The sequence below is a fragment of the Platalea leucorodia genome, assembly GCF_965183815.1.
Source record: "Platalea leucorodia genome assembly, chromosome: 6".
NCBI classification, from domain to species: Eukaryota; Metazoa; Chordata; class Aves; order Pelecaniformes; family Threskiornithidae; genus Platalea; species Platalea leucorodia.
In genome coordinates, this window is record NC_138828.1 from 42,224,195 (window position 1) to 42,368,373 (window position 144,179).

At 37.3% G+C, this 144,179-nt stretch overlaps 1 protein-coding gene across 1 annotated transcript; it reads right to left on the reverse strand.

Moving 5' to 3' along the window:
• Window positions 1-8,396: 8,396 nt before the first annotated feature.
• On the reverse strand, window positions 8,397-107,388 carry MARCHF1 (membrane associated ring-CH-type finger 1; the record flags this gene model as incomplete). The annotated part of the gene is made up of 6 exons (XM_082315471.1): window positions 8,397-8,980; window positions 13,184-13,331; window positions 30,861-31,041; window positions 44,174-44,253; window positions 57,175-57,225; window positions 107,287-107,388. The coding sequence occupies 6 exons, from the start codon at window positions 107,386-107,388 to the stop codon at window positions 8,679-8,681; spliced, it is 864 nt and encodes a 287-aa protein (XP_082171597.1). The 3' UTR covers window positions 8,397-8,678.
• Window positions 107,389-144,179: the final 36,791 nt, after the last annotated feature.

A 144,179-nucleotide genomic window follows, 5' to 3' on the forward strand; every position in this document is an offset into this window, starting at 1 on the left:
AGTTTCTGTGTTTGAACTTTTTACATTGATTTATCAGAAAAGTTAATAGGTAGCTGTCAAATATTGATATTTGAAATGAAAAGTAATCTGGGCTTAAGTTGATAATGTGCAAGACCAATTTACCAGATGAGTTTTGTTGCAGAATACTAATGTGGCAATGGGGAAAAACACCCAAAGCTATTTATTTATTTATTATTTCTGTGCTCAGAGTTTTTGTGCTGAGAAGCCTGGAGCGGGAGTAGAGTCTTTTGCCTCCTATGTGTTACTGAGACAAGGTAGTGGAATCTCTTCTATCAGTTTCATAATCCAATCCTGCCTGCGCTTTAAAGCCAGCTCTTAGGGTTTTGTATGTTGATGAGGTTCTTCCCTATAGGTGGAAAAGCAGGATGAATGCTCTCAGGAGTTCGGAATTGTTATTCTGTTTCTTTAAAATTAAAATCTAGAAAGCAGCTGCTGTTAACAGCAGGAATGGGAAATATTTATGTGATGTTCTCTGTTCTTACAAACTTGCTGTAGGGAATACCTTGAAATTCTGTTCATTTGTAACTAAGGATTACAGACTTTAATGTTAAATCCTCTATTATAATTCTCTGTAATTGACAGGGTTTTTTTCTGGTTAAAGTTGAATTTTATGGAAGATTTCTTTCATTCTTAACTTGTCAGATATTGCTTCACAATGTCCCTGGTTTTTTTAATTGTTAGCTGCAAATTTGTAATAGCTAAAACTGAAGTTTCTTTAATATCAGGGCTCATATTAAACATACAAAATTTCAAACAAAGTAACATTTTAACATGGAAAGCCACTTTTATGTAAGAACTTTGGGTGTTTGTTATGTATTTTCTAATTTGTTTCGCTGTACTTTGCAGTGTACTTGCTAAGTTACACTTTTACTCCAGCCAGCCTTGGCGAGCTAAGACTTCCCTAAGGAACTGGCTGAACCCCATTCAAGCTTTCAGTAGCAGCTGAGTTGTCAGTTGTGCTCTGATTCTGGAACTTACTCTATTGATAGTCTCAGTTGGAAACAACCAGCTGACTTTAATTCCAGTAGCAATATGTTTTCTTCATGTAAACAAAACAAATGTTGATTTTAAAAAATAAACAAACGAGAAAACACTGTCCTTCACAAGGCTGCTTGTATGCAGTGGATTAATTAATTTATGGTTCTTCAGTGTTGGAAACAACTGTGATTGAATTGATGGAACTGTTCACCATGGCTTTCCAATCTGCTACACAAAGTTGGTTCTAAAGGGGTGACACTTCCAATGTTTGTGATGTGATGTACAGTGAAGCTCTTACCCTCATTATTGTATTTTTTTCCTTTTTTTCTGCTACCAACATATGTGTCAATCCTTATGGAACTCCAGGATGTGCAGTGGGATGCAACAAGTCAAAAAGGTAACATATATGAACCTTTTTCTGAGCCATTCCTAAGTAGTTCAAGGAATAACCTTAAAGAGTATCTTATATGTGGGATTTTTTGTCTTTGATTGCAATAGCATGTGTACTCATCTCTGTAATGACACTGCCGCATGTGAGGACAGAGTCTGGCATCCAAAAATGTGTCTGCTGGAGTCCCACTTTTAAAAAACTCTTTTTTGCTAGACACCTGGCAGATACGCAAGAGTAGTAAAAAAGGAAATTATTGTTTTTTCTCAGCAGAAAAAGTTCTCCACTTAAGGAATCCTCCAGGCGTAGTTTTCTAGTAAAGGGCCAAGAAATGCCTGCACTTCAGAAGTACGTGAAATTGGCTGGTTTGGTCAGTCTCAGCATGCTACAATGCATACATCATATTTCTATTTTCTATCTCTTTCAAGAGTAAAAAGTCATTATAATTGACTTCCAGACTTTCTTCCTAAAAAGAAGTAAGTTATAGGAAGGTAAGAAACTTTGCTAATGAGGTGTTGTGATTTATACACCGCAATTTAAGCTGTTGCCTTAACTACAGCTAGTGAGATCATGTGCAGAGTTCCTATATTGAAACTCTAAAAACTGCCTGACTGTGGGAGACTTACTGTAGTGGTCCTGTCATCAGGTTCCTAGGCCTTCACTGCTTGTATTGCAAATACTGCCCAATTTTCTTAAAAGGAACAGCTTAATGTGTAACAAGTTACCTGTTACAAATGAAAAATAAAACTATTTATACTGTCAACTAAGTTATGAGACCAGTGCCAGCATTACTCTAAAACCAGAAGCACTTTCTGAAGAAATACAGGAAGGTGGCAGCATTCTACTGATACCAGCTCCTATTTGTGTAAGTTCACATATAGTCACCAAGACAGTAACATGCTGATTTGAAAAATCTATGAAGTGACAGTGCCTGTTTTTACTTGGAATAGTGCTGATAATTGTATTTTCATATATTTTACTTCTGAGCTGTTTAAAAACAGAAGGGAGCGCTGTGATTCAGTTAGGATCAGTTGTTAAGTATTTGCAAGTAACAGCAGGGCAAGTTTGTCCCAGGGCCCGCCCTCTCCAGCAGACCTGGCATCGTTGTGTTCTCAGCCACAGTGTAACATTTATCCGAGGTTATTTTCTGACCTCCATGTCATAGGTAGCAGATGTGCTACACCATTCAAACTACTTCGGGTGAGTTCTTTGTTAACTGACAATTTTTTTTTGCTTTTAGATAAAGTTCATGCAGAACAGGCTCAATATGTGGGGAGAGGAAGGTGTGAGCAAATACCATATAGCATGTGTCGTTGTTCATGTGTACATAGAGAGCAAACTGGACAGAAATGTGTTTTGTGTTCGAATAGTACCCTTCATCAAGAAATTCAGACTCTTGTGTGCAAAGCAAAAAGGTATAGTGAATGATACCTTTATTGTCTTAATTCTAAAAATGAATTTGGTTCTATTTTTCCATATGCTATAATAAATGGAAATGAATATATCTTTATTACTGGAATTCCCTTGGTTATGCTGTTTCTTCTGTATTATATCTTGTAGAGATTCATGAATCCATCTTTGATTTAAATGGTGAGGTAATTAGGGCAGCTTTAATAAAATGAACACTCTGTTGGCCTTGGATGTAGGGCATGTGATTTGTTAGACCACTTCCCCTGTGGTTTGAATGTATATTCTTAGCAGTCACCAGCCGCGTGATGACTTATTCCAGCTAGAAGTGTGAGGTTTTGAAACTCAGCCCACTCTCTCCCCAGCTGACAATCTAGGATAAAGATACAGGGTAGGTGGAGATACAATCCTATTTAGAAAACTAAATTCGTAGATTGGTTGGAATGCTGTGTTTTTATCAAGATAGTATAATTTCTTTGGTTTTACACCTGACTTAAAGTACACAGATTCTTTTATAATGCAAACATGTAATATTTCTTTTCATTAAAAAAGCATTTAAGGTTTTTGGAAAAGGAGAAAATCTCACCAAGTAGAATACTAAAATAATGAAAAAGGAACCTGATTCATTCTGACGATCTAAGGTGGGATTAGCTCTGTGACTGACATAGAGCAAACGGTTCATTCCAAGGCACTGTCGCCTTAGGAAGTTTTCTTCCTCTTACCCTCCTGCAGTTGAAACCCAGAACTAGTTGTCCATTTTGCTATGGATGTAAAACCCGTTGCTTTCTGGCAGTTCTTTATGGAGTTGAAGCCTGTTCTTATATCACAGAATCATAGAATCGTTTAGGTTGGAAAAGACCCTTAAGATCATCGAGTCCAATCATTAAGCTATCACTGTCGAGTCCATCACTAAACCAGGTCCCCAAGCACCACGTCTACCCGTCTTTTAAATACCTCCCGGGAGGGGGACTCAACCACTCCCCTGGGCAGCCTGGTCCAGTGCCTGGCTGCCCTTTCCCCTTCCCAGTCTTCCCTTCCACAAGGTAAACAACCATAGCTCTTCCCAAGTGTTCTTGTACCGCGAGGTATTTCCCTGGGCGAGCGTTCTGCCAAGGTGTGGGACCCCACACGAGCCCCTCGGAGCCCGCAGGGGTATCAATTTTAAGTATGCAGCTGAATATATTGTTCGCCGTTCTTGCGAGAGTGTGGTGTTGCCAATTCATGTCCAGCATGTGATGCTCTATATAACAAAGTGACAAATGCAGAATACAACAGTAATTTGGGTCATTTGTTTAATACAAATACATTTGTTTCACAACAATAAGCAGATATATTACTTTTGTTTCCCTTACGTTCTGTCTTTCAGTACACATTCACCCACAAGAACATACAGTTTTTCTTTTGCAAAAGAGAGGGAGTTAAACAAGTACCACAAACTCAATAGTTCCAAATATTATACACAGTAAAATATTTTCATCATAGAATAAGTTTCGTTACATTATTAGAAATTATAAATGGTTTGTTCTGGTGATGGGGAATTACTGTTTTGTTCTACACAACAAAAATAAACACTGCTTTCAGATATAGCAGTGTGTGAATGGCACAATTGGACTAGTTGAGAATCTTCGTAATGCTAGTGATAGTCAAAAGTGTTATGTTTATGCCAGTTTGAAATAAACTTCATAATGCATTTAACTTAAAACAGGAAAAGAAACGTGCATGTTCACAGGTTAAGAGTGTCTTGTTTAAAATTCAAGATCTGATCTGATGCCAGCTTGCTTCTACCTACCTTCATTACCACTTGCTTAAACAAGAATGCAGATGCAGCTCTTCTCCATAGTGGCAACTCAGAGCAAGGCTCTGCCCTTGTCGGTTTAGCCAGGCCAAACTCCCCTGTCTGTCTGTCTGTCTGCTTGAGATGCACTGTGGCTGCCCAGGCAGTTTGATACAGATCTTTATTTGATACGTGTTATGGTTTAACCTGGTGGCCGTTAAACTAATATAATGACTCCTTATCACAACCTTCTTTCAACATGCTCTGGTCAGATATGTCGTTATCTCAAACCCTTCATGCCCCACACCGGGCGCCAAAAAGGACTGTTGTGGTTTAACCCGGCAGGCAGCTAAACACCACACAGCTGTTGGCTCACTCCCCTCCCCTCAGTGGGGTGGGGGAGAGAATCGGGGGAAAAAAAGAAAAAAAAAAAAGTAAAATTCATGAGTTGAGATAAAGACAGTTTAATAGGACAGAAAAGGAAGGGGTAGAAATAATAATAATAATGATAAAAGAATATACAAATTAAGTAATGCACAATGCAATTGCTCAGCACCTGCTGACCGATGCCCAGCCAGTTCCCGAGCAGCGGTTTCCCCCACCAGCCAACTCCCCCCCAGTTTATATACTGAGCATGACCTCATATGGTATGGAATATCATACCGTATGATATGGGTTTGGGTCAGCTGTCCTGGCTGTGCCCCCTCCCAGCTTCTCACTGGCAGGGCATGGGAAGCTGAAAAGTCCTTGACTGGTGTAAGCACTACTTAGCAACAACTAACACATCAGTGTGTTACCAACATTATTCTCATCCTAAATCCAAAACACAGCACTATACCAGCTACTAGGGAAAAAAAAAAAAAACCTCTATCCCAGCTGAAACCAGGACAATATATAAAAAGTCTTAGACTGTATCTTAAAACTTACTTTCAGTATACTGTTTTTGCAGGATAGAATCCTGTGGTCATTAAATTAATACAGAAAACCGTGCCTTTTGTGGGAATACAAAAGCATTTGTTGATGAGCCTCTGTCTAGTGTCTGTATTCGTGCACCTTCCTCGGTCATGCAGACCCGTACCCAAGGCATGTTGGTGTGAATGGCTCCCTGCCCTCTTCAACAGGAACCACCCTGCTTCAGAAACAAACACCAGTCCTGCATGAAAACCCTGAAAGCTCTAGAATATCCACTGCACCTAAGAAGAGAAAGGGATGCACGGACTAATACTGTAATGCTTTAAAAAGTTAAAGACTGCTTCAGGCCTGCTGTAATCTCTCTTGCTGCTGACTTGTCTCACGGTCTGTCTCAGCAGACACTGTCCCATTTTGCTCCTTTTCCTGCTGTCCTAGTATTTCAAAGGGAGAGGAGGAATTACAGCTGAAGTCTTTCTCCATTCTTACATCTAACTAACTAACTGTAAGCTCAGTTGCACGTGTAGTTGAGATGAGTGCCAAAATAGTGTTTTGAAGGTGAAGTCGTTAGTATAAAATTTTGCAAGTTGTCTGTTCTGTTGCTGACTCTTCAATGTATTTTTAAAAAGGTACGGTAATCTTGCTCGATGCTGTAAATCTGCTTTCAGAAGCCTCAGGTATTTTTTTCTTTGAGTTGAATTTTATACTTGTTCAAGAAAAAAAACAATATGTGAATTAGTCTCCAGTAAACTGTCAAAATAGGGGAGATAAAGTACTTTCAGTGGCATCATGATGCTACAGCAGGTCAAAGAACAAGTCACATGAACAAGCAGGGTTACTGTCATTTAGTAGGAAACTTTCTGATTATTTCAGAAAGCTCTTAATTATCTTCCATAATAATGTTCCTTGTCAGTCAATTTTGCTACGATTCATCAGGTTTTATTGTAAACATTATTCCAAACATTTAGATGCAGCTAGTAATTTTAAGTGTCTAACTTCACATATCATGAGATTTACTTTTTAGCAAGTAGATTTACACTTTTTGAAAACCATGCCTTTGCAGACTATCTTAAACACGTGCAGTTATGAGGCATTCCTTAGTACTGTCATCGTTTTCTGAAGACCTTCTGAAGTCTCTTCCACAATAAACAGAGCAATGATTTTGTAACTCTTGTACGCCAGTTCAAATGAGAAGCTGCTACAATTCCAATTCTCAATTGCATAATTGGAAAGTTATTTTCTATGAAAAGTGCATGTCATTATGTGAAAAAACTTAAACATTAATCCAACTCACCTGGAGTAACTTAGAGCTAATATTAATATGTATTTAGGGCCTGTTCAAGCACCAAGATTTTGTGTCCTGTCTAGGCAGATGACAACCACTTAGTCACAGACAAATTACATGAGCAAGTCCAATACAAAAGAACAGAATGGTCTGATAAAAGACATTTCTTGCTAATACTGCTGCTTCCCTGAGCCTTAAGCCAGTAAACACATTCACAAAGGAATGCCTAATGTATAAACTCCAATACATCTTAGGCCCAGCACCCTGGATATTTGCAAGAATGGGATGATTCTGTTGTTTAATTGTAGATATTTGAGTCTGTAAAGAGGAAATTTACCATTAGAAACTGCAAGGCTTCTGTAGAAGTCCAGTTCACTTGTAATTGTGGCAGATTTCCCCCTTTGAATGAACCTGTGCTCTGCTGTCCTCTCTGCTCTGGGTCTTTATTTGCTTGTTCGCTCTTCTTCCTTTACCTAAATACAAGATCTAAAAAGAACTTTTAACTTTTTTTTTTTTTTTTTTTTTTTTAATATACATTACATTCAGGCCCCAGACTTGTCCACACCAGTACATAACTACTCCAAGTCAATACTTGCTGTTGGGTCCTGATGGTAGACATCACAGGTATGAGAAGTGAATCACAAAATTGGTTCGTTATATATAATTCACCCTGTTGGACACAGTATTATATCCACAGTCATCTATCTATTGCACCCTTTAATGCTATTCACACTTCATTTTTATATGAGAATGCTCAAAACACAAAGGTAACAACTGAACTGTTGAAACTCTAACACCTCAAGTTTACCTGTACAGAGGGAAACCATTGATTTATTTTTTCAGTCAGGAAGATAAAAACTAACTTTTCAGAAAAAGGAGATAAAAACTAATGTTCTCTTAAGATATGTAGGTATATTCTCTTATGTCTACCTTTCTGTATCATGAATCCAAAAATAAAACCAAAAATGGCTTCCATCTTCCCTATGTGTCATCCTTTTTCAGATCTTTGAAAATATGCAATTTACTTTTTTGTGATTCTGCAGTAAACTGCATTTTTTTCATTTATAGTTCTACCTCAAAACTTTATGTATCCAATTTATGTCTAATTCACCCTTACAAAGTAAAATAAACAGCTGAGCTGCTCTTCTAAATACGTATCTACACATTCTCTCCTTCCTGTACTTATTTTGCTGACAGCTATGCTCAAAAAAATACCTGTAGCTTATGGAGACATGAGTTTACACTGATTGGATTTGCTTACTTTTAAAAATTCAGACATATTTAAAAACAACGCTACCCTTCAAATGTTTCAAATATCCTTAGTTGACGCAGCTGCCCAAACATTCAGGCGCTGGTGCAGTCACAGGAATGTGTGTTACCGTACGAGGCTTAGAGAGTGAGTGCTGTGATACAGCTCTTTATACTTCGATTCAGTTAATGCATATGACTTGATTGGTACCCTTTTGAAGTGTATCTTTAAGAAGATAAATAGCAAATACAACTTTTAGTAGTAAACAGAGGAAAGGTTTTTGTTTTCTGTAAACAAAATGATTATATCATCAGGTCTGTTTCTACTTTCCCGGCCATCTGATTTAAAAAAAAAAAAAAAAGAAAAAAAAAGTACTCTTGTCACATTGGTTTGGCATTGTCTGTTAAGCCTGTTCTCTATTGCACTTTCTACACTTCCACTTTCACTACACTTGCTGACTAGTTGAGAAGCTACTTCACGAACGTCCACATCCCATACAGTAACAAGTTGCTTTGCTGGATCCATTTTCCTTGTAGGGTTTTGGGTTTTGTGTGGTTTTTTGTTTTTTTAACTGGAAAAATGCACAGTCATTTCTACTCTCTTTTAGCATCTGTAGTGTAGAAAACACTACGCCTTATTCTGCAAGGAAGAAACAGTGCTGCTTCTGTCAAACTGGCATGACCGCAGATGTCGTTTCTTCAGCTGCCGGCTGAGAGTTTGTACCTGTCTGTGCTACTGGCACCACCACTGCATCCTTCACGTCCGAGCTCTGAGTGCACGAAGAGTTCTTCTCCTCCAGTTTTTTGGCGGTGTCTGGGCAGTTCTGAACAAAGATCACTCTGTTGTAGGCTTTCAACCTGCGCCACAGCTGAACATAAACCTTACACTGCACGTACATGAAGACCAGGCCCCCCGTGAATCCAATGGCCACCACAACGAGTTTTGTCCAAAATGGCCATTCAAGGACACCTTTGAAATAAAATGTTTATATTTATTACCATTGTTATACATTGACTATCAAGTACTGAGTTTCAGTAAAATATCTTGAAAGGAAGGCACTTGCTGAGAGTTCCCGGGTGTGTACATGCTACTGGGGCAGCTGGGGCTCAAGCAGAAAACGGCAGCCGTTTCCTATCCCATAGGCCAGCCAACAAACTACATCTGCCTCCCACTTTTAACTGACTTCACCCCAGTTTGGTCAAGTAAGAAATGCAAGGCCACTCTCACAAAGGAAGCGTAATGCTTGATACAGTCAAACCCAAAACATTTTACTGTTCTTCAATAATAGCCCCATATTCAATAGCTTGCTTAAGCAAAAATGCAAGTACCAAAACTGAGATAACTAGATACCTAGAAATATTATGCACATCAACAACAACAACTGGTTTTTTTACATGTGCTAGAATCATAGAATCGTTAAGGTTGGAAAAGACCCATAAGATCATCGAGTCCAACCGTTAACCATCACTGCCAAGTCCACCACTAAACCATTTGCTCAAGCACCACGTCTACCCGTCTTTTAAATACCTCCAGGGATGGGGACTCAACCACTTCCCCTGGGCAAGCATGATGCTGCTTACGGTACCTGGAACACCAACATTTGCAATATTATTACCTGGTTTTAGCTTCATCCTGAAGCCAGGATATAGCAAAAAAAGCTAGTAGAAAGGGCTCTTTCTCCTGCATCACTGCCTTCATTGGCCTCTTTTTCCTGCTGTCTGTGCAACATCCCCACCCCCCCCCACCCCCACCCCCCCCAAATATCAAAAAGCAGAACTTACTTATATTCCTACGTACTAAAAAAGTAACTTTACAGTTTTTGGTGTGTCTGTTCTTACTTTTCTTATTGCATTGATCAATCACATTGATATTTACAGAAAAATATATGGCTGCTAACACAAGAAAGCTAGACATGAGAGCATTTGAACTTGATTATGATATGAATAATGTTAAAATGGTTTGCTTTGGCCTAAATGTGGTCTTAAGATTTTAACAGAATAAATTAATATTGTATTAAGAACAGCCTTCTCGTTAGTTTATACCACTGCATCTGCTTTTTTCAACCATTCCATAGCCTAATGTAAAGGAACAGCTACCAGCCTTCCTATTACACATTGCCTCATCACATTTAAAGATTAAATGCTATACACAAGAGTTGGACCTCTGTTATCAGTGCTTAAGCTGTCAGTCTGAACAAACTGAATAGGCTTGTTGGTCCTATATGGAAGCTCTTTGAATAACGTTTTGCTCACTGAGTGTGGTATTCAAGGTGCCTTGCAGATGCTGTATTCAACCACTGGTGACAAATCACAACAACGTGGTGATATTTGTGAGTTTTACCCAAGTTTTACACAGGGAAGAAATTTTTGCCACAGGCAGGAAAGCAATCTGCGTTCCTTTGGGACTCAGCAGAAGAGCATCAGTGAGGAAGCCTCGACTCCTAGACTTGGTAACCTGGACTCCTCAAAAGCAAGTCTTTACTTTCAGCCAGCTGTGTGAGTCTGGTGAATCTAAGTATCCCATTTCCTGTTAAACACATAGGAGCTGGGCTTTTAATTAAATAAACAGAGACCAAAAGAATGTTAATTATTGCAAAAGCACACAAAAAGTTCCACGTAGCTGTAGTTTCTCCTCTCATGGCAACTGTTTAGTAGTACTTAGAAATGGTAACAATGTATTAAGTGATGGTGCTAGCCAATTATTTTGTTTTAATTTGCAGCAAAATGAAAGCATACAAAGACCAGGTAAATCACTTTGTATCTCCCTAACCACTATCACTCTGGTTAGTTGAACTTGGCAGGGACAAATCTTTTTATATTTGTTAACTTTGTTGACAAAATATTTGTCATGCCTTTCTTCAATCCCCTGTTCCTGGGACAAAAGAAAGTAACAAAGAATACTTCGCTAAGGTATCATATCCAGTGATGTGTTTTTTCTTTTTTCGCCCCCTTTAATAACTGTTTTTAAAAATCACTGTCTCTTTCTTGCTCTTAATTATGGAAACAGTATGGTTTGCATCTGACTAAGCCCCATCAGTGGGTAACAACACTTAGAAGCAGCAAGTCACAGCCGGAGCGCTGAGCTCAGAAGAAAGAAGCTGAATAAATGGCTCAGCTTTCCTCCAGAGTTTCTCCCACCTCTTAGCAGTAAAGATGTGCCGCTCCTTCTTCCACGGTAACACAGGAAGCATCATTTTTTGCTAAACTGGTATGGCACAGTGAATTTTGTACCTTTCAGTACATTCCAGGATCGCCATATTTTCCCACACTTGAGCTTTATTAGGAGAGACAAAGCTCAGCTAAGCCTAGACCTGTTTTTTCATGCAGAGCAAATTTATGTGAAACTTGATTCCCTACCGCTGGTGCCATATAAGCTCTAGAATATTTAAAATATATTTTAATTTGTCCTTTCTATAGACCAGTGACAGGTTTACCAATTAAGAGGTTTACACTTTTATTTATTTGCATCATATGCTTTTGTAAGGAGAAAAAAAAAACACCTAAATATTCTGAGAGATACATTTAAAAAAGGAATTTTTAAACTTACACAATATTAACAAACAGTACTAGTATTATTCAGGGCTTTCAGTTTTTCTCCTCCTCAAAATATGTTTATAAAGTGTTTTTCCTCTGGTGTTCACTGTCTTTTTCCCAGCATTTCCCATTTAAACAGAGATAATGGAGAGAAAAGCGAACTGCATATATGTCTCCGCGCCCCCCCCCCCCCCCCCCCCCGAAATACACCTTTGATTTTGTAAAAGTCTGCCCCCCCCCCAGCAAATTTTGGGGCAGAAGAGTTCTCTTCACAAACACTTATTTTTGCATGCTGTAAGCAGCTCCAAGGCATCTCTTTGTCCATTTTTTAGTGTGGAGAATCATCCATTACATTTGGCAAACACTGAATTCTATACAAATCATAAATATTTTTTGAGCCTACCAGGATTAATTACTGTGATTCTTACGCATTCTATATAACAACAAAAAATTAATGATGTTGTCTGTTTTGCTGTGTAAATTCAGCTAATCCACAGAAATACCTTTCCCCTTTTTAATGACTGGGGTGATGTAGTTGTACTCATAAATAGAAGTTCAAAGCCATTCCTAGTCCTGTCCTCAGGGCCAGTTTTTTGAGATGAAAAACAGGGTTACCCATTCAGAAAGAATGCAAAACCAGACTTTGCAGTATACATTCATCTGTGACTTACTGAGGCTTGTTACATATTTTCCTCTCATAGGCAAGAAAGGCAAGCATCAGGAGTATCATCAAATATTTATCTAACTAGCGAGGCACAAAGCTCTGCCTGTTTTGTTTTCCATGTTAACTTGAGTATTGCACAAAGCTAGAGACTTTTGTCCCTCTACTGTGCTTAAAGTCAATTCAGATCAAAACTCAAAAGCTTTTTATCCTCTTCATCATCATGCTCATATTTAAGACTAAATTTAAGACCAAATAGACTTAGATTTGAAATGGGAAACAGTAGTTCAGTTTGGAATATAGTTTCCACACACGATAAGTATCGTCCAAAAAGAAACCTACTTATGTTAAACATGCATTTTGTGACACATGTCCAGTTGGGTTTTCACTGTCTCCACAGACGGAGACTCCACGACCTCTGTCTTCCAGTGTTTGACCACCCTCACAACAAACACAACTGCAACATGGAAATTCTATTCAAAAGGACGCAGGAATGGCTTTCCATGCTACTTAAGTCCCACATGAAGGACGAACACAACTGCAACATGGCCTCTTGGATGTTCGTATTAGGAAGCTTGTTGATGAAAGAGCTCCATCGTGTTTTACAGGATATCGAGGTTCAAGTAGGTAATGTAAATAAATTGCTATTTTATGACCTGAACTTGCACTGAGCTGTTTGAATTTGACTCATCTTTTTGTCTGACCTTTAGAAATATCTAGATAATGGGAGATTAACCTAGGAAGAACCAGCAGGCTAGTTAAGCTGTTGTAATGATTACACTAAGTAGAGGTCTCTCTGCAGGGGCATAACATAAGCTTTTAACACTGAGGCATTCATTACTTTTGCATTAAAGCATTTGATGTAGCCATGTATCAGTGAGCTGTTATTTAAGAAGAGAATGTGACTGGTTACATAGCTGCCTTTCAAAGCCATCCATTGCATTATCAACAAGACTGAAGAGGGTAAAAGATACTTACCGTTATCATTGCCTTGTTTAATTTCCTCAGCGGTTCTATCAATTAAAACATACAATGACCAAACAACACAGGTAATTGCAATTACATGGAATGTGACCGAACAAACTATTTTCCTCCTCTCACTTGTTGTCATCTGTAGTTTCTCCCACTGTAATTAAAAAAAAAAAGTAATAAAAAATCAGACTTGTAAAATTTTACAATAAACTGATTAGGCCATTCTGGCTCTTTCTACCAAAAAAACAAACAGTAATAAAATTAACAAATCCTTTTATTTTGATAATACACACTATAATAGTATGTGTGTTGTCACCATAAAATTCATTAAGATCTCATTTTCACAGATTCAGAGGAATGAAGAGTTCTGTTCTGTTTCTCTCTGCTTGAGAATGACATCTAAAGTAACTGCAGTACAGCCATAATATATTAATAGACAGGTAAAAAGCTGGATATTTATTTTAACTTTACCTGATGCATACTTCTGGTGATGAGAAGAAAAACCACAAACATTAGCTTGTAATACTTAAACTATTCTCAGCTATTCTCAGTTGCTTAAAATTAGGGGAACACAGCTGTGGGACAGTCTTCCCATAAAATAAAAGCATAAGAAATGCAACTGCATTGAGGATTAAATTCCATAAACTTGAAAAGATGATTACATGGCAATGATTGTACATGATAGCAGTCAAACAGCCTCAGTAACGCAAGAAGGATCTTCCAGGCACATGTTTGTGAATTATGGCACTAAATTAATCATATGTTCATGAATTATGGCACTAAATCCTAGCTTAAGTTAAGGCTATTTTAAGATGAAATAGGCTATTCCCTCCATTTGAACAATGCAACTCTTGAGGCGATTTTTTTTTTTTAATCATCTTGCTTGTTGAAGACATCATTTTTTTCAGCACTTCTTTAAACTAAACCCCTTCTCTTCTAAAATGCTTGCCTTTGGAAACAGATGAAAGAATATGACATTTACAAGCAAAACGCCTCAATTCGGATGAATAATCTCGGAGTCGCTAGTGCCTGATGAATGCAACGAGCACAAACCACAATACAAGAGTGCCACCTCTCTGCAGTCGTGCCAAGGCAATTCTGAACGGTGCTTCAGCATCCGTGCCACAGCCCTGACCACCGGCACAGCAAAGCTGCTCCTCCGCTTACACAGACCTTTAGTACACCGGGGCTGCGGCTCCTACCAGTTTCCAGGTGCTAAGGCTGGATCAAAACCCCTGGCCGCTTCAGAGCACTCAAGTGGTATGAATTTACTTTGGGTTTGTTTTCATTGTTTGTTGGGTTTTTTGGTTTTTTTTTTTTTTTTTTTTTGTTTTGGTTGCCTGGGTTTTTAATTTTGTTTTGGTTTGGTTTTGGGAAATAACAAATTTCCCTAAATTGCTTATGGCTAGTGTTGGACACAGCATCTAAGCAAGATGCTTAGACTTTACCCTGAACCAATACAGCTATTCTTCTGGTCTGAACACTCTTTGCTGTCTGGTGACATTTCAAAGGAGCACAACTGCAGTAAAAGCCGAGGGATGTCAATGCGATGTCCCCAGGGGAGCTAACTCTCAGAAACGCTTCTTCCTGCCATTAGTTTTAGAGCAGTACGTACCAGGCCAAACAAATTTCATTCTTTAATGGCAGTTAAAGCTCACACGTTTCAGAGCTGTTGCCTCAAAACACAGTCTCTGGAGCATTTTCTAGCCCTTGCCAGAATTTTACGAACATAAGGCTTAAATAACTGTTCAGAAGAACTGAAATATTTCCTCAGTAATATACAAAGAGACAGAGCTAGCACTTTATTTGCCAGGTGATACCTCATTTCAGTTTCTGATACATTTACTTAAGAGTGAAAACTAAGCTTGGTGGGTTTTGTATGGCAGTCTGGACAAACGGGAGACTAAAAAAAAGTAATAAAACAAAAACCCAGAACCTTATATTCATTGTAGTTCACATAGGCAGTATTCAGCAGTCAGACCAGACAGACTGTGGCATTATCATCACAGTCTTATATCATTACAGTCACCAGGTTACACAGCATCAGACCTGGAGACTTTCATCCTTTTTGCAGTGAAAATTCAATTCAAGCCTTGCAACAGGCTTTCTTTCCAAAGAAAAAGTTGTCTTTGTCCAGATGGAAGAAAGAATTTTACCTTAACCCTTCACTTACCTGTGGATGCTTTGTGAGTGATCAACATCATTGAACATAAATAAGAATGAATTGTGTTCTTAAACAGAAATTTTCCATCATCTCAACTCTGATGCTACACTTTTTGGTCTACTGGAGAGAAGATTCTGTGCTAAATTTTCATTGTCATGTATACCTGCAGTCTCATTACAGCCATTTGACTCTCTCTAACATACACAAAAGCCTTGAGTGTTGCGCTGAATGCCCAGTCAAATAAAGCTTTTTCATATGGAATTTTAGAGTCAAAGAATGCTGGTCCCATTACTCTAAATGTAAACATTTTGTAGATAGGGAAAAAAGAGAAATGAATGACCAACAGGCAGGATAGGTAAATAAAGGAACAAGCTCACAAACTTCTGCTGAGATGTACAAGAAAGGTATGTCAGGAGAGGGAGCTACCAGAAGTGCGCTGAAGCAGGACTTTTTTTGCTAACGTCTTGTGATCAAAACCAGCCAGAAAGCAAGGCAAGGCCTACTGGACTCTGCTTCCTCTCTCTGGCCGCTTTTCTTCTCCCGCAAGACAGCATGCCTGCGTGTTTATTCTGTCCACACGCGCATTACCACACCAGAAATAAGCTGGCTGGCAGGAGACCGGGAGAGGCCACCAGGGCATGGGTGGTTATGGAACTGGAAGACTGCAGAGCACCTTGTACTCCCAGTTGGGACGCAAGAAAGGAACAAGGACCAAGGAGAGAGTCCTTGCTCACATGGGCAGATGCAGGGTGATCAGAGTACTTGGGAGCATTTTACAGCTCTTAGTGTCACCCAAAGCTGCGCTTCTGTTTTGCCCTGCCCTAGCTGCAGTCCCAGTTCTCCCCTCAACTCCAGTCATGATGGGCTGAGCTCAGAAGGGGAAATCCAATTAATCTTTATGCTCTACTCCTGGTGATCCCTGCGGTAGCTGAGCTAATTCTCCTGTCCTACTCACATATTTTAGCTTGGCTGAACAGAGAGTACTATGTGACTGCTGTCACTCTCTACTAGACAAGTGATAGTAGTGGATAAGACAGCAATTTAAATTGCCCTGGAGCAGAAAAGTGCAATTCACTATTTTAGGATTTTTGCAATAGGCTTAAATCGAAAATTTAGCTGTTAATGTTTGCACAGACTTGCTTGGATAAAAGCACAGTTATGTGAAATAAAAATTGCTTGAAAATCCATAGCAAAGGCTATGAGACAACAATATATTGAGCAGCGAAAGCATCAGCCCCTTTTACTTGTGCTTTATAGTCCAGGACTCGATATAGCCTAAAGTTGGGTGGGTAAGTTTGGCAGGTGCTACTATGTCACACAGCACATTAATGCCTCCTTAACCACTGATAAATTCACCCCTGCTGTATTTTGAAGCTTCTGCAGTTCTCATGGCTCTTTACATTTATGATGGCAAGATAAAAATAAATTGCATCATGTCTTATTATCTTCATCAGTGATCTACAAAAATGTACAACCATCAGGTTGCTGACACTGTGACATGCCATGGATAGAATACCAGATGTCACCGAGAACAGAAAAATAACACAAAAGTGCCCAGATGCAATTTTCCTTGGAAACTTGCATGTTAATACTCCTAAGGTGCTCTAGAGACTGGAAGGTGAGAAAGAAATGGAAGACGCTAACAACCAGAGGAGACATTTATAATGACTTGCAAATTACTGAGTCACTAAATTGATAGACAAACACTGTAGTTTTTGCCCAGCCTCCTCCGAAGCACCCCTTCACTGTTGTACATCTGATCGTCACCACCCACAGATTCCTTAATCCTGGCAGCAATACACACAGAGACTGGAAATGCTCTACAGAACAGGTGTGCTAAAACACTTCGTAACATCTAAAAACCACAAGACCTTTTACACAAGTCACCAAACAAATCCACAATGCAACAACACATATCCCGAGAAGAAAGCTTGAAATATCCCCAGCCCCCTTTTTAGTTTCTGATTAAGCTTTCTGAACACTACACTTGCACTGTGCTCTGCAAACCACTGGAGGGTGGTAGGAGACTGTCTACCTGCTTCAGAGGTTCCTACCAAGAAGCCAGAATGAACTGTCAAAGGAAAGAAGCTGGACTGTAAATGTGATCAGAAACACTCCTTCCACCCCAACTACTACTTACAGCTACTTCTAAAACACGACGTGCACCTCAGCCTGAATTCCTATGCTTTACTGCCAGAGAAGTTTGTAATAATCTTGAAAGTGGCAGCTGTAAAACTGTACCCTGTTCTAGGTTTCTATCTCGTGTTTTGGTTTTGAGACTATCTCGCTCTGAAACTTAAAGGGAACGGTTACTGATTTCATAACCCACTCTTGCAATTACAAAATGTAGTCATCAGTCTTCTGGGGAAAGAAAAAAAAAATGTAAAAAAGGAAAAAAAATTAATAGCTACTCGCAAGGAACATCTAAGTCATATGCAGCCAACCACTTCCCTTTCCTGTAACAGAGTCTGAGAAAATCCCTGATATTTATTTTAAAGGACCCAAATTGCCTCCCTGCATGTCACTTCTAATAAAAGCTTGGTTAATCAATATGCAACAAAGAAATATGGATATTTTTAATGTCCTCTGAAAACAGATTGTCTGCGGATGTGGGGATGCTGCTTCATATCCTAGAGATCCCAATACAACTTCTCTTCTTAGAGACAGAAGTAAATCTGCAATTTTAATTCCCTCCCATACAGTTTTCTGCAAAGTGGTTTCATGAAGGCCCAATGCAGAACCAAAAGCTTCACACTGCTCACATAAAAGCTGTTACCACGCCACAGAACTGCACTCTGCAAACTTTGCTGCTTGTGTTCCTTTTCCCCCACCTTCAGACTGTAGATCTACCATCTGCCTGCCCCATCCGCCATTTTGTGTCTGCATGTTGCCTCCTGCTAGTGGTAATCTTCTGTCACATTGGCCACAAAATTTTGTCTACAGGGATTTCCTGAAGCAACTCCATATCTACTGCAGGTTTGCAGATTCACACCTTTACAACCGAAGGTCTCCCTCCTGCAGGGACTCATCACTGAGGATGCCAAATTGAAGGTGAAGTTAATGGGCTGCTTTGCAACGTGCTATGAATGCTTGGACTTTTAACTCCTGGGTATTTTCAGGAAGCCTGTTTTTAAAAATTGTATCTAAGGAGGCCTGACAGGGGAATCTGGTATGGGCGTGACATTGCTAATATTAAATATTTTTCCTGTTCTGATATTTTTCTCCCTATCCATCATTTAGCAAAAAAATGACAATGAATGTAACGTAAACAGTACCCACAGCTGGAAGGACTTCCTTTGGCTCTCATAGAGCTAAAGTCATCATGCAATGTTTTCTGAATTCTTTCTACAATCCAAAGAAAGACTTTAAGCCAACCTCTATCTTGAAATAATCATGCCTTCAAAATGAAGGCTAAAATTATTTCTAGGGGCTGTTGTAGAAACTGCGCTCTGCACACAGACTAAGAATACACAGAAAAACATCTTTCTTATCTCTAACCAGGCCTGAAGGATCCAGACAGCACTTTTGAAAAAAGCTCTTAAGAACTGGAGCAGTGTATGATGAAGTGAGCCAAGCAGTGGAGATATGTCAGTAGTCTGAACATGTAGCTCAGAGTTATTTATTTTCTGTGGTTTAGGGAGGGTTTTCTGGTCACTTGTTGCAGCACTAATTGGCTCAGGCTCCACAGTAAACTGTTCACTACTATCAGCCTACCAGCTGGTGCAAAGCAGCTGCAACGGTAGTTTGCAGGAATGGAATTTGTGCAGTGGGTGGAGGAGGAAGAAATAATAGTAATAAAGGACAACAGGACTCCACACATGTTGGGAGAACAAAATAGCCCTGTGCAGATTTGAAGTGTTGATGAGAGAAGAGACTTCAAACCTTGTAATTTGAATAAAAGCATTTTGGGCCACTCTGTGCCATCTAAACAACATGTGCCTGAGGGACTGCATCTTAAAGAAAGACAAGGCATGCCTCACTGCCTCCTGCTCCAAGACAAGAAGTGCCCCTCATACAGTCCAACAGAATGAGCCAGGTCTGATGGTTGAAAAGAGAAGGGTTTGGGTCATGAAAACACCTCCTCTGTGTTCTTTTCCCCAAACACATCCAGAGCACATTCAGAGAGGAAGAACTGAGCAAGTTCACAGAAAACACAGAAAACGTATTTGTCCGTGCCTTTTGTCAAAAGATACATGCCAGAGAAAAACTCGTGTCAGGATCAAGAGTAGAAGACTGGAATTAAACCCCTGCTACATTAGCCACTGAACAGAAAAATAAAATAAATTTTAAAAATCCCATGGCGTAGGGTGCATCATACGGCCATATCTATGCACAACCTTACCTCGATCTAGTTAGCTCATTAGGTGAGCTGGTACAAATCTTTCTCCAGCAAACCTGTCTGAAGTTTACCTAAAATCTATTTCTGTCCCTAGGTGACACCAAACAAGCCTGGTTGGAATTCAAATGAATGTCTGTGGTGTATTTAAAAGACCTATTAAAAGTTTAAAACTGAACCAGAAATGGGTGCATTTCTAAAGACAAACACACTTTAATTCACTTCTGTGTGTGATGTGCATGCCTAGAGTAATACAAGAACTACATAATGAAAAATCTCACTTCGATAAACACCTTAAGATTATCATCTGCAAAGAACTAATAATTCAATTTTATCAAAATCAAGACAGTGCTATATTTCTTTTTTAAGTGACAGTTAAAAGAGCTGGACTTGAGTGATATAATCAGCATGCACTCTTCACAAACTTATGCAATTTTTAGCTGTGTATGTCATCAATTAGCAGACCCTTAAAAAGTGTAAAATAGGGGTATTAAGTAATTTGAGAAGATAATTTCTGAAATGAAGTAGCTGTTTTTGCAGTCTGGAAGTACTATTGAGAATACTTGTAATTTACCAACTAGAAGAACTTCAGTACCTGCATCCTAATCATCCCAACACACACTAAACAAAAAATTGCTGTGCTTTGGAAATACAGGAATAGCCACACCTCATGTCCCTCTCATCCAATGCTCTGTCTCGGACAGAGGCCAACACCAGATGCTTCAGAAAAATGTGCAAGAAACCCCGTGGCAAGTAATTATAGCATAATCTCTCCATATTGGGAGGTTCTTGCTAGCTCCCATCTGCTAGAAATTATTTTACATCAATATATAGAACGTAAAAGTATTCTACAAAGTGTTAGTTTCTAAGCATTCTCTTTGAATGCTGAAACAACATTAACTAATTCTTTGTTCAACAGAGGTCTACATGATCAGCCTCCAGTACTATCACGAGCTTCTCTTTTACAATTGCTGTTTCTTTTCTTGCCTCGTAAGCTCTTTAAGAAAAGGATCATTATCTCCTAGCATAGTACACTTCAACTACTTTATCTAAAACCAGAATCCTGACAGGTAAACTGCAGGTGAAACATTAAACCACTGGTCAGGAGTGAACTATCACCATAATGCAAAGCTATGGGGAATGTCTGGTACTAAGAACAAGAGGCACACATCTAGAACACTAGAACAGACTTACTTTAGGTGCCTGGGCATATGCCTTTATTACTGAAAAATCAAAAAACAAGCTACATGTGGGCAACCCACAAAGAGGCAAGGAAAAAAGGAGTAGAATCTCTGTTTCCACTAACTTTTATCACAGTTAGTCAAGAACAGACGCAGATGCTACTGTTTCATGCTCTCCCTACAGTATTTCTACAATCATTCTATCTATCAAAAGAATCTAGTTTGTGTGTTACTTTTATTCTCTTTGCAGCTACTTGTCTCCCGCCTCTGTCTACTCTGTCTTTCCAAAAGAGCAGCACACCTAATTGAAGGCATGACATTTTCCTCCACTCACTATGTAGAAAATGCCTTTAAATCACAGTCCAGCTCTCAAACAACAATAACTTAGACACAAAAAAAAAATAAAAAAAAAGAATCAATCAAACTACCATACCACAAAGCACAGTTCATAATTTTGCTGCAAGGCCAGTTAGGCTGAGATTTCATTTTCCAACCAAAGCAGGTGGGGGTGCTGCATTTTGCGGTATGTACTTTACGGGCAATACAAGAGCAGCCATGACACACGCTCAGTGCTGGACTTGAGATGGATTGTGCCGTGGTCAAAGCAGCCATGAGTCCTTCCTCCACTGCAGCAGCCATAGCAAACCATCTCCCAACAGTCTATGCCAGAGTCTCTGTCTTCAAACACCAAGCAGCATGGGCTCCCTTTGCACATCTGAGTGTATTTTGGTCTTAAATAGTGTGATGGATGTGGACAGAAGGCTGGGATAGCATGGTAGAAATAGGAAAAGGAGAGAAATTAGAGAGAAAGGTGGATATAGCAACATGCTGGAGACCAGCATCCCATTACATAGTCTTGTATGCCTCTCCACTTTCTTCAGTCCTGTGCAGTTAAAATGAAATTTCTCTAAAGACCTGTTCCCTTAGGCACCTAAGACATAGTTATAATATATGATCACAGTTTTGTTAGAGAGTCTTTACTTGAATCACCTTCTCTTCAGTATTCATCACACTGCTTAATTTCCTCGATATCAAATTGTCTAGCCCGCTGAGAAGTAACCTGAAGCACACATTTAGAAATTAGAGCTGATGAAATAAAACTGGTGACACCTGAAAAACTAAATCAACAAATATACTTTCTGTTTATTTAGCTGAAGTTATAAACGCTGTACATAGTCTTCTCCAAGAGTTCCAACAGAATATCAGTTATTGCACCTTCCACCTAGAAAATATTTTTCACCTAAGTTTGCCTTCTCTTAGACCAGGGCAAGCAGGAAAATTCTCATTACTGCCTCATACTAAATGTGCTTGGTCTTTTTTGTTTGCTGATCATGTCCTCAATTCTCCCATTTGATACATTAGTAATTTAAACACTCCTTCCAATATGTAAAATTCCTTAGAGTTCTAATTTGTATCTTGCAGAATAAAAACCTAAAGCCATTTACCTGGAGAACTTGTTGTGCAACCTGGCCTACAGAAGAGTGTATTACATCGCTACAGACCAAGGCCCTTCAGCATCCCGTGTCATAACAGGAATGGAGAGAAGTATGGCAGCAAGCGGAGGACGGAAGGGTACAAAGGTACCTTCACATGCTAAGGAGTCTTGCGAGAAAAGGAGTACAATTGACTGGAAATGGAAAGCAGCCATATCTGAAAGTCACTGAACGAAGAGTAGCCATTTGGTACTGCTGGATGAACTCAAGAACATCTTGCGTGTCTTTTTATGTCATTTTCTATCCTTCACTTTTATAGATCAAAGATGCTCTTACCAGTTCTCCCCCCACCCCATCACTCAGTAAATTAATAGTACAAGTGAACCTAAACACTAATTCTTTTTATATGATCATTATTGTCTTCCTGAAGTTGTAAGAGCAACTGACCTACATTGTATAGAAAATGTAACTCAACTTCTGAGCTTCCCTTAACCAAATCAGTCTGAATCCTTACACAGATGTGGTTTGGTTTAAATGTTCTTGTATACCAAACCCATGATATTTTTAAATACATTGTTGTTTAAACTTATCTAGACGTATCTTATTTTTGCAACTATATATACAGTATATACGCATATGCCTGAATTGCCACATAACCAAGATTAAAAAAAGGAGATGACATGATTCATTATCTATAAATATGACTTAGCAAGAATACCGATTTCGCAATGAATAGCTACAGTTACCTTCTCTGTCTTTTAATTTTCCCACAAGAGAGACTCTTCTTATGCAATTAAACAAAAATGAAATGGAGGACATTCGTGCTGAGGAAAGGCTACAGTAATTAACACAAAACTACAGCCTAGTGCTCTGGCAAGGAGCTGAGGGAAGCTATTCCTTCTGAAAGACCTCCAACAAATATCATACATTCTGATTTTGCCACATACAAATTGGAGCAGATTAATAAAGATCTGAGTAATTCCTGGAGGAAAAGTTTCTTTTTTTCCAAGTAATTTTAATATAAAGCTACAGGAATAAAATAAAATTAAATTAACACTAAAAATCATAACATAGATTGAATAAACCGGTAATTATCCCATTTGATCATAATTTAGATCAAGTACCGTATTGCTATGTTCAAGAGAACATCACTATGTTTAGGATAAGCCATTTATTTGCATGTGTTCCACCAACAAGCAAGCATCAGCCTGTGAACTAAAACTCAGTTCAGATCATTCTCACATCAGTAGATCCCAGGCAAAATAAATTTGAGGCAAATAACCACTGTAAACTTGTATGTGTTAGTTATGTGAGAGATTAATACATACATTAACCAGATCATGAATAGCAGCCCACTCCCATTAGAGTTGGTAAAATCCCTAGCTTCAAAATTAAACAGTAAAAATGGCATTTTTACAAAAGTCCATGAATAACAATGACTGGTTTAGGTCAATGCTTGGGTTGATTATGCTCTTTAAATTTTATACTACTAGCTATCCATTTTGTGTCACGGCACCATTCCATTTACATTTTCTTTAGTTTTAAACCCAGTATCAAGAGATTCTCTTAATTATTTTCAATGCTTCAGCTACCCAGCCCCTCCTCTGTTCTAACTATTGATGAGGTGAAGCTGTAAAACAGAACACTGAAAGGGATGAAATAAAAAATGAAGAGATTCCAAATTCTTAAAAAATAAGTGAGAGGCTGATGAACTGCAGGATGGGGTAGGACCCTCTACATAAAATGGAAGTAAAACCTTTTGATGCAAGTTGCACCTGTAAAACAGCTCAAACCAAACTGTTCATTTCAGCCTCAGAAAGCACAGAAGGATTTGTACCTCCCAGAGCTCATGCTCATGGTTCTGTGCAATAGTGCGTAACACCAGTGATATCCAGCGCTGGACAATCTCCTGAATTCCCTTTGCTTTTGTAAATGCTACAGAGCAGCAGAAGTAGCAAATTTGGTTACTAGCAGCTAATTAGAAGAGGAAACAGTCTTCATTTCATTTTCTGGTCTAAGGTTTTTTGTTTGCTTCTTAAAAGAATGCAAGTTCAAAGCAATGACAATAAAAACATCTTGTTCTGCCTCCAGGAAGGATGCTGCACATGGGGGTGTCCCAGCAAAGCATCATAGTAAGACGGCTTTTTGCAAGCCTACGGGTATGTTATGATGGTTTCAAGGTATGAGGTACAAGAGGTCAGAATTTCTCATCAGAAGTCCATGAGAACTGGAACAGTTGTGTCAATAAAAGCTGTGTTGAATGGAAGAGAAAGAAATGTGGAGATGGAAAGCTAACCCAAATTCTAGCATTACAAGAAAGCTAAGATCGATTATTCTTGTTATGGCACAAAAAGCAAGACACATTACTCTGCAAACTACAGCACGCTATCTATATACAGATAAATTAGCAGTAATGCTCTATTGCTCTCTCTCAAGAATTAGGAGTACAACTGTCTGAACAAAGTAGTCCCTTGCATCCTCGAGGCATCACAATAGGATATAAATGCTATAGAATTATTTTTACTTTAAAAGCTTTAATATACACATTCTCCCTTGAGCACAAAGTTATTCACTATAATGACATGATAGCCAATAAGAAAGTAATAGCTTTGTGCCTTTGTGCATACTGGTGAAGCGTCTGACCCCACATATTACATGAAATGATTTGAGGCTAGCGATGTTTTGAGACAGTTTACTGGAAGAAAGAAAACACCGGGCAGGTTGCCTTGACGACGCCGTGCCGCTGCACCAGAAATCAAAAGGAAATGTAGGATCTTCTCCTATGTTAAGGACTGCAAAGTATTCACCAAATTGGGTTAAAAGGGAACTAATCCCACAGCAAGCCAATGTTACCTGACCTATGCAATATCAGCTATCACTTCTTATCATGACTCTTATTAGAAAACTGATGAAAAAGCCAGATGGTTCATACTTCACAGCACAGGGCAATAAGAAGTAAACAGCAAGCGATACAGTAATGAGTGCTCAAAGTTTCTTTTTTTTTCCTGGGAGACTGTGCAGGTCTCTTCTGGTTCTGAGAGCCTACTCTGGCCACAGAAGTGGTTTCTAATGGCGACCACTTTTGATTTCATAGCAGGATTTCACAAAGATGTCTCTGCAGGCTATATCACTTTTGGCAGTGATCACTGTATTCTTAAATAAGGAATGTAAATATGAATTATCCAGCTAGCATTGAACCAAAAATAAATCAGCACCCTTAACATGTTTTGCTGTCATTGAATTTATCATGCATGCTACCAGATTTTATCAAAAAAAGATTTATCCAGAAAGCATCCAGTTATGAATGAATTCCTCCAGGCAGTCATACTTTTTAAGATTTACTCTTTTTATAGGACTGCATTGAGCACAGAGAAGGGAGCTGAATCTGGTGCTCTCACATATTAGCTAAGAGCTCTAACAACTGGATTTAGAGCAGTGCAGGTGATGACTGTTTTGTAAAAAAAGGCACCCTATGCAGTTTTAACTCCAATAGGAGGAGCAGAAGCAGATGTGTCCCTGCTCCAGAGTGAAACATTAAGTCTGGGAGAGAAATGGGACTTAAAGATTCATTTTAGACTTTCCTTTTGTCTATCATAGCTCCCAAAGCAGCATTCTGATTGTTTTCTGTTGCTTCCATAGGTGATTCACTTTTTTTTTTTTAAGGAGCCTGTGGAATTGCTGATTTCTCTGCCTTACAGCCGGGCATTACCCACAAGTTGTCTGTTGGCTCAAACCCTACATCTTAATTGGTTACACAGCTCCTACTGATCCGATGCTCTTGTTGCAGAGTATCTTTAACCTACTATAGTAAAACTTAATATTTACTTTTGATCCAATAGTTAAATCAGCATCATACCAAACAGCTGAAATCTTCCTCAAACTGATTTAACCAGTTAATCACTAATCTGACCACAAAGAGGCTGATATGCTTGAACTGTGTTTTGCTTCGTATGGAAATTTGAGTTAGCCGGTTCCATGACTTCTCTCCAGGACCTAAATACCCTGCTCTGGGCAGTCGTGAACCACGTATCTCCAACTGGGACTTAAACCCTTGAATCCTGTATGAGAGTTAAAGCTGGCATGAACATTTTATCACTCTTATTACAATCTGGTTATTTGTAAAATAAATGATACCCAGTGGAGAGACAGCATTCCTTCCTTCTTCTCTAATGACAGTAGCTGGGTACAGGAGAAGTTCCACAGAGTTCAAGGGTGCAAAACTCAGACAGATGCACCTCATATCAGATTTAGAAGTGCTATTTATCAGTATATAAACAAATACAGGATATAAGAGGAATAAACACTTAAGAAGATATAAGTATGCATTCAAAATAAACAAGAAGATCAAGTTTCTTTCATTATCAGTTTATTAAGACTGGCTTTGCTTCTGTTTAGTTTAACAGAAACTTATCACTCTGTTCTGAAAGAACACTCCTGATCCTCTGTTTTTAAAAGGGAGAAATTCAGATACCCTTTCAATCAGAAAGAAAATCAACCTCAACTGGTACATAATGCTTTTCTAAACAAAAAATCAACTCGCTCTTCCTTAATGACCAAGATAACTACATGGTAACAATGTGCAATATTGCTTATGCCTCACATAAATAAGACATTTGTAAATCATTTCAAAGACAAAACAAAATCAGGAGAGAAAATAGACATATCCGACACCACAGAATAATCTGTTGGGATAATGCATCAAAGCAGAACATCTCATCAGATACCAGATGTCTTAAATAGACAGCAAAATTTAAATATGAAAAGTATTTTGAAGTATAGCAAGACACTGCGGAGAAATCTCCATTTGAAGATATTTCTGCATTTTAAGCACCTTTTAATTTGACACCTTAATCCATTTCATACTCACAGTATTTTCGTTCAGTTCCTGTTTCTACTACGCTTCAAACACCAAATTCCAGAGATATGAAATCCAGGTGCTACTTTACCAGGATTACATCCTTTTTAAAGAAGGAGTGATTTTCTCAGGATGAAGCTATTACCTGAGAGAGCTCAATAAGGGACTCCCACAAGCTTCTTGCCACTTTCTAATTCCTTCCATGATAAATAAAGTCACTTTATAAATGAGAAATTCTGCATTATGAATTGCAAATGCTGAAAGGTAAAGCTACAAATGCAACAGTATTATTTACAACCATAGATAGACATAACAGAGACCACAAGAAATAAAACAGACACACTAAGCAATGCTTAATATTTAATCTCTAAATTTATATTTAGCCAAGTAATTAGTCATGCTCAAATATATGAAACACTTGCAATGCCTGTTGATCAATGCTTAAAAGGATTACTTCAATGCAAAGACTCACTAAAAAGATTAAACTAAGTTTTATTTGATGTTTGGTGCTTTCGGGGATTCTGTAATTAAATAACTGTTGCAAATTGGCACAAGCCTATTGTTTTAATAGAGCTATCTTGATTTATGTTAACTTAGTATGCTGCACATTGTCACTTATGGGTGCTAACAGCTGTATGACACAATATTCAAACATGATTTTGCTATAAAACCCTAGACCTTGATAAAAAACTGTTAGGAAACACTGAGGGTGCATGAAAGGCTGAGGCATGAATAAAGATAGTAATTTACCAGTTGAGTCAAATAGTTTGTTTTATATTTAAATTCCGCTTTTGTGATACTGCAAAACCAAAAGTATAGATACCTGTAATTAAGTTCTGTGGTCTGTAATTTTTCCCTTCAGGAGACCGGTGGTTGGAATGTTACAAAGGTATTATGATAAAATTCATCATAATGAAGCAATGCGCAGTCAAGAATCAGACTACAGAATCTCATATCATGGCTAAGGTAGAGATTATAAATCAAAACTGGTTGAGAGATGCGATTCTCTCACTTGTAGAATGCTACTTCAAATCCAGATCTAACGGCAACGGAAATGCCATCTTCTGGAGCTGGCCAGAAACTTTCACGTTAGGGGAAATTTCCAGGTTTTTTAATAAAATGAGTTTCTTGGAAATGAAAAGGTACTCTTGTTGGAACTGAATCTGTGGTCTTTTCTTTAGGAAACACTGAAATGAAATCTGTTTTCAGAATTCCTCAAAGTTTATTAGCAAAATAAATCAATTTTTTGTCAATTTTGCTGTTTCCACTCAGCATACGGCAAAGCTGACAAGAATTGCATTGTTTTCAGATATAACTGCCACTGCTCATAATGTCCCTGCCATTACAACCAGAGAATTCCTCATTTTCCATCCTTAAGAGATTTGGGAAATTCTAACTCACTGCTGCCAGGCTGGACTTAGTGTTGGAGACTGAAGGCTCTCAGGGTCTAGTACATAGTCAAGCCTTAGCAAAACCTAAAGCTCTCAAGAAGGTCTAGAAGTCCTAGAGTCTCTGTAGTGATTTTCAGATTCTGCAACAAGGAGACAGGATTGTGGACAGCTTCAGCTCTCTGAGCTGCCTGTCCCACAACACTTTGATCTCTGGTAACCACCCTTCATGCTGTCTTTTGAAAACCTGGACTCCTAGGGAATGCCCCACAGTTGAGGTTCTGGGCTCCGTAAAAGCTTGCAAGAAATCTGACAGTGTTTCATTGGAACTTTCCACTTTTGCAAAATACATAGGTTTTGACAAAACAGCACTTTCAGTGATTTTTATAAAAGACAGCTGGGTGAAAAGTTACCAGTCAGCTGTACCTACCCGGCAGGTCTCTTGATGATCACTCTTTCCTCCCTTACCTTGTCTTTGCTACAGCTCTCAGAATTCTTGGTTTACAAAACAGCTTCTTATAAACCATTTAGTGTTTCCTAAATTTGTGCCTTATTAGGCATGATATATTTAGTTTAATATAACATATGAAGGGTGTCACAGTTCAGTGCTATAAATGCCAAAAAGATAACTGGTTTTAACTTGAAAACTCTGGAAACTTTGAAAAATGTTTCCAAGTTTTGGCTTCTGAAATGGGTGTAAATTATAAGAAAGGATCTGTAATTAGATGCTGGGTCCTTACTATACAGAAAAATTCAGAATACAGAAAATTCAAAATACAGAAAAATTTCAATTAACGGGGGATGGGGGGGGCAGCAATGATGAGACACACAGAGTTAAAACTGCCTACTTCTGATATCAACAGTTATGCACATTTTTCACTCCTTTTCTCCTCAGATGCTATAAATTTTATTTCCAGTTCTTTAAAGACACTCTATTATCTAACACAATCAGGAAGAGGCTTTTGTTAAAAATACTGGTATCTGTATAGTCTCTTAGGAAGAGTGGCTGTTGCAAGTGTATTTGTTAGATGGAAGGTTAAAGCAATTTGTGTTGAAAATAGAAAAACATATACAGAAAAAAACCCCAAAAGGTATGCTACAGGCAGGGGATTTTATACAATTATCTCCTTTCTGTCACAGTAGCTAAAATTTATCTGCAATTACTAAAAACTAAGTCAATATAATTAAGATTTTAGCTGTCAGTTTTTTATTTACAGCTGTTTCAATTTCCAGTCTACCTGGCAAGATCTACCTGGCACTTGAGAACTGTGTCCTTTCCTATCACAAGCTTTGCTTGTCAAATCAATCCCAATTCTCCCTTCCAAAGTAGTTTATCATCAGGGACTTACTAGATAATTTCTCTGGATGGGAAATGAGAAGGAATTTCATTTGCTCTTCTTTCTCTGAACTGCCACCTGTGCAAAGCTGACAAAACCAAAATGTCTTTTGCTATCAAAACACTACCACATATGCATACGCTGGTTATAAGCCAATAGTTTCTACATGTTTTTCAAGGGCTCTCACATTGAAATTTGTTTTAAATCAAAACTTGCCCTGTTCTAGATTGACCCAAACTTCAAAGATGCAACAAAACCCAAAGACAACGAGAGCATTTTTAGAGAAAAATCAGAGGAGAAATGATTCACTCTAAAGAGAACAAAATCCACATATGTTTAACAAACCCTTCACCTTCCCTATACTGACAACCCGTGTACCATTAAATTGATTTATCCTGGAAAACAGATGAGCGCAGATAACATACATCTGACTTTCAGGATGCAAGGTCGCCCTGTAGTTTAGATTCCATTAACTAATCTTAACGTAGGAGTGATTAATTTGCCCACAAATGTAACGGTTAGAACAGATGCAGCTAAATTGATTGACTGTGTTACTTCTTTGTAATTGCTGTCTCCACATTGGTATAAGCACCATTCTCAACCAGAAGTTATGGGCTCAATGTAAAAATTATTGGGCGAACTGGCCTGTGTTATTCAGGAGCAAAACATGATGAGTAAGGTTTCTTTGTGGCTTAAAAATAAGCAGATCAGCCAATAACAAAAAGCTGAAGATAAAAATTCTAAATACAAAACCCTGTTATTTGTGCATTTATACTGCATGTGTGGTGAAAGGGAGTCTTTAGTCAAAATCCTCTGCTGTTGTAAATTAACTAACTTAAATGTAGAAATAAAATCACTGGGACTGATTTAACAACAGCAAATACAAAGCCAGTTTGGATAGGCAGATGTTTCTTTAATTGTGCCAGTATATTGCACAGCCATTCTGGCCATTTGACACTTGAGCGTAATTAAATTCAAAAGCACCATACCTTCCGAAGAGGTTTGAGCTTGGTCTCCATTATAAAGTCGTACTTGCAGAGTTCACAACAGCGCGTGTCTGAGCTCTTAATCCACTGGTGCAGGCAGGCCTGATGAACAAAGCGCAGGGTCCCTGTGCAGCGACATGGTGTGATGAGGGGACTTTCATCATCTCCCTCACAGTGACAGATCCTGACAGGAAGGACAGCAAGAGCTAGTGAGGGAACTTGCCAACCAGCAATGCAAAGGCACTGGTTTATTTACACTGCTTTTTCGTTTTCAGACTTGACATTCATAAGACGCCGAGTATATATGACCTTTCAGATTGAGGCCCAGGGACATATTCCTTGTTCCCTTCCGCCACTTAGTAATTTCTCTTCACTTAGTTATTTCTCTTTGAATTTGCTATGTGGTCTGAAGGTGAATCAATAGAAATAACACTGGTTTTCCTTTTTATGCATGGCAAAACCTTTAAGACAAATACCAGTGCTCTTTCTAAGAGCTGAATAGTTCTTGGTCTGTAAGTAATGCCAATAAAATACTCAAAGTCAGCAGAATCTAACCCCAAGCTGAAAATACCCAGTATGAAAAGTACAAAAAGTTCCTAGGATACCTCTCTGGAGTTACACAGTTAAAAGGATTAGAGAACAGTTTGGAGTACTCCGGAGTAGTAATGTGTATGGCACAGCATATACACACATGCACACACTTTTTAGGAGGCAGGTGTTAAAAAGTCATGGTCCTTCCTCTTTTCCATTCTTCACTGTCCCTTTGAAGCAGATAGCTGCGTTATCTGGGGACACAAAAACTACAGCTGTAAGAAGACCCTAAGGTAGGGGTTGGTCCCAGGACTGTTGTTACCTTGTAATGGGATACAGAGCTTTTCATGTGGTTTTGCATAAAATGATCAGTGTCCTAACATCACAATCTGATGGTTTTCTTCTGTGACACATGTCCAAATGTCTTGGTGATCTTTCCCTCTTCCAAACAGACTCTGATCATATCAGGAGAACATTCACCCATCGAAAGCAATGACAGCTTTATTGGCAAGTGTCTCTGTGAGGGCAGAGGAAGCTCTATGGTGAGCAGAAGGCTTAACCAAACACCTGAAGTGAAGGAGGTTCACTTCAATGAAGAGTAGCTCCCTCCCATCCCCAGCCCAGAAGAACACAATAAAGCACCCAAGCCTTAATGAATGTCCTAAGAGTCAAATTGGCATGTAAGGGCCAAAAAAAAAAAAAAGCTGAAGCCTGAGAAATGTTATTTCAAAATAGAGAAGTAGGAACAACAGCACAGATTCTGGTGTCACACAAATGACTCAGAGCTTAGAAACTCAGTACTTAGGAAAGACACCATCAGATACATGCGTGCAGGGGAGGCTGAACATGTCTGAGGAATAACTCACCCCTTTATGCAGGAAACTGTGGCTACACTGCTCCAGGGGTAGGAAAAAGGCTGGGGAGGGCCCTGCAGTGAGGTTGTCTTCCTACCAGCCAGGTTAGGGAAGAAGGGCAACCTTCTTCATAGCACAGGAGCACCTGGTGTACGTCAGGAGGCAGCGTGGCAAAGACACCCTGTGGAAGACTGGCTACAGCACAGCACTGAGGCCGCCAAGTCTACAAGCAGTGGGAGGAGGAGATTTCAATGTCTAAGTGAAAGATCTGTGGATCAAAACCAGCAGCTTCACTATTCTTCCATGGTGTAGCCTAGAGCCATGAGAAAATGAATTTACAATAATGGCAAAGCAGAACAAAGCTGCTTTGTGAGAAATATAGCATGAGACAAAAAAAGAAAAACATACCAGCCAAAAAAATGAAGCTCTGCAAACTTGGTACACAAACTCCATGTTTTCAGTGCCTTCAGTGGTGCCCATACACTAATCAGCATCTTATACCCCATGGGAGTAGAGGGGAAAAGAAAATACCCACAACTTCTATCTTGCACACATTCATTTTTTGAGAGACACGTTTTACAAGAACTCAATTTACAGTCTTTTCTTTACTAACCCAGCCAAGCTAGGTGAATCGGTGGCTTAGTTCTTATATGGAAATTGTCTGTGTGCTGACTTCTTATTGAGCCTGTAGCTTAAGCAGAACTAAATTTTCAAAACACCAAATAGCTATTTTGCTAACAAATGCCTTCCCAGCTGAGAGTTCCATAAAAAACACCATTTTCCTTTTAAATTAAAGCTATTTCCCAAAGGAAAACTAGTATTCTCTGTTCATTTAAATGCAAGCTATACATAATTTATTTTAAAGGCATAGCATTTAAACTATTTAGAAATTAGACAACTAAGCTAGGTAAGCTTTCTAACCATGAAATATGCAATGAGAATAAAAGCAAACTTCAAATGGAATTGAAGTCCAGAGAAAATAACCAAAGGCATGGTTTTCATTAGCTTGAATGCTCTTTGGTGCAATTTAGCTCTTCATTATTTGTTTAGCCAGAAGAAATTAGCTTAAAAGAAATTTGTGCTACCTAAACTCACAATCACAGTCTTTAAAGACATGTGGGTGCCTGACAGCTATTGAAACAGACTGTTGGCTAACTGCTTAAGCATCTTTTAAAGACTTGGGCCAGATAACTTTTAATATCTTAGCCATGAGTACTAAATCAGGATTTTGTGTGTCTTTACCCTTTGCTTCATTTATCTATCATGTACATCATATATTATCACAAACTATAGAAAATAAATTGTAAATGGTGGTTTTGAAAAATATGTTGTACAAGCAGAACCCAGGTAGGGATACAAAGCATAGACTTATCTGAGTGGTATCTAAACCAAGTCAGAGGCAGAGAATTTTCATTCTAGTTTCCTATTTTTACATGATCACAACTGTTCAAAATTTTCACCCATCAGACTGACTCTTTACAGGGCTGACCTTATCTTGAGAGTAAAATTTGCTTACGTACTTTAGAAATGAGCTGAATGAAAAAAACCCACTCTCAACTATAAAGCAAAAAAAAAAAAATTGCTAAATCTATACTGATTTATATACAAACTGTAGTACAGCACTGATCATAGTTAATAGCTGCAGTTTCAGCTTTTCAGACACACCTACAGAATTTACATACTCAGCTTTTCTCAGCTTTCTAGTCCTTTAGTAGATAAATGGTCTTCATTATAGAGCAATACTTGTGACTATCTGGAAACGGAGGGGAGGGAAGGAAGTCAGCTATTTGACCAAATCCTTTTAGTTAGAATCTCTTTCTAGTCATAAATTGAGCCTGCAAAATTTTTTTTTTTTTTTGGTAGGTTTGACAGCTTAGTGCCTTAAGATTCCTGCCTATGAACAGGACCTTGCTATTCTAGGGGAAAAGATGAGTACCAGGTTCCAAAGGAGCTTTTGCTCTATAAATCATGTGTACACCAGACAACACAGCATATACAAGCTATTAGATGATCTTCTGATTCAGATATACAAAATTTTTGTAAAGTGTGCGATAATATGCACATACAGACATATCCCTACACATTGAGATCCCAGTTTATTTTTCTTTAAAGAAAGCTCACTGTGCAACTTTATGAAATAATACTCTAACAGTGCAATCACTCTTATGCTTAAGTTTTTGCTTTATATGCCAGCATTTTAATTACCTAGCACATATTTCTCTAGCACAGAATTGTTTCTACAACATTCAGCACACAGATGTACTAAACAGAGAAATTCATCCCAACGCTGCGCATATATTGGACAAAAATCCATAAAAATTCTTTAAAGGACGTTCTTAAATAGCAGGTTCACTCATAATGTAATAAACTAGCAAAAAGAAAAAACACTTTTCAGGAAAAAAAAATCAAAAATGTTAAACTGAAAACAAAATTAGTATTTTTGAAAGATTTTGCGTAATTCATACAAAAACTGTTGCAGATTTCTTGTATGCTTCCTACATAAAACCCAGTTCTCAAACAGAAAAAGAATTGTTCAATTTAGAAAATTTTTAGAGAAAGATGTATGTAAAAATGAAAAGTAAAGAAGTTTACTGAGAACATTTTAGAATCATTTTTCAGTATTTCTTTTTGTTGAAAATATTAATTGCATTCAAGGCACATTCAAATGATGCTGAGAACCTAATAATAAAGAAATGCTTCACTAAGAAATTGCATGTGACATAGTAAACTCTGTACCAGAATGACTATGCAAAAGGAGTATGTGAAGTTGCTAGCAGTTTAAGGTATACCATGTACTGCACTGAAGGGCATATTGACACCATATACGTCTAAATGAGAGAAATTCCTTATTGGATTAAAATCAAGAGATGCTGCTAAACTAAGCACTCAGAAGTGAGGCATCTTCAGAATTTGGTATTGTTGCAGTGTCTTTAATTCCATGACTATGAACTGTTTTCCCTTGTTTCCCCGGTCCTGTTCGTTGTGAAAGTTAGAAGGCAGGAAGGGAAGTATGAAACAAGATGGCTACAGTTTGTAGACATTCATACACTAACTGGATTGAGGCTGATTTTCAGAAAAACTGCAAGAGCCATCCTGGATGTCTGTCCTTCACTTCTCATCAAATTAAGATTTTTTTTTTTTTTCCATATAGACAAATAGTTCTAATATAATCTCAGTTTAAAATGTCAGCTAAGATCAGTATGAAACAAGGAGTTCACATTGAAAATTTTCAGGTTTTCCCATCAGTGGTTTAGTTTGGCAAAATCATAGCAACCAAAATTACAATCTAGATGGTTAGTCACCATCTGAGCTGTTTATTGCAAGAGATACAGATAGATTCCAACAGGTTTCTAGCTTTTCTTTCACATTCAAGGCAACAATTTTACTCTCATTAAAGAGAATAGCCGCTAATCTCAACTCTCATTGGAAAAACAGCAGTAATCCTAACCTGTATTTCACTAATCGACTTTACTCTTCGGTAATTAAGAAAATAGGCCAATTTCTATGCCACTGCGGTGAAGTATAAAATGCACTTATTCTGCAGGAGTCTTCTGTGCATTGTCAAACTCGCTGCTCTGCCCTTACCCAGCTGGCAAGCACTCCTCTATGACAGTATCTGTACAGCCGATTTCCATAGACGGCTGTTATCAAAGGAAGGTGATTAAGGAGAAGAATGAATTAGCATGTCCCTGCTTGTGCTTCCAGCTACATAAAAGCCTTGTCATTAGGAACAGTGCTGGTGGAAAAGAGTTTGCAGCAATTCTGCACCACCAGAACTCTTTCAGTGGATCCCGTATTTGAGATTGGCACTGCATCTCAGTATCTAATAAAATTTTCAAGGATTTTTGGCCATTACATATAGGCAAAGGGTTTAGCTACAGTAACATAGCACAGATAGCTTTTACAGACTTCCTTAAAAATATACCAGGTCAAATTTTACCCTCATTAACAAACGTACAACCTAGGGGAATGCCTCTGAGGCTTTCAAAAATAGAAGTGTATACAGGGGCATGGGTATACTGATAATGATGTATGGTAATGTTTAAGGGCTATAAATGACATAATTATGTAAAAACTGTACTGTTCTCTAATATTCCTGGGTGCTATACAGCTATGTCTATGTTAACAAGCATTGCAGTGAAAGTGTAGCAAACCTGTTGAAAAAAACAGCTAGTGCTAAAAATGTGATATCTACGCCAGGGACATCTTGGTGGGGGTTGCTTTGATTTGGTACTGATTTGAGGCTGGACCAGGAATACATCTTTCAGTTTACTTTCACTCAAAGGCAATATAGTTGGAGAACCCTGAGTGTGGTCTAGATCATGGTAAAAGTAAAGGTGATCAGATGTGCTTCAAAAGCAGACTCCTTGTTTGAACTAAAGCACTAATGGAGATCCCTTCACTGACAAAATTAGGAGGAGCTTGCCTTGTGACTGTGACATGTTTACTGCCCCTGTGATGCAATTTCTACGCACTGTGAACTAAAGCATGGTAATAAACTAAGGCAGATGCCCAATGCCCATACTGTCATCTTCCTGCAGATGGAAGAATACCACTAGAACAGAAATGCTTTTGAACTTCTAAAAGATCTCCCTAATAAAAGGGGGAAATATCTTCTCCATATCAATACGCTCAGGGAAGATAATGCCTATTCCAAAAATATTACTTTTGGTGAGAAATGATTGAAAAGGCAGTTAAAATCTTGACCTTCACTAGAAAGCATACCTGGACTCATAACGATTATGCAAAGATAAATTCTTACCCTGTTCAGTGGCTACATCTCATTGTTGTATCTCACTGTTGCTAAAGGGTGCTTAGTCAGGGAGAAACATCATAGTTGGAAAATGTTGGACCAACTGAATCCCTGGCTTTGATTTTTGGCTGTGAGGATTATTAGCTGCCAGCATGAAATACCATGAGCTCCTAGGTTATCTTAATCGGACCAAAAGGAACCAATTCCACAGGTTTGTAAAAGGATGTGCAAAACTGCTGTTGTTGCTGTCTGATAATCTTAAGAAAACTGTTCTCCTGCCCCAAAAAGGCCATTCTCTCTTTCTGCCAATTTATACAGTGCTTACAGTGCTCTTAGATAGTTAGAACCTAAAATTAAAGCAAAAACAACTTTATGAACAACTCACAGCAAATAATTAACTCATTCATAAACAGAAAACAAAAAAATATCAAACTCTACTCCTGCATAATTTATCACTTGGAAAAGAATAAGCTAAATTCACTAAATATGTTCACCCTGCGATAAGTTACAGCATACCATGCTTCCCTTGCTTTCATTTTGCAGTTTTTTTTTCTTAAATCTCATTTCTATTCTTCCCACTGTTAAATCATAAAGTAATCTAAATGACAAATTGGTCTTCCTCTCCATTTAAACAGAGTGTGAATGAAGCACATTAATTCTCTGTACCAAATGTAATCAATTTGTCTACCTTTTCCCTGTCACTCCTGCCCTTCCATTATGCTATACCGTCAGCTGCCTTTATCTGACTAGAGGAAAAAACATTTTCAAAATGTTGCACCACACCAGTGGAATGTCATAATGGTCTAGGGGAAGCTTTCTCTTGATTTCTGTAAACATGATCAGAATTTGCAAGAGACCCAAGAGCAAACAACATTAGCAAAAGCACACTAAATCTTTTATTTTGTCAACATTTCTTGTCCTTCTATTAATCTTCCATTATAGGTGATAAATAGGATATCTAACAATCTAAAGAGTTACAAGTAATTCCTCCCTCAGATGCACTGTCAGTGCAACTCAAGATACATGTCAGACAAGATTTACTGCACTGAACACAGCTCAAAGAACTATGGAGTGAATCTCAAAAAAGGATTTAGATTTCCTCCCATCTGCCTAGTGAAAGTCAAAGGTTTAAGTAACTAAACTCCACACAGAATATATGCAAGCTTTAAGTATTTAATAACAGGACCCTTAAAACCAAGAGTCTCCTCTCACCCAAACTTTCTAGGAGGAAGTGGTACCATTTCACCTATTTGCATTAAAAATAATAATAGATTTTTGAGAGAAAGAAGTGGTAACCAGGACTCAGTTCTCCCTCAGTTAAGCGACCTTAACCACAACAAAGACATGCTTGCCTTGTTTCGGCTCTCCTTGCATCCTTCTGAATCATGGAGAACTTCCAAAAGAGACTGCATAACCAGATGGCTAAAGAGGTGACAGATGGGGCTTTGAACCATCAGGCGAAGAATAGAATTAACCAGGATTTCATACTGCTTCAAAGACTGATGAACCACTAGACCATCTTATAGAGGAGGAGATTCCTCAAAAAGGAGGAGATTCCTATCAGAAAGTCACCTTGCAAAAAGAAGGCTTTGAATAGGAAAGTAAGCAGCAGTCGCAGTTCTTTAAAAGGAAGAAGTGAGGAGCCAACATGCAGGATAAGATTCAGAGATTTGGCTCCTAACGAAGGAATGTATCATCCTGAGACCCCAGGGAAGGCACTAACATTCTAGGGAGAAACAGGTTAAAAACCCACTTCAGCCAAACACTACAGTCTGGCAGTTCAGCATCCTCCAGTGTTTGGTGATTTTAGAGGGCTCTGGATGGTATTTCAAGTCTACATATTCTGCACTACAGTTTAAATTATTTACTGGATCCAACTTCATGGTTTCTGTATAAATATTTAAAATGAATGTTAAATTTCAATGGTAGTATTTGAGCCTATATATCTATCATCTGTTCACCTTTCTCTTTTTTCCTCAAGTCCATGAGGACTTGTTTCTTCCCAAGAGGCTTTCTGTCTGTTGATTTTATGAGCACTCTACTACATGAATATTTCAGGCTGTAAGTATTTTCATGCAAGATACTACTTTTGCAGGTCCTGCTAAATCATATTATGAAAAAAACCCTGTTACGACACTTGATTTCACAGAGAGAAATTACATAATCATATTGCTTCTTGTCAAGTGCAATACACACTATTTCTTCCTATCTATGATTGTGCTAACACACAGAAATATCCATATTAGTCTTTTCCTAAGTTTATAATGACCTTTTAATTAATACACTACCTTTTTAAAGCTGATTTTAAAAAATTACACTTGAAGTAGATTCTGCAGATTTCATGAATCAACTTCATCTCCCTTACTACTTCTCCCCATTCCAATCAGTCTTCTGGCATGCCTGCCCTACTCTTCTATTTATTCCTCAAACGAGGGTCTGCCATTACCTGACTGCATACAGAGTTGTTAATGGAGTTCAACAAAAACAAAATCCTACTTCCAATATGCATTTTTTTCATAGTCAGAAACTCCACCTTATTTAAGTGTGGGTGTGTGGGTGTGGGGGGGTGTGTGTGTGTGTTCTGTCAGCTAATTACAGTTCAGTGTTATTGCTGAAATGACTGCATCAGTACTACAAAAAGATTTTACACCAAAAGCATAAGTAGTCAAACAGAAAATATCTTTCACTTCTCCCATCGTAAATAATAAAAATACCATAACATTAGTTCAGAGACAATATACAAAGCACTTATGATACTCTAGTGGTAATATCAACTAACCAATTTTCTTTCCTTAGTAATTCCCATGTTGACAATCCATGGGACTAAGTCCTCACAATCCACTCACTTTATCGTGTCCCACACATAGCTTTTCCCTTCAAGGGGATTACCCTCATGCAGACCAAAGAAAGCTATTTCTGAGGTTGTGCCTCAAGCCACATGGCAAACCTCAGAATAAAGTACGTACGAAGAAAATCTCAGACACAGCAACTTAGGAAAAGGGGGATCCAACTGTATGATTTAGAAAGCCTACCCCGTGAATCTCAATAAAAAAAATTAGCTGCCAAAACAACTCCGCATTGTCAGAACTTATGGAGATGTCCCTAATACCAGAAGCGGAAACCTTGCCTTCTAATGGACTCCAGAAGAGAGGAGTATGTTCAGGGAAGAGATTGCAAAGATCATCATTGGTCTCATGTCATTGTTTCATCATTTTGGAAACAGAGTAATTAGAAGGGGGAATGTCTCACTTGAAGTGACCAAGAGGCCTACATTAGGCTCCCTGAAGTATATATTGTGCCATGGTACCATACTTTGACTGATGTGCTTATGCTAGATTTGGGTGTGTCCTGTCACATTCCTGCTCATGCAGCTAAATGCACATTGAGGAAATAGCCTACAGCCTTATGTGCATATATAAACGCATTCCACTGCCAGTAATTCATGAGGAAGTAAAGGAAAAAAATTGCCTACCCAAGCACTTAAAGACAAAATAACGGGCACCAGGAGATGTTTAAGGTTCTTGTTCCTCTGCTATTTCCCACAATCCCACCTAGGTGAGAGCCATTCCTCTCAGCCAGTTTTGTCACATCAACTATAAGACATGAATACCTAGGATGAAAAGCTTGAAGAAACACCTCAAGAAAACAAATTTTCCACATCACGACCAGCTATGTTAATTCCAGTCTTAGAATAAACTTATTTTTCTATTTCTCATGCAGAAAAATGGTTACTGTATATGTGCACATCTGCACTGAAATGTAATTCTTTTTTTGTTTTAGATGCAAGTTTGTGAATCTGAAGAAAAACATACCACAGATCATGAGTCAATTAAGTGCATGGACCTCTCCTGAAAAACAGAAACTACAGTCCATACTGAATTGGTAGTAAAAACATGTCTTCCTTTTTCTTCATCTGTCTGCAAATTGATTAAGTAAGACAGCTTACCAGCTATGAAAAATTAACATGCTTTTGATTTTGTAATGTTTTTCCTAGATGTATTATCATCACTATAATACACCTAGTAATGACAACAACAACAAAAAATAGTATTACCCCTGACATGAAGAAAAATGCAATTATGAGTCTCTTGGCAAATTTTGCACAACAGGCCAAGTTATCAGCTGTGTTGAGCTTAACTCTGGTTGTTCAAAGAGCATCTCCACCGATAGAAAGCCTAGGGACACATAACTATCAAAAGTTTTCAACCTTCCTCTACTAAACAAGGGCCTAGCTGAAAAGTTTGCATGCACATCCAAAAAGTCTATCCTTGAACCAAGCTCCAAGCCACAAAAAGTGCCTGAATAATTATAATAAAATCGAATGGGTCGAGAAGACAGATAAAAGACTGGAGGCTACTTTCCTTCTGAAAACAAAGTCTAAGTCTGAGGAGTTAGGTAACTTAGTTAGGACTTAGTTAGGATTAATCTACACGAGACAATTACAAAACTTTGAATTTAATTTCTCTTTTTTTTTAAACACAGTATAGTTAAGCCCATATGAAGACCCATACTGAAATAATTTACTTCTGTTTTTGGGTAGCTCATATTCGGTTAATAATTATTAAATGGTCCTATTACATATGTACTGTGCCTACTACACTGGATCTTTAATACTTGCAGGCTTGGTGGTTCAGAAATTTAAGACAACTCTGAAGTTGTTGAAGTAATTATCTGTGCACATCTCTGCATCATACCATGTAGACACACTTCAAGTGCTTAAAAAATGTGTAACTGCTGCTGTTTCTTTGCATTTCTGTAAGGTAAAGAGGTCCCAAGTCAGGGGTGTGGTCCTGATGTACAAGCTGATGTACAAACACAGCTGGACTTTAGCCTGAAGAATCTTAAATTATCATGACAGACAATGGTCGGACAACTGAAATGTGCATTCTTGCTTGGTAAGTGTAACAAGGAGTGCATAGCACTAGCTGTATTAGCAATGGCTTCCATCTCCTGCTGTGAAGAAGCACAATGCCTGCATGTCATCTTTTTTCTTTTTAAAACTAGGATCTTTGTAGCGTGTTACTAGGTTGAGGTATACTGTGAAACTGCATGATGTGGCATCATGAACTTCCTCATTCTGACTGTGTTTACATTTCCATGCAAATTTCTTCCCAGCAAAGAAAAGTGAGAAGTTTTGGGTTACCATACCAAGAAACTAAGCCTGATCCTCATTTACACTTTAGAGATGAGAGTCAATGCTGGCTCTCAAGTTTAAGAAGAGAAAAAAAAAGAAAAAAAAAAAAAACAAATAACAAACAACCTTGTTTCAGTTCTGTTAAACTTATGGGATGGTGCATTTTCATTTACCACTAAATTAAGTCCACCCAGCTATCTACTCCAAATTTGGACTTTAGCTCAGAAGTGGTCGCCTTGCTCTCATTTCCAGGGGATAATGCTCACCTTCTGATTGCATGCTTCACACTAAGGGTATCAGACTGTCAGAAGCCTGAACTTCTGAACCAGAGAGAACTGCTGTCGTTGCTTTTTCTTTCCCAAAGCTTATTTTAATGCTTATTCTGCCCAATCATCCTTTGTATTGTTCCAATCCTTGTGATGGGTACCGAACTAACAGCTCCTACACGTTCACAGTGTAAAGGTGTTCAGCAGTGCAAAGTCCCATACAACTTACGCCCGACTGGAGAGGGTGTTTTGCAGGCACCGTCCATCAGATTGCCGTGGTAATGGCAGCTCAAAAGGACACTGAATCAAGACCATAAATTTATTTCATGTAAGTCAATGAAAAATGACAAAGAGGGACCAAAGCTGGATTTGAACTGATCACCTAAGGAGGAAAAACTCCATATCCCATTGTATTGAGCTATCTGGCACTCTGCCTCCTTCTCTGCCTCCAGCTGGAGATTTAAAACACAGCAATACTCTGCCAGGGGACAGAGCGTGTCCGTCTTCATGAAGAAAAATGGAGCAAAGAAAAATGTCTGGTTCCCTTGTAGGATTACTGTTTTTAAATAAGAGAAGTATGTCTTCAGATTGAGATACGCTAACTTCTCTGTAGCAAAGGTTTTTGTGTTATTTCTTATGGCCTGCCTAGCAGTCTATTACTGAGAAACAGTGACAGAAAGCAGTCAAGAGAAGGGCACTCAGCCCACAGTGGTGAGCAATTCCTCTTAAGAATGTTAAATCTTTCTTATTAGGGACTAACCTGCATACTTCTAAATCATCAGACCAGTCATCATACAACACTGGAGGCTTCTGAACAGCATCCGTCACACTGGGCCCTGCCCCAGCAGGTGCTCCGTTATCTGGGACTGCCAGAGCATCGCTGCCAGAGCCTGTCTCTGCAAAGCAGTCCTTCGAATCTTTATTGTGTCTAAGGAAAGACGCAGGCTGCCGATCTCTGTAGTAGCTTTTCCCTTTGCTTTTCCCACATTTTCTTGAGGAAATCCTTGCTTCCTGAGATGACGCTGAAGACTGTGATTCCTTAAGCCTTGGAACCCTTCTTTGGCGGTGATTTAATGTAGGATTCTCAGGGTCAGATCCCTCTTGCTTCTTTTTTCCCATTGTCCCCAAGGTGACAAGTTCAACAGCATTATTGTTTGAGGACCCATCCTGGTTACTGCATGATCTATTGTTCCTTCTCCCCCTCCTGGGCATTCTGGCCTTTTCTCTCGCTCTCCTCCTAGCCTGAGCCCACTGACTCTCATCTGAAGATGATGATGAATCAGATGCATTCCAGCTGGATCTCGCAGGCTCAGGATGCAATTTACAGTCTTTCCCCTTTCCTTGCTTTTCTGTATGCTCACCATTGTCTCCAGTCTCTCTTTTCCGCCTAAACCTTCGTTTTACTTGTTTCTTACCAGACTCCCTATTAGAAGGGGTCAGCACCATGACAGGGGTTGCATGTTCAAGCTCATCTTCTGACAAATCATGCAAGGTAGTAGATCTAGACAAAGCAGTAAGCAAAGGAAAGGGATGGAAATGGTAAGGGTGGGTGGAAAGAGAGAAATCACAAAAAAAGGATGAAAACGAGAACATGAATTTTAATAGAAAAACATGAGACTGAAAAGCAAAAACAGAACCAAAACAAAGAGAGATCAAAAGAAAACTAAAGTCTATGTAAATTATGAATAGTGTTAAGCAGAAGCAAGAGCTACATATTATTTAACAAAAACAACTAGCAAGTATCAGCCAGATCGGAGTATATTTTTCTCAGCACATACCTACAAATGTCCTGAGTGGAAGGGCAGACAGACAACCGTGACTGACTCCTGGGAGCTGTTCCTGTTGTAGGACTGCTTGCCTGTTGAAATAAGTTAGACAGTTTGGAATCTTTGTCCATGAAATACATAGCAGATATTGTACTGCTTTGCCACATGATTACAAAATTAAAGTAACTGCTGCCGCTGTTCATAGCGCACTGTTGAACGCATGCAAGCTCACAAAATACAGGAAGCCTGACCAAAAGCAAAACCTATTTGTGGAACCAAACACGACTGAAGTGTTTCTGCTCTCATTCGCTCATGACTACTTTTTGCCACTGTTTGAGGAAGCAGCTTTCAACATTTGAATTTTCATTTTGGTTTTGATCTACTGTAAATGTCTGATGGGAAAGGGTGTTGTTTTTATTTCATGCAATCAAACAACCACGATCATTCCTTTCAAAATGGAGTGAAGTGCATTTACATTATGCTGAGTGATGAAGAGCACAAAGCTAACCTATGTTGAGTGGACTGACAGAACAGTGAGAAAATTAAAGTATGTTTTAAAAGGTTTTCAAGGCAATCAGATCTTCTAGAAGAGCTGAAAAATGTTGAACTGATGAGCCTGAGAAGACCAAACTGCAGGCTGCATCTCTGCAGAGCTGATCACATTCTCAAACAGCAGGAGAGGTATAAAACACGTTTAGTATGTGACATTTTGCTCATAAGGTTGTTGCTACAAATTGCAGACTCAGTTGCTCAATACTTCCACTGAAAACATAGTTTGATGGTGTTAACAGCAAACCATTTCAATCTGCCTCTCAGCCTACTGGCAGCATAGCTGTATGGAACCCAAATTTAAATCCAAGGCTTTGTGATTCTTCAGGATCACTCACAAAGTACAGTATTGTGGAAGAGGGTTCAATACAAATAATTTTTAAGGCTATGACCTTCCTTTAGCTGATAGGGCCATTAGCTTTTAGTATGCAACCCTATCCCATTGTGAGCACCACTACCAAATGCAGACAAAATACTATAAGCCTAAGAGTTCCACAAGATCACACACCAGATGCAAGAGAAGAATGACTATTAAGCAAAAGTACAAAGTACAAATAATACAAAGATGTAAAGGCTGTCATCCCAAGCTTCTGTACTAGCAAATCAAATTCAGTCACACGTAGAGTCCATAATTAAAATTATTTCTAGCTCACCTTTCACAGACATTTTTGTGATGTCAGTTTGAAAATTAATAGTACAAGCAAAAATAAATAAATACAGCAAGTATCTGCTGACAGTTCACTTTTATCCAAGGTTCTTAATATCCATCATATTTCATGCATAGATCTTTTGGAAACATCAGTCACCACTATGTGCATTTTTGCTTTTAATGGGATACCAGCTGAGACTTAAGAATGGTGCTTTTGCATGAAAATAATCTTCTAGCTTTTGGAACTCAAGTAACCCTTTTTACCTCTTGATGTGTTAATACCACAACAAAAATATTACTAATTCTTTACTACTAGTTCCATGAAATGAAACTCAGAGGTATGAAAACTAAGACAACATGAGAAATTAAATTGATAAAACTTTTGGGCACAATCCTTATGTTCAAACGGTTTTTCAACTCCTTGGTCCACCAGGCAGAGGAGGAACATTAGTGTGTCTACATGCAGTCTAATGCTGGAAAAAAGGACAAGCATCAGTGAGAGAAGTTGTTTGTATTTCATATCTCTTTTTCTATAAAAGCAACATTTCAATTACACGTACAGTGAAGGAATATGAATTGTTCTTACATACACATTAGAAACAGATGGTATATGTATGGTTGGGTATATAATCTTTTTCCACCTCAGCCTCTGTGATTAGTTTTAAGTGATTAGGCATACCTTAAGCCATTTGTACAGCTACTTATTGAGGAAAGATGCAGATATCGGCACCAGAGCCATGTTGTTGGGCTACATGCTGCTGCTATGTGAAAAAATGTCCTTCCAGACTAAACCCCAGATGAAGGACTGCTGAAGAAATCCATCCCTAGAGTCGAGTGTGGACTCCTGAATTCATCCCCTGTGACTAGCATCCATTTCTTTTTTCCCCTCACGGCTGCAGGACTGTACCATTGCTTCTTCCATGATCTGTGTACTATAGAGGTCTGGCTTGACCTTAAGTGGTGGTCAGGTCATCCCCATGCCATAAAGGCAAGATTTATGTCACCTTGCCACAAGCATTACCCTATGAAGGGATAAGGAGAACGGCTAAGCTGGCCTAGCAACCGTGCAGTAGGTCTGCACAAGTTCAAGACACTTTCAGCAGCTATTAAAGCAGGAAGTCAGCTAGACGGTTCTTAAGAGGGCTGGAATCAAGACAAAAATGAAAACAAATTCCTTGAAAAGCTTTTACGCTTATTATTTGAGACTGGAGACAGGTGGAAATCTAATTATTTTAAGAAAAAAATTACATTACCAGTTTGATTGCTTAAATGTTACATTTCACTCTCAGCTGTAAAGAAGTCTGGACTGTTTCAGCCCTGCTCAGTCAAATTTACTTTCTAGTTCCCCTGCACTGGTATAATGATGCTATGTTTAGTTGCACACAACGCGGAGGAAGATTTATTTCCTTCTAAAATAATTTACATCAAATTCTTTACGAGAAATGAACGCTTTTTGCTTGTTTGTCTAATCCCTATTGGAGCAAACCTGACATCTGGGCAGGCCAAAACCCTACGCACCAATTAAGTCCTCAGAAACAAAGCAAGAAAACTCCAACATACCAAGTTATGCACAAGATGATAATTCAGAATCTTATCTGTGAGCAAGTTTCATTCAATACGTTTCTACAACTTTTAGATACAAATTTTGATTTTATCGACTTTAAAATAGCTTTTAATGGTAAAATGATCGGATGGAGCTATTTCTTAAACCGAGAAAGTTACTGTTTCTGGTATTCATTATCTGATGTTTACTTATGGACTTCACAGATACCGGGGCGGGGGGGGGGGTGGGGGGGGTGGGGGTGGGGTGGGGTGGCTATTTTGTACATGGTTCCAGTCTTATCTCTGTAAATTAAATAGGAGTGGAAGGACCTGTTAATGTCAGGTCTGTCCCTGCTACTACATGTCATAAAATCATTCACAGCTAGTCAAGCTGCTTTTAAAAACTTCCCACTCAGCTGGAAGCCTATTCCAGACCTTTACCTCAAAACCCCTTTGCTTTTTCACTCTACCCACATTCTGACAGCATAAACTACATCTGCTTTCTAATGGCAACACTGCCTCTGGGCTTACCTCATTTCTTTCGGTAATATTCCCTCTTAGCCGTCTACTCTACAAGCTATACATTCCAAACTCATTTTTTTTTAAAAAATGTATATTCTCTTAAGTCCAGCCTCACAGTGAAGATACCTAAAGTAGCATTTAGTCAGTTGGTGTATTTACAGAGCACAGCATACAGCCATATGGAAGTTCCAGGTTAGATCCTAGAAGGGATATAGTTGTATCAGTACAGCATTTTGCTTCCTCGGAGCGGCAGAGCAGGCTGATGAACTCAACCAAGCGCTGCCCTGCACAAGTTCTGTGTTCCCTCAGTCAGTGCTACCTCAGACTGTCTGCAATACTGTGCTGCCACAAAACACAACATTGAACAAGTCCATCATCCCTGCTCATAATACATGCTTTCTTTTGTTTTTAATAATCTTTACTGCTAGTTTTAGCAACAAAACACAAAATCCTTGAAGTGGCATCAAGTTTATTTAAAAGGCATATCTGACAAACCAAAATACGATCATTTGAATATATTCTGCTCATATGATATCAGTCCAGCTATTATGGGATTGTATATACAACAGATGTTGAAAACAGTCTCAAGCGCACAGACCTTATTGCTATAATTGTTATCCCATTGCTATATTGCTATTTAGCACACTGGATATTTTGAGATACTGTATTTATTGAATAGAGGGATCAGATTGATGCTGTGGACTCCAATTCCACTTGGCAGGCAGAATAATGAATTTTTTAAAAAATAGTATTCCTTGAACGGATGTCTACTTCAGACAGCTATATTGTACAGCTCATCGGAATGGGAAAACTAAACAAGCACTGTACTAATTTTATCATAGCAAATTATATCAGCAGCATAATTAAATGTGGTAATTCAAAATAAAATTGTCTGACAATTCACTTATAAGTAAAGCAGCTCATTTCTCTATGCCATCAACACAAGGAAGATGCTTGAGGGATAGTGCCAACTCTGGCTGATTAAGTGTGGCATTTTGAAAACGTTGTTAGTAAAGAGAGATTCCCCAGTCACCACCTTCTGCTGCCTTGGCCAGTTTAGATGAACTTTCTTGTCAAGGATATGCAATTCAATTAACAGACACGACAGGGTACTCATCCATAATTATTTTTGATAAGTTCAACAGGATTTGCTAGTATGTTTTTCAAACAGAATACTGGTAAATACGGAGTTTTCAGGACAAGTGAGATGATAATCATTTATCTGACACAAGGGGACTTTAATATCACACACGTCTGTTAAAAGATTGCAGCAAAGACAGAAATGGGGGACAGAATGAAGTTCAACTGATGAAAACAATAAGAATTTCAAATCAAGATTGCTTTTACTTTTGTGTTCAGGATCTGATAGAATTTTCCAGACAGTAACAAAAAACGAGAGTCCTCACTGACCGTCTATTGCTTAACACTGCATGTTGAAACTAGTCCGAGAACATGAGTCAAGTTGTGCTCTTCTTCTGAAGAGAGAAGGGCTCTACTTTGACCTAACATAAAAGCTGAGTAAAAGCACGTTCCACAAGTTCAAAGCATTCATATTTGAATGAACTTAAGCTTTAAAATAACAAACCAGATGTAATGGACAGGTGCTATAAAATGGCCTCACAGATACCACCAGAAAGGCTAATGAGTCCTCTAATACCTCTGTTCTGAATAAGGAAGGCATTTCCAAAAGCTGCTCAGCTTACAACACTGCTTAAGTAGAAAGGTGCAGAACATTAAGGGAAGGTAGGGAAGACAGGAAATATGACTAATGCTTTTATTCTCATACTAAGTATGATTTATAGCAGTGATGCATCACAGAATCCTCCAGATCCCACCAGCCAATACAGTTAAAAAGCTGAAACTCTATCCTATTAAAATAATGGCACACTGAGGAATGGATACCTTAGAAGATTATGGCAGTTTGCATGGCAATAAGCTCAGCAGGAGATCCAGTCTGTGTATTTTCATCTGAAAATTTCTGCTTTGTAAACAATGCAACTTTTTATGGAAAACATCTGTCTTTATAAACTTTCATTTGGATAATTTCTCAGGTCTAAAAAGATCAAAAGCATGGTGGAAATGTCCCAAGCCAGGTGTGTCTTACAAAGTGTGTCTTGATGGCAACTGAAACTTATGCACATGGGTTTGGGAGAGGGGGGTTTCTTGGTTTTGTTTTTTTTTTTCTTTTCCTTTCTTTTCTTTTCTTGGTCCTTTATGATGGAGTTCCTGCTTTGTGCTCAAAGTTGTTATAGTCTGATTGATGGGTTTACAGCAACCGTTAAATTAATTGGTAACTCAATTTCTGTTACATTTTCCTTCACGGAATTTTTTTTATAAATTATTCCTTTCACATTTCTTCCCCAACACTTTTCTTTCTCTCCTGTCTTCCTTCCCCTCCTTCAACCTGCCTCTTAAGAGGAGGAATAAGGAAAAAACGGGAAAAATAACACAGAAGGAAGAAGAGGGAATATCCTTACAATTCTGCTGAACAATACCATTCAGCACCTTTGAAAGTCAGTATGATCTTGTTATAAAATGGTTTGACATCCAAATTATTAAAGCAGGTTTACTTTCCATCAAAGTAAAATCAAAATTGCAAGTGGCAAATCTATCCTACTGTTTAAAAAATGAAACCAACAAAAGCAATTACAGCTTTGACTTGCAGATTCAATAAGCTTTTTGATTCCTTTTCTCCTGTCTTACTGATCTATGCTAATCTTTATTTTAAAGGTAGAGGTTCTACTCAAAAGTCCACTCTTTCTATAGACGTAGAAGCACTGCTAGCTAAGCTTTGAATTATCAGATGGATTATAGTTTGCAAAAGTCTTTGTACTGCAGCAATGCAATATTTGTGATTCATGGTTCTCTTCAAGGATGCCTCTTTCTAGGCATTATCACTTTCTTCATAAAAATGTTTTGTAGTTCTTAGAAAAAAATACACAGAGGTAGGCAATTGAAACAAAGGATGTGCTGGTCTTTTCACAAAAGGTGCAGCGCCCTGAGACCAGCAGCTTTTGACTGCCTGGAAGGAGCTAAATGCAAATTTAGCCTGTAGGAAAGGTGAAGCACAAAACACGCATCTTCTTTGTTACTGGATTTTGTAGTATTTTAGTTCTAAAGGCAGTCAGCATCGGTATTCAGAGAACATAATTGAGACTTTCTCTTCCAAAGAGGGCAGTTGTTTCCACATATCCCTCTATCTTCAAGACTTAAAGCCCCAAAATGTTTCTATATACTAAACAGCTTTCAGTCTTATGGCATTCCTGTCATTCTCCCACAAGTGCATATGCATGTGAGTGCACACGCTCACTCTATTCTCCATTTGGTCTGATGGGCTACAAAGGGCGCAGACTGGATAAGTGCCCATCTGTGGGGATATGATTATTATATTTGAACAACTCTACTCTGGAGTGTATTTGATACGTATTTATTACAGCCCTAAAGAAGAGAGAAACCTAAATGTGCCAGACGAAAAGAGCTGCAGAAAGAATATTGAAATGACTAAGCCAAAAGATAGTGAAACCCTGACAATGCATCAGGAGACACCATATTTTTATGAAGTGCAAGGAACCTCAGACTGCAGCAAAAAATAATTTTGTATCACTGTAGAAATAAAGTTTGCTTAATTGAACTATGTGCCATGAAATGTGCCATGTGCACTGAAATGTGCCATGGTGAAAAAATAAGTGCCATATAAAAATTTCCAGGAGTATATATGGAGTAGGTATGTTACAGATCATAATTCTTGTTGAAAACTAAACAATCAGCATATGTCATAACTTGCATACCACATTTACTGAAAACAAATCAAAGCTACTTCACCTGTATGGTATTGCATATCATAGGATAGGAATGAAATCAGTGATAACACAATGTCTTTACAGAAGTGGAAATTATATATAGGCATTGCACACAAAGTAGGCTTGTATAAACACATAAAGTTTGCGGTACTTAACGCAATTCAAGCATATATGCAATTTTGTTTGGCTGTGCAGATATGGCACATTTAGGTATACTCAAAATATGCTGTTGGTAAGAATTGTGATTTAATAACACAGAATCTGTATAATTGTATGTATTATTGTATACATACAATCATATTTTTGTATGTATTCCCTCTCATTAGAACAAAAGTTTAAAACAGGTTAAGTGTATCCAAGAATAAATTGAAAATGTGTTACTTTCCACTGGTTGTCCCCTGGAACTGAGATGTATTTAAGGCAATTTTATTCAGAAGTTCCAATTTCAGGCAGACTTAGGTAAATTCTGCAATCATGCCTTTTGTTAAGCATATTGTAAATAAAGAATAAATTGTATGGAAAAGCCACAAAGTATTCTTTAGGCAAAGAAATCAAACATTTGCACCTAAGAGAAAAAAAAAGTGCAGCAATAGTTACTACGCCATTGCATCTAGTTCTAGTTTTTTGCCTTTCTCTGCTTTATGTTTTTATGAACAAAATACTTTTCACTAACTTGTTTACTTTGTGGTGTTGTCTTTTACAGTAACAGAATCATAATGAGAGTTAAGTGCCGGCTTAGGCTTCACTTTTGATATTAATGATTCTGTTTATGAGCAAGAAGAATCGTTTAGATGACTAACATAACATTTACACTCATTTTAATGCCAGTTTTGTATACATGATATTATTCACTGTAACAGCACTTTCGAAGGCTGACATTTTACACTTTACAAGAGCAAAGACTTGTTTTTTTCATGGTTTATTTTCTTTTTTGAAAGTTCTGAGTTTTCTCTCAGTTGCTCATTACAGTAATCTAGAAGCTACGGTTGGAAAGGACGGAACTACATGGGTCCTGGAAAAAACACCACCAATCTGGAAGAGAATTGTCATTTATGATTAGTGTGAAACTGGCAATGGATAGGAAGAGTATCAAGTGTGAACCAACTTGTAGCAGTGCAGTCCCCTGTAGCAAAATGCAAGGGGTCACACAACGGATTCAGTCATGCAACAGGTATCTTGGAGATGCTGCAATCCTCTCTCAGGCTATCAAAGTCCATGATACGAACTTCTTTAAAAAGAACATTTAAGTTCCATTATGCTTTTTCCACCATAAAACCTATCATTTGTGCTTACAATCATTCAGACAGAAGATATTATGCATTCTGTGTTGGTATCACTGCCAAAGACATGGTGGTATGTTTACCCATTAAAAAAAAACAGTGTGTAATAGCGAGTTCTGCTTCAAGTTGTGTAAATCACCCAAACTGTGATACAGGATTCTTCATACATTCACCTCATACTGAGAGAGGATGAAAAATTAAGGAATATCAAAACCCATGTGAAAGAACATTCAGCTTTAACGGAAGAGATGAAATGGAAATTTATAATTCAAAAGGATAAAATATTATATTACATATTATATGAATTGATACTCAGTTTGTGAAAAACGTTTGAAAATCACAAAGCGAGTAGCTCAAATCCACAATCAATAAATTGGCAACAATAAATTTTTCATCTAAAACTTTAGCGGGCACTACTTTGACATGCTGGTGCCTTTTGGTTTTCATTTGTATCTTACTGAGAGGAATCTGACCTGACATAAGAAATCAGTATAGAAATGGCATAAACATATGGTAAAATATTTTTTTTCCTTTCTCTGTTGTTTTTCATATTCTAAATTAGACCAATGAATATTATCACACTGAATATTCCAAAACGATCACCTCACTTCTTCCTGATGTAATTCAATGGAGTTTTATTAGATGGATGCTTCAGAGACTGGTAAATAAGAAGTGTTCTAACACCTGCTCCAGGCTTTTGAGAAGCAATTGAGCCAAAACAAAAATCAGGCAATTTGCTCCAAGCCTGAGTTTCTCTGCACTGAAAAATAAGCCCAAAGTTCCCATCAGAGAATTTCAAATCTTAGAGCTGAGAGAGCATCCTTCTCTAAGGAGCTCTTGAATTATAATTAACATGCAGAAAGGTAATTACAATGTGTTAGAAACATTTCTTCCAGAAAGCATTTTAATATAACCAGGCAGCCTCAGAAACATATATAAGCATAACCTCTACGGACTGTAATTCAAACACCAAATTTGTTCCACTGGTTAACCACAACAGAAAGAAATGAATCCATCAGATCCTTCTCAGACTAGCGTTCCTCTTAAATTATACACATATTTAGGAAGACATAAAAAGTTAACTGAAAAAATCTATAGTGCACAGAACTAAGCAGTGGCAAATAGCTAATGAACAAGGTCAAGTTTTTAATTTACTAGATTTTAAACACACCCAGCTAAGATAATTCTAATTCTGAAATCCAGAACACGACTATCTCTTACAAAGAATAATAAAGTTGCCTCTACTACTAGCACCATGGGAAATGGGTGGGAGACAGTAAACCCTAAGGGCTAAAAAAAAAAAAAAAATAAAAATAGCAAGCCTGGTTCATAACTCATATTTCCAATATTTTTATGTTTTTATTTATAGGTATTACAGTAGATAGGTTTTGAAAGCCATAGTTAGTAACTAGGGCTCCACTATGTCACTATGAGATAGTATGAAATACAGATCTGTCCCAAATATCATCTATTACTTCCAATGCTAGCAGGGCAGAAGGCAAGAAGACCTGTTTATTGATTTATTGATTCTACAGGAAAAATCTAGGTTATTACCAGAAGCGCAGCAGAAGTCAGACAGTGATACATTTTCCTAATTGTCTCTGCTTGGAACACCAACTGAAGCAGTTGCTCTTGAGGTCCCAGGGCAGTTTTATTGATGTATAGGCTGAAGCGAATGAACGAACATCCCAGGTGGATATTCACTGAAGACAGCCACAGCTGACTGTCAGGAGTACCAGGAAACAGGCAGATAGAATAGGGCAGAGTACAGAAGATTGAGAATACAAAATGATGCAAGATTACTTTCAAAAACCTGCAATTAACTCAGTGGTTACCCCACAAATGGGATATTTAAGGTCACAGTAATGATCTGGAAAAGAACACAGAGATGGATCAGTAAATTAGTTTGAGCAAATGCTCCCTCTCCCTCCTACCTGCTGAGCAAAACGGTGCTGGCATGGCACGGGAATGCCAAGGGCAGGAGGGGTAAAGCACAAAGTCTTATGGTGACAAGGGGCAGTTGGAGCTATAGCTCTACTACACTCAGTCTTCACTGTTCATGTACTCTTGCCCACAAACAAAATAGTAATTGATTCAGCACTGAGTCACGTTAATAGAATGAAAGTGCAGAATTCTGCCTTACTCCTGCCATATCGATAATATACTCTACTAACAAAAAAATTTGACTTTCACAGCTAGAGCTATATAATTTTATAGTTACATGAAAAATCATTCGTAAATATTCCAGTTGGCTTAATGTTATAACAGTACAGGTACAGAAACATATTGGCCAGCCGCTGTTTTTACTTAGTAACATGTATTACAGTAGACTTTACAAATAATTTCGTACTGAAATCATACCTAAATATTTTAAGTTTTGTCCTTTTATTTGCCTAAAATAGTTTATTACTGAAATTCTTACCAGAAACTTATATGCAAGATAAGAAAAGTCTTTGAAACATGCTAAATTTCTGTGCTCTCAATGGACAGCAAAAGCAAACGGTAAAATTGAAGTATTGATTTCCCTCCTGCCCCTCTAGGGAATGTTTGATCTTAAAATCTATAGATTGAATAGGTATATACTACCTAGTATCTGGCAAATAACCAACACACCAAAGCCATTCCTTCTCATTATGTCTACATAAGACATACTCAATGTTCAACAATTCCGTTTAATCTGTAATACCATGTAATTCAGAGTTAATGTACCTAGTACGCAAAATTGCCCAAGCATGCACTGCAAACCTCAGGTGTCCTCTCTGAATAAACAACTTAAGAGCATTATGAAATATGAATCTCTGTGTGCAGAATCTTTGCTATATTCCATTTCACAAACAGGGTGGTACAAAATCCAGTGACATCAGGGAACGCCTACTCTGCTCCGGATTGGGAGCCCCATATACAACCACGGGTGGCATACAGAATACACAGTAACTATTAAAATGTAACTCTCTATTTGACCCTTTTCAGCTTATTCATACAGGCAAATGAAAGCAGTAAAAGATACAAAATCAAAACAATATGTTTGATTACTGTAATTTATATTTCTAGACAAAGACTTTCTAATTTTTCTGTCAACTGAAATTTTTGTTGTGTGCAAGATCCGACACTGCACAGAACTCAACTCTTGCCTTTGGATTATAGTTTACATCACCTAGAAGCTTCCAATCTTGTTTTAAGATGCACTATTTGTTATTATTACTTTGTGCCATGCGATACTAACCTGAAAAGTTAGGTGTTTGCTTTCCTATGTATACACACATTTTACAAAAAAGGCATTTTGAAACAGGCAATAAACTGGAAACTGGCTTTCCAATCAGGTGTCTTTCAACATTTGAAAAGCTTCACTGGCAGGTAGCTTCACATAGAAAAACTGATCTCAAAGAATAAATGATGCTATACATCAGAAATAGATTAAGTGCATGCCTGAAAACCTTGCATATTAATGTCCCACTTAAAAAGATGCAAGCACTCCTTTCTAATAAACACCTATACTGATTTCTGCAGAAATTACTTCAAAATAAATGTTAGTCACTGCCATGTGTCTCTTGCCAGAGAATATATTTATGCTTTGTCACAGTGTAACCCACGCAACTGACTTAAAAAGGCACAAAAAGTAATCTCAAATCAACATAGATTTACAGTAATTATAACTATAGACATGCACTTCAAACTCTTAGTGAAAATAATACATACAATTCACTGTAATCAAGCTTGTAAGTATACAACTACATACTTTTTAAAAATAGGCAACAAGTCAGGAAGAGATTCAGTCATATCTTACAACAGGCTGGATATATTGTACAGGTTTTTCCTTGCATTTGTTTTCCTTCTTAATGTAAAACAGCAGAACCTAGCATATATCTACTGTCTTTAATTAAGAAATCACAATATTTTTTTAACAGCTCTGAGAAGAAAACAGTTTTACAGTGTGTACCCCACAGACAATAATATTGTGGGGAAGGGGCTTCAGGATACTGTGCTTGCACTGGATGCAAAATATTTAATCTTTAGATACAAACATAATACATGGCAGATGTTTAGGCTGGGATTCAAACCATTATTGAGTTTTTAGCTTTTACCTCCTGTATATCCTGGCTTTTTGGCATAGATTTCAGCCACATCTGAACCAAAAATACAGAAAAAGGGGCGTTAAAAACAAAGAACTCCAGTACAAATCACATTTTGCTTCTCCCTACAGTTTCCCTTCTCCGTTTCCTAGAAACTAAAAAGCATGTAAAGTCCTAGCTGCAGTGAACCATAAATCCCTGTAAAAGGAATACAGAATTCAGTCCAAAATGATGACACATTCATAGCTTTACACATTACAGCTGTTAGTATTTGGGTAGGGCAGGGGGAGCAAAATCAAGCAGCAATTCTATCTTAAGACAAAGTGTTAATGTAACATTAAGCAGTTGTGGAAAGCAGGTGAAAAAAGTACAACTGTTATTTACTTATTATTATTACACATATTACAGTAATAACTAATTGAATAGTTACACTTTAAGATGGATTTTACATGGAAACCATAATGTTAGGCAGGAAAAAAAATCTGATGTTTATAAAGAAAACAGAATATGCATATATGGTTAAACGGAGTAAAGTACTGTATTATATTTGATAAACTTAGTTTTCTTTAAGCTCTATACAAAGGAAATAGATTTCACATACCTTTGAAATGTTACTTGATCGACTTGTGGAACGCCCTGGGGATTTGTCATTCTGGAAAACAAAATTAAAAGATGAAGAAAGTTATGTAATTCGAATTCTACCTAAGAAGTTGTACTCTTTTTGTGACTGTGAGTGCACAGAGTTTCTCTTCCTCTATTTCTCTTCAGTTTGGCTGCTGACTGTACGATGGAAGACAGATCAACAAATAAATCTTTACAATATTCATGCGAATTACATCAGTAAAAGTTGAAAAAAGTTCTGTAAGAAATTAACATTAGCACTTAATTACTGTTAATTTATTTTGTTTTTTATAAAATAACATGTTGAGTGAAAGATCAATGTATCATCGCGGCTTCTCATGAAAACTGGTACTGCCGTATGAACAGGAATGTTTCATGACAAATAAAATCCACCCAGTTACACTGGACACATCCCTGCTCGAAAAGTTGAATTCATCCTTTCAGGAAGATTAAACCAGCACTATATGACTTCCTGGCCAGACGTGTTCTGAGAACAACAAATAGTAATCAGTCACAGATACACTTCAATTTAACATCGACCCCTCCATCCCCTCTCACCCACATACATACACAGACAAACCAACACCATAGGTTGCGATCCATTAATAAAGTATATGTTGAATAGCTACATTTCTAAAGCACAATTTTTTTTTTTTTATTTTATTTTTTTTTTGTGCTGGCAATTCAAAGGGGGAAGTGAAACAGTGGTTCAATAATTTGTTCAGTATTTACACTTCCCTAGCAATAGATTCAGCTTCATTTACACTGAAAAGGTAAATGATATTTCAGAAACAGTGTTCATGCCTTTGGTAAATGCACATACCTTAGGGAGGTCATAGAAATGTTTTTCTCAGCACTGAGAATGGGGGTTCAAACACTAAGATGAAATATTCATATAAACAAGACTGATTTTTACCTTGAAGGGGTTGACCTAGATACCATTTGTGCAGGATTGTTAAATTACTTACTCAGGGTGGGGGGCAGGGGGAAACAGGGGGACAAAACCCAAAGTAGACTTTTCACCTGTGCAGCTTAATTTGCAATGCATGTATCACTGTGGCAGGCAGACAGATACGTTAATAATTTCATGCACACATGTCCATAAAAGGCTTTCAACTTGACTATGATCCATCTCTCCTCATCCTTCATTAAAGAAGTACAGAAAAATACTGAGGCTGCCCGTTAAAAAAAGGCTAAATTTCCTACTCCATTAATGGACATGTCTAGGCTAGAAATTAGTATTTCCCCAATAATTCGTAGCACAGAAAAATTTTGTTATGGCAAAAATGACAAAAAGAACCCCAAGGTTCTTAGGCAATTTGTCAGCAAACATTTAGGAAAAAACACTGCACCATTTTTGTATCAAAACAGCTGCTTTGATCTCAATCCCAGTAAGCACATCCAAATGAAAACCACAGTTACATATTAATTTATTAGTTTCTACAGAAAGTTTCAAACCTACCTGTTGTTTCATAAACCTACTGTATTTCTCTTCCTTCAGACTGTAGGTAGCTTATGTTTTTGTTCCACCCCTCAGCACCATCAATCTTTTGTGCTGCAAATACTAATATACTGCACTATCTCTGTTTTTACTTCGTCTTCACTAGCATTAAGTAGAATGTACTCCTGCTCTCAAAAAACCAGCATCACTGAACTCCCTGACCATACATCATTCTCCATTTTATTCTACCATACCGGCTAATTCTCAAGACTTAACCACCTTCAGGTTGGTGTGTCAGAGTTTCTTTTTTTTTTTTAAAAAAAAAAAAAAAAAAAAAAATGTTCAAGTTATGCACTCATTTATTACATCATGTCCTTGAGGTTGGCCCTGCTTTGAACAGGGAAATGAACCACATGACTCCTTCTGACCTAAAGTATTCTACGATTCAAATATTACTTCTGTGATATATTATCCACTGTAGTTTTGGTAATAAATTAATAATTGCTTATACTTTCTAGACAACAATAAATATATACAGTTTTGAATGTCTTCATTTATATCCCTTGAAAATATACTTTGGATATTCTGGGTCAACGTTCAGAGAAGCTCTCCTTTGACATCAAAATAACAGAAGTTATGGAACCATGAAATTAATTCCCCTTTGTGGTTAAAAATTATGAAAAAGGATCATAACCGAGAAACTCCCTGCTAAAAGCATGCAACCTTTATCCTCCATCACTTGGACTAAATAAATATTTTGTATTTTCTGACAGTGCAGTGAACTCTGGAACTCTAACTTCCTTTCTTTTAATAATCTGTCATCCAAGATTCATTTTCAAAATCTGTTTCCTGACTACAGCTCTCTAGGCTTTTTACATGATCTATTCTTTACTATGGCACATATCTCCTACTCTTTAGTTACAACGAGCTCCTGACCCTCAAACTGAAAACTCCTAGCATCCACACTCTGCAAAGTACTAGCTCATACACTGAATGGTCTATGTTGAGATAAAGAGTGCAGGGTCTACAGCTTTTGGATAAATAAGTAAATAAATAAATAAATTTAATCATAATTTCCAAGTTCAGGTATTTCATGGTAATTTATCCTGAAGAGCATATAAATAAAACACAAAATGTTGCACTAAATAACCATACATAAATCGAAGACAGAATTCTTCATTCAAGTTCACATTGAACTCGCATGACTGTTCATACAAAGAAAGAAGAGAATAGAAAAGTTATGGCAAAATCTCTTTTGAAATGTGTCCTTAAAAATGTCTGCCTGCTTGTATTTTAATGGTTTTTCTACTTTACAAAGTAATCACATTGTTAAGAATAATTGATTCCTTTTCTAACTGTAAGTGAAGAGGAACTATCCTTATTGAAGAACGTTTTTCCGACAAGCTTGCTAATCACTAATAAAAATATTTCTTTCCCACACATTCAATATTAATTTACATTTGAAGGGCTATATCCAAAGAAATATATGTTCAAACATCCATCCATATTTTTGTGCATCAGGAAAATGTCTTCTCATGTCCTTCCAACCAGATTATTTCAAAGAAAGTAGCATTTGCCTTTTAGAATTAACACACCTCAGCAGGAATTATTTAACGTATATAACTAGGGCTCTTGATTTCCCTGACTGAGTTTTCTAAATTTACACATACAGAGGTCTGGCCCTTGAGCAAAGTAAAACCAAAATATTCAGAGAGATCTCTTGCTAAGATTCTCAAACTGTCTTTTTCTCCAGTCAACAAAACAGCAAAACACTTCCTTCCGAGACTCCTCCTGGCCATGACAGGTACAAGATTTTCAGGTTGTATGTTGTATTATGCAGTCCAAAAAACCCACACTAGAATGCCTCTCCTTATTTCCAGACATCTTGTACCACCAGTATCTCATCTCTTCGGTCTTGTGTAACATCCTGCAAACACTCATCAGGTATCTCTTCAAAACTGTAACAGCACAGAAACAAGTTCCTCTAACTATTCCACTGGAATATAGAGAGAAATCAGTCTGTGTTTGCAAATTTCCTAAGAACTGAGTTTTACAAAGATCATTTACGAAGATCAAGGGTATCATTGAAAATGGTATTCAAGCTTGAATATAAATTCTGGGAGGAAGACAAAAGAGAAATAATGCCATGAAATTTCAGATTATGACACATTCATGAAACTGCTTTGGGAGGAATGTTATATGCACCTGTCCCCACCACATCATACCAAGAAACCAACTCTGGTTGTAACAAGGAATTCAAAGAATTAAAAATAAAATAATAGCTAAATCTCTCTTTTTGTGTCAGTACACCACCTCCTAAAAATCTCATTCCAGCACAAGACTGGGTTCTTGAACTGATTTATTTTGCAGTGACCAGCTAAAATTTAAGCCCATTAAACTTTCTGATGCTTAAAGATACAGTTTTTCCCAGCTTGCAAATGTGACTTACATTGCTAACAAACACTATTTTTATTAAAGCAAGAGAATAAACAGGCTAGTAATAACAAATTCCTAAAATACTGCTGTAAACAGTTCAGGCTCTTAATCTGAAGGGAAGTGGTAGATTACCTGGTTGCTTTCTGACTCGCACCAAATTTTCATATGCACAGTTAATGATTTTAAGTCTTGCTGGGTTGCAAAGCACATTTTAAACTAAGCAAGCCGTTTGTCTGGTTTCTTTCCTTCAGCTGTCCCTTGCTCTGCGCTGGCTCTCAGCATCACTCGGACTGACCCAGGCAGCTTGCTAACAGATTGCACTTCATCTCTCTGAAGAGAGCACAACAGCATCAAGAACTAATCACAGTATCTCAACTCACAAGAGAATCTTAAGTAACAACTTCTGTCACACACATACACCCAACTCACCCCCCAAAAAAAGCCTTTGCACAAAATATTTTGCCTTTGTTTTCTTTTCTGTGGGCTCTAACCTTTGCATCCCAGTGGTGCAATGTACTGCTTCACACATCTGCACACAGTCCTCAGGCTTAGAGTTCTGTACATAATTGTGCCACAGATTTCTTCTAGAAGTCATATCACAACATATCACAAAAATAAATGTCTCCTAAATGTAAGCACAACAAACATGTGCTTTTGCCTGCCTAAAGTCCCTTTCTACCCAGTACCCCCTCACTGCATCTGCACAGGAGCCTCCTTTCAGCACCTTTTCACTTCTGGAATTTTGAATAGGAGCAGAAACTGCTTTCACTTTATGGCCTGAGCTATCAGATATGTAGATGATCTCAACTAGCAATGTCAGTCACTGGAAATCTAAAGAGCAGGAATTAACACTATTAAAATTGATGTGCGGACTCCATATACTTATTTCAATACCTTAACATGAAAATGAAAAGACGAAACCACAAAACAGGCAACATTTGGTTTAACTGATAAACAAAAACTCCAATGCCCATAATTAACTACGACATAAACACACAGTGTAATTACTGGGCATCATGCATAATTTTACTGTGGAACCTAGGATGTTTTCAATACCAAAGAACAGCTGGGTTCATTTTCAATACCAAAGAACAGCTGGGTTCAAAGCACCAACTTACAGAAGAAAAGTCCGCTGGGAATATTCAAGATTGTGATGCAGATGCAACCCTTAATTAAAATAATAATATAAAAAATAATAGCTATCAATAAAAACTAAATATCAAGAAAATACATATAGTATAACATATATTGTTTATATTATTCATATATATCACATCTATCTGAATATATAAATAAAACATCTAAATTGATATAACATCTATCTATGAATGTATTTATATGTATAGATATGTAACTGTATTCACTCTTTTCCTACTTATCTGCTACTGGGCACGGCCAGAGGCAGGATAACACCGTCTCCCCACAGTGTGGCTATTGCTACATCATTCAAGAACTATTTCACAGTTTCTCGTGTTGGGGTCTAAATTATTAAAACAAATACAAGTATATACGTATTTATTTATGACTATTTATACCAAGAAGATAATGACAATGTTCCTACTGACAGAGCATACAACCCCCCTCTTGGCCAGTTCAGACTTGGACAGCCTTTCCTCTACAGGAAGGAGAGGCAGGGGCAAATCGGTTGCTGGTGATAGCATCCTAACAACTTTCAGAGTAACTTGCAATTTCTAAACAGCTTTGATGTGGGGAATTTGAGTCCTGAAAGGAACTCAAAGCAGATTTTAGCCCTAAACTAATACTGAGAAAGCAGTGCATCATGAATTGACAGTCATTTCTCATTATTCATGAAATTATTTTCTGTGCTGTTACCTATTTTAGCTAATTTTTTCATACTTTCAAATATTCAACAGTTAGCCATATAACTCCTCTTATAAATGAATCATACCACTAAATCACCAAACATAAAATTATCGGTAGTTAAATCTGTATTTGAAAATGTTAGAAAATTTATCTCCCTTCTTTGTAAACAAATAACCTGCCATTCTAATAAACTTTAACTTCACTAAGAAGTTCAACATTCATGTCAAATCACCTACAAAGTCACTAGGCAGAAAGCCTGTGGAGAAGGTCAACCTAAAAAGACTGAAGGTCTATACTGTAAATCACAGCTGTACAAAACCAGCTGATTATCCCAAACAAAGCTTCTGAGGATGCTGAAGCATTTCAGACATGCCATTCTGACTGTCATCTGTGGAAACAGACTATATAATCCAGTGTGACATAAAGAAGTTAGTTTTATTACCCTAGAAGTTGCATGTTTTCCATATTTGTATGTGGGTAGAAGAGCACATAGCAATGATCAAGGAACCTCCCTATTAGTGGGCTGTTGGGTAACCTTACATAAGACTAATGCACAGATGCTTTACTTGTCATATGTCCTGTTATTTATTTTGCAACTAAGGTATCTTTGTGGCCAGATTTGCGGCACATAAGACAATAAAAATTGCACATTGGTACTTTCAGGTTTGGAGATAAAAATTTCAGGAAGTTATTGTCGTCTTCTCCATTTTTTCCTCTGAACAGAAATCTACAATGCCACCAACTGCATGGCACAGACATATAGCTGTGTTACAGCTGCTTCTTGCACTGGTATCTCTAGTGGGCTAGGTTCCTTTCCTCTCATATCGTATACTACCTTACTCCACATCAGTCTCACTGGAATCAGTGTAGCGGCTTTTTTTTAGTGTAAGCTGCTAATAAGCATGATAAACATATCACAATCTGATCCACCATCCTTTTGAGTTGAAAATGCTAATTACGATTTAATGAGTCTCAGAGCAATTTCCATCACAGGCCAAGACGAGTCACTAGCATGCTTGCTGTTACAATGTAAGGGTTTCACAGTGATGCTTCTACCTGCAATTACATGGACAACTTCCATGTTACAACATTTGGTTACTTTCTCTGTATTGCACAGATGTACAAGGTCAAAACTGTTTTAAAAACAGGAATAAATACACCATTACATTTAAAAAAAAATCCAGCATTGAATCAACCTTGAAGCACAGCACAGGCGTGCACAGAATACAGTCAGAAAACAGCACATACTAAACACACCTGACATAAGTGCAATTCCTTTAATAGTTCACATACAGAGCCAGATTTTACTTTGTTGTACCATACTTAGCAAAAGTGAAAAGTTCCTAGAAATCCTTGCCAAAATGACAAAAGAAATAATCATGAAGTTGGAAATAAGTTCAACACAAATCAGTAAACAATGTGTGTCACATAGCTGCCCTTGACTGATCATGAGGTAAGAAGCTAGCCAGAAGCTTTTATTGGAAAATTATTTCTGGTAGTGCCTAATACTAATGAGAATGAGGTTAAAGGCACAAAACTGAAAATAACAAAGGCCGGGAATTAAGAAGATCAACATAAAAGGGTGAGCAAGAGTCTTACAACAAAGAAACCATACACAGCAGTCGAAGGGTCTTGCTCATTAGTACCTCCTGCTTTCTAGGAGCAAAGTGAACTTGCTCCTACTGCAATTAAGATAACCAGGAACTGAGGGCTGGAAGCGGCTCTAATTTCCTTCTGCACCTGCAGACCAAGAGGAGCCATTTGATTCAGTTCAGAGGCTGAGGGAGATCACGTCCTTTCCCTCAGTGAATGCAAAAAAAGAACCTGAACAAATCTTAAAACTGATCTAAGAACCGTCTTCCACGTTTTTTTGATGCAGATTACATACTTCTTCATCCAAGTCAATAAAAGGCGGCGTAACAATCAAGCCCTAGCCCCACAGGACTCAAGGTTTGAGCATTTGAACAAGTTACCACAGGGGAAGTTTCCAATGTATGCTATTTTATGAAGTTCCAGCATATAAAAAATACCACGAATTGCTTACATATCCTTCAGTAACAGGACATTCTTCAGAAAGTATATTTGAAGCAGACAAGATGCTATAACACCCTGACTTCAAACATGATATGTTTCTATGTCCAAAGCATCAAATTATTAGAACACCAAAGAGAATTGAGGGGATTTGTTGAAACAAATGTGAATAAGAAGTACCAGTATTTTGCATTGTTCGATACAATGCACCACATTTTTCATAAATCTCTCCACTTACCTCTACTAGGAGGTGAAAGGTATATGTTGCTCAGGATAGGCTTGGGCAATAAGCAATACACTGTTGTGTGGCAGTAGCCTGGTGCCAGTGGATTTTTCTGCCTCCTCCGATCTAGGGCAACACAGTGAATTGCACCCACTGGCAGAAAGGTTCATGGTGCTGCTCTTTTCAAAAAGAAATCAGTGTTCTATCACCCAGCTCATTTCCAAATGACACTATCCATCAGAAACTATGGACACCAATACCCTAACCAGTCTGTAGGTTAACATACTCTAACAAAACATAATTTCACACGACCATTTTTATTTTTTTAAGTAGATGTGAAATTTCCATACACTCCTAGTTTCACCCACTGAATTCATCAGCTGACTGACAATGTTAGGATTTTTTTTTTTTTCAAACTAACCACGTTTCATTTACCCTTTTGCTTACTTTAACCTTAAAAAAATCACAAGCATTTAATCCAAGGTTTTTCTCTATGAGTAGGTAGTCTAAATTACTCTCAGTATGCAAAAATACACATCTAAAATAGTATCTGTCCTTGTCGGCTCAGGAACTGGTTGGTGAACATCAAGCATCAAGCATAACACTGCATGAAAAATTACTGTAAGTAGCTGCCTGTGCTCTTCAGCTTATACCTGGGGTGGTGGTGGTGTCAGGGAGAACAAGAAAAAAGGCTGCCAAAAAGATATTTCATAGTAGTACTTTTCCAACAAGATACAAGTGATTCCTGTCTTTATCCAAAGCTGACCAAGTAGTTAAAAATTAAAAGATGTGAAGATAGATATTGGGCAAGTGAAACTTGTGATTACCTTCTTATTAAAAAGTCACAGGGAAAAAGCAGAGGAAGACTACAATTTAAAAATCAACAAGCTGCTAGTCTGTACTCTAATGACACACCTTGGTATGATCAAGACGGAAGGAATACTATTCCCAAATGGAGTCAAATGAAAAAATGCGACGAGGGATAATATTAATTACAACTGCAGAAAAGATTACAAAAATAAATAAATGAAAACAGGAAAAGGCAAATACAAAGGAAAAGAGATGGAATGAAACTAAACACGGGAAAACGTTTTCCCTGTTGTGTCAAAATATGGAACCACATAAAAAGTAAATTATTCCCTATGCATACAGGCATTTAAAAGAGCTAGTTCTTTAGAGTCAAAAGATTAAACCACAGGGAGGGAGAGTAATTGCATGAATTCATTACTGTTAGTTTTTTACCAGAGAACTGTGCACATATTGACACTCAATACAAGGCTCTAACTTCTCTGACACATAGTGTCTATAGAAGATTTACTGGTCACATTTGGAAACAAATCTTGGCCTACAAACATCTTACTAATGTTTTTGTTTTCCACTGCTATTTGCCAAGATAATTCTCTTCAGCAAAAATACAGAGCTGTTTATTATTATTGTATCAATGTCTAACTACAGCCTGTTTAATTTCTACCATCTCACTACATTAATCAGAGCACTTTAGTTATAACAGGTAGCAATATAATTTGTGATAGATTTCCACATGTCAAAACCACCTTCTGCTACTTGGTTGCTAATGTCTAAATTACCTGGCAATTATAAACAACCTGCATGATTGCACTAACACTTGATTTACATTCATTTATTACGGGAGACATGCTATGGGAGATTTTGTGTTTGGGTGTTGTTGATAAAGATACCTTACCTTGGAAAATTGCAAATGTTATTTTTATACCTTTTTTTCTTGGCATTACTCAGCTATAGAAAATGAAGACAAGCACCAATTTCTATTTTTTTTTCCTATAAAATACAAATGCAACAAACAGTCTGCAGGCTTTACTTTGTCAATCTGTTTCGCTAATATATGACTTTCAGTTCAGCTTTATTTTATTACTTCTACATAGGTGTGACATATATGTCACTGTACATCTCTGTGTCAAATATGAAATAAGCCAACTATTTAATTATCGCTTATTTTCACACTGTGTTACCCTCCTTAAATGGGTTTGACACATGGAACAAGAAAGTGAAATAGAATCCTCCTCACTATGACATCAAATTATCATTTTGTTTCTCGTCTATGATAAGCAGAAACACAACACAATAAATTTCACTGCAGCATTCTTAAATCAAATGTTACTATCATTTACACGTTACTATAATTTACAGATAATGGATTTAAGCATTTCCATTATTGATCAATGAAGATTTGTTTTTTCATTCTATCATGTATTAATTCCAACTTTAGTACGCTAGCCACTATATTTATTTTTGAAAGCTGCCAGTACACCATGAAACTTTGCTTTTCTGTAAGACTCTCAGTGAGTCCGAACAGATGACTTGGTCTTCTCATCACCATCTCCAACCAATGTTAATTCAATTATCATTAGTCTGAATGCTCCTTACTTTTCTCTTATGAGTGACATCCTTTCCTCACCCTTCAGGATGTTTCCCAAACATCTGGTCTCTGCAATGATGATCTTTTGTATGAGCACTCTTGGTGGCCAGTATATGAATTTCATCAAATAGTTGTAAGAATTAATGGATAGGAATTTTTTTAAAAGAAAGCAGACACAGATAATTGTCTGTGGACTATGTAATCCAATTTTTAATTCATAGTATGATATGCATTCAGTTTTCTCTTTGTTAAGTATGATTATATGCTAATTTTTTAATTGAAAAGACAAACTAACTTGTTTCAGAACCCAGAATTCAGAGGCCACTTTGTTGTCAGCCAATTATTGTGACCTGCTGGATTCCAGTCAGTTAGTACCAGAGATGAAAGACTCTGGGTGGCCAGCTACTTGTCTAACAGCCAAATATTTATCAAAGGACAAAAGATTAATTAAATACACAAAGTCAAAGTGCCTCAATTACAATAGAACCATAAAACATTACTTGATTATGTACAGTACATTCAAATATCACCATTTTCATGTATTTTATCTGATTACAAGTTTTATGTCTTCTGTGTCGCTTTAAACCATGAACTCAAACTCCAAGTAAAAGGGAAAATGAAAGGAAATAGCATTTTTCCCAGTCCCCTGAAGGATATCCAAGAATTCAAATCTTTTAAAGTACAGGTGCCACCTTTCATTGGCCAATTTGATTCATTATTCAGTCTAAACCCATTGAACTCCAACAAGAATAGAAGCAAAACTATAAATAATTAAGTTCTTGACCATAAATCCTAAGTGGTAAGAAAAAATAATGGAAACAGAACTGGACAAAGAACAATACTGTCTGAGTATACACCTGGCTTCTGATATGCAGCAAACTTGTATCTCAAGGATCTCCATGTGCATAACAAATATGCTTGTAAGCAGAATAGTAGAGCTCACAGAAAATACTGACACTAGATAAGAGTGGGATTAAGAGAATTTCTGTTGAATCCTGGGGATTGCTACTGCTGGATGCAGCTGAAAAATCAGAAATGTTACCAGCTAAATAATTTAATTCTGTACCAGCGGGCCCAGATTCAAAGGCCCACGGCGCAGCACTATGGGCTTAGCATGTCTGAAACCCTAAAATCACGAGCTGAAAATAACAAAGGTAAGGACGTGAAGGAACTTTATGCCAGTTGAATAGGAGATGTGCATAGATTCTACAGATACATTAATCAGCATCTTTCCTACCTCTTCTGGAAATCCCAAAATTCATCTTAATGCTAGATTAACTGAGGTTAATAAATAATTAAACAGTTTTGGGCTTATCTTTTAATTTAATTATCTACCTATTAGTTTAGTCATTATGTGGTTTGTGATTTTCAACATAAATTTGAACATCGCAGCTCCTCCCTCTTTAAAAATCAAAGCAAAACATCAACTTCAGCGCTTGAATGACAAAATTCTTATAAAAAGTCTTCTCAGCCAAGCTCTGTGTGCAAGTTCGTAGAGTGATATATTTATTCACACTAAAACGTGTAGAAAATTTGGAGGAAAGACAGCTACAGCCGCTTGTATCTGCTTCAAAACTAACACAGAAGTTCATTCAAATCTCATTTCTATGTACTTTGATCCAGTGATCATCATCCTTCATAACTGATGGGATCCACCATCAAGGTAATACAAAATTTCCTGCTGTGACATTTCCATATATGATATCACAGATCTTTATAACAGAAATGATCATTTTTGTTTACAGGTAAGCTTTGTCTGATTTGGCTCTCTAAAGTTACTAAGTCTGCTCATAAAGAAGTTAGCAGCAGAAACGAATAGTAGTTTATTACTGCACAAACCCAGAAATGTGTCATTTACTCCAATCCTTTGAAGAGCTTCAACGACAAAGACTAGTTCCTTGTTGCAGTTACATGTGGAATATTTTGAGACAGCAAGGTCCAGGATCCAAATTATTTTTTTTCTTTGCCTTCTGAAATATTCAGTATATTCATTAGAGGAAGGATATTGTAGAAATTACAATTAAAGTGGGCTTATTCTTACAACTCACATGTGTACCTATTGCTATATATTCATTTATTCTGTCAGGGGATTGAGGGAAACTATTATACAAAAGGTTTTTTGTTTTTTATTTAAAGCTACCCTAATGTTTAATTAAAAGGCTAAATCTTGATCCTATTTTCCACTTAAAATGATGCCAGTAAAAAGAATTGTGGAACACAGTACACACCTATTTCTTAGCAGACTTGCCCAGCAAGTCATACATATTCATGACAGAAGCCTTCTACAGGTCTTTTATTCCCCGACTGACATGACATACATATTCAGTCTCATAGATGTATTGAGAGAGGGACATGCACAGCACACCATTTACTGATTACTCCTTAGCAGATTTTGTGTTATAACAGAAATCTCTTGGATGGAAAGAGGAACACTGAGGGGGGAAAAAGGAGGAAGTTTGGGCAAAACAGGTAACGGGGAGACTGTCCTGGGGAAGAGAAACAGCTATCCTATCTTCAGCAAGGGAAGATTTTACTCTTGAGAGCACAATTTCTGATTCCAGATGTGACTAATAAATGAATTAACAGAAAAATAAAACCAAAATATAAGAAGCAGCTCTACCAAGATATCTCATTAGCTATAATGCAAAGACATTGTAGGCAGTTGTTAATTCCTCCCAGTCAGACCTTCATGCCTAATAAAAAAAGTCCTTGGCATAATTAGGACAGACAATAATTCAAACTTCCCCAGAGTGGCTATAAATAACTACTTACCAGAATATAGAATAGACTATATTTATTTTATTCATATCTGTTAATTACTGCATAGAATTTAGACTAATGTCTTGGGAGTAACATCCTTACACTGTAACTGACTCGAGTATTTGCACACAATATTCTATGTGTGTCTGTCTTCAAAGGGTCTAGCTGTTAAAACCACCACTGAAATTATCTAGTCTCTTATTCATGAAACATTTTAATTACTGTCTTAGGTATCAGTTAATACCTTATGCTTTGCATATTTTCCCATTACTGCAGGCAACAATGAAGCATGTGTGATTCCATTCTATTCTTTTCTGTGCTTTCTCACCAAGGAATTCTGCTATTCTTAGTCACAACACGTCATGTGAAATAACATTACACACGAATCACTATTGTCATTTCCTAAACAGATACCACATCTTCTCTCATTTCGCTACAGTAGGTCTTCAATGTGATAAATGCTCTAGATTTTTAGTCTTCAGTGCACAGTCCATGTTGGAAAGGACTTAAAATACAGTTTTACTATTATAAGAAAATAAACTATATTCTGCCACTTATATCTGAAGCAGGTATTTAACTGGTGACTTATGCAGTGTCACCTTGCACCAGGTCCACTGAAGATTTGGCTTATTCATCTCAGGTAGGTGTCCACACTTTGCAATATGATGCTCATAGAACATCCTCAGCAACACGTTATCTTTCAGATTTTTGGGAATGAGGCCTCCCAACTCTGGCAAACATTGGCTTATACAGCTATAAAAATGCAGATGGTATTCAGGTGACTCTCTTTTGGATATAAAACCATCTTTAGCTCCAACTGAATTTTTTCCCCTCTTACAGAAACAGTATTCTTGCCAATTATTGCTATAAACAAGCAAAACAGGGCTTTCACAATCTGAGATACTAGAGACAAAATTATTACAGAGAAGAGCCTCAGAGAAAGGATTAAGGATTCAATTTTCAGTCCTCATTTTTCTTATTAAGCATTTAACTGATTACAAATGCTGAGTGATCAAGCAAAGACCAATGTAAAGGCATTAAGTCTATTTTTTTTTCTCTACTTGTTTCCAGAGTTTAGTTTCTTTTAAAATATAGATGCACACAATCTAATTCCACAGAACTTGTGTTTTAACTTGGAAGGGCCATGGAACTCTACCACAGAGAGCTGGCTAACAGGACAGGTTAGGAAAAATGTCAACAGAGAAGCTGAGTAATTCAGTATCTTCTTTGCTCTTCTCATTTCACAATAAAGACAAAGTATGAAGATGTAATTTCAATACTCCAATTTCGGTTTACCTTAGTTCTTTCCAAGCTCAGCTGTATGCTTCATCACTTCAATAATAAAGAAGTTTTCCTGTTGTCTAATTCTGGACAATTCTAATGTTTCTAGATATCAATGATCCACTATTCCTACATGGCTCCCGGTAGAACTTAAAACATATAGTTTCTTGAGTATGTTTCAAATATGTATCCTGGTTGGGAGGTTAATTAAACTATGATTCTATCTGTTTTTCCAGTTGAAAAGGTCAGTATCCAGATTCAATCTACACAGAAACAAAATTAACCTTTTGCATTCAAAGAAAATAGATGTGCTAAAACCACTGAACTGTGATATAGGCAAGCACTACAGCGCATAACTCAGCTTAGTCATCCACATTAGAGACAAACTGAGGAGGGAAGATAAGGACAAACTGACAGAACTTCTGAATATGGTGCCAATTAGCACGATGAGGAATATAACCTCATACTGTGATTAGATGGAGAAATTTTACTGGCAATAAAAGATGAAAAGATAATCCCCCAATAACAACAGCTCTGACAGCATTTCTCTTTTAAAATCAGTGCACACATAGTCTAGTTGGAAAGGATAGTGAAAGTCCCCTCCCCTTCCTAGTGCATGCAAAAGACAGGCACAACTACAGTCCTGGTGAACATGAACATCTCAGCCATACAAATTCTCCCAGCCTGCCCTACTCACAGTTAACACGAAGTGAGATCAATTCCTTCCCTACATTATGCTTCCCAGGGAAATTGGATTAAAATATGCTCAGAAGGGCCAGACAAAAGACAGAAGATTAAGTGTTACACAGATAAACTATGTTAAGCCTCTGTGATGTAAAGTATCTATAAGGCAAAGTATAATAGCTCTTTACATAAGGAGATCCATGTGGGAGAGAAGTCATGTAAATGTCCCAGCTCTCCCTCGTACAGTAGACAACATTATATCCCTGGAGCCACTTTCTCACTGTGATAGTTTCTCGTGGTGCAAGTAATTGGCTTCTGCAATTAACTGGAAGGAAGGAGTGGCACAGCTGGCTTTTCTCCCCTTCTCAGGTCTGTATATGAGCTGCTCAGTAAGAATCCCCACAATGTAAGGAGAGAGCAAGTGAGATTAGCTCATAACTGCAGAAACATTAGGGGACACTTCCAGTTAAAAAACCTTAAAAGATCCTTGCTGTCAGTCCCTCAGTTCTCTCACTGCAAAAATCAGCACCAGGAGCCCTGAATCAGCTACGGGATCTGAAAGATGCGAGAAAGAAATCCCCATCCTGCCTCTGAGATGCTCAGTCAGTAGCAAGAATCTATTCTTCCACTTTAAACAAGAAAAGAAATGATACTTTTACATCACTTCAAATCACTTCTGCATTGCACTCCAAGCTAAATTCCCACTCTTTAAGTGCCACAGCGCATGCAACTTGAGTTCATGTTTGTATTAGCTTTTCAGTTCAGTTTTACAGTGCACTTCTCCAAGGGCTATAATTGGTATGTGTTCTTTTGTGGTACTAAGAAAACATGACATGAAACAGGAGCAGAGAATGAAAAGCTGTATGTCTTTTGCAAGAACTTACTGGAATCTGAGAGTAGATGTTGGGATATCAGTAACTTCCCTTGCATCCTAAAATAAATGTGTTCTGATCCCTGTAGTCTATTTAGCTATTTAATATAGTCAAACATTCACCTGATAATCCATTAAGGTGCTCCCTTTACCAGCAGTGAGTCAGGCAATGGAGTTGTGCACTGATCTCCATGGCAACAAGCTTGTATGTTTGGCAACTAAAAAAACCTGGTAAATTAAGGGTAATTTCCTCTCCTCTTTTACTCTTGGGCACTTTAAAAAGCATAAAAAAGGAATATAGTAAATGGCTCATAATATTTTTCATGATGAAAATGACACAAACCAGAACCACCACGAAAAGGCAGTGCTTTTCAGAGTTATTTATTTCAATGAATTAATTATGACAAGAATCATACCTGCCAAATGAACATTAGCTGGTGTATCGGTAGTTTATTACCTGTGCGTTTGCAATGTATTGTAAACTGCCAGCTCTGCTGTAACAACCACTGTACAGAAAATCCACTATACAGTATATTGTATACTTGGGGTAGCCAAAATTAAAAAAAAAAAAAAAAAAGGCACTTTACTCCCAAAGGTTCTTTGCCTTTGCCACACCTTTGCAAATTCATCTTGGCCACCATGAAAAATTATTTTCTTATTAACCATTGACCATCTGTCTCCTTTTCCTCTATTATGGCTCTAAGCTTCCTGTAAGACAGTTTATCAATTAAGCTAGCCGAGGCAATCAAAAATTCTTTTTTGAGGCCTTTCTCTGTATTTAGCTGATAGAATAATTGTTGAGCAATGGGTGACCTACCCAGGTCCGACTGTGTCTCTGCAACACTTCATATTCTGTTTAGCACTGACAAGTCAAATTCAGATATGACAAAAAAGTACTATCAATCTACACTGTACATATTAACATTAATCCCTATGAAAATGACAGAGATTCATCTATACCCCTTTGGAGCTCATGATCTTCAAGGTGAAATTCTGCATCTTGGCTCACGAAGCACTTAGACAAGCTGTTTTTTCTTGCTTTAACTTCTATATGTTATTCCAGACTTCAAAAGTTGGGACTCTTGGGTAAATTTTCATATTGCATTCAGTACCCTTTAGTGTTGAAAAAACTGAATGTACAGCTGTGAAGGAATCCTACAAAAAGATGAAATTGTGTCCATGTGATGAAAATATGAAGAAATATACCCTCTGGGTGATTATATGTAAAAAGATATGGGCCAAAAAAAAAAAAAAAAGATGGTGAGCAACAATTTGCCACAAGCATAAACATTCACAGTAATCCTTTTCCTTCCCCCAAACACATGAATAGTGAGAAGTCTGCTTGAAAGTTTGTATGGTCAATACATGAATGGCCTCTGCACAAGAAACAACTAAATGAACTGTAACCATTCAAACTAGAAGAGGGACAACTGAGTTAAAATATGACAGAGGGCCACAAAATCATGAGGCATGGAAAACAGGAAATCATTTTCCAGTCTACCAATACAAGAACAAGAAAACATCAAATCAAACTAGCTAGCAACAGGTTTAGAACAAAGTAAATACCATATGTGGCTAACGTTTAACAAGCATATCAGAAACTTTTAAAAGCTTACAGAGGATCACGAAGCAAGCAAACATACTTGCAGAAGAAAAGTTGGTTCAAGGGGAACACATAAAAAATTACTTCTTGGCCAGGAATTCCCTGAACTACAAGTTACTGGATGCCGGGAGAATATTCTGGGGAGTCACGCTAACAGCTCACGCTCTTACCTTACCTTTCCCATAGCATTCACAATTAGGCGTTGTCTGAGATAGCATACCAGGCTACACGGGCTTTTAGTTTGTCTTCATTTGGACCTTCTTACGTTAATAGACATAAACTGGATAATTGTAAGACTGAAATTTGTCATTTTAATTACCAAGATGGGGATAAATGAGAACATTTCACACAATTCAATAGAACTGTCGCACAATATTACACATAACAGCATTTCACTAATTCAGTCCTGGAAGACATCTTCACAAATGTTACGCAAATTATTTAGCTCCCACTAACTTAAATAATAGTTTCTGGAAAGTCAACAGCACTGAAAACTGTGAGGAGATAATTTTTTATGTAAACGTGAAAACCTGCAGTATAACAAACCTTTCATAAATTCAGGCTGTCTGAAGGTAAAATGAAATCATATGTGATCTGAATCCTAGACTGTTAATTCATCTGTATATTTGGGAAAATTTCTGGTGAGTAAAAAGTGTATTAAAAAAAAAATTTAAAAGGACTTGAGATTTAGTCCTTTGTCTATAGCTTTGTCCACACTTTTTCCTCACAGAGTAAGTTCAGAGTAAATTAAACAGTAAGTCCTTACCTCTGCTGAATAACATTTTGAAAAATTATTACCATTTTTAAGGAAACTAAATTCAATGATTTACAATAGCTGTGCAAAACCCCCCATATCCTGTATAAAGGGGTTACAAATACCACATAATGTAACTTCGATTATCTTTGATTACATTTTTAGTATGAAGTTTAGTATGAAGTTAGTTGGCCAATTTGTCCTTAATGGAAAAAATAGAGCTAGAGATCAGTTTTAGTAACAGACTAGTTCATTTTCTATCATTTAGATTAGCCTTCCATTTATTCCAAGCATGGCTTTCAGAAGTTTATTTTCTTCCTTTCAAACCATCAAGCATATTCTTACACAAGATGCTTCACCTCTGACAGCGTGATCCCACTACTTAGTGGTTAATAACAAGATCTAGTTCAATTACCAATTAGTAGAAGAGAATGCACAGTAAACCATAAGAAATTTGATAAACTATAAATAAGTCAAAGTCTCTCATAAACAAACATATTCTAGGCATTCTGACTGAGATGGATACCTGACTGTCCACACATCCCTGTTTAACCTACTGCTTCCTTAAACTGGTAGGAGAAATCTACAGAATGCTCTATATCCATTTCTTATAAAGTAAAACACAGGGTCATACAGGTTTTCAAGAATGCAGATATACGTTATTTTAATCTTTGTTTGGAATAACATTTTTTAATTTAAAAATAAATAAATAAAAAAAAAAGATCAGCATCATGTCAGCATACCTGTACTAGACTAGTAGCAAGAAAAATATGATAGCATCTGAGAATCCTTATGACAATATTCTTATCAAAAGTTTCAAAGCTAGTAGCTCCACACATTCTGCTTAAGGTACCTTTTTACACAGCATATTCTTGCTCTTTACATTGCAAACTTAAAATTATCAGGTATGTAAAGTGGTAGGTAATAGCCTTTTTCACTCTCAGGTATGAAAACCAGAAACTAAATCCCCAGACGTTATCCTAAATTCACAGTGTGCACAGGTAGCTAAAGAATTTTACAGCAGCAGGCCTTATTCTGCAAGCCACTCAAGGAACAGCAAGGAATATCTAAATCTTTAAGCAGACTTCATAATATTTATTTAATGGGAAATATATAAAGAATAACTCAACTTTTACAACATTCCTGTGATTACAATGCAGAAGTTAGTCAACAGAAACTAGCATGAACACTTAGAGATACCATCGCACAAACATATACACACCGACTGCAGTTACTAATAGATGTGGTTGAGACTTTTTTCAGTTTTCTGTTTAGTAGATGTTCCTTGAAACAAGACCATTTCATACCCATTAGGATCTGAAGAAAATTTCATTTGGAAAGGGTTCCTACTCACCTAACAAGAGAGGTTAGTTGGTGGAATTAGCTTATCCAACTGTGAGACTTGGATGCTACTCCCTGTTTTGTCTGATTCAAACCACAAAACTACTAGCTCTCCTGGGGTAATACCACTCTGCTGCTAGGGAAGAAAGAAAAAAAGGGAAAAAAAAGAGAGAATCCTAGTTTCACCCTATTCTGAATAGGGGAGTTATTTTTGTTGTTGGAGCTAGGTAGGGTTTTTTCACCATAGTATGCTTTGAAAAATTTTACTTTTCCACTACAGTATAGTTCTGAACTAAGCTGAATTTAGACACTTCCGATGATACAATAGATTATTTCTACATGAGATAAAGGAGAACCATCATCAGAGACTATATCCATTTAATAAGCTGCTTACTAATGGGCAGGATAATCAAGAATAAGCAGTTGTCTTCCTCATTCTAATTTACAGGTCAGATATATGCATACAGAAAACTGATGTATAGCATACTAGTAACTCCCTCTTTTCTTAATGCACTTAAGTCATCTATAAAAATTTTCAGCAAAGTTTATTTAAATACTTCAACCTTGTATAAAGACCTTTGATGAAGGATTATCACACAGATAAGCAGAAACCTAGTAAAGAATAGAAGATTGCCAGATACATTTTGAGAAATGAAACCAGATGCTAAACAGTGATGTGGGAATATAATTTTACATTATGCCAGCAAAGAGAGAGAGAGAGAAAAAAAAAGAGTTATGCCATGCGTGCTTCATGTTCTGTGATTCATGAGAATAATTATTTTGAAAACCCTGATGAGTGGATTAGTGCTATAAAAGGTCATTAGACACTACACTGAGTATTCTACAGGAAACTTGAAGGAACTAAATGAACAAGCAAGAAATGATAACAAGATAAAAAAAAATAGCTGATCTGTATTAGTTGTACAGACTTAACAGTCTTAATTCATAGCCCCACAAACCCCTAAGATGAAGAGAGACTTCAAAGGAAACATTTAAAGAAGGATACACAGGCTCAGTGGCTTTGGGGAAAGAGAGGGAACTATCAAAAATATTGACAAATATTAATTACCTCTTATCAGTCTCTTGCTCCCAAGTTTGGCTTTGTTTGGGGGAAAGAAAGGGAAGAACATATACTCCGCATGAGACAAGGAAAGACCTTCACATTTTGGTACTGGCAAAATGATAATTCAGGCCAACCATAAAATGAAATCAGGCACTCCGTACAGTGAACTGAATTATAGCCTGTTTGTTAGTCAACTTGCCTCTTCTTGAACTCTAAATTTTTCCATCCTTCCCAGTTGAGTGTCACCTTTAAAATTGTTACTCAGATCATAACAGAAAATGCTGCATTATGAGAAAGTTATAATACTCCTAAAACAGTTTGCTATGCCATTCAGTATGTGTATGGTCTTCCTCTACTTCTGAAGTAACATGCCTTTATCTCTCCTTGATCTGAACTGCTATTTCCAATTTTGCTACTTTTTTTTTTTTTTTTTTTTTTTTGGGGGGGGGTCTTAAAGATTAGGCTCAAGCCTCAAGATTTAATCTAAATCTTTTTGAATCGTAATTTTTGAAATGTAGTCAAAATATATAAAGCATTCTAGATGTTTTGTCTAGGGTTTACTACTGATTTACATTACTGTCTCATTACAGTATCTGCAGTGTTAATTACTCTCACATTTTTCTATTCTCACACTTATAGTTTCACTGAATATAGTTTTTAATCCTGAGGAAGATTCTCCTCAGGAGTTCATAACAGTAAACTGACCGGTTTTCTGAAAGAGTTAATTTTGGATGCTGTAAAATCTATTTTAAATTACCATATCTAACTTCCAGTATTTTCATTGGTAAAAAAAACCAACAAAAAACTAACTGGCTTTGCACCATCGTTTTTACTTTTCATATCATTTAACATGGAAGCTCCTTACTGAACTTTCACACTTTTCTACACAAAGCAACTAATTTCTAGCTGAAAGCTTTACTTCTTTGCTTGCCTTCACTCTTCCTTCTTTTCAAGATTAAAATGGTTATTGCTATTGTTATTATACATTTGTTTTAGCACAGTATTTTGTACAAGGCAACTTTTAATCCAAAATCTTCAATAACAGGTTTCTTTATAATCCTTTTCTTAAATGACACTAAAAGAAAGATGAATGCTTTTTGAAAAGTATCAGGAAAATGTTATCATCATCGTGCTAGGCACTGATGAGATCACATCTAGAACAGCATGTACAAGGACAGACACATAAGAAAGATTAATTGAAACTGAAACAGGGGCAGAAGGGCCAGTAGAATCATTAAAGAAATGGAAAGCCTACTCTCCAAGAGAGGCTTAAAGACTGGTTTAGATTAGCAAAATGATGGCCGAGATGGGATATCTGCTATGTATAAATACTTCTGCAGTAGATAACTAGGGATGGGAAAATTTAAGATAAGCCACAGTTTGCTCAAAATAAATGGGTATAAAATATCCACAGAGTAAATTCAGGCTAGACTTAGAAGATTCTTAATTACTAGAAAAACATCTTTCCCAGTAAAAGGAGGAAAAAAATGTAACTGTTTGACAGTAAGTTAAAGAATAACATGAAAATTATGACAGCAGGTGACTGGATTCAATGATGGAGTAAGTCCCCTCTAGACATATATTTTATTTTGGAAAGAATGTTTTGTAGTTTTCGTTAGAGAGAGTAACTCATTTTCACCAAAATTGTTGCTTAGTAGGAAAAACATTTTTATTCAGTCTGCCTTCCACTAAAAATATGATTTTTCAAAATTTCAAAGTATTAATGCCAAAAAAATGAAAATTTTTGTTTCAGACTTGGCCAATAGCTACAATAATTAATTGCCTGAGCAATACTTCCAATGAAAAAAGTTCCCAAGCTTCATTTTTGAAATTCCTATGAAGCATAAAATGGCACAAGCACTTTACTGCCATCTGCTCTCAAGCAACTCTATAAAGTATGCCCTCTCAGACCTCAGACTACATGTATCAAGACAGCTTATTAAAGATTTTGTAAGATGTAACATACAAAATGCAGTACAAGTAAGGCAGTCATAGTGACTAACATGAATATGCTGCCCCTGTTTCAAACACAAAAGCTCAATTTTCAATTGAAAGCTTAGATGCACTTATTTTGTTAAATTGGGCAAAAAAGCTCAGTTTTCAGCAAGAAAAAACACACTTTTTAACACTAGATATTTTGATAAGAACATTCTTCAGCAACATGATACAAAATTACATGCTGTATCCGAGATGTAAATCTAGTACTCAATCAAACCTGAAATGAATAGTTATTATTTTTTTAATAATTTATTATTTCCTATACACTGAATAATCCCTCAGTATCAGCAGAAATTATCCCTTTCCTTAGTTAGCCAGTTTCAAAATAATTAACAAACACATCATTTGCATAATCCTTGACTCCATATCTCCTCCTGGATCGTTGGGCCGGGGCCAACTGTATGAGGTTCAACCAGGCTCACTGCCGGGTCCTGCACTTCGGTCACAACAACCCCATGCAACGCTACAGGCTGGGGGAGGAGTGGCTGGAGAGCTGCCTGGCAGAAAGGGACCTGGGGGTGTTGGTTGACAGCCGCCTGAACATGAGCCAGCAGTGTGCTCAGGTGGCCAAGAAGGCCAATGGCATCCTGACTTGTATCAAGAATAGTGTGGCCAGCAGGACCAGGGAGGTGATGGTGCCCCTGTACTCAGCACTGGTGAGGCCGCACCTCAAGTACTGTGTTCCCTTTTGGGCCCCTCACTACAAGAAGGACATCGAGGTGCTGGAGTGTGTCCAAAGAAGGGCAATGAAGCTGGTGAAGGGTCTAGAGCATAAGTCTTCGGAGGAGAGGCTGAGGGAACTGGGGTTGTTTAGTGTGGAGAAGAGGAAGCTGAGGGGAGACCTTATCGCTCTCTACAACTACCTGAAAGGAGGTTGTAGCGAGGTGGGGGTCGGTCTCTTCTCCAAAGTAACAAGCAATAGGACAAGAGGAAACGGCCTCAAGCTGCGCCAGGGGAGGTTTAGGTTGGATATTAGGAAAAACTTCTTCACCGAAAGGGTGGTCAGGCATTGGCACAGGCTGCCCAGGGAAGTGGTTGAGTCTCCATCCCTGGAGGTATTTAAAGAACAGATAGATGTGGTGCTCAAGGACATGGTATAGATGGACTTGGCAGTGTTAGGTTGACAGTTGGACTTGATGATCTTAAGGGTCTTTTCCAACCTTGACGATTCTATGATTCTATGATTCCTCAATGTTTTCAAAACCACTCAAGAACCTTATTAGTCACAGAAAGGATTTGGGCTTTTCTGTCATTTCTCTTTGCTCATCTAAAGGCTATTTCCATTCATGGTTACTTTTTCTTTCCCAAATACGTTTTTGAGTTTTTCATGTTTTCATGTTTGTGAATATTCACTCCAATGCAAATTTTTAGTTTAGCTACTTTAGCTAGGATTATGCCCAAGAGTGACCACCCTTCCTAAACATCCTACTAAGTAATTTTAAAGATTTGAATATACAGGATTTATGCAAAAATTTTGGAATATTTCCCAATACAGAAGTCAGTATTTGCATCAAATAAAAACCTAATCTAAAAGCATCATACCAGTCATGTCTTCTGAAAACTAAACCAACGTCATTCAAATTGAACTCCTACCAATATACTTTCAGGTGGGAGTCCTGCTAGACACAAACACTTGAGATGCAATGCAGAACCATGGCATCTCAACCGTGGCATCTCACTGATCCTAGGATCACAGGTACCACAGCAGGAGGACCCACAGAGCTGTAGTAAATGACACAAGGTCAGTGAAACCCAAGCATAAAGCATTTTTTGTATCAGAATAGTACATGGGCCTTGGCTACCTGAGGTAGGGATTGCTCACTGGCTTTTAGTATTTCTTTTATTCCAACACAGCTGTTTAAGCTTCATTCAGTGCACTTCAGTTTTCTTGTGCACACCATTTCACAGGCAAATTAAATATATCTGCACTTCTCCTTACATATTGCTTCTGCTGGTCTCTAAACATGAAATGTCACTAGAGAGGATTCAGAGAGATATTTAGCAGATTCTCAAATGTGATTTAATTACATTATACTGTTGGCATGTGTAATTTAAATGAATCTGATATCTATTGCCTTGCAAAGTGATTTTCTGTTAAATTTTGAAACTAATTACTAGTATTTGAAATATCAATTTTTTCAAGTTTTCTTTAGAATAACTGTCAATAAAACTATTTTTATACAGAGAAATATTTTCATACAAAATATTCTTTGTGACAATGAACCATTATTCCCAGCTATGACACGACACCTGCACCTTGCAAGATGCTTCCAATTAAATTTTATAACACTATGAATCCTTGATTCCCCTCTTCTTTTGAAAGTGACAATTAATTCTGTTATTCAAATCTTACTCTAAGTAGTTAATATTAAAATGTATAAAAATAAACTGAATTCTGGACTGCTTGTTTTTAAATACCACCATTTGAGTAAATATGACAAACTGGACTGACTCCCCATTGTTTTTGTGAAATTTACATCTTGGTATTACTATAAAACTTTGAAGGAGCACTATTTTTACTTCAACCTATGGGAGAAACTAGGCAGTAAAAAGCCTGTAATGGAGACTTCACTAGACAACAGTCATTCATTAATAAAAAGATGTGTTTTATTCATGGGAAAAGGTTTCTTCTCCCCCCACAGCATTTCTGTATTGCACAGATGATTCCACAACTGTCTGTTCAGTTGACATGAAATTACAGACAACACAAACTATTCCAAAATCTGTACCACTTTCACAATCTTATTGCCTAAGCTTCATTTATATTCAAATTTCTAAAATATTGCAAACACCAATATACATCTGATTTGATTTTGTAACACTGTGCATTTCACTAGTATGTTACTATAAAACACATCTAAGTTGCAAGCTATACCATAAAACCTGAATCTTAGGATACTGGTGAACATCTAAACTCTATTCTCTGTTTATTCTATTCAGCTTTGGTAATAGGATATAGCATTGGATTTCCTTGTTTGATTTGGGTGCAATGATGAGCACCCAATTAAAAACAAAACAGAACTCTGCCATACTGTTAGAACTGATTCACCCAACCTAAAGCAGAAATGAAGTGAGAAACACACTTAATTTGTGACAGCAGGGCAACGTGATAACCGGCAAAGTAAATTTTACCTTCCAAATCAAACCATGCCCAGTGGCCTAAGCATCATGGCACTCCTTTAGCCTAGCAGAATACCAAAACTACAGTCTCAGACAAATAACCAAGTTCAGGTAATTTCATGGTTTTGACTGCCTGCTGCTGACATGAGACCATGATGACTTTACAGCATACGGTAAGGTAAAAAGTTGAAGAAAACCATGTTTTAGTTTTCCCTAAATGAAGGAAACCCAGAAAGGCTGCAGGACTGTCGTGGTTTAACCTCAGCCGGCAACTAAGCCCCACACAGCCACTCGCTCACTCCCCCCTGGTGGGATGGGGGAGAGAATCGGAAGAGTAAAAGTGAGAAAACTCATGGCTTGAGATAAAGACAGTTTAATAGATAAAGCAAAAGCTGCATGCGCAAGCAAAGCAAAGCAAGGAATTCATTCACTATTTCCCATCGGCAGGCAGGTGTTCAGCCATCCTCACGAAAGCAGGGCTCCATCACACATAACAGTTACTTGGGAAGACAAACGCCATAACTCCGAATGTCCCCCCCTTCCTTCTTCTTCCCCCAGCTTTATAGACTGAGCATGATATCATACGGTATGGCATAGCCCTTTGGCCAGTCTGGGTCAGCTTTCCCAGCCGTGCTCCCTCCCAGCTTCTTATGCACCTGGCAGAGCATGGGAAGCTGAAAAGTCCTTGACTGGTGTAAACTCTACTCAGCAAGAACCAAAACGTCAGTGTGTTATCAACATTATTCTCATCCTAAATCCAAAACACAGCACTATACCAACTATTAAGAAGAAAATTAACTCTATTCCAGCTGAAACCAGGACAAGAGGCAGCACCTGAAAGGAACGTGTTCTGGTTTGATCATATGTCTTCCCTTGGTTACCAATGAACAGGCAGGGAGAAAACACGTTTTCATCTTTTTTAAGAGAATCTTGGTTACACATCTGCAACACTGGGACTGGCTCTGCTGATATGTACTGGCTTGTTATGATGCAGGACACGTGAAGATTTGTACATTAGTGTATTATCTCCTCTCTATGCTCAGCATTCTGCTTACTGTTATCAACCAAATGCAATGGTGCCACTGGTGGTTCATTCAGACTTGATTTACAATAGAGAAAATAACATCTAAAATTCCCATTCAATTTGGTAACAACATCAAAAGCTTTAATGCAAATCTACACATTCAGTGTAAAGCCTCAGCTTGAATGATCTGAATTGCCTATCATTTTGGTTTCATTTATTTCACTAGTAAATTGAATCCTGCTATGTGGGCATGGCTATATAGCCACGTAATTGTAATGAAGTCATTGTAATACTGGAAATACAAGAATTAATAGAAAGTGCCTGATGATATGCTCATGCTCCTAGTGAATGCTACCACCAATGTTCATTATGAGTCCTGTGCCTGCCTATTGTCAGAAGCATGGAACATGAGCGTGCCATGAAAACTCTCAGATCTATTTTTAAGTCAAAATCTGTTTAAGAAAAAAAAAAAAACAAAACCCCTGCACATACCCTAAACCCTAGCCAAACAGCCTGGGCATGCTTAGAGCTACTAAAATAAGAAAAATAATTTTAAAAGTTGATTTTTAATATTAGTTTACCTGTGTTGTAAAAAGCTCATTTTGCTTCTTCAAAAATTCCACGTACTTGAATCACTCTGCAACTTCCTGTGCTGACTGAGCTTAAAAAAGTAGGGTATAATATGGCAAAATTATTTATTATTTTTATGGATAAATTTGGGAACACAGATGCTCTTGCTGGTGCCATGGGAGACTTGTAAATTTCCCATTAGTTGTAAGCAATGTAAAATTTGTATCTCAGTTTATTTTCAAATACTTGAGTATTAGAAAAGGGAAATCATAAAGAAAAGTAATATATACCGAAATAGTTTAGTTATGGTGTTATTTTTAAATTACTAAAGTATTACATGACCTTAAGTAGAAAGTAATTAATCATACAGCTGGAAGTAGCTTTACTTATACTGCAGTGCTGACATATTCATATATACAAACTACCCAGTATATGTTCATATTTAGCAATTTAACAGGAACTGAATGTCTTTTTTTTGACTCACTAAATTACTGGAGTTAATATTCTTTTATAATCTAATAGCTTACTGAGTACCTGATAAAATTAGTATTATGGTTAACAAGAACCTTGACATCTTAACTTGGAAACTGATGAAACCTAACATACTTCAGCATAGTATGCATACAACAGAACAAGAAATTACTAAGTACTTACAAAATTATTAAAAAAATACAGTTTATTGCCAACTGTAAACTATTAACTAGATAACTGGTTGAAAATGCTGCATTTATACATCCTAATGCCTGTGTGACAGAGAACAGCAAAAAGCACATTTAACTTTCTTCCTAATATATAAAGCCGCAAGCTGTTTCTAAAACAGGCTGAATGTTTCAAAAACGCTTGAAGATTCTCTGACAAAACCCAAGCATCTCATTTCTAAAGATGTATGATCCCACTTAGAAATCTTACTTTAAAATACTCCGAGGCTGCTGTTACAAGATACCAAAAAGATATAATTAAATATTCACACAACTAATAGAAGGCATAAATAAAAAATGTGCTTCTAAATGCAAGTATACTAGTTAAAGGACTGCACAATTAAGAACAGGCACAAAAAATAACATAAAATATGGAATTGTACAAAAACTCTGCTCTGTGACAGTATATTCATTGCCTATGCACTTCTAGCCAAAAAAATAAACATCATCCCTCCAAGTGAGGGATAAATAAGTTAAAGAGTGTAAACTAAAAACAGGTCACCTGCAGTCCTAGCTTCAGGACTAGTCTGACAATACTCTCTTCTGCTTTCCTATACAGCCTGCATTCAGCCCTTTCCCATTCCACAGCTGCACGTATTGATCTCCACCCTTTTAGCTTTTCATCACATTAAAATCACATCAAAAATTTTAATTATTATTTTCCAGTGAGAGAGCTTCCAATGATAGTATGTGACTCCAGTAAAGCCTTTGAACATAAAGCCTTTTCCACCTTTGTATGATAACTCGGCTGTCTGCATAATTCATGAAGACAGATGAAAGACTACTTCCCATGTAAATATGTCAGGCAGAAAAATAACTACTTTGAAATGAAACTGAGGGTAAGATTTAGATCAGACTTTGGGAGTTAAAGCAGAAAGCCAAATTCCTAGCAAGTGTTACAGTGCTTAGATATCGCAGAGGGTCTGCATGAACTACGGGCCGAATTCTGCCCCATACCAAAATCGAAATTTGACTTTTAGCTAAGTGTATCATGCAATGCCAAAGAATCTAGTGCACTGTAAAAATTATATAATGCTGAGGCATCCCAAAATCAGGTTACATGAGGCACATCAATTACTTTTGAAACACGTATGATCATTCTGCTCTGCTGAATTTAGAGAAACAACAAGAGGGCATCTGTCTTATCAACGCTTTTCATACAAATATAGCTCCAAATTTGGAAATCATGGAAGATCTGTCTTCAGGTAGAAACATGAACCTTTCAATTTCACCTTTGCTCATGCCTGATGAGAGAAACTCTACTGCCAAGTACCTAAAGAACTAACCTGGGTACAAAATTATGAACTGAACTTCTTTCTGTCTTGGTATAGAACAACCCACTCCTCCAGAGACTCTACCCTGATTCCAAGAACCTTTCTGCCTAAGCATCCTCAATAAAAAAAAAAATCTTGGTTAAATTTTAATCTGAAACCATCCCCCAAACACATTCAGTACTTTCACATAAAAAAAATAAAATCCTTTTTTATGTCTATACTAAAGTCAGCAATTTTTATTTACATTGAACTTCCAGTCCTTTCCTCAAACACCTCAACCATCAAGTCAGCAGCCCAGGAAAAGCTGCTGTTCTTTTCTACCCTTGCAAACAACAGTGGAAGCGACACAAGAGCAACCTCTACGAAGCTGAAAGTTGAACGCGCACATGCCTGGATGGGAATCCCAGATGAGCATTCTGACTGCTCATCGCCATGTTCTTGCCTCTCATTTCTGAAGTGACTAGGTACAGCACCAAGACTGTGGAGAACAGTGGGATCTGCCAAAATGGAACAGTTAATGCTGCCTTCTACTCTTCCATCAACTGAATTTTCAGCGCCCGTGAACGGGCTGACAGATTTCCTCCTGCTCTGGTTATTTGGGAATCCACTGCAGGGAAACCTGAAGTTAGGTGTAGCACTCTGCTTGATATGCTTTTGAAGGTATTTCATGTTCTTTAGACCTCCTACAAGAACAGGTGTTTTAAAGCACCTAGTTTAATTTCTTTAATTGTGACTGTCAAAGGTTCAGAAGGCATAACGTTGGTGACAGTATCAATAAGTGATAATGATTTTTTTCCTTTGCAAAATTCACACAGTAGCCTCAAAGTTGTTCAGAAACAGCAAACACATGCTAGGCCCTCAGGGACTCTTCCAATTTTTAAATTTGGACTATGAAGGAGGCATAAAGGGCACTCTTTCTAAAGAATCCATATCAGATCTGATAACTTATTTCAATATGCATTTAAGTAAGAGCCTAGGGATTTCAATAATAATAACAACAAGCTGTAGTTCTTCACACAATCAAGTAATTAAACATTGGAACTCTGCCAGAGAAATTGGTCAATGTTAAAATTTAATGTTCAATGGATATTAAAAGGCATGCAACTGGAGAAATTTATAAAAGAAAAAACTTTTATCAAGGGCTGTTAAATACCCTATGTTATCCCATATGGATGAGGAGGACCTGTGACTGCATATGTCTTCAGATTTGAGAAGCATGTCGCAAAAATATTGATATTTGTATTCTTCTACAGGCATCCGTTGTTTTTGAAGGAGACATGAGGTTGGACTAGATGAATCCTTTGGTAACCACCCAGATTATTGGATTTTGGATGAATCTGGCTTTGGGAACCATTTTTATGTTCATCTTTTTTAAGTGGACAAAGATATAAAGCTCTCAGGCTTGAATTTCCTTATTGCTTTCTTCTTGTTCAACACTTTGACAAAACAGAAAAACAACTCCAAGAGCAGCATAATATTTCAATTTTAGGAATACAGTGAATAATAGCAACCTTAGTCATATTACAGCATCCTTTAACACCAAAAATATAGTTTATGGCTTAGTTTTATATAATACTCAGCCTCATATAAAGACATTCCATTTGTAGCTATAGCAAGAAGTAAACTTAATTTGAATTACAAACATATTTGCATGCTAGGTAATATTCTATACTCTTAAGTGTTTATGTAAAAGCTATATCCACTATCCAACATGAGAACAAGAAAATTAATGCTATAACTGCTGTGTGTCCAAGAATTCAGTGATGAATGGTGAGGTTTCTTGATTTGCATTTTCAAAACAATGCTCCTGAAAAAGACAAATTAAAAACCTACAAGAATAGCATCTGCTGGAAAAAATAAATGAAATCTTAACAAGAAAAGAGCTATATCTGTTTTGCAGACCTACTTTTTTTTGTCCCTTGTTGATCTCTAAATACTGATTAGGCCCAGGTTTGCTTATCTTACAAGATCTGACAAGATCACAGCTCATGGCAATATAATGATAAAGGATTAATTTTCTTTGTTAATGTGCTCATTGCTACTCTGTGGAGTGAGATAAATGGAATAGGGAAAAGGAGTTAAAAAACACAGCAAAAACACTTCACGTAGGTCCAAACATATTTAGCTTTTCTCATCCCTCAACTCACACGTGCATATGTATTTTAGAGACACACTGTCTATAAAACATCACTAAGGAATATGCTTATGAACGTGTTTAGTTATCCTGTCCATTGAAAAAGATGCTCTTTAATAGCACCATAATACATGCATTTGGTTATATTTCTCATCTTAGCTCTCTAAGTATTAATTAGTATGATTACCACGCAACTAATCCTCTCGCAACCAAGACTACTCAGATAAGAAAGAAGAGTTGGGTGCACCATCAAAATCACCCATGAATCTTTAATCACTGAACCTTCTACAGCTGATTTTTGTACATACTTGTTTTGCCCAAACCTATTCTAATCTGAAAATTAGGCAAGATTTTGCAAATCAGAACAAAAATCTTCCTAATGTGTAGTATTTAAGCTTTGATTACAAGTGAGGGTCATTTAAAAATTTATTCCCCTTAAAAACAGCATATCTGTGAGTTGAAAAACATTTAAAATTTATATATAGTTGACAAGGTAAAAATACTAGAAAACTGTGTTGAAAATCCTTCTCAAAAAAACCCCCCAAAAAACAAAAAAACAAACCAACCACCAAAAAACCAAGACACCTATGCTGACCATTACTGAGGCTTTGAAATTTGAAAGACCAAATCCTACAATACTTCCCTCCTAACTGATAAGACCTTTAGAAGTGGGGGTGACAGATGTGTACACCTGCAAATGTATTACACTACGGGAAATGGAAGAAAACAGTAAGAACACTATAGCATATATATAATCTGGCTGTGATTTTCAAGTCTGAAAAGTAATAAAAGGTTTTAGTTTTTACTATTTAAAACAAGAACCTAGAACCATTCTGAAAACTTAAAATCTTAAAATAAACCTGAATTTTTTAAATTAAATTAAAAAAAAAATCTTTTCTAAGCAAAGGAACTCCACAATCACTGGACTTTCACTTATTAAAAAACAAAGGATTTTCTTATAAAACAAAGCAAATTCATTTTGTCTTCAAAAGGTGAGCCTTACAGAACACGATACCAAAATGGCCATTTTCAAGAAAAAAAGCAGTTGCATGAATGTCAAAACCAGCTTCATGACTGTGAAACTTTCATCACAGCAATCTCTTGACAGCATAGGTTTTACTGAGGATTATAAAGCAGTTTCAACTACACTGTTTTCATTAATATAACTATCTCAGGCCATCCCAAGCCAGAGGTAGTGACTGGAAGGCTATTAGGGAACAATAATAAGATTTCTTGAGCAGACGTGTTATTCACAGACATGCTGCTGAATCTTTTTTATATATATATATATTCGGTTTTAAAGATAACCTACAGGTTAAATGCACTGAAATACATTCAATCTTCACCCTCAGCTTTCTAAAGAATGCATTTAAAAAGCTGGGATTTCTTAGTCTTGGACTTCATTTAGTATTGGCGTTGAAGGGGAAAGGAGTGAATATAATTGTTTTCAATTTCCCATAGCTGATTGCCCACACACTCCCCATTTAGGAAAAAAAAAAAGTATTTTCTCTCCTCATTCTTTATTATGATACAGAAACCTTTACAATAGTTTAATTCTCATGTCTGAAATGTAAATATTAATCCTTTCCCAAGGTATTTAAAAATTGAATATTATTGAAATAATAATGCAAATGGTCTAATTATTTGCTTTTATGTAAAGAATAAAAACAATAATAATGTAGTCCTTGAAGCAGCTTCAGATGTTCTATGCATCAGATGATTAATGTAAACAATCAGCTAATAAATCTTGAAGTAGTTACATTTTCTGGCAGCTGCAACCAGTTCAAGGCAATTGAATGGTTTCTGAAAATTTCTGCATAACTAAAAAAAAAAAAAAAAAAAAAAAAATCTTTACACTATTCTTGTGTATCACAAGTTACTGAGTCTCAGGTTTTCTTATCTCTTTTTTTTTTTTTTTTTATTTATAAAACTTATCTTCTACCTAGAACGTGTAATCAGACAGAAAAAGCAGAAAAATATATCATGAAATGTGACATCATGAAATCAGAGATTTCATAGTTCCCAGACCTCCTTACAAAGTCTGGCAGAGATTCAACGTCCAAGCATTAAACCGGAGAGCATGATAGTGTACAGAAAGCTCTAAAAGAAGTGGTCAGCTTGTTTGAGCAAGAATGCCTACACCACCATTTAGAATTTTGTGGCCACACAGATGTTATTTGGTAGGTAAGCTGTTGTAGTTATCGGGAAAAAAATAAAATGCTGTGCATCAAATTAGACACTACACTGTCTGCAGGGAAAAAGAGGAGCTACTAAGCTGTATTACAGAGCTGTCTTGCTACATTCTTAGCAATATGGAATGAAAACAAATACATTTTACATATTATTATAAAAAAATCCACAACGGGAGTTTATCCAATGGAGTCTATTCCATTTGTCTTAGGTTTTAAAATGCACCTAATATAAAAATGCATAAAAAAGCTCAAAAGTGCATTACTTTAATTAAATAATGGTGGGAAATAGTGAATATATGAACTTTTTAAGGAAGTTCTAACTGATTGTTAGAAATTATATTTACTTTTCCTTAGAGAGCCATGCTGCGAGTCTGCAAGCTTGCCAGAATGCTTTTTAGTTTATTTCATGAAGGAGGTAATCTGTATTAAAGCAAAATACAAGCTTATAATCAGGAAAATGCAAATACCAGGTTTCTAGTCTTTCAATTTAGAACAAAAAGCACAGAAGTTATGTCACATTCATCCCACTATATTACTTTGAATTTAAAAAAATCACTAGTGAACTAGGTCTGATCCCCTATGACCTAATAGAAAGCAAAATTCTCAAATATTCTTCCACCTTTATGCATATTTTGGTAAAGAAAGAGTTTGCCTGTATCATGCAATAATAAAATGAAAAATAGAACACAAAACCCCCAGACAATGGCCCCTAGAAGCAAAATTCCTAATAATATGACTAGACCTCTAGATGACTAAAATTTCTGAAAACCAAAAGAGGCTCTTTGCTTGTAGAGATTTTTTTTTTTTTTTAATTAAAGTACATTCTGGTCCCAAATATACTTTTTTATGCAGACAATTTCATAGTCACTTCTGAATGCACTGATACATATATAGGCACAAACAGATCCCATTCTGACTGGCCTTTATGCAGTTAATTACATCCCAAAAATAAACTAAATGCATAGATAACCAAAGCATATTGAATTTTCTCATGTACAAAAATAAATTGCTTTCAATTCTTTTTTTTTTTATCTGCAAGAAACCAATTGCTTTACTAAATGCTTTGAATTGAGAATAAATATACAAAATTACTAAGCTAATTGCACATCTCATGCATCTGAGAAGCTGATAAGCAACGCATTTTCCATGACAGGCACCAACTGACCACGGCGTTAACTCACGTTACTGTAATCCACATATTATTAAAAAGCTATCTCTTTGCAAATGGTTCTTCAAATGCTAAATACTGAGGTGCAAAAAACCCTACCTACACCTAACCTCTGGGTTATTAACTAATTCCAAAGAAATTGTGAGTGGCAGATGGGATCTTTGCACCAGTGTAAATTCAAGGTAGTGTATTCCTGGCAGTATGCAGAACAGCCATAATAAAAGTCTTTCCCTCTGCAGCTCCACACAATTTGAAGTCATGGTATTTTCCACAGTTCAGTGACAGAAAAGGACACTGTGGAGCAGCAGTGTGATGCTGCAATGGGTTAAGAATGTAGGGCTTTACTTTGTTTCCTCCTTCTAAAAAAAAAAACAACCAAAACCATCTGAACAAAGAAATGGAAGACAATAACATGAGTTACTTATGTCATGAAAGTGGATTTCTTAAATATTGCTGAAATTCTTTCCTGTCTGAACTCAATAAAAAAGCTCCTTTAAAAAGATTTTTTAAAAAGAAAAACAGACCATACTTCAAGACTGGTACTAGAGTTAGCGTTTCTTGATTCAACCCTATGTGTAGACACATACTACATGAAAGCTTTTTGTACATGTTAAACAAAAAGCTTTTAGGTCACTTGCAGCATTAAAGCAAAGTTTTACTGTTACACTTTGCAGACGACTTTGCCTTTTAATCACTTCTTTAGAGCCACAGGAAAAAGGTTTTCCAAGAAACACATGTACAGTAATTATGCTATACTGTATGTTCTCTATGTTTAGAAAGACAATATGATCAATGTTCAGATTGAGCAGGAAAAATGAATAATCCTATAATTAAAGTACAGAAATCAGAAGTAAGATGACTATTTGTGGTTCCTGTCAATGATGGTGCGTGTAAAAATGCAAAATTTCCTTAGAATAGATCTTCAAACCCAGCAAATTAATGATGGATGTCTACAGTTTTTTTTACAGTGTGTTTTAAACATACTTGCATGCTAAAGGTAGCTACCCAAACACCACTTCAAAAAATGCATTTAGTTGGAAGTGTCAACATAGTGAATATTCAGTTTTGCAGATGCTATCACCCATCAATACTGCTCAATACATAAGTCAAGGTGAACTGTGAATATGGAAAACAAAAGTATTTGGAAGAAAATGAACATTTTTTTTTTTTTGAGAACAAGTTAACTCGTATTTGTACAAGATACCAATCAAAGTGGAGCTGACATCTATATTTATACAAAATTTACTTTTTCCTATTTTTTTTCTCCATTCTCTTCCTCATTTCATTTTTTCTCCCCTCTATGGAGAATTAAACATAATGAAAAAAAAAGTTCTGCCTGAATCATCCTCTCATTATTTCAAACAATTTCTGACAGTGTACAACCTAGAGTACTGCAAGGTTTCAGTAATGGCAGATTTTTTGATGCTATCTAAATATACATTGCACTTAAAAATCACACTTTGATAAGTCACCAAACCCTGAGAAGTATCACTTCAGCTATTCTAAGCATATAATTTCAATTGGTTCTTCTGAAAGTCAGCACATTTTTATTGAAATACCAAAATAATGATTTAAAAGCAAATTTTAGGTTCACATTTTTGAAAACACCTCTTTTGACTACAGAACGGAATTTTCAGAGATAGGGAGCATCATTAGCCTTTTAAAGTTACTGGGAGATTAGGACCTCTTTAAAAATGACATGTGTATCTTGGCTATTGACAAGTGGACATCTTCAGGATTTTGTAATCTCAGTTTTAAATAAAAAGGCCTTAACCCACAACAGCAAAGAAACTGAAGGGAAATCATACTTAGTCTGTATAAAAAAATTCAAACTATCTCATACTACTGCAGTTCAACAGGTATCATTATTGATGTTTTGACAATTTAGTAATTATCTATGCAGTTATAAAATCAGTTTAAATTGATTAATTGAATTCCTCATTTTTCTGCATTTCATTTTTATCAGCTGTTAGTAACATTTCATGAGCATTAATATTTATGGATTACAAAGATTACCAGAAGCAATTAGCACATTCTGAAATAATACTACCCAGAGAAAACAAACATCAAACATGATTAAATAAACTCGGGTTTCCCTAATTAAAAAAAAAAAAAAAAATTCAATTGTTTCAGCATCAGGAAATACTGTAGTCTAAATTAGTGTCACTTACCAAGAAGAGTATGTGCCTAAATCTGAATAGGTAAAATTATATTTCCCCACTAAACACGAAGTCTGACTACGTGGTTTTGATGCACCACAATTCCAGATTATCAACAGAGCACTTTGAGAGCCCTGAGAATCATCTGTACTGCCTCTGGGGTCTTCATCTACAGTGAGTTTGAGTCCATTGGATGGACCAACATCAACATGCCTCCTGGTTCAATGATCTCATTACTATAAATTTCATTACAGATAAATTTATTCTGCCTACCCTCAAACTTACACTAGGCAGAGCCTGTACTCAACAGTTTCTCTGTGAAACACAAGAAGCAGCGAGTATGCAGCTACTTCAGGTTTGAAGATTTTTCTTTTGTTTGTTTGTTTTGGGGGGTTTCTTTGTCTAGGAAAACCACAAGTTCAAATTAATGGCCTAATCAGTAAATGAGCTTTTTCTACAATCACTTTTTCTTCCACAATACACCTTTTCCCTTTATTTACACATTTCCCTTATATATTTCTTCCAATGGTTATATTGAAAAAGCTAATTATGAACTGATTAACATTAAAGATAGCACCACAACAGAGTACTGATTCTTGCCTGGGACCTCAAGACACTGTGAGGAGACAAATTATACCCAGGAAGAGTAAAATGGGATTACATTGAATTAATACAATCTTCTATGTCCTTCAAATGAAAAAAACAGAAACATCTATGTGAGATGAAAATCTTTCATAGAATCATAGAATTGTCTAGGTTGGAAAAGACCTTTAAGATCATCGAGTCCAACCGTTAACCTATCACTGCCAAGTCTTCACTATACCATGTCCTCGAGCACCACATCTATCCGTTCTTTAAATACCTCCAGGGATGGAGACTCAACCACTTCCCTGGGCAGCCTGTGCCAATGCCTGACCACCTTCTCGGTGAAGTTTTTCCTAGTATCCAACCTAAACCTGCCCTGGCACAACTTGAGGCCATTTCCTTTCATCCAATCACATGTTACTTGGGAGAAGAGACTGACCTCCACCTCGCTACAACCTCCTTTCAGGCAGCTGTAGAGAGCAATAAGGTCTCCCCTCAGCCTCCTCTTCTCCAGACTAAATCACCCCAGCTCCCTCAGCCTCTCCTCATAAGACTTGTGCTCTAGACTTATTTGTTGCCCTTCTTTGGACATGCTCCAGCACCTCGATGTCCTTCTTGTAGTGAGGGGCCCAAAACTGAACACAGTACTCGAGGTGCAGCCTCACCAATGCCGAGTACAGGGGCACCTCCTGGCCTGTGGTCCTGCTGGCCACACTATTCCTGATACAAGCCAGGATGCTATTGGCCTTCTTGGCCACCTGAGCACACTGCTGGCTCATATTCAGCCAGCTGTTGACCAGCACCCCCAGGTCCTTTTCAGCCAGGCAGCTCTCCAGCCACTCCTCCCCAAGCCTGTAGAGTCACATGGTGGTGTTGTGACCCAAGTGCAGGACCCGGCACTTAGCCTTGTTGAACCTCATACAGTTGGCCTCGGCCAATCGATCCAGCCTGTCCAAATCCCTCTGTAGAGCCTTCCTACCCTCCAGCAGATCAACACTCCTGCCCAACTTGGTGTCATCTGCAGACTTACTGAGGGTGCACTCGAACTCCTTATCCCGATCGTTGATAAAGATATTAAACAGGACTGGCCCCAATACTGAGCCATGGGGAACACCACTTGTGACTGGCTGCCAACTGGATTTAACTCCATTTACCACAACTCTTTGGGCTCAGCCACCCAGCCAGTTTTTTACCCAGTGAAGCATACACTCATCCAAGCTACGAGCAGCCAGCTTCTGCAGGAGAATGTTGTAGGAAACGGTGTCAAAAGCCTTACTAAAGTCCAGGTAGACAACATCCACAGCCTTTCCCTCATCCACTAAGCGGGTCACCTTGTCATAGAAGGAGATGAGGTTAGTCAGGATCTGGAGAGATCAGGAAAGTCCACCTTTCTTCTCTCTCACAGCAGCATTCCAATTTAGTAATAAAACTCAAGATATGTTTAGGATCATCTTTATGTATTGTTAAAACAATGCACTTACAGCCTGAAAAATAACAATGTAGACAACACACGTGAGCATACCTCAATGCAACTTAAAACATAATTCTTGTACATGAAATAAATACCATATTAAAGCTAAAAATAACAGCTCTCAAAATTTAAGTGTATCATTTCTGCATAAGTCGAAAATAAATGGAAAACAAGACCTCCTCTTTGTAATATTGAAACACCTATGAAATCATTTTTTTTCATGCTTTTCCTCTTTTTCTGTCAGATCATGGTTATGCAGTACATCATAAAATTCTGTTCCTCCAAAACAACAGAAAAGAAAAAAGGTCACAGAAACAAAGACACTATTTTTCCCCCTCATCCATCATGAAAGAGAACCAGTGTTTAACTTTTGGGTATAAAAATGCTAAAACCATGACTACATTTGGTGCCTTTCTTCTTAATGTAAGCTGGGCCAAACATAGGATTCTATTTGCAATGCCTTATGAAAAACAATAACTCAGTTATATAAATTACAACCTACACAGTTAACAAGTAAATATTATTGAGGTCAGTGCAGACTGAAAAAGAGAAAAAATTTAAATATGAGGCATAGAAATAGAAAGCAGACACTTTACCACAAAGCAGATCTTCACAAAGGATGAAATCTAAACACTTCTATTCAAAAAATGCTCAATGATTAGACAAATCACAGTCATTCGACTGATCTGGTACAGAAGTTGTACCTTTTGTATCATTGATTTTACAAAAAGATTACCAGGGCAAGAAAAGCTAGGAGGTATTTCTTTTAGAAATAGGAAAAAAACCTACATGCACTGAAAATCAGAGGCAGGAAAAAAGCTAATTCAAATATCATGTGCAAGTGCTTCCATTCCAAATTTCAAGGGTCACCGACAAGGTGTTACTGTAATCCTCAATATAAAATCATATAGCAGCCTAAGACATTTCATTGTCACCAGTATGTTCTTCACCTTCAGTCTAAATTTCCCCTTCTTAATCTCATCCTATTACTCCCATCTCATACTTTATGAAAGGACAAGGGGGAGGGAATAAAAGATTAACCACAGATGTAATTAGCCTAACGAGGTCATAGGCAGTTTTCTTTCACAGTCAGCAGAGATGACAGAAGTGATATGGTCAGCTCCACATATGGCCACCTTCAACCATGTACCCATTTTTAATTAAATTGATAGGACTGGCATTTCCTACAAATCCAGACCAAGATTTGAAACGGCACCTCTGAAACTGCAGTAGGGCACCTGGTTCATGCTGTTATCTCCATTTCCTGTGGAATGAACACTAAACCTCAGCCTATCTGTTGATTCATCTCTAGAAAGCCACTAGGTCTTCTGCCATATTTTTTCCTCCTTTGTATTAATTATCCAAATTTATTTAATGCTTCCACTATCAACCAGGATAGGTCTAACCCCTTTGTCTCTACAGGATGTAAGCACCTTACAATTTTAAGTGAAATTTTATCCTGAATGTTATCATTAGTTCACATTAATGAGGCTGAAGTCACAAAGCAGAAGTGACTTTCACAAAGTTATATGGAAGTTACATACAATGCAAGTCAGTGCTTTAACCTACACAATAATTATGAACCTTTTGTTGCTGAGGTTCATCACTCCAGCACTTACTGTTGCTGTTCTTTGTTGTAAAGGGGACACCACAATTGCAGTTGCAGTGGCAAGTATTCAGTGACACTGCCAACTGGAAAACAGGGTGATAACATTAAATTTCAGAATCTTCCCACAGAGTATTTTTGGAAGAATCCACTTACAAAAGTTAACTTTTTTTTTGAAGATCTGATTTCTCCCCCAGACCTTCTCCTAGCTTAGGGCTCCATCAAAATCTTATAAAAAGGGAAACTCATACACGCTGAAGATTTCAAGAGGCCCCACTTAAGCTTCTGTGCTACACCATGTCTCTGTTAGATAAAAGGAAGAACAACGGAGAACCACAATGAGGACTCAAACTGTCTCCATACAAGTTAGGTGTTCACAAGACAGTTGTGATACGTGCAGACTCATTATGCTGCAGGAAAACCAGCCCACAGGTTGGGTGGAACATGGTGCTGAATGTGGGCTGAAATGGCTCCACAACACATCGACCCACCATCGCGCCAGAAGAACAGCTAGCCACAGAGATATATTGCACTGCATAGCCTCCTATGCCACAAAACCAACACCAAATCATTTGCAGCATTCAGAAGACTCTTACTGAGGATAGCGTAGCAGAAGAATACATCAGGGATGTATCTAGGGAGACATACAGCTCCATGTAGTGTACTAGTTGTAAACTAGTTACTCCGTGTAGTTTCTTCTTCTTACACCCCTGTCTGTAGCAAAACTTATGTACTAATACGAATGCAGGAAATGTCTTCTATGCATGCACGTACAACCCCGTTTTCCTCTTCAGAATATTTTTTGGGAGTATTTTGGAGCATATTTTGCAGTAATAATTACTATGTAAACCACTTAACAGCGAGAATGAATCCTGTTGCAGAAACTGCACAAACTTATGTGATTAGGTACAATTTAAACTAGCAGGGTTGAAATAAACATATATATACAGGGAAATCCTGATTCTTACCCTTTTCTGTCAAAGCTCTAAACTGCTGCTGTACAAACTTATATGCACATATTTCACTCTAAGCATGCAAATGGTATCAGTATAGACTCCAAGCAAATTAAGCATACACATTTCAGTTTACAGGACTGAGTTGCACAGACCATGGCAGTCAGCACAGTAGTGAGCTTATCCTAAAACTGGTTCTAGATCTTGTAATTCAAGTAGTATGGTACTGCAAAATACCATGCAAAAAATATGGATCCTCAGGAATGGGAGTACTATGTAAACTTGCAATTTCACTTAAACATTTAGTCGTACCATGAGATGTTTTACAAGATAAAATTGCAGAATCATCTTCTACCACTACTTTTTTTGTCCTTCTTCTTCCCTTTTTTTTTTTTATTTTATTTTTTTTTTTAACATGATGTGCTTTCATAGCTTTCCTTGCTGGTACTACTCTGACAATAACCGAATGAGCAGAGACATTTCTTTGATGCTTCCTGTCATCTTGGCTTCCCCATTACAGTGTAGGTGTTCAGTTAATGATAGGACTGAAGGCTACACTGAGCTAAAATGAGAATAACCCATTTCACCCTATCAAAAACTTAGGTTAATTACTTGGCCCTGTCTGATTTTCTCATTTTGTAGAACTCATTTTCCAGATAGAAACTGAATGGTGATCTGGTAATCCCCGCCTTGCTTCACTATCTGTAACCCTACATCATATAACCTGGAGCTTTACACACTTTAAGCTAAATCTAAGATTTTTATGGACATATTACAAATTGCTAGAAAAATAATTCTTGAGCTTTCAGTCAAAAGTTATGTGAACAAGTCTAATATATTGAGATATAACCCTTTTCTCCAGAACTAAAAAAAAGTTAACACATTTTAAATTCTACACTTAAAAGCTGCCCCTTTTTCCTAAGTGAAACAGACTAATGAGACAGCTTCAAGTATACAACAAAGAAACAAATTATGAATAATTTATATTAGATTTGAACCAATCTTGTGAACACGTGTTGCTATGAGAAACAAGGTGCATGAAATATTTGGAGGAAAGAATAAAGGACTGAATACAATCTATTCCAACAGTTACATGGATATTTAACAAATATTTATTGCCAGTGTCTTCTTATAGTAATTTGATCTACAGAAAATAATTTCTTGCAAACTCCACTGATAAAAGTATCTGTAATCTGGACACCTAACACTAGAAAACATAAATATAATGTAAGTTATAAAGCTAAATAAAACATTACTTTTAAGAACTTAAAAAAAAAAAAAAGAAATTTGCAAAGTAATAGTAATTTTCTGTATGGTTTCCATTTTTGGTCAGGAAATATGTCACCCTTTTCACAAGTGAAATGAAAATGATTTAAGTGAGGACTGTCATATGCAGCCTGTCTCAGGGGAAGCCTAACTGAAATCACTGGTGAAATAAGTAAAAATTTGACCACATCTACCCTGCTCTTAAATTATTAAATGATGCTGGTATGCACTGAGGGAGAAACTGAGCACTGGGGGAGACTTACCCAAAAGCTTTGGCCTACATCTGCCCTCCTCCAATGATTTACATATGCACAGAAAAGAAGCACAAATGAACTGTTAACAACTTTACATCCTTATAAAACATTTGTGGTGAGAAGCCAGAAGGTGATGGTAACCCAGGTAACAGCTGCTAATTGCCTTTAAATACAAGGAAAATCAATAAGATTGGCCTGGGGCGGCATGGCTACCGAGGCCACTGACAGCTTAGGCTGACCTTGTAAATTAGAAAGCAATAAATAGTTAAAACAATTTCCCTGCAGGGGAGCATGCAGCATCGTGCATAAGGATGAGCCCAATGTGGAACATCTACACCACAAGGAAAAGTTTCCATAGCTTAACATTAACAGATACTTGTTAAATAAAAAGCTAGAAAGTACCCTGATATAAAATGCTAAAAATGAACATTCATCTAATTGAATTTCTTCTCAAAATGCCTTAGAGCATCTGAGGAAAGAAAAACAGGTGAGGTGAACCGAAAAGTACAATGAACAATGGCAACAAGAATATCAGAACAAATGTTGGCTTTAACTGAAATGCTGCAGAAGTTTCATTATGTCTATGAGAAGTAAACAGAAAAACCCAGGCAGTCACTTAGAATACAACTTCTCAGCACCAGAGGAACAGAGGGAATCAGCCCAGCTGAAATACAAACCCGTAGCACCAGAGAACATAAGGTGTTTAGGACCCCCTCTCACCCCAAAAATTTATTCAGACCTCATATATTATTCAATAAGCTACCTGACACAGAAGCCAGGAGCAGTACACCTGACCCACAAAAGGTTATATTCCCAATAGTTCCTTTTTTCAATGCATAATTAAACGTGATGCAGCCAGCTGTATTTTTATTCTTCTAGAAGTACAGACTAAGAGAAGGTTCAAACAGCATATAATGTATTATACTGGGTGAATAATTCTGCCTCTTTTGAAATTACATTTCTCTGTAGAATCTCTCTCTTCCACAGTTTGATCCACATACACACATTGTTTGGCTACTATATTAAAGTTACTACTAGATTTCCAAAAGCAGTGTCCATAGACAATTTTGCAGGTATAGTATTGTGGATTTCCTAGCTAGTTCTGCAGCCTAATTAATGTGTCTACTTAATAGTTATGCAAACAAGAAGATAATTCAGATGAAACCAACTCCATATTCTTAAATAATTACTCTTTTCTCACATCGAGTTTTGGAGTATTAAACTACACAATTTTCTTCCAACAAATTAAAATACAGATCTTAAACTTCCCCTCAACCCCTGTCAGATTAACAATACAAGGCTTGCACTGTTAAGGGAAACCTAGGGGGATTCTATTTCACAGGATTTTCAGCAAGGAATTACACTCCCTTGATGAAAATCAGGGAGCCAAATATTTCAAGCTCAAATCAAGAGATTTCTTGTTCTGGACTTAAATTTTGGGTTTCAGATAAAGACCATAGCGTCATGGAATGGCTGGGGTTGGATGGGACCTTTAAAGATCATCTAGTGATAAATCATTCCTAAACTATTCAGAACTTCCATATAGTTAGCAGAACTTACAGCTAAACCACAGATCTCAGTTTATCATTGGAAGAAAAGCTGTACTGGTTTTGGCTGGGATAGAGCTAATTTTCTTCACACTAGCTTGTATAGTGCTATGTTTTGGATTTGTGATGAAAACAGTGTTGATAACACAGGGATGTTCTAGTTATTGCTGAGCAGCACTTACACAGAGTCAAGGCCTTTTCTGCTTCTCACCCCACCCCACCAGCGAGCAGGCTGGGGTGCACAAGAAGCTGGGAAGGGACACAGCCAGGACAGCTGACCCCAACTGGCCAAAGGGGCATTCCATACCATATGACGTCATGCTCAGCAATAAAAGCTGGGGGGAAGAAGGAGGAAAGTGAGACATTTGGAATTATGGCATTTGTCTTCCCAAGTAACCATTATGCGTGATGGAGCCCTGCTTTCCTGGAGGTGGCTGAACACCTGCCTGCCGATGGGAAGTAGTGAATGAATTCCTTGTTTTGTTTTGCTTGCGTGCATGGCTTTTGCTTTACCTATTAAACTGCCATTATCTCAACGCATGATTTTTCTCACTTTTCCCCTCTGATTCTCTCCCCCATCCCACAGAGGGGCAGTGAGTGAGTGAGTGGCTGTGTGGGGCTAAGCTGCCTGCTGGGGTTAAACCACGACAAAACCACTTTCCATTATTTGTTTAATTATATTTTGGAATGACCATTGACTACTATTAACTTGCTCAGTCAACATGTGTAGATCAGATGTGGCAACCTGGGATCTGCTTATGTCAAACAGATAATTCATAAACATTTTACTTTCTCTTAGAGCAGCAGATGGTATCATTTGCTTGCATATAAAAAAATCCTTCCCTAGAGTTAAATTAGATGCTTGATTATTTGCCATGATTTCCAAATTTCATTTGCATATACAAACATAAATTACCTAGTTACTCACATGACTATACTTCCACATATATTCACCCATAATTCTAGTAGGGAATACAACATGGAAAAGTAGTATGTACTAATGACTACAATTCAGCATTAAGTATGTGCTCATGTCCCATTACCTTCCTGTGTTTAACATGATGTACTGAACCAAGGACCAGTCCATACCCTATGCAGAACAGGCTGTACATAACCATTAAGAACATATATTGGGATAATGCTCATGTTCTGAATTAGGACCCCAAGAAGCACTAGGCACTGAGCAGAGATAGGCAGACACAGATCTGTTTTAGTCAAATTGCTTAATCAATGTTAATGCATACTTATGTATTCCCATCAAACTAATTTGAACTAACCATACATACATATGCTTACAGAATCACAGTATAAATAGATACTGTCTGTACGGAGATAAGTGACTCATGAAGAAAGAATTTAAAATTGTACATTTTCAATTATATCCATTATCCTTTCAGAAGACAAAAAACTGCAAATACTATTGCATAGAATTATGAGCTTTCAAGATCTGGATTCTTTTCAATCAAGGAGGAAAACATTACTATTCTTTCCCCAACTTTAGCAAAAATCAGAGAAAGGGAAAAAGGAAGAAGATATGAATTGGCATTTAAGAAATGAAAAAAACCTGTACAGAATAATCTGAACACCTTCAGATTTGTCTGAATGAATACCTACTTCAGAAGAGATAAATATAGTAGATGAAGCCTACATGAAATAGAAAAGCAAAGAAACATACTAGAAAGTAATGAAAACAAGTAAGAATTACCGGGGAGGACACGACCCACCAGAATCAAACTTTCAAAAAAGCAAGTTAAATAGGAAAAAGTCTTTTTGCTAAACAAATATAAAAAACAGTGAATGGAAAAGAATAGAGGAGCAATAATAATTTGAATTGATACAGTCTTCATGTACTGATCAAAACTTAACATAGTCTAGGCTTGGTCTCAAAACTAAAATAATAGTTAGCTACGAAAAATATATCATTAAAGTGATTCTAAATCTACGCAGTATGATAAATGTGTTACTGGATAGAGAATAATTAGTGTCACAAGTGCTAGGAACAGAAAGCTTGATCTGGAATACTGTGTACAACTGGTCACTCATGTTCATACTGGAGCAGGAACAGACAAGACCTTTTAAGATACCCATGGCAACATGGAAACTATTATGAAAAGGGAAAGTAAAGTTGAAAAGCTATATTACAGGTCTCTCAAAATAAAGCTCATGATGAACATTAGGAAGGATGAACCTTTAAAGTTTAAAAACAATGTATACAGGACAAACAAGCAGAAACTGATAATAAATTCAGCTTGAAAAATAGATAATGATTTCTAGCTATCACAGAAGCAAATTTCAGCTTTATGTCCCACTACACCATGTTAATGAACTATATGAAATTGTTTTGAGTATTAAAAAAAAAAAAAGTTTACTCCCTTTGAATCTAAAATTATCAATACAAACCCCCAAATCCAACAAATTGTAATATTAAACAATATTTTTTAGAGAAGTTATACCTCCTTTGATTATAGAATGACTCAAAATTTGAGGTATGCTCAGAACCAAGAAGTTAGAGTTCCACCTAAAATTGAACAAAAAGGCTTTAATCTTCAGATACAGTAGACTGAGGTGATAAAGCATGGGGATAATATTATAATTAAGTTGAAAATAATAATGGAAAAATGTTTCCAAGAATATTTAGCTGTGTTTTGCTGAAATATTTCAGAATTTATTTGAGTGAAGCTAGAACATCTTAACATCAAATAAAATGAAACAGTATAACTGATTTTATTAAACTCTTTAAATTTATTTCAGTGTTTTCATGAGCTAATTTCTTTTTTATTTTTTCCTGCACTGCTGTTAAGCATTCCATTTACTTGCTTAATGAAAAAAGCAATTTTTTAATGATCATAACCTGCTTCCTACTCCACAAGCTTCCTTCTTCCTTTCACTAAGAGAGAAAAATATTTCTTTTCATAAAAATTAATAAGACTTGCTTGCAATTTTCAGATCATTCTCCTTTGGGAAAGTGGCATTGTGAAATGACTGCTTTGGGTGTTCATTTTTAAAGGGAAAGAAAAGTTTATTTGGAAAAGCCTTAGCTGAAGTTCTGAAATACAGAAGACATTCTGCGGAATTAGAAGCGTACACAGAAGGTGTACAGCAGAGGTGAAAAAAAGATGCAGCGTACACTCCAGTTTGCTTCCCACCAAAATCAGACTGGCCACCTACAGTCTAAGGAAGCAAAGACAGACCAAATAAACCCCCACTAAGGGAACCAGGTCCATGGAGGAGCTGTAATGCACTGAGAAATGAACATTAATTCAGAAAGAAGGGACTTGAATAGGTCATCAGAAGTGGCTTTGCACACTTACAACAAATAATTTATTATATTCTTTATTTTCTGCTGTTTCATTATGTTTCATTTTCCAGTGGTAAAGTCTGTATCTTCACTCAAGACCAGATAGAAAATTTTTCAACATTGAAAGGCTAAGACTACTAAACAAAATCAAAACTGATTTGAAACAAGATTTCAGTTTTAAAATGTTCATAAGGAAAATAAGGTTTTTCAGCCTACAGACCACAAGTTGGAAAGACACTGCCAGTAAAAGCTTATACTGAATGTCATTTACTTCAGAAGTAAGGGATAGAAAGAGTAATGGTTGAGAAGGAAGCAAAGAAAATGAAGAGAAAAGCTTGACAGGCCTCAAGAGAGATTACTGCTTTATTTCCTATAGTGAAGATTATTATTCTATAGCCAGTCACAACATTAAAGGACACATGGTATCTTCCCTAGCTGTTTATATCCTTGGCTTTCTTACACACTTCATCAACTAAGCAGCAGTCTGTACAGTTTCACACAAATTTATTTTTGAACAAGTTTTAATATTAACAAGGTTAACACATGCTAACTCTACTGATTCAACTGTTATGAACTGTATTCCCAGTTCTTCATGTCTAAATCCCATCTGGTAGATTGGAATGCTTATCTTTGGAATATCAAACTGAATTAAATGTTGACTAGCAGAAATAAAAATATGCAAATTTTTTCCTATCTAAATTCCTTAATAGCTATCACCTATTACTAGCAATACCTAAACATTAATAGCAATTAAACTTAAAAAAGAAAACAGCAACAGTAAGAGTAATTAAATACGGGGATAATATACTTGAAATTTGTTGTTTCATGACTCATTGGTTTTTAATTTCCTTTTATTTCTCTGAAAGAAAAGAATTCCAGATGAAAGTGAGCTATAATAATAATCTAGGATATTAAGTAAACTATAAAATTTGCAATTTTTAGTGCTGCCTTTTTGTTTTCTCTTCCTTAGCAGAAACTTATGTTCTATATAATCTACCATTGAACAAGATAATTTTGCCACATTAAGTAGGGGCTTTTTTCCACCAGAACTTCAACAACTTTGAAACAGATGACTGCCTCTTCATTTATAACTCTTTTCACACTCCTTGGAATACCTCATTTCATCAGTGGTTATAAACACTTATTCACCTTTCTATTAGATGTCATCAGGTCCACGTTTCAACAACTGGAGGGCAGTACCTCCTGATACCTCATGTTTCTTAGGATAGGAAAATGTTGTACCTATTTTAAACTTAATAATCAAATTGGACCAGGCATATTTAACTGAATATGTTTCAAATAATCAGTTTTGCTGGAGTATGAAAATGTCAATACAGTTGAAGAAAAACAAGTATATAAGACAATTTTTGTTCTTACGTGCGGGGCAGTCTGAAGCTTTTACATTCAAGTATCAGTTCTTACTCACCTGGGGAGGTCTACTGATGTAAATGGATTTATTTGAATGAGCAAAAACTGCAAGATTAAAATTCTTGTCAATGAATCACTTTATCCAACTTCATACAATTCATGATAACGCCACTATGTAAATTGTCAAGTTTACATTGCCTATCAATAGCTTCACATGCAAAAACTCAACCATCTCTTGTGGCATCATGTTAAATATATGAAGATAATCTTAAAATCCATCTCTCCAACACGAGTGCAGACATACTATACTTTATTCCTGTTACAGGCAGGAGCAAAGAGCAAACAAGGTACCTTTAGATAACGTCCAGCTGTATTCATCAGGGATCAAATGCCATTGCATTGATTAAGATCACAAAGAATGTAAGTAATCCATATTAGGACATTTCCTGCTTAAAGACTTTACCATTCACAAAACATCAATACTGATTTATAGACATATCATGCAAGTGAGAATGGACCATGCATAACATAAAAGATTAAAAAATAGCAAATGGAAAGAGTAAATAGCTGTAATGTCAAAGGGTTTCCACACACTGAGGCAATGCAATCAATGGCAAACACTATGGTTTTTAAAATAAATTTAACACCTCTGAAGGTCATCTGAGCATGCCACCATCATGAAATGCAACTTTTCACTCACCAAAGTAGAGTTATGTGAAGCATCACCTGAGACCTCGGGTGTTCTTGTGCTGTTTGGAAGTCTGTGAGGGTTACGAGCTATCGCTTGGCACCAGCCCAACATTTTCTCCTTCCACTTATCCCTTCTCAATTTCTGAAATTCTGAAAATAATTTAGATTCCCTGAAACATTGACACTTTGAATTTATTGTGTGCATGTCTCTGGATGCATGCCTTTAAAAACAGCTTATTAAGTTATACCTAAACAAGCTAATAAACATATTTTTAGAATAACATCTTTATTTAAAATCCTCCAAAGGGTTACGCCATGCAGGCTAGAAAAGAACTATGCACTTTCAGTACACCTTACATGCATTAATACTATTTCAGTGTCAGCAAATTCCGTGCCTTCTCCCCATGTTAAATCTTTCTCAAGTTGTCATTTTAATTTAAGAAAGTGTTATTTTAAAGGAATTTTATTACAAAATAACTGAGACTAGCACCATTCTTAAAACCATGTAACATTTGGATGCAATACCCCGCATTCCCTGAAACAACTAGAAATAGCCCTAAAGCAGTAGCAGATATATATTAAATATAAATCAACAGTGCCAAAACACATATACATGTATGTATTCATGCCCACACACACCAGAATACCTGGCTTGTCTTGAAGTGTTACACTAGGATGTATTGTAAATAGCAAAAAGCAATGTATACACACCAGCAATAAATGCCTCATGCCAACTGCAAGTTCCATGTGAATGTCTTTTTAGTTTGTAACAGTAACAAAATACCTCTTAAGTAACACTAACACATTCTGGAAATACAGCACTAGTAAGGTTTTTTTAAGTGTAAGAAACCTTCATAAGTATTTTTAAAATTTCACAATCTACTTTTCCCAGTTGAAATAGGTGATGTAGGTATTTAGTGCAAAACTTTGCTAACTAATTACAAAAAATAACTTTGAGCAATTTTTTTCTCCACAACATCTGAAGCAGTTTATAATGTGGTTGTTTATAACATTTTTTAATTTAAAATATGCTATTGAAACGTAACACTGAAACATAATAAACAAAAAGATTAACCTACCAGATTGAGTGCCTAGTACTCCAAATGAGGTTAGCACCGAATAGACTGAATAGAACTGTAATGTACATACAATAATGCTAAAGACCTTACATGGCAAAGTAGCACCTATTTAATGTCATTGGATATTATCTACTTGTAAAGTAGGTTTATTTTTTCTGCGATACATCTCCACGCAGTACACAAGACATGCTTATGTTTACAGCAGGCTTTCATCTTCCCAGGTTCTGCTTCCAACAAACTACAGCCCCCTCTTGAATAACTACAGCTCTACCGTTTCCACACTTACTATTAATATATAATTTTCAAAGCATGAAATGCACAAAGCTGTATTTCTCCACACAGCCTCATGGAACTGACAGTAAAGAATAAGTGGGAACCAGCCTTCGCTTTATGGCACTGGAGATGATTAGACGAGTGAGTCTACAGGTGAATTGATTCTTATTAATTTTTCAGTCTCTTGAAATCTTAACATGAGATAAAAATACATGCCAGTAAAGCATTAGTAACATGAAGACTGCCACACAGTGTGTTGACTGTCTGTGGAGTCAAATCCATTTTTACATTATGAAAGATTTCAGTAGTAGACTTTCAAGAACTTGGGCCTCCAGGGCATGAGTACAACCCAGCAAAGGCTTCACAGTGAGAAATCTAACTGAAGCACTGACTAAACTCACTGTCACCAACTTAGCAGCAGTTATGATTTCCACTGGATCAGAGCATCCCCTCTCTTGCAAGCCCTACAAAACTGTTTATTTTCCTTAATTTTGTAAATGCAACTAGCAGAACTTCACATACCAAAATGGTTGTTTTTAAGAGTAAAGGAAGTACCAGTGACCAGCTTGTGCATTTAAACAACCTGTACACAGATAAAAAAAACCCAAATCCATGTTTTAAATGCTTTTCATTGTATATCCAACATATCGTGAAGTACTTGTAAGTAAAACTGGAGAATCAGGAAAAGTATCAGAAGGACAAGCATATGCACATGTCCTCCTCTGCGATACGAGACAACCAATCACAATTTTTATTTTTTCAAGCTTCTACTGCAAATTCTAGGTAATTTCTACATCATTTCTGCTGAAATACTATTTACCAACTTAGCAGGACTGAAACAACAGTGGAGTCTGACTTCTAATTAAACTAGCCCCATCACATCCCCCCTGCTTTTTAAATGGGACCACACAAAATCTTCTGAGAAAGTAAAATGTCTTTTCAAAACTATTCTGATGTCTCTGGAATTTCCCGTTTTTCATTCAAAATTTCAAGAAGAAAGTATTTCAATATTGTTTAGACTTTTCAAAATGAGACAAACATTTGTTTCTGCTTCTCCGGAACCCGTCACAGTGGTTCCTCACACATTGCCCAGTAAGTGGAGTTCACAAGCAGAGGAGGGGAATTGTGTCAGGTATGACACTGGCCAACTCTATTAAACTGGGTGAAAAGGTATGAGCTGCTGCTGCTCTGTTTATGACTGCACTTGAGGCTGGGCAAAGAGGTACCACTTGCTTTACAGCTAACAAGTGAAGTTTGTAGAAAAGACGTTGAGCCAATCTTTCATGCCACTTAAACCTTCATCCAATCTTTCACGACACTTGAACCTTCACAGATAGACAAACAACTCTGGGGAAGTGGTTCTTCACTTTGGTAAAATCAATCAGTAAAACATTTCACTACACACAGGACTTATGGGCAGATTTAATTTGTTTAGATTGCTGAACTGCATTCTCCCATCATCAGTAAGTTATTGTTGTGCATTTTTTGTGCAGATGCCTGGAAACTAGAGATTAATGCTGGCTAGAGAAAAAAAAAATCCTAAAAAAATGTTAAAAAACCCACAAAATTTATATTTGGATAAACGTAAGAATTATTTTAAGTCTCCCTCAGAAGAATACTATATAAAGATTATAGCCCAGAGAAATGTATGTGTAAATTTTTGGCTTGCTATGTCTGAAAAGATCCCAGACTACACTATTCCTCCGAATTCACACCATGAACAGGAAGGCTACATGTTCAGCTGGTGCAGCTCACTGCTTGGGAGCCCTTTACTGCTTTGGTTCTTCTCTGAAGAAAAAATATGAACTTGAAAAAAAAGAAGCATATAACTTTTAAGAAAGTCTTCACTCTGATTTTAAAACAATATTTCAATCATTATTTAAAAGATACTTCTCTCCAGAACACTGTTCAGATGGAAAACTTCCTGACCATTCTCCCACAAAAATATCCAGTCTTTCTACTACTGAAAAAAACAACAAAAAAATCCCTTAAAATGGTCACTCTCACACTTCCTTCTCTGAACCAAATACAGGCAAGCATGTTTTTGCAAAGGCAATAAAATTAACCTAGTATATTTAAGATAAGTGGCTGAAAAGATACCCTAGGAATAAAACATATGGTTCCCAAGTTACTAGAACTCTAAGGCCAGATTAAAAGTCTGCTACACCTACTGATGAGCAGCTGCTCACATGAGCAGTTAGCTGAAGCTTCTGGTTGAACCGTCACACCCTTGATCACTCATTAAGAGGGAAGGCTTCATGTCTTCACTGAAGACCCTTTCTAATATTCTATTACTTCTTATGAATTATTATCTTACCATTAATTTAGGCTTGTATTTTAATATAGCTTTATGTGTCAGGCTACCTTCTTTTTTTCTGATTGTTTACCAAATTTTCAAGTAAACTTTTAGCAGAAACAAACCCACATTGCTGCATGTTTCAGTGTACGGTGAATTCTTCCAGAGATGAGTTTAGTGTAGAGAAGTAATGCAAACTCCACGATCTCTAGAGTCAGGTACCCCTCACACTTGGGGTGGCTATAAGCCAATTCAACCCGAGAATACAATTCTACACATCGCATATAAGCACACAATGTGTTATACTAGACAATTTGGGTTTAATCACAGATGAAGTGAAAAAATTGCTTAGTCTAGGGAATAATCTACAAAATTTCTCTGCACAGCTGGATACTCCTGGTACTTAGAACTGACAAAGAACCATAAGACCCAGGTAACAGCTGTAGTTCAGTATGACAAAGGTAACTGCTTGCAGTCATTACATTATGAGTTTCTACACAGTTGAGACAGGTATATGGCATTTTAACAATTTGCAGCAGAACCTCTATAATGTCAGCTGTCAAGAAGTCTAAGTTCTCAAAGTTTTACAACCTTTTAAAAACATGTTAGTTTAGAGCTCCACAGAGTCTAACTGAGCCACAGGTGTAGTGAAGAGTGGATGCCCAAGATCAGTGCATACCATCTACCTGTGGCAACAGCCCTCCAAGGATCTGCAAGGAGACCATTCCAAAGAGTGACACCAGCATCACCCCTCAGTAAGTGATCAATCAATCCTTTCCATACTGCCTGTACCTGTGAAGACAGGGAATCATCTGGTTATATCTGCAGTCCTATTCTTTTCCTCTTGGGGTGCAGAACTACTTGGAACATTTGCAATTCTTTTTTGCCCTGAGGAATCAAAATGATGACTACCACTGTACAGATCATAATTGAAAGGAGGACTTTGCACTTGCTCATACAATGAAGAACCACCACCTCAAATAAATTGCCTGAAAAAAGTCTTAATTCATCCCCTATAAATTGGTTTAAAAGAATTATTTTATTCATACTTTTTCAGGGGAGACAGTTTTTACTTATAATTTAGGCAAAGGGACATACAGAATTATACATTCAAGTACACCTTGCACAATGTTAATACTAAATAAACAGGGGTTTAGTTAAGGATGATGTATTAAAAATTAGCCAATTATATGAAAAAAAAAAGCATAATGTCTCCAAAAAAAAAGTTCATTAATCTAGCGAGAGAAAAGAATCAGTAAGCTTAATTCAGCAATATAATTAGATTTAGGTAACAATGGCCTCAACAAAGGCTGAATTAAGATTAAATATGAAGGTTATGCTTTTTCAGTCCTTACCAGGATCTAACAGCTACCATAGAACACCAGGAAACTGAACACAAAATGTACTGTTCTTGATCTAAGCTAAATAGTTTTGTTCTCTGTGTTTGAAGATTCCCAAGAGCAATCAAAGTGATGGTATTTGTCCAGCAACTAAACACACTGCATGACTTGGCAGATCATCAAAATATTCCAGGAGTAGAGCTGCAGGAATATTGAAATGCAAATAGCCTTGAATTGCTGCTCTGGTAAGTGAAATACAGTCCCTGTTCTTTGTATATCTCTTGTCTGAGTCTTATCAAGCTGTGACTTCCAATCAATTATTCTAATTTGAATACAAACCTAAATTCATGGTCTGGATGCACCAGAAAGCTCCGATAGCTTGTGCTATTTTTGTGTCACAAGTGAACCACAGGCTTTTCTCAACCAGCAAGTCAATATTATCCTACGACGGCTGTGTTTCACAAGAACAGTTCAGTGTAGCCATAGCATAACAGCCTAATGACTCTAACTCTGTATATTTACAAATAAGAAGCTCAAACTCAAGTTTGAAAATTATCTCTATATTAAAAAAAAAAAAAGAGAAAGTCATATTAGAATATACATGATCATGCCAACAGCTGTAAAATATTCCAGTGCAGTACAATTCAGTGGTGGCTATTTAATGTCAGGAGGGGAATTAAGTTTCCACATACAAATTTGATAACTGTCAGTAAAAACTTTTTCTTTCATCAAAAGTGCCACTTGCCCCTGCAAACCGAGGAGTAATTTTGTAAGAAACAGATGAGTCTAGCATTTAATTAATATAACTTGCAGCATCAGTAGCTTCAAAGGCCATCAAGCTAGTAAAATGTTCCTGACTGATACCTCCAACAATTAGCTAGAATATATAACTAATGTGCTGGCCTCATTAAAAAAAAAGGCAGACACCAACAAAAAACAAGCACACTTGCCCACAGATTACTCAGCTGACACCTAGAATGACAGTACCGATCAAGATCCAAGTTTTCTTTTATAGTTGCTGCATATACACAAACTCCTCTGCATTAAGTGGATGTAAGAATTGGAATTCAAACATGTTCTCATATTTATTAATGACTGATTTTAGAAGTGCTTCTAGGGCACTACTTGAAGAGCAAACCCAGTTATGCACAAGTAAATGCATTTCCCTAGCTGTAAAGAGAAAACAGTTGTCATATAACTTAGTTATGCCTACCAAATGTGTACTTCAGCGGCTCTTTAAAAATATAACCACAGAATCAGCACTCCTCTTCAGAGTATTATAAGTTTTATTATAATCAAGTTTTCTAGAACTTGCTTCAATAGTTTATTTAAGCCTGTAAAGTGTCAACTACAGCATCTTCTTAAATTACTACCTATATTATCCAACCAATTTTCAGAGACTATAAAGTGGCTATTTTGATGCTCCTGTACCATAATTAACCATATCATTATTTCCAGCTAAAGCCAACCTATGTTTTGTTCTTTTCTGTTACACTGCTAATATGTATTTTAAGTTGTCCTTAGTCCTTCAAGACTTTGATTCCTTTTCGTCATAACTAAGGATCCAAATTTCACTCATTACTTAAAACAGTTTAATAATTGAAAATAAATCAGTTTAATATGACTGGTACAAAAATTATTGCAGCTAAGACATTGCTTTGTCTAACCACTCCATAACCACTACACCCAAAGAGTGACAAATCTTTAAAAGCTTTCAAAGAAAATAGTCTTTTGGGTTACTAAAGATATAAAAATTGTGGGTATGCTTGTCTTCATAGTCCCGCTTTTTTTTTTCTTCACAATGAAAAGTATCTATCTCTTGTGTAAAGCAGAAAGCAATTTTAAATCACTCAAGGCTCTTCAGAGAAACCATGACAGTTTTGCTTTCCCCATGGTAAAAATTTAGCATTGTAATTCTACTTCTTTGCATTTGTGAAGACAGCAAGAAGAAACTGTTGAGAAATTAGAAGAAGAAACGTATATTTAGGGCTACTGATTTAATATTTTTAAAAAATAATCTTTACACATGTAGATACTGCCAAATCTGTATTTGCCTATGCAGAGTTTAATTCTACTTTTTTTTCCCAACTATTTTAATAGGCAACCTCTATACCATCATCAAATAAGACTTTGTTTTCTAAAAGGTTCTTGCTCTTAATATCACAGCTACTCTTCTTCGGAATGCTTTGCTGATCATCCAAGGCTAGATGTCTCCTTGAATTGTCCTCAGAGCTTTCAAAAGCAATGCAACAGTACGTGCTCCTGGCACGTTCCTGCCTACAGGTGAGTGATGAAAGGGTGCCTAACTCTTTCCTCAGGACCTCTCCGAGTAAATTCCAGATGCATCAGACTCCCACGCAGAAAGGAGAACAGTCTTGAAACAAACGTAGAATTGAGAACAAGCACAAAGTACATGTTTTTTCTCTGTGAGTTTGCATATATTTAACGATACACAATTGCCAAGCAGCTTAAACCAAAGCTTCAATCAACAATAAAGGCATGACTGGTAAGTGCACATGTTAAAACCATACTGAGCACTTGGCAGATGGAAATTCTTCAGGGAAGCCATAGAAATAGCAGAAAGTGTAACATGCAAAAAATCCTCAAGAAGGTAAAGCATTAACTAACTCATAAAGTTATGCATGAAGTTATCCAAATGCACAGGGCATAAGGAGCTAAAGTAAGCCTTTAACAGACTTTGTTCTGCATATGTAAAAGGAAAAGTCTATCTCACAAAGCTTTTCCTCATTCTTATCTGGTTTATTTAGAGAAGAAGAGTATATTTATGGCGTAACATAAAACCCACTTTGGATCAGGCAGAGCTCGCTACTGAAGTAAAATATGAAGATGAAGACAGAAGTAGCTTTTTTCCTAAGCCAATAAAGGTTAGATGTCTGAAAGACATAACCACTAAACACCCCTGTTTCAAAGGATGGATAATTACTACTGACTTTAAATGAGTTTTTAAGAATAAAGGGAAAAATCACATTAAATCACATTTCATTGAAGGGCCAGAAGTACACATGCCAAAGCGTGCTAAGACCATGCTTGGTCCAACAGAAGAAGTATCTCCCCTTTGTCAGAGAAGTATTTTTAACAGAAGTTCTTCTGTCAAATACAATGTTCTGGGAAGTCATAAACCATCCTCCTTTGACAACCCTAAACACAGAAACCTCATGCTTGTGAGCAGTTCGGATAATGCTCCTGAGATAAGTCTGTCACATATCACCTAAACTAGATGATGGTCAGTGCTGGAATAAAGGCATATCCTGTTGCTTAGATACTATTGCTCTTCATAATGCTATCTGTAACAAGTCCATTGCAGGACAGGCTATATCAGAAGGCCGCTGCCTCTTTATCTTTGCTGGTCTCTTAGATTTTTCTTACCTAATTTCAGATAGTTTTCAGAATCTCTTTTAGGGTGAGTAACATCAGAATGACAGGAATGCAATCACTGCACCCCAACTAAATTAACAGAAACACTTCTGTGAAATTCTCACTTCTTCCAGTAAGTTCATTTTGTATATAGAAAAGAGATGAAACAAAACTTTTTTTTAATAAAAACTTGAGAACAATAATTAAGTCCATTACACCCAGCATATTTTCTGCATGTATTGTCTGCTGACTCTTTAAGGATGAGAGAGAATGTGGTTACACATTAGTTGATTTTTTTTTTTTTTAATTCACAGTGCTTAAATAAGTGGTTTATGTAGAAGTATCTTGCATTATTGTTTTTGACTCTTGGTGCTTTATTTCCCAGACAACCATAGTATAAAAGCATTACCGTTACATAAATGCTCATCGGATGGCGAGTAGTAGGTTAACACTTTAAAATTATATTTCTTTGATAGTAATCAGGTTTTTATATTTTGCCTCATTTTTTAAAAATCCTATAATAAATTAGGTTCAGGCTTAATTTGAAACTATTTGAAGACACTCTTAAGAATCCCACTAATTTCAGTTTAGCGTGCCATACTGATACTTACCCAATCTTCTGGCACCTCTCCAGATTTATTATCTATTCAGAAAAACATTTCTATTTATTTCACTAAGTTAAGTACAAATATAAAAACTAGAAGGGCTGCATAATCCTTCCACTTTTTTTTTTCTTACTTAATTTCTCCAAGTATTTCCTGATTCACTTTTGATGGCAGCCAGAGCGACAAGAACAATTACTTCTAATAATTATGCCACCATAATTATTATTGTCTAATGAGAACCCCATTTAAATAAAGTATTATTTCAGCTATTTGAGTCATAGTTTTGTAGCTATGTATTTACTTCTAAGGCCTACTTTTGTATTTATTTTCTTGAAATTGCAGCCAAAAATTATCACAGTAACATTATTCAAAAGTTTATTCACATAATTATTAGCTTTTAGGTTAACATATACTTTACTTATGTAAGGGACTAGTTATTTAAGCTGTTACCAGTAACTGCAGCATTAGGCCAGTAGGCCAGTAATTATTTATAACTTAGATAACCAGAATCCGTTTATCCTGAAAAACCCTGAATAGGCCATCTGTCATCATTTTCTCCTAGCAGAGGTCAGATCTTAGGTCATCATCTTCATAATATATATCAGAAGGGAGGGGTGGGTATGAAAAAGGATTACTTGCAATAGTATATTTCAGTTAGTTTAGGGGTAACAACCATGTAAAGGGCTTATTTAACCTTTGTTAAAAAGCAATCCAAATTTTCTGCCTTCAGCAGATCTTTTACAAGTTTTCATCAAACGTAATCTGGTTCTTATATCAACTTATTAGGTATTATACCCACTTAATCCTTCATGACAACATAAGCCTTCAAAATATTTAGCAGAACTTTCCTTATTATAATGCATATAAGTGTTTTAACAAGTACCTTCTAAGACAATATCAAATTGCACCTTCTTCTAACTAATTTCAAGTCTGTAGCTGTTAACAAGAAAATAGCTGCACCTCAGTTTCCAGAAGTGGCTCTGAATTTTCTGTCAACTAGCATTCAAATAAACTATTTCATGACTATTCATCAGTCACCAGATACCTAAAAATTTGTATTGGTGGAGATGACTGTGTTGCTCACTGATAAGGAACAAATTCCTTACAATTATTTATTAAAAATAAAAATAAGCTAAACGCAGCCAGAAACCAAACAATAATGCTTTATAAAATTATCTAACAGAATATGAGGGCAAATGACTAATGGTACTGACAACCGAACAAAAATAAAAACATTATAATAACAGACCGTAATGATTTACTAATTATTTTCCATAGAGAACATTGATTTTTGCTTCTTTGTGAGGTGCATACAAGACAGGACATGTAGTTATCATAACCACAACACTCGTGGCTGCCAGAGAGCTAAGATTCACATAGATCATATGCACATCACATCTATAATATGCCATTATTCACAAACCATTAAAAAAAAAGAATCAAAGATGTAGTATTTGTTGTGTTTTCTAATTAAAGTGTAAAACTAAGCACAGCATCAGTTTCTGTCTTCTATTTCAAACTAACACTAAGCACAAAATATGTAACCACTCTCTTGCAAGTATTTCCAAAGAACCTAAAATAAAAAAGAGATTAGCAAGGATACTGACAAAATGTAAAGGTATAAAACTGAGATCCTGAGTGTACAGCAGAAGACTAACACAATGCTTGATGGCACAGCATTGCTCCCTGGTTCCCTTTAGAGACTGGGTGAACACACAAAGATTTATAACTCTGCCATGGCTGTCATGCAGCAGCTCAGGCAGCCGGGTCTCATCCTGTGCCACCCAGAAGGTTTGATCTCTGCCTCTGACAATCCTCTGAAGCATGTCATCCTGCAGCTATAACCTTCTCTGGCTTTGCTACCACCCATACTGCTTTCTTTTAGGCTATACTGAACACCAGCACTGAAGTTGAGACAACAGTACGCTGTATAGCGGGGTGCAGAGATGCACGTGGCAGTTGTGGGATGTGACCTGACACAGCTACATAACACAGTGCAGTCCTGCACAAAGGTCCCGTTCCAAAAGCTGTTTAACTGCTGTACCAAAGAGCAGCTCCATGGCTAAGCCGTAAGCCTTGCCCTCATAAGAACTATTGCACAGTGGCATGAGACCCTCTTCAGTAGTCACCTGGCTTCTCAGATAAGCTCAGTGCTAACTCGAGTAGCTCTGCAGTGTCATTTAATGAGTTATCTTCATGTATTTAGTGTGCCCATGCCCATTAATACCCAAGCACCCCATAATTTTGAATGATTCGTTTTCTCATGAGCTCTGTGAGATGAACATGGTATTCTCTCCCTTATACAAATGAGGCATAAGAGATAAGCCTTAGCTTTCCAAAGATACTTTATATCATTGATGACCTGCATTAAATTCCTTCTCAAGGCTAACCATGTTTTTGATTCAACAAGATCTGGAACCAAACCTTCCACAGCCCTGACAGGCAATGTGATTCACTGACAGAGTCTCTCCTGTGCATCAATACTTGCCCTGGCTGGCTGTTTCTTCAGCTTTTTTCCCCAATGCACTATTTTTTTCCTGTTTTGTGAAAGTTTCTCCCTCTTCATGTACCAACTCTGGCTTCTTCTGCCTTCAGCACCAATCTATGTACCCTTTTTGTTCCAATCCCTAAAATATATAGCAATTCTCCTACATAAAATAGCCTCTGGAGTTGGTCCATAGGTTATGCCTCCTTTCTTTAGCTGCCCAGTTCCTTGAAGTTCAAATTTTATTCATTTAGACATTTACACATTTTACACTGAATTCCGACATTTTTATTTCTTTAAGGTTTAATTAAGGTTTGCAGTACTTTCACATTTCTAGCTCTCTGTTATACCATTTATTTTCATATATATACATCTCTAATCACAGCATTTTTACATGAAGGCTCTCTCTCATTTGAAGTAAGCAAGCATCCTTCCTTTCTAGCACTAATAGTTTTATTCTCTTCAGAGAAATATATTAAACTAGAAATGTTTGTTGAGTTAATAAATAGGAATTTCACCAACAAAATTCTGGCAAGCTGCTAGAACCAATACATTACAAAATTAAGTAAGTGCTCATAAAAGCACATCTACAGATCCGTATAACTTGAACAAACCAATTTTTATTACATTATCAGGAGAATTATTTACAACTTTGAAATACATGCCATGCTACAACTCTCAACTGGCTAAAGGGAATAACTACATTATTTCCCAATGCCATTCCATTCTCTCTTCCTCAAATGCATGAGTGAACTGAGAACACACTTGCTAAGTACTAGCTCAACAGATGAGATTTTATTAACTACCCTTTCTCCATATATAGCTCCACAGAAATCAACTTTGCCTCAGGAAACACAAAATAATGGAAAACAGAGATGAGTGCAAAAGCATATATAGGTAGTTGGTCTATATTCAACTTTAACACTTATTTAGAAAGCTAAACAGAAAGAAACTAACTTTGAAAGTAAACGTTGTATTTAAGTGGAGGCCAGCCACCCACAAAACTAAGGAGCATTTCAAGAAGTCTTGAGGGAAAAAAGAAATGTGCTGGTGAAAATAATTACATACAGGCCAGCTTGTTATTGCTGCTGAAAGTACTTATTTTAAAAGATTCCAAGCACAAAATGAAGATCTCAGCCCCTCCCTCAGCTTTTGCAATATCTGGGGTATAGCAAATCCAGGTCAGACCCCTGATAATCAGGTGGAAGCGGACAGGAATAAGATAAATAGAAAAGCGCAGACAAGATACTCAAACAGTGGGGTCAAACACGGTCATCTGTGATGTGAAAAATGGGAAAGTGAAACTTGCACAGAGCGTGTAAGCAAAGCAGCAGGAAGAGGAATCTTACAGCCCAACATGACAATGGTCTTTGGGCACTTTCTTATAGTTGAACTTCCATGGGCATGTTTAATGGCTCATTAATCCACCCCGCAAATCTTTATGGTTGAGTTAAGAAGTGAAGGACAGCCTGTTAATCTTGTGTCCGTGCTGAAGCTATGTCACATTTTGAAGGATCAGGACCTCCCCAGGCTGACAGACAAGATGTGCCAGTATGTTTAGAATGACAACCCATTTATCTGTGCCAACAAAGCACTACGACACGGCGTTTTCAGGAAGGGACAGACTATTCTCAGACACAGAATATATTGATTCCCTGCATATATATTTACTTAAGTCTTTACTGACAACCCATGGGACTGCATTTTGCTTAGAGTGTTAACAGCTGTTGTTAATACAGATTAATATTATGCATTTTATATGTCTTACATTTCCTGCACTGTAACAGAAAATACATTTGCACTAAGAATATACCTCTACCTGATATCTAAGATCATGTCATCAAGCAAAATGGATATAGATTTTATTTTTGCCTTTTTTTTCAAAAAACTTTGATTTAAATCAAAGTTCCATCATCAGACAGAAAGAAATACATCTCTGTGTTACCATATATGCAAAATTTCATCCCAGAAAGTTCTTTTCCCACCAAGTAAAAAGCCCACATGAGTGGCAATGCAGAATGAAGGTGCCAGCTCAAATTTGCTTTTCAGCAGAGCAGTAGCTCTACTACAGAAGGAAAACTTTTTACAGTTTTACAGAAGGCACCATATAGTCCTTTAAGTTACAAGAGTATCAAAAAAGTCCTGAAATAGAAACAACACTGGGAATTAAAATATATTTTGCTTCTTGTAAGCTCTGTACAAGTATGAAGAGACATGGTATCAAAAGTGTGAAAATTACACATTTTCTTTGCTACTGCCACTAACTGCTGCCACACTAAAAAAGATTTACTCGAATGTACATTTTTCACATTCAGGGACTGGCAAAATAATCAAAATGTACAGACAAGAAAAATGTCAAGCGCACCCTTTAAACACTACGGGAGTTTACTAATTAGGGTCTTCTCCAGTACAGTTACCACAGTAATGTCAGGGGATGCTGATTATACAAATCTAATTAAATGTTAAGACAACACTATATAGACATACTTCATTGACAACCACTAATCAGGCAATTTATCAGGTCAACAGAAAGCTATCACAGGCTCACAGTGTAAAACATACGGCAGTAGAATAAAATAGTTCTACTAAATGGTTTGTTAGCCAAAATATGAAATATTTTATGCTCACTCATTTTTGTCCCTCCTCTTAGGAAGAAAGATATTTGAAATAAAATTTCTATCATAAAGTAATTCCTATACAGTAGTGGGAATTCGGGGTTCCAGAATGTAAATCTTTGTCTTTCTAGATAAAGAACTATCAGGAAACAATCATCAGCAGCATTCTCAGCACGGCATCAATTTCAGCTCCCTGCTAAGAGTTTATATTCACCATTTAGTCTTTATTTGTACAGAATAATTCATTTCTCTCCTTCATTCATCAAGCAGCAGGTAAATACACTAAGTATTCTTCTGAAAATGAAGCAGCTAGTCAATCTTCCAATTTGTGTCAATTAGACAGAACCAAACCAAGACAGCTTGGTAGGTGACAAGCAAGATAGGTAGATTCTTATTCCCAGCAACTGTGCCCCACTGACTTTTTTGCTGTTTCTTTATCCTGTTTTGTGACTGTTTAGTTAAGAACAATAGTTCTTAGAGGAAAGTCTATTGGGATCTTTTAAACATTTCTAAGCTACTTACAGAAATAACCCATAGTTATCACCAAAAACCTCTCTAGTAGATTTTGAACAAATTGTATATTCAGAATTGATGAACTACACATTGCTAACAAAATAATTAGAGTAAAAACATTCTACAATAAGTCATGACAGAGCTACTGTCATAAGTCTAAATTTCAGACATATGCTTAACCTAATTCTGAAGATTCAGTGTATCTAAATATTCATATTGCAAAATCTAGTTTCCAACAAGTATGAATTAAGATTCTCATAGACTATGCTTATTGTTTTATAATGGGGAATCTCAGATTAACAGAAAGTTGGTTTAATTAGCTTTGAACATTTGAAATAGGTTTGCTTGACAATACTGTTTGCTAATAGTGAAGCACACTATAGAATGAATTCACAACAAAGAAAAACTGCAAGTAATTTTTAAGTTATTCTGGACTATTGCATGGTATGGTTTTGATCAGTTAGTACTCGCACGGAGATGAAACCTGCCCTCGACTCTTTGGCTTCACATAAGAACTGGAGGTTGCCTAAGGAACTTGTGCTATGACTACCTTTAGAAAAAACACCAGTAATGGTCTTCAGAATTATTAAGTCAGGCACCTTCAGAATGAGCCAAATCTAAAGTGAAACAGATAACTATGAATACGGAAGAACAGGTAGAATCCTATAAAGGCAAATCCTGCTTCTTTGACCCCTTACAGTTCTTGGTGGAAAGTCAACAGCATAATGAACAAAGACGAGAAATTATTATTTACGGGGACTCTCAAAGAACTTTAGTTCATAGCTTCCAAAAAAAAATATTTAAGTAATCATGAACAGTAGGTAAAGTTCTGTGTTGGGCAAAAACATGTCTCGGTTGAGCAACAGTAGACAGGAATAAATGAGCTATTTCTATTGTGAAAAGAAGACAGCTTCAAGGTTTTACACTAGGGTCTTCCAATTTTGAAAATTAGGAAGTATCGCTTGAAGGAAGTCACTGAAGCTGACAAATCAAAAATAAGTTGAAAAAAACACCCAAATTGTAACAACCTGGTATACGTGCACTATAACCTCATTAATTCTAGGGTCACATTCTGTTTTTCCTTGCATTACTTCATACACACAGTGAAAAATAATCACTTAGCAGAGAGGAGAAAAAAAAACACAACATGAAACCATGTTTACTGTACTGTCTAGATCCTTTTTCAAAACATGAATTTTAATTTCCTCATGGGTTTTACTAGAGCATTAATAAACACACAGAAAACTCTGCATTATCCACATCATTAACCATACAGGTTACAAACTAGTCGTGCCTCTGACACAGTCACAGAGTTGGTATTTGTGCAGAGACAGCCTGGCTCTGAACACTTTTTTGCTGACATATGACATGACTGCAGCCATATGGGTTGCAGGGCTAGAAGCAGTTTATGTGTGAAATGGTTATTAAGCAAGTCCGCATCCAAGCTGGCTTCTGAAAAGCCACGTGAGCATTGCCCTTCCCAGGAGCCACAGCCTGTGAAGGTTTGTTAGCAAAGCCACAGCATGAACATGTGAAGCAGCCGGGGCCACAATGCCCCTGAGCAAAACTTATCTGACGCTTGAGGCATCAGAAAATTTTGTGAAAGGATGCCCAAGCATTCCTGTATGAATCCATTTGAGTGAAGATGAGATTACTAGTCTCTGCAGGCCAGATCCCTTTATGCCCTGGCGACATATTATCTGGGTTTTCCATTATTCCAGACTGAAAAAGTGATTTCTACTTGCCAAAGTTTACGTAAATTAGTTTTACACCTTCACAAAAATAATTTAGGTGACAGCTCAGAATTAAGCTCTTTTAATCTTTCTGATTCTTGTGAAATACAGGTGCCTACCTCTTTCCACTCCTGTATCCCTTTTAAGGGAAAATGCTTCTCATAAGTACTTCTCCAGGATTTATGCAATGAATGACCTTTACTGGGACTGGGTGCAGTAAGAATTAGGAAGGAAAATTTCCTCCCTCAAATATTCTCTCTCTTTGGTTCTTTTATTGGAAAAAATATATTAACATTTATCCTTTAATGGCATTTTCATTGATGTTAAAGCATTCATTTTAAACTTGTCATATCCATAAAGTTTATTTGTGAGGTCTTTCATAGATATGTGATGTTATTTTGTTTTTCACCTCTGCAACACAGAGTACTTTATACTGCAAGGAAGGAGAACAAAAACTGCCTCACAATAACATTCATATCTTTCCACTCCTACCATATTCAGGAGGCTAAAGCAGTCCTGTACGTAATTTATAAAGCCTAAAGGGGGCTGGTAGACTTGTGGTTTCATTTTGCCCAACAGCTTTGTCCTTGCCAGTTTGCAACATGTCATTAAGAGATCTGACCTGAGCTGTCAGGAATCCTCCAGTCACCAATAGAAAATTAAAGTTTTGTGGCTTTGAATTCCCATTAATTCTTAATCCTAGATTGAAATCTTGGTGTAAACCCTTAATATCATGCAGCTTCCTCAGCTATCTAGTTCCACTAGATCTCTGAATTTTTAACTGGCTTTGTTCCCTATGAACAGTTTTGCACAGCATGAGGAACATATGGGCTTATGCATTTAAGAAGGGTTTCTAAGAGTTTGAAAAAAATAGAAAGATCATATTTCAAGATTATGTTTCACTTAATTAAGCAAATCTATATTATTTGGTTCAAGAACTGACTCAATGAAATCTGTCATTCCCAGAATTTCAAGGGTCAAGTGAGTAGGGCATTTGAGTGATAAACCCATGGGAACACAGCTGGTGATTTTACAACAGCTTTTGAAGGCTATGAAAAGTGTAAACTTCATCACCTCTACCACATCCTACAATTTATGTCTCACATAGAAGACAAACATCTGCTCCAGAAATTAAATAAAAAAAAAAAACAAAAACAAAAAAAAAAACCACAACAAAACCACACAATGAAGTTTGTCAAGAAATTTCTCAGCTTAGCAGGAGAAATAAAGTCAGTAACCAATCTGAATAGTCTCTAGCTTCAATAACTTTTAAAGATATCTAATGTCACAGCATTTTTAAAGGAAGTTTAGGGTTCTGTACTGAAATAAAACAAAAAACAAAAAACCCAACAAAAAACCAAATAACCACTAATTTCTGAAACAATACATCCACAGTTTAATTTTTTTTTTCTAGTGATCAAATAATACTATCTATTATAATCTTCTGAGGAGAGGATCATTTCTCTCAAAACAGACTAATATGCCCATATAAATGTACCTTCCCCTGTCGTTACACTTGATTTCAGCTCATGTCAAGAAAAAAATATTTTCTAACACAGAATATTTTCTGGGGTGAAACAGCTACATTCATTTTTGTGTGTACTAGCATTTCCATTAATGTAAGTTAGAAATGAATAGGTCATCTTGATAGCCTCTCATTTGACACATGTTCCTTATCTCAGATATCGAAAATAGATAACGCTAATTAAAAAAAGTTATTTGGCCTCTCTCCTGTAATGTAAATCATTAAGTCATTGTCTCATTTGAATGACATTTGAAGAATCAAGAATTTTAACAAAGTAAAAAATTGTATTTATGTAATTCATATTAAAGAATTCAAAGGAACTTGTATCACAATGGGACAACACTAAATTTCTTGCCTGAACACACTTCTGAGCAAAGACTTCCATATTCTCTCTGTTACAACCACAAGATTCAGCAAGCCTAGTTTGCCTGAAGTACAGTAAAATTCTCTTTATAAAAGGACTGGAAGCAAATACACAGTAGAAAGCATAGCACTGGCATAACATTCTAAATATTAGAAGAATCAACCTCATGTGTTGCAATATTGTTTGACAGTCTCTGAAAAATGAAAGATCAAAACCAACATTCTATCCAGCTACTCTAATTCAAACACACTAAAATATAGCACCTCTTGTGTGATGATACAGACAGTATTGCAACAAAACTATTAGCAAAAGCTACAATTTAGAAAGCATTTAATTGTAAATGTCTGGCTCTTTAAGGCAGTCTTGATTATTTGAAATATTTGCCTTTTGAGCTGATACTCAATTTCTGCCCATCATTCTCATGAAGGCCTTTAACTCAAGTTTTAAAACCCTAAACTTATGAAACACAGATACTTGTGGCATATTTTTGAATAAATTCAAAGCCAATGGAGGGAAGGTGAGATTCAGCAGGAAAGCACATGTCTGGTGAGGAGAAACTTAGATTTGAAATGAAGAGCAAGTTGAAATCTGGCCTGGAAAATAAATACTTTGCCAAGAGGCCCAGCTTTAAAAGACTCAGGAATGGTATATATGATCAGGCCTATTTCTCCCTTGTTGCTTATGCTGACTATGTTCTTCCTTACACTCATGACTACGTCCACATGTACATCAGGAGGAACGAAACACAAACTTTTGGGTGCACACAGCACAACAACAAAGGGAAAAAAGATATAACATTTCTGTTAGTGCACAGTGAGATGACAGTTTGGAGTAAGAAAAACAATAACCAGAGCTTACGAGAAACCTGTTTTCCAGGCACATTTAGCAATGGCATAGCCACTTCTGTAAGGCAAATTTTTATAAATACTAGTTATAAGTGGACTTTAATACTTCAATGATTTACAGATTGATAAAATTTATAGCATGTTCTGTCTGAATGTGTGTTACGCAACATTTTGTAAGGAATGGAGAAGATATGAAACTGAGGAAGGAAGATACAAAAATTGACTAGTCCAAAAATGAAGAGGTGTGTGATCAGCTAGTGATCACATTTAGTGGATGCCTTCCGTGCTGTTCCTCTATCACTCTCCATATAGGATTTATTTAATACTTTCTCAGCAGTAGATGAACATTGCTGAAAATAGGATCTGTAATGCACTCCCCAACTTGCAATCTGGTTTCAAATTTGGCATGCTGACAGCAGCAAGCCAATCCTATAGTGAAAGTGATTTTTTTTTTTAAAATCTTACTTCCTCCTTTTGAGATATTCCACTACTGAAAACATTCAGATGGCAGAGAAAGTTGCTAAGTATCACAAAGTAAATAGTTAAGTAGTACAAAGTTTAGTTATACTGCAATTTGCTTCTGAGTAGCAACAATAAAAATGGTGCTGTGGGCTCAGCATTTCTTTGTCAGTGTTTGCCATGAAACATTGAATACTACATAAATTTTCCAAATGCAAATGCTGCTAAATTAGCCTAGGCTTTGAAGAGAAGCTCCTGTATTCTCATGTATTATCTAAACAATAAAAAGAAAAAAAAAATCACATGCTACAGAACGTTCACTCTTCATACCTTTGCAATTCTACTTTTTTCATACAGATGAAAGTGTCTGGAACTTAGTAAAGAAATATTAATTGCACACAAAGACCAGAATCAAGCCTATTTTTTTGTATCTTCTGCTTGTGTAATTAAAAGTAATAAACAGGATTAAAAAATAAGGAACTTGGTCTTCAAGTGCAAAACTCAGTCGCATTCCACATAAGCTTATAGTCCAATAAAACACAAAACTTAGGGCTGAAATGAGAGATTTGTGAAATACCAGTAAATTACTCTGTGATAGATGACTGCATCACAGGTAACAGGTAAGGGAGGGGGCAAGGACAGACTGGAAAACACTATGGAAACATATCAATGCAGTCATCCCTATATATGCAGGAACAATTACAGGTAAGCTCTGAGGCTGGACTCGTGCATCTGTTCACATATGCCTATGTAAAGTTGTTGCAATCAGTATTGACCTCATAGCAAAAGGTAAGCAATTGACTGAGAGAGACACAGCAAGTACTTTAAACTGTTTTTAACTATTCAGAATAGTATTTTCACGTATTTCTGTATGTTGTTTTGTATGTTCTATATTTAAGATAGGATAATTCCATGTTGCTTTCACACATTCATGAGTATTAATGAGATGGAATTAGACGACAAAAAAATTATAGATAACAAAATTATTATCATCACAATTGCTATATAGCTTATTCATTCAAATACAAAGCAAAACCTATGGCTATAAATAAACTCTTCAAAAACACAAGTCTGTTATTCAAAAAGACTTTGGTAAGTTAAATGGATCATGTCAGCCTTTCACATCATATCTTACTCTTCTTCTAAAATGTGGTCCACCAGAAATGAATAATTCATCTTATTATTATTCAAAACCACCAAAAATACTACATTAATTGCCTAACATCTATGACATCTCCACCCTGCCCTTCAAAAAACCCCAAACCCCCATAAAAATGAATTCAGTGGTAAATGTCTTATTTCCTTGAGATCATGTCTTACACTGTTTATGATCTAAATCTGGTCACCTAGAATATCTTCATCCCCTTAAGAAACAGGGGAACTACTAACTGAAACAGAACTTCTCCTTTTTAAAATATAATGTTGTAAAAGCAAAGCAAATACTGAAATCAAAGGAATAAACTTTCACAATAAATTTCTTGCAGCACTGTCCCAGAAGTTGTATCTGAAATGTCTTCTGAGAGGTTCAAACACACACAAAAAGTATTGTGTTCTGAAGCAATAAATGCAGTAGCTCCAAACACAGCAAACATTGATCCACTGTAATATCTGAGCCTCTCTTTTGAAAAAAAGAAGTGTTTTCCTTTAAAGCCACAACTTAGAATTAAATACAAAATCCAGTGTTTTGCCAAACAAAAGTTGCCACAGACCTTACACTGAAATTAGACAAACTGAAAAAATATGCAATCCCCTTTTAGGATTACTTTTGTTGACTCTGGTTAACTCTTGTACAATTCTGTATATCTAAAGAGGGCAACCCTTCTCAGCAAAGTTAGAGACCTGATACAATTCTCCTATATTTTCTAATACTATCAATAGCTACTGCTATCAATAGTATATGTCTATACTATCACCTATCAGAGAAGTACTGAAAGAAAGCTGCAAGAATTCTCTGCAAGAATTTGGCTGCTTCTTAAATCAGCATACATATTCCATAAGGGATACAAAGGTCAAGGTTATCATCGTATAATCAAGATCCTGGATTTCAGCACTTCTCCCCAGAAGGAGCCATGAAACTAACATGGCAAAAGTTGTAAACACAGAAGCTGTAAAGGCATTAATATTAATGATTTACCCTCTGCCAATCCAGACTGCTCGAAATAACTTCATCTTGCACAGAGCTCAGCGGGGGAGGAAACCATCTCTAAGCTGGTGAATACATATTGGAAGAACCCATCATGGAAGACTGCATGTCCAAGAACTGCTTTTCAAATAGGCACTCAAAGGTGGTGTGGAATTAGTGAAATGTGCTAACAATGAAATGCAGCCAATTTGGGTGGGTTTTTTGTGGTTGTGGGTTTTGTTGTTGGTGCTTTATAAATCAAAACAGGTTTTACTAGTCCTTCCTCATCAGACTGACACAATTCATCCTAATAGCCTCTTTATCACTATTTTGGCCATTGGTTGTATCAGTAAGCATAAAGTAGAATGTCAGGAAAATATGTAGTCTAAAATGTATAACACAAAACATTTCCAAACCTGAATGCCATTTTCTATTTCAGTGCTGAGTAGTGGTTCTTGCACTCTTATTTTATACAGGAAATTTTGTTCCAGACACCTATCCCTCAAATGATTCAGACATTGAATTGGGTCTGGCTGAGGTGGAGTTAATTTTCCCCATAGCAGCCCTCACAGTGCTGTGCTTTGTATTGGTAGCTAGAAAGGTGTTGATAACACACCAGTGTTTTGGCTACTGCTGAGCAGCGCTCGCACAGCATCAAGGCTGTCGCTCCAACATTCCCCCCTCACCAGCAGCCTGCGGGTGGGCAAGATCTTCGGAGGGGACATAGCCAGGACAGCTGACACAAACTGACAAAAGGGGTATTCCATACCATATGACATCTGCTCAGCAATAACAGCTAAGAGAAAGGGGCAGGGGCATTCATTATTATGACATTTGTCTTCCAGAGCAACCGCTACGTGTACTGAAGCCCTGCTTCCCGGGAAGTGGCTGGACATCTCCTGCTGACAGAAAGTAGAGAATAAATCTTTTGTTTTCCTTTGCTTCTGTATGCGGCCTTTGCTTTTGCTTTATTAAACTGCCTTTATCTTGACCCATGAGTTTTTTTCCATCTTATTTTCTCCCCGCCCTGTCCTGCTGAGGAGGGGAGCAATAGAGCGGCTTGGTGGGCACCTGGCATCCAGCCAAGGTCAACCCACCACAGACATGAAAAAAAACCAGAAACAAAAGCTTCTGAATAGGTTAAATCCTGGCAAGAAAGCTGAAACAAAAGGAGACAGCACTTGCAAAGGCCTCATATTTGTCAGATCACTAAAATTGCCAGTGTTAAAACCTAGACAAATAAAAACAGAAGAAAAAAATCTTCCACTGAGCCACTGACAAGAAGTTCACACATTTCTGACAGTATTGCACTCATGGGGGCATGATGAGTACATGAAGAAAATGCTTTCCTTCTTTTTTAATACACAAGTAGTAAGAGCTGTACTCACAGGATTTAATGAGGGGTTTCTTGAATGTTAAAACCTTATCTTCTCTTTCACTAATAATGTTTACATGGTAACATCATACAGACAGTTCACAATTAGCATGGGACTTCATACATGTCATACTTCTCCCATTCGGATCAGTTTTTGCCCAGAAGCTCACTTTTCTTCACTACAGAAAAAAATGTATAAAATTATTATTCTTCTCCTCCTACTGCTGATTTCTACCAGCAGACTGACAAGATATCATGATCTGCACAATCCTCTTTCCAAGGGAAGGAAAAACACTCAGCTATTCACAACACCTTTTTCCTTCCTTTAGAACAAACAAATACCTGAGGCCAAGCTAGTGGGAAAATTACAACTGCCCATAATAAGTTACATCAAAAAGAGGACAAGGAAGAAAACCATATTTCCAGGAACAGCGATATCTCTTCTGAGCCTTTTAAAAAGAAAAGATAACACCGGGAATCTGTGTATCTCCTATGGTTTACCAGTAGCCTTACTGTGAGATGGTATTAAAATGGATATTATGTAAGTACACTAAAGGGGATAAGAGGGTTGCTTAACCTCCCAAGATAATTATCTCTAATCTAGTTTCTTGGAAATATGCTACCACAGACCAATTAGAGTAGGTTCTCACTGTTTTTTCTGCTTATAAAATCCCTTCAGTATGCCCCTTCAATATACCACCTACATTCCAAACTACTAATTCAACAAAGAAGCTAATGTATTTCAGAGTAACCTAGAAATGAAGAACTTAGTGTCCTGATATGCATTACTCTTTCCTTAATTATTCACTCTGTTCACCCTTTCTGGTTGTAAAATTCTAGCAAACATGAAGAAAAGTATCTCTTGAGCACTGTTAGGCTTGGAGAACATCTCTACTGAATTCAGTTCATTACTTTCTAAAAAGGGAAAGAAAACACAAACAAAATCTACGCCTTTACATAATAATATGAAGCATCTCCAAATCACTATGGCTATGCCACAAACTCAGATTTTTAAAGGAATTTAGTACCTAAATGTCAGTCAGAGCACTTGAAGGTATTTGGGCACCAAAATATTTGGCTTATCAGAGCGTAACTCTCATCAGTTCCTGAAAATGAGGTATGGTTACTTAGCAAAACAAAGTCAAATGATATCCTTGTATCTTCACTATTGCTGGCCCTATTTATTCTTCTTATTGTTCTGTTATTCTACTGTCTTAGTTCAGGTCTAGAATTTGGGGTCACATCACATCCTGAATATAAGGTGGCGACATAACTGTGCTGGTCACAGTCCAGAACCCAGCTATGGCCCAAACTTCAGACTTTCAGAGTCTGGACTTTGGCGCTCTTGGTGAGGCTGAAGAAGCTGAATTCTGCATTAGCTGTGGAAGCATTTTTCTGCTCTGTTACTTCATTCCATAGTGACTCCATGATCCTGGCATAAACAGCCAAGGATCCACTCACCTGGTTTTGAGCAGAAAATTGAGCTGCTTTCATGGCTATGTTAGAAGCAACCATGAAATAAGGAGAACAGTCCCATGAAGGATGGAACATGGCTAACAGTGTACTTCATAAGCAGGAATGCTTAAGGCACAGCAACAAAGTTGTTAACAAAAACATTACACTTGCTGAATTTAACATAACAGTAATACAGCAATTGCTAAGTATTAACTGTAATTAGTATTTACTGAAGATGTGATATCAATGGGAAAAGTATTGTGGATTACAATTACCAATTCAAAATGAAACTAACTAAAACCAACCAACCAAACAAAAAACATTCAAGGAATGTTTTTTCCTGATTTCTACGTATTGCTTACTCTGATGCTTCAGGGATTCCTGAAGATTCCTTTCATCTGCTTCAATAAAATCATGCTGTTAATCAACAAGGGAATGAAAGAGTTGTTGCTGCCATTGACTCCCAAAGATGCTGATTGACACATTTACTCCTTTATGTGTAGTGGGAAAGAAAGGAATCTTGTAAATTGTTTTAAGATTCATTGCTTTTCAAACAAGCTAATTATGATTCACCTTTTGTAACAGTAATTTTCTAACAGGACTTCAATCTTTTGCGAAGGAAAGGAATATTCTGGAACTTGACAACACTACTTTTCTCAGCTGAAATGCATTCTTTTAACAAAGAGTTAACTTTTATGTTTTTAATCCTTTTAATTAGGACAGTAAGTAACTAACTGGATGATTTAGTAGTAACGAGACATGACTTACATCTTGATGCTTGAGAGCATTTGAATTTTAAACAGAAAACAGAAATCCTTATAAAGAAATGGCATAAGCAACAAATTCACGAAGACTAAGCCTATGCTTAGGATTAGTGCTTTGGATTGTCTTCATATAAATACACATTCAGAAGAAAGAATGGGTCCTGTTAAAACGAACATATATAAAATTGTGTGGCCTGCCATAATGGATCTACTTTCCCCAAATTGCTTTTTTGCTGTTGTCGCATCACCTTTTTCCTCATTCTTCATTAATTTCCTCCATGTTTCTGAGCAAGAACTGCTTGTATTTATCTTTGTGTCATTCTACTTATGTAGAGTGATTATGAATAAAGGAATATGGTGAAAACATCTGTAGTATCAACATCATATTTGTCATTGGATACATGGAAAAAGGACTCGGGGATTTAAGAAACTATACTTTTTGTGTAGAGGTCTAATATGATCAGAAAGTTTCTTACTGTCTAGTTTAAAGATTTAAAGCCTTCTATTTTTGGATGTTTGTCATCCAAAATAGTTTCTTTCACTAGTATCTGGTTTTTAGAACCCATGAGGGATTTTTTTTTTAATAACAGGAATGTACCTTTATGCACCTGTTGCCTATCTAGACCACTATAAGTTTCATATTTAACAAATAAGATTAAAAGGCACACAAAACTACCAAAACTGTATTCCCTCTTTGTTTACTGTGATTCTGATTCATGGTAAGGAACTGCTGCAAGGATTACAGTATTACATTCCTAGTGCAATACAATAAAACCGCTATCAGCCTCCCAAATGTGCTCTCCTCAGTTTATTAGGGTTGTAAATTCTGCTGGTTTACCTGTCCAACTACATTTTTATTGTTCACTCTTAAATGGCATCATGGTCTTTTGCATTTTGGAAGCAGAACATGTTCGAAGTTTTTGAATAACATAAACTGTGCAGAGCAAGACAGAAATTTTACAACTGTAGATACTGAAACAAATTTAGAAGTCACACAGTATTTCCAAATGACTACCTAAACACTGTAAGCTTTTGTGTAAAATAATAGGGTGTCTGATGAAGCAAAAATAAAAGCCTGCACTCCCTGCACTCATCTGCAAACTTGGAATTTTAATAGGCTTGATTTACAACTTCTTCACCTGATTTTAGTATGGGGAAAAAAAAAAGATTAAGTAAAATGTGTATCATGCCAAACGTTTGCTGGCTTCTAGCCTACTGCTACAGCCTTTTCCAGCAGTTATTGGAAAGAGGAGAGAAAGGATAGGGGAATCAGATACAATTTATGTCAGTCAATATCTTTTATGTCTCACAGATGATGAAAATTTGAAGTACCAACCCTCAAAATTCAATGAAACTAAGGCTATAGTGTTCTTGGTCAGATAAATTCCTAAACTGCTATTCTGTGTTATAAATCAGTATTAAACTGTATCATTAGAAAAAATGGAAAATGAGGGGTCTCACTGTAGAAATGAAAACTGTGAATCTACAGCTGGGTATAAGAAGCGCTTCAAATGGGAGATCTATGTCAGGAAATGTGAATAATAGCTACCCATTAACCGATTACAGATATATGGGTATTGCTTTATCAGCCAGTAATTTATACTTTACACAGTAGATACCACCAGTCTGACTTAACAGCACTACATAACTCTCTGCATTATCTGAACAGCCAGTATACTGAAATTAAACCAGGCATTGAAGAGAGAAACTTCTAAATAAAGACTAAATTTTGGTATGTGACCTACTACGATTGAATGGAAGGAAAGTAAAGGAATAGCACAAAAATCACTCAATGATTTCCAGCTCATGCAATAATTTTAACAACAGTACTATCTGAACAGCTGTCAGTCATTAAGTCATACACACAACCTATTTCACTGTTAAATTATTACAAAAAGACAACTAGTAAATTTGAATGCTTGCCAGAAAAATCAAAAGGGCAGATAATCTCAGAAGCTGCAGAGATAATACTGGGAAGAAAAAAGTAAAGAAAATACACCTTGAGCTGTTTACTATCTAAATTCCTCCCCCTAAGGATTTAGGCATTTAGGAAACTTCAAACCACAAGAAAGAAAAATCATAATGATATAATTCATTATGGAATTAAAATTTTTGCCACTGCATGATGAAACTAAAAAACTAGAAAAATGAAGTCTTACTTAGGGTGTATTTTCAGGTACTCAGAAAGGGTTTTTTTAATTTAAATAAATTCGTTTTGGGGGGAAAGCAGTAATTTTTTTTTACTGTGGTAATTTTTGTTTATTACAGCAGATTGAATTGGCAAATAGTATTGACAAAAGGTAAGCAAAGACTAGGAACTCCAAGCATGTTATTTTAAATTTTTAACACAAACAAAATAAGCAATTTCCCTAACTTTACGCAGGGCCATGCCTGTATCATCACATCTGAATCTCTTCAACTGAGAGACAGCACAGAGCATTTGGGCCAAACAGTTAAAGTTCAGCAAAACTGCTAGCAACTAAAAATACCTTCATAATGGAAAGTGTTGAGCAACATTAACTATGGATATTGCCAATTTGTTCATGTTAGCAAGCTTCTTTAAACAAAACATGCACATACACACATATGTATGCGTGTATGTCGTGGTGAAACTTAAATAAAACGAGGTCTGAACCATACCTGCCCACCAATTAGATAACAAGTTGGAAAAACAAAGATAATTAATACCGATAACACAGATAATTGGCATGGGGGAGGCTTACTCAAATCACTGTCAAATGAGAAGGTCTGTCCTGTGCCATGGGTTAGATATGCACGGAAAAGAAAATAAAGCAGTCATACAACTTTATGTCCTTGTAACGTATCTGTGGTGAGAGGCCAGGAAGTCATAGTAACCCGGGTAACAACCACTAATTGGCTTCAGACACATGGGAAAAAGCCAAAGTGATTAGCTGGGGGCTATGCAGCAATGAAGTACTCGGCAGCTTAACCTGACCACCTAAGTCAGAAACCAATAAAAAGTGAAGAAAGGTGTCTGTCAGTGGGAAACCATCTGTGGGTGCCAGAAAACATGCAGAAGACTGAGTCTGAGGTGGAACAGCTGGCTACTCAAAAAAGCCAGCTGCAAGCCAGGACTTGAGCACATGGACCCTTTGGAGAAAGTGCCCTCTCCCCCCAGCCTATGGCACTGCTCAACTGGGCCAGAGGGGCACGAGCCTTAGAAGAATCATAGAATCACAAAACAGTTTGAGTTGGAAGGGATCTTTAAAGGTCATCTAGGCCATCCCCCCTGCAGTGAGCAGGGACATCTACAACTAGGTCAGGTTGCTCAGAGCACTGTCCAACCTGACCTTGCATGTTTCCAGGGATGGGGCATCTACCACCTCTCTGGGCAACCCGTTCCAGTCTTTCACCACCCTCATCGTAAAAAATTCTTCCTTATATCTAGTCTGGATCTACCCTCTTTTAGTTTAAAACCATTACCCCTTGTCCTATTGCAACAGGCTCTGCTAAAAAGTTTGACCCCATCTTTCTTATAAGCCCCCTTTAAGTATTGAAAGGCCACAGTAAGGTCTCCCCAGAGACTTCTCTCCTCCAGGCTGAACAACCCCAGCTCTCTCAGCCTGTCCTCATAAGAGAGGTGCTCCATCCCTCTGATCATTTTTGTGGCCCTCCTCTGGACCTGCTCCAACAGGTCCATGTCTTTCCTGTGCTGAGGGCTCCAGAACTGGATGTAGTACTCCAGGTGGGGTCTCACCAGAGCGGAGTAGAGGGGCAGAATCACCACCGTCGGCCACGTACCTTTTGATGCAGCCCAAGATATGGTCGGCTTTCTGGGCTCATATCCAGCTTTTCATCCACCAGTACCCCCAAGTCCTTCTTGGCAGGGCTGCTCTCAATCCCTTCATCCCCTAGCCTGTATTGATACCAGGGGTTGCCCTGACCCAGGTGCAGGACCTTGAATTTGGCCTTGTTCACATGAGCCCACTTCTCAAGATTGTCTAGGTCTCTCTGGATGGCATCCTGTCCCTCAGGCATGTCAACTGCACCACTCAGCTTGGTGTCATCTGCAAACTTGCTGACGGTGCACTTGATCCCACTGTCTATGTCATTAATGAAGATATTAAACAGTACTGGTCCCAGTACAGACCCCTGTGGGACACCATTTGTCACCAGTCTCCATCTGGAAATTGAGCCATTGACCACTACCCTCTGGATGCAACCATCCAACCAATTCCTCATCCACAGAACAGTCCATCCATCAAATCCATACCTCTCCAATTTAGAGAGAAGGATATTGTGGGGGACCATGTCAAAGGCCTTAGAGAAGTCGAGATATGACATCTGTAGCTCTTCTCTTGTCCACTGACGTAGTCACTCCATCATAGAAGGCCACTAGGTTGGTCAGGCAGGACTTGCCCTTGGTGAAGCCATGCTGGTTGTCTCAAATCACCTCCTTGTCCTCCATGTGCCTTCGCATAGCTTCTAGGAGGATCTATTCCATGATCTTCCCAGGCACAGAGGTGAGGCTGACGGGTCGGTAGTTCCCAGGGTCCTCCTTTCTACCCTTTCAAGAAACAGGTGCAATGTTTCCCTTTTTTCAGTCACCAGGGACCTCACTTGACTTCCATGACTTTTCAAATATCATGGAGAGTGGCTTGGCAACTACATTAGCCCATTCCCTCAGGACTCTGGGATGCATCTCGTCAGGTCTCATAGACTTATGTATATTCAAGTTCCTCATGTGGTCACGAACCTGATCTTCTCTTAGAGTGGGAGGGACTTTGCTCCTCCAGTCCCCATCTCGCAGTCCATCTACCCGAGAGGCATGGGAAGAGAGGTTGCCAGTGAAGACTCAGGCAAAAAAATTATTGAGTACCTCCGCCTTCTCCTCACCTGTTGTTATGAACTTGCCAATCGTGTTCATCAGAGGGGGTACGCTTTCCTTGACCTTCCTTTTCTGGCTGACATGCCTGTAGAAGTCTTTCTTATTATTCTTTACATCCCTTGCCAAGTTCAGCTCCAGCTGTGCCTTGGCTTTCCTGACCCCATCCCTACACAACCAGGCAGCGTCCCTATACTCTTCCCAGGCTACCTGTCCCTGCTTCCACTGCCTGTACATTTCCTTCTTGCCCTTTAGTTTGACCAGCAGATCTTGACTCATCCATGCTGGTGTCTTGCCTTCCTTTCCTGATTTCTTACACCTGGGGATCAAGAGCTCTTGCGCACTATGGAAAGCATCCTTAAAGATCTGCCAGCTCTGTTCTGCTCTCTTGTCCCTGAGGGCAGTTTACCAGGGGGTCCTATTGACTAACTCCTTGTAGAGCTGGAATTTTGCTTTCCTAAAATTCAGGGTCCTGACTTTACTCTTTGCCTGACCCAAACCCTCAGGACTGCAAACTCCACCAGTGCATGACCACTGCAGCTCAGGCTGCCTCCAATCTTGACGTCACCAATTAGCTCACTTGCGTTGGTGACCAAAGGTCCAGTAACACATCCCCTCTGGTAGGGCTGTCTATTACCTGCCTTAAGAAGTTATCCTCAATGCCTTCCAGGAGTCTCCTGGATTGCCTACAGCTCACCGTGCTACTTTTCCAGCAGATGTCGGAGTGGCTGAAGTCCCCAAGCATGATGAGAGCCTGCAAGCACAATGCCTCCTGTAGCTGGAGTAAGAAGGCTTCATCAATCATAGAATCATAGAATCATAGAATTGTTAAGGTTGGAAAAGACCCTTAAGATCATCGAGTCCAACCGTCAACCTATCACTGCCAAGTCCATCTATACCATGTCCTTGAGCACCACATCTATCTGTTCTTTAAATACCTCCAGGGATGGAGACTCAACCACTGCCCTGGGCAGCCTGTTCCAATGCTTGACCACCCTTTCGGTGAAGAAGTTTTTCCTAATATCCAACCTAAACTTCCCCTGGCGCAGCTTGAGGCCGTTTCCTCTTCTGTCTCTTGTTACTTGAGAGAAGAGATCGATCCCCACCTCACTACAACCTCCTTTCAGGTAGTTGTAGAGAGCAATAAGGTCTCCCCTCAGCCTCCTCTTCTCCAGACTAAACAACGCCAGCTCCCTCAGCCGCTCCTCATACGACTTGTGCTCTAGACCCTTCACCAGCTTCGTTGCCGTTTTCTGGACACACTCTAGCACCTCAATGTCCTTCTTGTAGTGAGGGGCCCAAAAGGGAACACAGTATTCAAGGTGTGGCCTCATCAGTGCCAAATACAGGGGCACTATCACCTCCCTGGTCCTGCTGGCCACACTATTCTTGATACAGGCCAGGATGCCATTGGCCCTCTTGGCCACCTGGGCACACTGCTGGCTCATGTTCAGGCGGCTGTCAACCAACACCCCCAGGTTCTTTTCCACCAGGCAGCTCTCCAGCCACTCCTCCTCAAGCCTGTAGCATTGCATGGGGTTGTTGTGGCCCAAGTGCAGGACCCGGCACTTAGCCTTGTTGAACCTCATACAGTTGGTCCCGGCCCAACGATCCAGCCTGTCCAGGTCCCTCTGCAGGGCCTTCCTACCCTCCAGCAGATCGACACTTCCACCCAACTTGGTGTCATCTGCAAACTTACTGAGGGTGCACTCAATCCCCTCATCCAGATCATCAATGAAGATATTAAACAGGACCGGCCCCAACACTGAGCCCTGGGGAACACCACTCGTGACCGGCCACCAACTGGATTTGACTCCATTAACCACCACTCTCTGGGCTCGACCGTCCAGCCAGTTTTTAACCCAGCGCAGAGTGCACTTGTCCAAGCTGTGAGCAGCCAGCTTCTCCAGGAGAATGCTGTGGGAGACGGTGTCAAAGGCCTTACTAAAGTCCAAGCAGACAACATCCACAGCCTTCCCCTCATCCACTAAGCGAGTCGCTTTGCCATAGAAGGAGACCAGGTTAGTGAAGCAGGACCTGCCTTTCATAAACCCATGCTGGCTGAGCCTGATCCCCGGGTCGTCCTGCACTTGCTGCATAATGGCACTCAAGATGATTTGTTCCATGACCTTCCCCGGCACCGAGGTCAGGCTGACAGGCCTGTAGTTCCCCAGATCCTCTTTCCGACCCTTCTTGTAGAGGGGCGTCACATTTGCCAACTTCCAGTCATCTGGGACCTCCCCGGTTGACCAGGACTGCTGATAAATGATGGAGAGTGGCTTGGCAAGCTCCTCTGCCAGCTCCCTCAGTATCCTCGGGTGGATCCCATCTGGCCCCATGGACTTGTGGGCATCCAGGTGGAGGAGCAGGTCAGTGACTGCCACCTCTTCAATAGGCTCCCCTTGATCGGATGGCCTGCAGTAGACATCAACCACAAGGTTCCCTTTGTTGCCTCAGTCTCTAATTCTTACCCATAAGATATGGTGGCTATTCTTCAGAGACAGGTCTTCACACTCTAGCCATTTCTTGATGTAGAGGGCAACCCTTCCACCCCTCCTTCCTCTCCTATCCCTTCTGAACAGCCTGTAGCCATTGACAGCTGCAATTCATCCCACCGAGTTTCAGTAATGGCAACTAGGTCATAGCTTTCTAGCAGCACAGTGGCTTCCAGCTCTTCCTGTTTGTTGCCCATGCTGCGTGCATTGGTGTAGAGGCATTTCAGCTGGGCTGTCAGCCATGTCACCTTCTTAGAGGAACACCCCTTAGTTCCTTTGAGGTATTTCACTGGTGTTTCATCTTGGCTCCTATTACCTCAGGAGCCCCAGGTTCATCTCCATAAGACTTCAAGCATGCAGCACTGTACCCAGCATGTCTCAGAGCCACAGGCTGAGGGCCCTCACTAGCACCCCTTCCCTCTAACCTTCGCATGTCATCCCACAGCTTGTCATGGGCAAGTCTGATATTATCCCCCTCCCCCTTCAAGTCTAATTTAAAGCTCTGTCAATGAGCCTTCATCAGTGTGAGTGTGTCCTTACAGAATGTGTGAGCTTCACAGAAAAGAAATCTTACAACAGAAATTGCTGTCAACCCACCATAGCCATCCTGTTTAGCAATTTTTTTCTTTTTTACTAAATGATTTTATGCCACGGAATGGCACGGTTCTGTTCCTGCAGGTATCCCACCCTAAATTCCCTTCTGGAAATACATATTTTTCCTCTCTAGAGGGTCCCTATATTATGTGCAGAACTTTCTCATATTAAATCCATGTTAATAATCTCTAATATATAACAATAAAAATTTGCACTCTTGGGGACCTCAAAATGCAATAAAACATTTCTTGAAAAATCATTCAGGTTAAATACGTTTTGCTATCACCACATTTTAAACTATCCTCTTGAGATGTGAGAGTCACTGGACCATCAAATGCTTTGATCAAGAATCCTTAGCATCCTGTCTCTTGTTTCAAGTCTATAGCTTTCTCATTTAAAGTTGCGCAGTCAAAAGACATCTGACACTGAGAAAGTGGTATTTAGTAGTAACTGAAAATTCTGCAAACACTGCATGCTGTAACACAACTCTACATTTAACAGCTATGTAATATTTCACATGTATTGTATGCACTTTTTCCTCCCTGAATCTTACTCCAAATCTGAAAACTAACAACATACTAGGTATCATGAACCTTCATTTCTAAAAGTCAAATAGGAAGAAAGGCACAGGCTTTATGCAGTCATGAAGAATACGCAAGGAGAATGAGCAAAAAATAATTACTTGATGTTTAGAAATACTTGAAAACTATTATTTCCCACACATCAATTCCATTTACCCTAGGTAAAAAATAATGGACATATTCTAAAAACATTTAATCATGACTGTCAACATTCTTTTCTGTTTGAAATGGAGTTTTCAATCTATTCTTAATTATTTGATGAGTTATTGCTTCATTTTTATGCATAATTTCAGTCTTTCTTCAAACTAAAGTGTCATATTAAAACAAACAAACAAAAACCCCCAAAAGGTTAAATGCAATTGCAGAATTATGTTCAGATGCCCACGACACTGGGAAAAAGTAATTATGTTAGAGAATTACTATATTCTCTGACCCATTCCAGAGACTCTGGAGACTTGCAGGCACATACACATACATCACTCATCTGGCATCTTCAAGTTGCAGACTTTTGCTCTCCAATGGTCACAGAAGTTCTACAAACTCATAGTAATAACATGATCAGGATGGCCACATTTGTCAAGGAGCGCCTTCTACCAGCTGCTCAGCTCTCCAAAGTGGGGATTTTTGGATAGTTTTTTCCTTTAAACCTTTTGTTCTTACACAGAAAAACCACAAATTTAAAATTAAAGGCATTTCTGCTGCACACTTCTTTATGGCCCATGCATTTATTTCCTTTTGTGTAAGATAAATTTTATGGAGCATCTACTCAGTGCACAAAGTGTTTAGAATTGATTTTCACTGATACGCTTAGCTGTTTTTATATCCACAATTTTACATGCCTGACAAATAATTGCTATTCAGACATATTATTTTCAGGTGCAGAAGTGAAGGCCAATGTTTCATAATGTGTTTTTTGGTGGCCCTAACATTATACCAAATGCAACTGACTTTATGAGGACACCTGGTAAAAGTTCCCTGTTGCCTTGTGCATAAAATGGAACATGTCCTTTACTCTGAAACAGCCACCCTTCCTCCAGTTTTTCCAAAACCAGTCTTTTTACATCAAACAAGCAGTAAAGTTGGGCAAGACTTCTTAAGAGGTTCAAATTTTTCAAAACTTGATCCTCTGTCACTCACAAGTAAACACTTCGTACAGACCAATGATTACCTTGGAGGTGTTTTTATTCTATCTCTGACAGCCTCAATTTGTTATAATTTTAGAGAAGTTTTATGACTAGGTAGCTGCACGAGGGACAAAAAACCCCTTTGGGATTACCATAAAAGACAAGACCCTACAAATTGCTGAAACACACAGAAAAACAATCCATATGCCATATAAAAATACCTCTAGCACAGAATAGACTTCACGTTTCTTATAGAACTAATTTTACAGCCAAAGCAGCTCCTACATACAGTACTCAACAACCAGAAATGATCAGGCCCATTAGATGAAGCAAAGATACCAATGATGTAAAACAGCCAAAGTCCATCAGGAAAAAAAACCAAAAAAACAAACCCAAACTAAAAAAAACCTGCAACAACACACCTTTCTAACTTTAGATAGAACACTAAGTCAAAAGATTACCCTAGGAAATGTGGGAGACTCAGTATCTACAGAACAGAAGCTGAAGTAGTACACAAACTTGTGTTTCACATCCAAACACCTTCCTGGTCAGAAAGAAGACCTCAGCCTATCTTCAGCTAAGATTGATTTAGTTGAAATATCAACTAGGACTTGAATCTAGCAAGGAAAAAGACGCTTGATGCCTCAAGAATTTCTTAGATCTCCTCATTTGAAAGTATCTAGCATCCATTGAAGCACTCAGCACACAGTGAGATCAGTTCTCATAGAAAACCAGCAAAAATGAGTGTTTTGCTGGTTCATGAAACAGCAAAATTCAAGATTAGGCATTTTTATACCTTTTAAATGTATTTTCATATTTTTATTCATTTACCAAAAATGTCAATTGAATGCTCATGATTGCTTCCTGCTGAGATTTGCACTTATATATTCTTCTTACATCTCTCCCTAATAAGATGGTTGAAACCATCAGAAGCACCTGCTACAAGGTAAATGTTTATTGAAATACTCATCTCTGCTACAGTGCACAAACCTTCTATGTTGGACTTAGATCAGCTCAGACAAAATAAGGGTCCCAAATCTGTTCCATGACACAATCTCTCTCTAGCTCAAGCTCTCCTGTCCTCAGGAGTCAGACGGTGAATCTAGCAGTGTCCTACAAGCTGTTTTGCGGCTAGGGTTGTTCTGAAGTGTACACCCGGAATCACTGGGTCTCTGATGGGGAAGGGCTTGCAGCAATGCCCCCCCCCCACACACATGCAGAGCCAGGTCATCACCTTATGGGTTATAATAACAGTCTTAAAGCATGGATCCCAAACTGGCAAGGTTTGAGAATTCCTTGAAATCTGCCAGAGTAGGCAGACAGAGCTAGAGAGCCTGAAAAATCTCTATTTGTTCTCCAGGATACTTTCTTCCTTAAATTATTCCAGCTTTCAATATTCCCAACCAGAAATTTGGAAGGATCACAGGAAGAACAGAAGCAGCTTTGCACTGTAACTCCCCTGCAGGCTGATGGAAAATTTACTTTTCCCTCATAGATCACAGATTGTATTTGTTAATTGCAACCTCCTTCAGAGTGAAATCAAGTTTTCAGGAAGTTAGTCTGCTGCAGATACTAAGTTTCTTTTTTTTTTTTTCTTTTTTTAGTAAATAACCATTTTAAGATTTAAAAAAAGCCTTTATTGAAAAAAGCCTCAATGCTCAGGCAGTATATCGAACACAGCTACAGCAGTCAATCTAGATCAGAAAAGACAGTACAACTAAGAAGCCCCCGGCACAGACCAAAATGCAAAGCAAATAATGAAAGAAAAAAAAGTTTACTTTTTTTTTCTTTTTCATTATGGGGAGGACAGCAAGTGAATCTGTTTCTATAAATGACACCTGAAACACTAGTTCAACATTAAACATCTTTGACTGCAGCAATTCAGGCAGCGTAAGGCCGAAGAAATACTGGTTAGGTTTTCTCTCATTAAACTAAAGTAGCACAAAATTGGGAATAGGTATTTGCACTACAGACTTAAGAACTCTGACATCCTATTATGTCACATCATGCCACTTGTACTTCCATGAGATAATATATGAC